This window comes from Anser cygnoides, chromosome Z (assembly GCF_040182565.1).
Source record: "Anser cygnoides isolate HZ-2024a breed goose chromosome Z, Taihu_goose_T2T_genome, whole genome shotgun sequence".
Taxonomy (NCBI): Eukaryota; Metazoa; Chordata; class Aves; order Anseriformes; family Anatidae; genus Anser; species Anser cygnoides.
The window spans coordinates 29,788,819-29,923,086 of NC_089912.1; the positions used below are offsets into that span (position 1 = coordinate 29,788,819).

The 134,268-nt window shown below is 40.4% G+C and overlaps 1 protein-coding gene and 1 non-coding gene across 7 annotated transcripts; one reads left to right on the forward strand and one right to left on the reverse strand.

The window, feature by feature from the left end:
- Positions 1–10,850: 10,850 nt before the first annotated feature.
- LNPEP (leucyl and cystinyl aminopeptidase) lies at positions 10,851–76,154 on the reverse strand. Of its 6 annotated transcripts, none has more exons than XM_048051092.2 (19): positions 75,944–76,152; positions 53,161–53,270; positions 49,132–49,972; positions 45,669–45,807; positions 38,439–38,570; positions 36,646–36,766; positions 35,798–35,952; positions 35,355–35,468; positions 33,185–33,316; positions 30,289–30,420; positions 26,923–27,083; positions 25,233–25,321; positions 22,220–22,400; positions 21,340–21,496; positions 19,965–20,149; positions 19,200–19,361; positions 18,256–18,396; positions 17,184–17,265; positions 10,851–16,214 (listed from the first exon to the last, which is right to left on the reverse strand). In XM_048051092.2, the coding sequence occupies exons 3-19, from the start codon at positions 49,947–49,949 to the stop codon at positions 16,083–16,085; spliced, it is 3,033 nt and encodes a 1,010-aa protein (XP_047907049.1). In that variant the 5' UTR covers positions 49,950–49,972; positions 53,161–53,270; positions 75,944–76,152; the 3' UTR covers positions 10,851–16,082. The 6 variants fall into 6 exon arrangements, with proteins under 6 accessions (XP_047907049.1, XP_066843928.1, XP_066843929.1 ...); XM_066987827.1 differs by lacking the exon at positions 75,944–76,152 and adding an exon at positions 74,045–74,063; XM_066987828.1 differs by lacking the exon at positions 75,944–76,152 and adding an exon at positions 69,434–69,644.
- A 42,315-nt stretch (positions 76,155–118,469) lies between these two features.
- LOC125180524 (U5 spliceosomal RNA) lies at positions 118,470–118,583 on the forward strand. The gene has a single exon (XR_007159124.1). It is a non-coding gene; the product is annotated as a U5 spliceosomal RNA (small nuclear RNA).
- The last annotated feature ends 15,685 nt before the right edge of the window (positions 118,584–134,268 follow it).

Genomic DNA, 134,268 nt, shown 5'->3' on the forward strand with positions numbered 1-134,268 from the left:
CCTTCTTTTAATTTAACACCTTCCTCCCTTGTCCTATCACTTTTATGATAGGACATCTTATTTATAAGGTCCATTAAATATTGAAAAGCTGCAATGAGGTCATCCCAGCCTTCTCCGTGTCTGTCATTACCCCTTCTCATCCACCAGAGGGGGCACACTCTCCTTGGCCTTTCTTTTCCGGCCAATGTACATGTAGAATCCCTCCTCGTTATTCTTTGCATCCCTTGCCAGGCTCAGTTCCGTCTGTGCCTTGGCTTTCCTCATCCCACTCCTGCACATCTGGACAGCATCCCAGTCCTCTTCCTAGGCCACATGTCCCTGCTGCCACTGCCTGTGCATTTCCTTCTTGTGCCTCAGTCTGACCAACAGGATCAGCCATCCCAATTTCCCACCCTCCATGCTTGCTTTCTTACACAGCGGGAGGGAGAGCTCTGGTGTTCTGAGAAAAACATCCTTAAAGAGCTGTCAGTTCTGTTCAGCTCCTTTGTCCTTGAGGACAGTGTTCCAGGGGATCTCCTCCAATAGGTCTTTAAACAGCTAGAATTTCACTCTTCAGAAGTTCAGAGTCCTGACTTTGCTCTTTGCCAGGGCCATATTCCTCAAGACCACAAACTCAGCCAGGCATGGTCACTGCAGCCCAGACTACCTCTGATCTTAAACTCTTTAATGTGTTCATCTGCACTGGTGAGCAACAGGTCCAGTAACAATGGTTGGTTTGTCTAATACCTGGACAAGGAAGTTGTCCTCAATGCACTCCAGGAGTCTCCTGGACTACTCACAGCCTGCCGTGGGGCATTCCCAGCAGACATCTGGGTGGTTGAAGTACCCTATCAGGATGAGAGAGTGCGAGTGTGACACTTCTTGTAGTTGAAGAAAGAAGGCCTCATCAGCGGGCTCCCCTTGATCAAGTGGCCTGCAGTAGACCTCGTCCACAAGGTGCCCTTTATTGGTCTGGTCCTTAACTTTTACCCACAAATTTAGAAATTACTCTTTTTGCCTTGGTCAAAAGGAAAGTCTAAATTACCATATCACAGTATGTATTCCTTAATTTCCCAGTTACGCTCGGGATAACAAAATATTTCTGGTACATCGCTCCTAACACAGAAAACAGAGGGATCTGTAACATCCAGGCCAATAGGATGGGAGTAGATTACGATTACTCTGTGATGGCCTAAGAGTTCTTCTAAAATCTGCAGAGAGGTGACTATTAGACTATGCACCATACTGACAAGTTTTCCACTGGCCGATAGCCAAAATTAGGGGGGTTGTATGTTTTTCTCATCACAAGAAGCCTTCTACATAGGAGTCAGTTTTTTTTGTCGTTGTTGTTTGTTTGTTTTTTCTTTTGGCTCTTCCCTAGGAATCTCCAAAATTCTGAATTCACCAGAAATCCAAGTCACAAGTAGGGAAAAATTCCTTTTTTACAGCCCACTGTGTCATTGACTACAAATAAACACACCTCACAAAAATCCAGTTTAATACAGGGGGAGGGAGAAAAAGAAGAAAAAAGGAAATTTAGTATCTTGTCCCCTTCCCAGAAAAATTAAATACCTTATAATCGGGAGCAGCTGTTATTTGATCAGGTCTGCTGCTAGCACTAATGCAGTTCTCTGCTGGCATTGCTGGCAGCTGGTTTGGCTGACACACCAGCCTCTGAACAGCTCTTGGAAGCCATTATCGTCACTTCAGGAAAACAGAAAATAGAGGACCCAAAACTCAGGGAAGGGCTCACTTACTGCTTGTAAGCCCTGCACCAGGCAGAAAAGACAGTGCAGCTGTGACTGATGAGCACTTCCCGGTGCAAGCCTGCGCCCACGCTTGCTCACTCTCATTTTTATACCTAGTGACTCATTCTAAATATTCTCTCTTAGATGTTTGTGAGCAGTTCCTATCTCTGCAGGTGGCCTTGGCTTCCCAGTGATCTCAGCCAAAAGATCTTCATGCACCAGGTGCTGGATATACCTGCCTCCATGCCCATCTGTCAGGGATGTGAGCATGGCAAGGACACCACTCCATGCGCTCCAGCCTCCTCTCTGGGCTGTTTTTCACAGCTGACCCATGAGAAAGGCCTGTCCCCAGCTGCTAGTGAGGGTCACTGTTGGAACTGCCAACTGTTTCCGGATTCTGAAAAATATTTTTTTTCCTCCTCAGGAACATAATACATCACAGGAAAGAAATCCTGCTGCTCTCTCATCTACCCAACACACTCCACCATCCGTCCAAGTTTATATTATTCCCCTCTTCCTTTATCTCACACAACCTACATGGGCAGTTTTCAGTCTTAGCAGCCACACTTAGAGAGTATACCTAGGTAGACCTACTACAGTTTTTGGCAATATCAGCAGACTGGTGGGTGAAAAGTGGATTCCAACATCTAGAGCTAAACTTTAAGCTACCTCACGCATCAAAATGTACGGAAAAGTAAGGACCAAGAGAGCTGGTCTGAGCATGGAGTCCTGCAGGCCAGCACAGGCGATGTTTCTCAGTAGCACTGTGTGCTAGTGCTTTCAGAAGAAAACACTTCTTCGCTCAATAGCAGTGGGTCTGCCTTAATGTGAACAAAGAATGAGTAGTAGAGCTTTTGAGACCTTTATAGATTTGACATTTTAACTGGGAGGTGGTGATGATTTTCCCATTGGTCTGTTTTCCTGCCCACATTTAGTCTATGGGCAAGCTGTCAAACTGTTGCAAGATTTCAGTGTTTTCTTCTGCTCTGGCAATGTTTGAACTGTATACAGTCCCTCCTCAGATGCTGAATCTTACATATTGCATAGAACATATATTAAAAGTCAGACCTCACATGATCATCAAGACTGGATTAATTATGCAATTTGTTACCAGCTTGTAATGAAGAAGAAATAGGGCAATAATCAACACCTTTAAGGCCCTAATAAGCATGGAGGAGCTGATGACTGGGCTGCTTTTTTCAGGATGTTCTATACACAGATTTATGACAGGGCTACAGGGAAGGCACTTCCCTGGAGCAGATGTAGCTGTGATACAAGGAGGAGCTGATGAAATCACACAGGTCACACAAAACTGAGCAGCAGTGGAACAACTCTTCACAGCAGGTGACCAAAGAGAGTCTGGGACAGCAACTGCACTTACTTTACTCCCTTCCTGCAACCACCTCAATGTCTTAATTAACTGGGTAATACACTAATGTTACCATTAAGAGAATTATTAGAAGGTAAAAACAGAATTAAATATTTAGAAGTTTTTGTATAATGAGAAATTCTGTACAGCATCATACTGGCAAACTTATTCATTGTTGTGAAGCAATTTAATGACCACCACCATAAGCTGAATAAATTACCATATTTTGCTCACAGAACTTAGCCGGCATACAACTGTTTGTGTTTCCACTCCATCTGTAGATTGAAGCAACACTAAAAATTCAGACATTTAAATTCTTCCCTCACCATTATGGCCCTCGTGACAGATGTTCTAGATCTCCCCAGGAGTCCTGCAAATTGTGTTTACCACCCCTTCCTTCTTTAAACTTCGAAGTAGCATCTCCGTAAAAATCAGTAAGTACAAACAACAGTGTAATGTAAGAGTAATTACAAGCATACATATCTTTCTGTACAATATACCCAGATGTGGAACAGTAACATTTACCATGTGGTGGAATGAAGCAACTGTGTGAAACATGATACAGGAACTCTGAAGTCCAGCACACAAGTCCGGATGCATGAAACTCATACAAAAATGTAACAGTGAGACAGCATTGTTTGAAATTTCAGACTGCAATGAAAGATAACATCTTCCAGCATTGAAAAAATCCAGTTCATCAGAGGAAGGAACGTTCCATCTAATAGAGAACAGGTGAAAATAGGGAGACATCAAGAAGAACTCACTTTATGGATCAAACTTCCTGCAGCCCCTATGTGGTAAGCAAAAATAATTAATGCCACCATCATGTTTCATGCAATTTTGGTTTTATAATGCATGGTCAATTTTATCTACCTCAGACACTGCAAGGTATTTCAGTCTGCTAGGAATATTTGAAAATGCAATGACAAAAAATAGATCATCACTGGATGTACAGTAAGTTCTGCAGACAAAGGCTCTAGGATGAGAATGAGATGCTAGTGTTTGGAGAAAGAAGAGTTTTTGTTTAATATTCCGATATAATTTAGTAGCTTAGTGATTATTTGAGAACAGGAGAGCATCAGTGCACTCTGTTGTTCTGTTGAAATAGTAATTAGGTGTCTGTAGACAATAGGTTGCATGTCAGTTTATATAAGGAGCTCAACATTCCCTATAGGTGCAAGTACCCAAATACATTTTTCTGTTTTCCACAACAGATTTTTCATATTTGGTCAAAGTTATTTCCTTTATTCCAGCACCTGTTCCTGTCTTAGCCATAAAGGGATTTGCTCATAAACGTAACACCACTGCTCTAAAGTAGGAATCCACCAGTTTCTCTCTGCAATAGCTTGGTCTGGTTAAGATAAAAACGACACACTTTTTAGCTCTGCAATTCAGAACCATATAACCCATATACACCCCTTCCTGGAGACCAGAACCTGCTGTGCCAAAATTCATCTACATTAAACAGAAGAAAACAACCTACAAACACAGTGAGGAAAGAATAGGCCTCTCACACTCATGCCAATTTATTATTCTATGCTATTCAGGGCAAACTACAAGTTACTAAAGAGGTGTGGAAATTTTGCTTAAAGAACAACCTTTGGTATTCAATGATTCCCTCATTTCTTCCTGTAATTTCATTATAGCCCAAGCTAAAGAATGAGCAAATGAGTGTATTATCTTGCCAAACTTGCAGCTAAGGATGGAATCCTAATTTATTTTTTAAGCTGCTTAGTGAACAGCAAGTCTTTCATTTCTATATATATTGACAGAATCTGAGCGGAAGTGTAAATATTTATACAAATTATCACACAATTTTAAAAAAGATCAAGAAAGCAAAAAAGAATGCCAAAAGAAAAAAGAATGTTTTTGATGTGCATGACAGACATAATTGGTCCCACTGATCTAGGAATGATGCCAAACAGCCCTGAGCACTATTCACTGGCACCATCCCTGTTAGCTACTCACAAATACAAAACAGGTTGCAAGTGGTGCAAGATGACAGGAATCAGAGGAATAAATCCATTAGAACAAAATTGGAGTTCGAAATACATGACAAAAAACAGTTACAGCTATGAGTTATGGTGTTTTCTGTGAGGGTCAGGTCTATGTGAAGGACCACAATAGGTTTGCCTGTGTAACTGTGGCCCTTTCATCCAGTGAGCACACCAGAATACACAGTGGTACAGGACGGAATTAAAAGTGAGTGGTGAATCAGCAATCTGAGTCATCTACGTTCAAAATAAACCTCCTTGTTTACAAAATATAAAAATACATCATGCGTAGTCTTCAGCATCTTCCAAGAGAATATGTCCCCATTTCCCCAGCCCCGTTCCCTACAGCCCCCATGCTGCTGCTGCACTGAGCTCTGTTGTCAAGGATCACTCCATTACTGCTTCCCTTCTTGACACAAACTGCAATAAATTACTTCAGCCACACTGATGTCCCTTGGAGAGACAACACTCCAGGACAAAAGTAATCCAGAAGGTTCCTGGAGTTCATTGATAACCTCTTCCTCACAGCGATAGAGGAGCCAATGAGGAGAGGTTCCGTGCTAAACCTCATATTCACCAACAATGAGGAGCTTGTTGGGAACGTGAAGGTCGAAGGCAGCCCTGGCTGCAGCAACCATGAGGTGGTGGAGTTCAGGATCTTTTAGACAGGGAGAACAGTGAAAAACAATCTCACAGCCCCGGACTTCAGGAGAGCAGACCCTGGCCTCTTCAAAGTTCTGCTTGGAAGAGTCCCGTGGGATAAGGCTGAAGAGGGGCTCATGAAAGCTGTTTAACGTTCAAGGATCACCTGCTCCAAGCTCAGGAGACATCTACCCCATTGAACAGGAGGCCAGTCAAAAATGCTGGGAGGCCTGAGTAGACGAACAGTGAGCTCCTAGACAAACTCAAAAACACAGAGGGTGGAAGCATGGACAGATAACACGGGAGGAATACAAAGACATTGTCTCAGCATCCAGGGATAAAGCTAGGAAAGCTAAAGCCCAAGTGGAATTGAATCAGGCCAGGGATGTCAAAGATAACAAGAAGAGCTTCTATAAGTACATTAGCATCATAAGATTAGGTCAAGTGTGGGCCCTCTACTGAAAGAAATGGAAGACCTTCTTACTCAGGACATGGAAAAGGCTGAGGGAGTGAATGCCTTCCTTTCCACAGCCTTTACCTGCAAGAATACCCCTCAGGGATCACAGCTTCCAGAGACCAGGGAGAAAGGATGGAGCAAGGAAGATGTACTCCTGATGGAAGAGGGTCAGGTCAGGTACATAAGCAAACTCAGAACAGATAAGTTCATGCCCCTGATGGGATGTATCCATGGGTGTTGAGGGGGCTGGCAGATGTTGTTGCGAGGCTACTCTCAATAATCCTTGCTTGATCACAGTGAGTGGGAGAAGTGTCCAGAGTGGAGGAAAAAAATTGTCACTCCTCTCTTCCAGAAGGGTAGGAAGAAAGATGTGGGGAACCACAGGGCAGTCAGCATCACCTCGATCCCCGGAAAGGTGATAGAGCACCTGATCCTGCAAACCATTGGCAGGCACATGAATGACCTGAACTACAGAAGTGAAATTAAATGCACATACAAATCAAGAGATGTGCAGAATTTCACTAAAATTATGTTAATATACAATTGAGACACAATGATAACAAGAGACAACTTATCTTCATGCATTTAAAAATCATGTCTCTTTTCTGTTTTCCTGAGGGGGCATAAAGTGGGGGAGATAGTTAAATAAAGGTTGCCAGCTGGACTGCAGAGCAAAAAAAGTATTTTATTTATACATATCTTTTTGTATGAATATCTAACCACTGGGTTTTTAAAAAAGTGTCTAGAAAGAGACTAAGATGTTTAAGAATATTAGCTAACGGAACTCCTTCTGCCTCCTCCCCCTACCTTCTACTCTGAGGAAAACCGAAGCATTCTCTTCTCCCTGTGATGCCTCTATTATTTTGCATTTTGATATATAGGTCTCATATGTATTCATACTGAACCTAAGTGTTAATGACTCCTCTGAAAGCCAAGACAGAAACTGAGAACACTTTACACCTCACTGAATGCAAACTGGCATTCTGCGTAATAATACATGGGAAGAGCTAAGAGCGGAAATATTTTTAACATGCATTAAGAAGTGTTTTTCTTCTAGCGGCTGGGAGGGTTTTGTAAGTTTCCCCAAAAAGGCAACAACCATTTTTGAGAGTTAAAGATACTGTGCTTCATTGTAACTCAAAGCATTTGCCCTCCAACATTGTCACAAAGTCTGGAAATTAAAACACCTGCCACTGATTTTTCTCTGACCTCTCAAGAGCACACATGCCTTTGTGATAATACAAGCCAGGCAGGCCTCTAGGCCTCTAACCACTCAGTCACGGAGATTTTCCTCTGCCGCAGAGAACAGGTCTCTGCCCTTGGAAGCTTCCAGCTTATTTACATTGTGCCAATACGTGTCTGGGCCTGTGGCGGGACTTCAAATTTTCTCATCTCCTTAATGAGCTGCATGTTGAGATTTTCACTGCAACGCAACCTACTGGATGCTGTGGAGCTACTTGTGACATTTTATCCCAGCATAGTACTAAGGAAATGACACCTGCTATGTTTTAACACAAGCAGCTTTACTCTGACTGTTTTGTTCTCAATTTACTTTTGACCTGCAGTGGCTAAGAAGCCACTGTTTTCATATTAGATGTATGATCTCTGGCAGTTTCATGTTGATCAGCTTTCTGAACTGTAGTTCTAGCCAGAGATTTAAGCCATTCAAGTGTCTCACTATACTACTTATTTAAGATGGAAATATCAGTAGCCACACAAGGATTTTACTGGAATAATTAAGAGTTGGTTTTCATTATGACAATTTAACTTGGTGTTATCAGTTCAGCACAAAGCCATGCAAGGCATATTTACACAGTACACAGATATAGAGTAGCAAGAGATACACATACGGTGAGGCAGAAAATCTGGCAGCTACAGTAAAATCACTTAACCATTCAGAAACAGATTCACCTGACATATAAAATAGGAAGCGTGCTTAGCCAAAACGTGTCTGGCTACAACAGTTCCTGCCTCTTAGAAACTGCTTGAAAGATTTCTCCTTACCTTGTTACTCCAGAGAAGTAATTTTCACTAGTATGGTATAGTATCTTGAATGTGCCTGAACTTCCCTCTCTGTGGGTTAAAAATGCAGCCTATGCATCTTTACCAGCTCAGTTCCTTTTTTTTTGGGTGGTTAAACCTCAGCAGTGATGGAAAGGGGTTGAGGGATGATAGCACGTTACAGTGCATGTTCTTCACCTTTCCACCAGTGGGAGTGAGCTTGCATCTCTTGTTACTGTGCTACAAAGCCTTACCCAGATAAGCATACTAAGGCTTTGTAGCACATTACAAAATAATCAATTAATTAATTAATAAGTCTACGGGTTTTTATTTACATGCTGTACAGTACATTCAAAAACATTACAAATTGACACAAAACCAGCATATGGGGCTTACATAGCAAGGGTTTGGTAGTGGAAAAGCTGCAGGGGTGGCCTCTGTGAGCAGCGCCCAGCAGCTGCCCCATGTCAGAGCACAGACAGCTCCAGACAGGACCTCCAAAAGGGACCTGCTGCTGGCCAGAGTCAAGCCAATAAGTGAGGTTGTTTGCACCTCTATGAGAGAAAATTTAAGAAAGGGGAAAAAAATTGCCAGGCAACAGCTGCTTGGAGAGTGAGGATTGAGAAGGTGTGGGAGAAGCAGGCCTGCAGCCCCCCAGGTGAGTGCAGCAGGAGGGCAGGAGGTGCTCCAGGCAGGCAGCAGCAGTTCCCCTGCGGCCTGTGCAGGGAGAGGCCCCTGGTGGAGCAGGCTGTCCCCCTGCAGCCCCTGGGTCCCACACGGAGCAGATCTCCACGCTGCAGCCCCCCCGTGGAGGAGCCCCCGGTGGAGCAGGTGGATGTGGCCTGGAGGAGGCTGCGGCCCATGGAGAGCCCCTGCAGCAACACAGGAGCACTCTGTTCCTGATGGACTGCAGCCCATTGGAAGGACCCACACTAGAACACAAAGAATGGCATCCCATGGGATAAACCCATGCTGGAGTAAAAGAAGAGTATAAGTGGAGGAAGGAACAGCAGAGATGAAGTGATAGGGACCCAACCACCATCCTCCATCAACTTAACACTAGGTGGCAGAGGAGGCAGAAACATTAGAAGTGAAGCTGGGCCTGGAAGGATGAGTTGTGGGGGAAGCAGATGTTAATTTTGTTTCTTACCATCATACTCAGTTTTTCATTGGCAATAAATTAAATTACTCTCCCTAATCTGGGTCTCTTTTGCTTACCAAATACTGTCATGGGCAATCTCCCTGCCTCTTATCTTGCTCCAGAAAGATTTCTGTCTTACCTTCTCCCTGTGTCCTGGTGAGGAGGGGGAGTGAGAGCAGCTGGGTGGGCACCTGGTGGCCAGCCAAGGCCAATCCACCACACCCAGGTTATTGCCAACAGCTGATTTAAAGAACATCAGAGTACAGACCTCTGCAGCCAGAGTGTAAATTGCTTTTGCTAGGGTACCGATCACTCCTTGTTTATGACAGGAACTTGAAAACCTACTGCCTTCTAGGTCAGAAATCCTTCTTTTAAATAGAGCTCTTTTCCCGTATGAACAGTATGTTTGAATGTGAAAAGCAAGAAGTTAATGTATGGAGTTCACACTAAGAGTCCCTACGAGTCAGAATAGAACTAGAAAGGCAGTTTGTGTTACTGCATGAGGAGGAGGAGGTCTCAGGTTCCTGCGTCAGTCAGTGCCTGAACCAAGAATCTCCCAGCCATCAGCACAGGGGGATGAAATTGTGTCCCTTTCTATCAATTGCATTGGGTGCAAATCTTCATCCAAAGTATATTATGCTTCAAAGAATTCTCTATTCACATGAAAATGCAAACAGCTAAAACAACTTCTCACTTTTGTTATATCTTTTATGTACTTTCTCAGGTTACATTATATTTTTGTGTGTTATTCAATCTCCTACCCAGCATCATAAATAAATACATCAATATGCAGAGATTATACCATCCTACCCAAAATATGTTTCTCAAACCTTAATTATACTTTTAGCCTGCCACAGGCTTCAGTTCAATCTCTCCCATGCTTTTCTCAGTTCACTACACTTTTTTTTTTTTCCTGATCAGAGGCCCATGAAATTTTTCACACCCTCTTGAGCACATGGAATTGCATGAACTTTCCTCTGTCCTATACCTGACAAAGAGCTTTCTCTGCTCCTTACTGCTGCCTCCTGGGAAAATTTGACAGTGCATACTTCCAGTCCCAGCTGCTCCACCTGGCCTCCTCCCTCAGTTTGGAGATGTCAGCATTTTTTCACTTTTTCCAATTTCTTTCTGCTGCTCTCCTAGGATTCCACTTATCCCAACCTTTGCTTAAACAATTTTAAACACAAGTGCCAAGACCTGTCTTGAGATTAAGGACTGCGAGCTCTAACGCTGAGAATCTGTGAACTGTCAAAGTACTCTACTGTTCAAGCAATTCAAGTTCATATGACAATCTTTTAGTGTTATTGTCTTTTGGTTAAGATAAGAAAGAAATCCAAAAATGGCTTTTACCTTTTAATTGTAATTAGATACTGGTGAGATTTTGATGGATGGAATTTATCCATAAAGTTCTGCTGCAGATAAAATAGTGAGGTGCAGAGTTTGATTTTTTTTTTAAGGTGTTACGAACTTTCAAACAAAACTTGTTTATGACATTTTTAAAACTATCACAAAGAAAAGCTTATATTGAAATACTTTATTTCCATCTCACAAAAAGCAATAGTGTTTGCAGTACACATGCCTTTCAAATCAGTGCTGGTAATATGCAAAAACATTTCTCTGAAATATAAAGAAAATAAGCTTCTCTTCCCTTTACAAATGAAACAGACAACTTTGCATATTTTATATCTATCTATACATACACACGCACACACACACACAAACAATATTCAAATCCCCATCTGAAAGCAGGTATTTTACAACCTGAAATGTTACCACTCACAGTTCAGACACCTGTGAATTTACATTGTCTTATATATTTTTACAGTGTTTAAAATACAAAGACTAACCCATTACAAGTACCTACAGTATACAGCATTTCCAAATTAACTTTTAAGGTATTTTTCAGGGATACATAACTTAACCTTGCCTTAATGAAGACAGGGCTCAGTTCTCACTGCAAAAATTTGTTTTACACTATATATTCAAACTCCTCCAGTCTCCAATTCTTGGAATGGAAAATCTGTACTTCATTTTTACAAGTTCAATTCGAATTACTGTGTTTCAATCCATTTGAGCCACTCTATTTTTTTTATAAAACTATATACTTAAGATAGTATTGTGATTTGTTTAATGCCACCATTACTAATTCAAAAAAAAGATGCCTGCCTCCTATTCTGCATGAAACAAAGTTAAATTGTCACATATAAAAGTCAATATATCTACTACAACAGCAGGTTTAAACAACACAGCAAAATTAGAGATTGAAATTCTTTAGCAATATGACCTGAGAGTTTACTATGGTAAATGTACTTTTTTCCCCTCTAGAAATCATGTGACTCCATGACATAAAAAAGTAACAGAAATCTTTGAACATTTAGTAGCATCTTGATGAAAGTGATAGGTATAAATATAACTATTAAAAATAAGTTTATGTATGCACTTGTCAAAATGTCAAACAATAAATGTTCAGCATGTTGAGAACTGAATGTACTACATGACGCATGAATCAGGAATATGTGGAAAAGCTAAAATATACATGACTGAATGCAACAAGTGCATACAAATAAGAATGGTTACTGAGCATTAATTTAAATTTCAGAGTGCAAAGAAGAATATCTTCCAGCAAAGCAAAGGAAGGATGGTACAACCTGTCAGAAAATGGAATGTTCCACCAAAGGGAGAACAGGTAAAAGATACAGATTCAAGTTACACTTCCTACATCTGTTAGCCAACAAAAGAAAATTATTACTCCCATGATTAGTTTTTTCATAGATCATTCCTACAATGTATGTTCAGAATTAAGTGTCTCAAATACTACAAGATCTGAACAGTTCTCCTTTCTATGGTAGACAGTAACTTTCTACACATTCTGAGTGCCAAGTCTGATAATTAATGCAGAAATTCCAGTCCAAACAAGCTGTCTCTCTAGCAAATGAGTGATTTCCATATAGGAGTGGACAAGAAGAAAGTTTTAGTTTCTTCTAGAAGGATTAGTTTACAACAGAATGAGCTTGACATCAATACAATACTTAGGAGGAGATGCAACATTATTTTATGAAAGTTCATGTATGTAGTAGTTCCATAACTGGAAAATTTATATGCTGAAGTACAGTTTTATATCGTATTTATAGGATGCAACAAAAGCCAACACTGCTCAGTGTACTCCCTCTGACAAACTTCAGTTACCTGTGAAACAATCTGTATAATAAGGACGAACCCTCAGCAATTGTAGTCTGCTTTCCCGTTAGCAACGCTGAATAGTGCTCAGAGAAACAATTCTCAACCTCTAAGAACAAGACCTCAGTTGGCTCCTGCAGGAAAACAGGATGTTTATTCTAACATACTGTCTAGTGTATCACTTCAATTATAAGCCATAAGGCACAATGACTATTTGCCTCTATGACCAGTTACACAGAAAAACTAGACCTATTTTAAACTCCTTCATTCCATGTTACCGTCTTTTCACATATTAGAAGAAGTCTCATGCTTTTCCTATACTGCTTGCACTTTTTCCATCTCTAAATAAAAATAAAAGCTGAGCTGGCAGAGGGAGCAATCCTTTTTCCAGAGACAAAGTTAAGAGCTCAACTGCTTGCTTATACTTTTCCTGGTAGGCTAATTTTACATAGGAAAAGTATTTATTTATAGAAGTAAAAAAATATATACATGCATATTTGCTTTTCACCGCAATTAGCTCTTAAAATAAGAAGTGCATTCATTATAAACAGAGGATACTGGAAAGTAACAAGACAATCAGTACATAATGGCTTTGAAGACAGTAATTGATGTAGCCCATCTGAACATATACTGTAGTTCCAATTTATTAAACCCCGTAATTTTACATTGCAGGAGATGATACAAAGCTAGTAGCATTTGAACTCGCAGCTTTTCACTGCAAAGCTCTTCTGCTGTAAAATAAGAATGGCGTAAGATATATAAAAAACATTAGCTTGATAAGTTTTAGCTAGAAAATACTATGGAAATTAAGTAAAGAGGTCCTATTGGCTACAATATGTTTTTCATTTGACCAGAAGCCAAAGAAAACTCAAGGAACTAGCAAGATTTCATTCCTTTGCAGTAAGGCATGACAGATGTGGCTCTAAAGGGCAATTCATTGCTCATGCCTTAGCCATTCCACCCTTCATCAGTTCCCAATAATCTCAATAACAGAGGAGTATATTTAAGCATTTCCCTTGGAAGAAGGACTCCAGCACAGTTTTTATTAAGGTTATAGACTCCATGACAGAAAAATAACTTAAAAACCTCTACAACGGATACACTGAAATTATTACCTATTAGAAAAAAAAGCCATCAAATGCAGCAAAAAGTGAAATGAAAAATTATTCAAAAACCATCCCCCCCCTCCCCTGACTTTCCAGACGTTCTTGGTACAGTTTGCAATCTAAAACTCAGCTGCATGCTATTTCCTTGCAAAGAACTAATTATCAGTAAAGCATCTGAATAAAACCTTACACTGCTATAATCCTACAGCAGAAATCAGGAGGAAGATGGGATCTTCCTCTGGAGTTTCCATTTGAAATTTTATATGCCTCAGTACCACAGTCAGGGCTGAAATAAAAAGAAGCGTAAGGGGATAGAAAAGTGAAAGCATACTACTGTTTTCTCATTTAATATTAACAAGTGACTGTAAAGGAAAATAGATGACAACTACATATATACACACATATACAAATATGGAATTCGTATTTCTGCAGAGAGCATAAAGGTTTAAAATAAACAAATAATACCACAAGACATGGAAGTTTGTAAAAAAAATAATCAGAGAGCATAGCTAATTACCATTCTAATTGCATAATTTATGGAATTAGGATAGTATGACCTATTTTCAGTGCTTACATTCTTTCTTCAGTACTTGTGAAAATTGCTCTTTTCTGGGCCTCTGGGGCAAACAAACGTTTGTGCACTCTGAGAATCTAACACACTTTCTAATAATTTCAAGATTAGAACTGCAGACGTAGTTTTTAATGTGAACTGGTGAAAACATAAGGAATTTCTTTTCCAAGAAAGAATCTCCCATTCTGGAAGGATGGGAAAAGTATGGCATGGCTTAAGCAATCACAGCTTACAATTTCTTCTAATTAAATAAGCAGCCAGTGCTGCAATTTCATCAATTAAAGCCTTCAGTTTGAATTGCCTGTGACAAATTTTCACGTCCACTAATTTAACTCTCATTCAAATTACTATCTTCTTCAGAATTTGCTGTGACTGAAATTCAAACTTTGTGTTGTTCAAAATTTTCAACTTTTAACCATTAATGTTTTCATATTGGATCACATATTGGATGCTGATAAGACAACGGGTCTGAATCTGCTTGCATGAATCCACAAAAGGTGCAACAGTAATGAAATGAACATTTGAAAACATCAGAACTCCACATAAACAAGTATGATTACTCTTGTATATGTTTTATGTACATGCTATACCTCAAAAATGGCCTCTCACTACTTTTGAAAGACAAGATTGTACAATTGGTATTTTGGCTTTCTAATGTGGCACGTCTCTGCTTTTAGATCCCCCCCCCCTTTTTTTTTTTTTTTTTTAAAGAGTATGATGATTTAGATCCCCTTCCTTTGAAGTACGAAGATTTAGATCCCCTTCTTTTAAAGAGTATGAAGATTTGTCACACAAGGTTTTTCACAACAGTAGAACAAACCATTAAAATCTAAATGAGAAGCTTTCTAAAGCTATACTGAGTAAGCAATGTACACAAATTATACTGTGATATCAAAGGTAACAGGCAAGGGAAAAAAAGCATAAACTTAACCAAATGAAGTGGCTGATACACTGACTTATTGCAGGACATCTGGAACAAGTGGTGAAATTAAAAATCAGTAGTCAGAAGCAGACAAATCAGTAGTCAGTCTAACAGATAAACCAGCCTGTTAACAACTTCTCATGGCAGTTTTGTGCAGTTGCTCACAGATCTATGCAGCAACATCAGTTACACTCCAATGTTTAACAACACAGTTCTCAAAAATGTCTAATAAATTCAGAGTAAAAGTTCCAAGGCCCCATCAATGTTTTTGGAAATTCCATCTCTAAAACATTTGTTTTTGCTGTCTGGCTTTCTCCCTTCCATGCAGACTATTAGTGCCCAGCCACTTTAAACATCAAAGTGTGTATGATTAGCATGACGTATTATTCTTATTTTTCATGTAATTCCTAAACACAGTGAAAAATCAAAAGTCCAAACTGAATTCAAATCCAGACCTTATTTACCTCTCCTCAAACTGCTGTACTTTAAGAGATCCTCTAATACTTATGTATCCTACGCATGACTTTGTTTCACAACAGCTTCTCTATCTACAAATGTGGAAACTACCTGTATTTTTGCATTAACAAAGCCCTACTAATTACCCAGCAGTCTGCAAAAAGCTAACAGTTCATGGTAACTTTCTTTCTTTCTGCTCTTACCTGTCAATATCAACGCGCTGCTGAAAAATTAGAACATGACAACCAAATGAAAGGGTACTAAATTTCATATAATATAATATAATTTATGGAGATGTTTGGTCTATAGATGAAAACAGTTTCAGAATAAATACATCCTGCTCATAAATGCTTCAAGGGAAATCAAAATTTATGTGAGACATGCCCTGAGCTATCTAGACTCTCTAATAGTGCAAACAATGTTGCAGCAATGCTTGGTTTCACCCTGGCTTTTGCAAAAGAAACAGAGCAACTGTCCACAGATTTCCTAAATGGCTGACACTCCATAGTGTTACGTGCACTACAGCCATTTTTGTAGCTTTGCTAAGTTCCTCTCCATCCACTGGATATTGAGCTGAATCGTGTCAAGTGCCTCTTTTACACAACGCAGTTTAGAACTCTCTTCTGACTTTGATTCAAAAAACGTCTTCACCTGTATAACAAGGAAAAATAAAGAAAAAGCAAATGTTAATAAAAATCAACACAGACCTCAGAAATAGGTACAGAAGCAAAGGCTACACATGTGCTGGAAATAGAGAATCATACACACGCAGCAAGCAAAATTCTCAGAGTTGGCTTCTCAAAATGCAAGAACATCTTTCATGGGAACAGCAGCAACAACCCATTTGGTTTCAATAAATTAGTTTACCAATAAATAGATACTCAACTCATCACATTAATTACAGAGGAATCACAGAGCACTCAAAGTTCTAGAAAGAGAGTTTTTTTTGTGTGTGAAAAAGAACTGATTGTTGCTAGTGACCCCATGCAGTCCTCTGGAATGACCCCCACTTCCACACAACATTTTAACTGTCAATGCTTACACTTAAAATCCTATTGCTCATACAATAAGAAGCCATCTCTACCCCATTTTCTGAATGAAACATTAGACTAAATCACAAACCACTCTTGACACCATACATTCAGGGCCTTGTGAGCTAAGACTCAAATTTCTAACAACTAGTACCTGGATCTTAGCTTATACTCAACCTGCACAACAGCTCTCTGGGATTGTTGACAGCCAAACTAATCTAGAACAAATCTTAATGGCTCCCTATGCCATTCCACAGATGCAGAAAGCATAGATTATTGACGCGGTCTAAACCAGAATTTTGTTATGACTATTTTGGGAGACAGAGCGTTCCAGTGAACAGGAAACCAGAGCAATATGAACAGATAGCTGTGCTTGACTGTGTATATTCAGCTCTACTGCTGATTCAGAATGTAATCTTCAACATGCTTATGTACATACTTCCCATGTCTGACACTGGGATAGAAATAGCTGTATATCCTTGAAAGAGGGCTTTAGTGACTGTAAATAACTGTTTTCCTCTACCCCAAAATATCTGAGGACAGCACTGGCACTAGAAAGTATGATTTTCTGATTGATTAAGCCACCGACCTCAAGTAGATGCGCCCTTGTTGCAAACTGAGAAGTTGATGAACTAATGATGTTCTGGATAGTATATGAGCCTAGATGAAACCTGAAATACAAAGAAGAAAAAACTTAGAAGCCATTTTAACATGCAGGTTCAGTATATGCACGCGTTCTTATTTCTAACTCCTCTTCTGTTTCAGTATTTGGAAATCATTAGAAGCATCTAAATTCAAGTTTACATCTCTTTTTTTTTTTTTTGAAGAGATACAAGGTGTTAGCAGTCCAAGCCTCAAGATACCTAACCCCTATAAAAATTCAACTTCAGAGCCAACAACAAGGAAAATTTTCAAACTTCTATTCCAGCTCAAAACACTAAAGAACTGAGGACACCACACATCGAAGAAAAATGTCTACTTTTGTGGTATGTATTCAACAATCAAATTGTTGAATAAGCAATCAAATTTGTCTCCAGAAATCATTTCAAGCCAAGTAATTTTGTAATATTGATTATTAATTACTCCTGCTTTAGCAAGCAGGAATTTTCATCCAGGAGAAGCATTTTTAACAATGTGAAACTGTTCCAAATCACAACTAGGATTTAGAAATATCATTTTCTAAGTACTGTCAGCTTTTTGAAGATTCGTAGGCCAGCTCTGCAATTTCAAGAACAGTTAAGAGGAACATATTTCTAAAGCAAGTGGATATTTTTTTGCTTATTTGTTTTTTGGATTATATAGAAAGGTAGAATAAATAGATGCTGAATGAACTGCCTGGGTTTACTTGTGAACGCATTTGATTCACAAAACATCCCACAGCTCCAGCAGCCATCTTAGTCTGAGACATCACTCTTAACAGAAATTCAAACCAAGATTTTCTAGAATAACTGTGAGGTTCTAAGAGGCCTCAATGTTCCATCAACTGTTAAGTGAGATTAAAATTTATTGTCCATTTTACTTTTGCAAAGTCTAATTTTAAAACAGGCTTTAAAGTTATAATAAACGTCATCTTATATGAAGCAAACTATTTATTCACTTGCACTTCATAATAGTGGTCCTTTTGGCAATGTGGGTGTGAAAAGCTATATCAAAAGCCTTACTTTCTTGTAAGTTTTTCCCAGTTCTCTTTAACAAAGTCCCAGGCCAACAAATATCCAGGCAAACTCTGGCTAACAGTTGCTACGATATGTGAAAGCTCCTGTGCCCTGATGACTTCTCCCTCAAGGCTGTTCTGCATTAACCTAAAAGACAAAGCATATGAAAAAGGACAGGAAAAAAAAATCCTATTTATTCATATTTTCATGTGGTTCTACTAGTAGCCCTGAATTCAATGGAAAAGATTATGTAAAAGATCAAACAGCAATCATCTTCTGGCATCTAAAGCACACGGATGCTACATTTTATAACCACTGTATTCATTTAGTTTAAGTTTCCAAGAACAGAGTGATCTTAGCTCTAAACCAAGTACCTGAATTTTCATTGCTGTTGGAAAAGATGGAGTAAATTTTCACAACTTGTAAGATAAAACAATTCACAGGTAAGTTAAGAGAGAAAAGCAGGAGTAACAGTAATCACCTACCAGGACACACTTAGTGTCCTCCATGTAATACTAAGATTTAGTCTATAAAAATGTGTAAGAGCATAATGTAAGGTCAAAGAAAGACAAATATTAAAAAACAGCGCGCACACACACAAACAGTTATTGTCTTGGATATGAAGATGTAACAATCTCTGAAGACTCAGTGAGCAATCTGTTTTACCATTATCACAAAATCTGCAATTTTCTTCACCAATAGCACAAAGCTTTTAAGTCCATTTTTTTCTTTGTGTATATTCCACCTTGCCACAGTTCATCTTTTTAACCTACTCTATTATATACATTATTTTGAAGTGAAAAATAACAGGTTTGTCATGTTTATGGAAGCCCGTACAAAATGTCTGGCTAGATTTTCTTTAGTATTCAGATTTTTTTTTCCTTTTCAACAATTAAAAAGAAAAACACAACATTTAATTTACACAACATAGAACTTTGTGTCTTTCATACCAGATCAGCTTTCTGACATCTTCTGTGCTGGCCAAGGCTTCGATCATTTTGCTTTTCTCTGCTTCAGAAACTGAAGAGGAGTACATCTTTAGGAGGAATTCCCAGCCTTCATTAGTTTTGGCTCCAGTTATAAATATGGCTTTCATAAGATCACTAGGCAGACTACAGGGAAAAAAAAAATCAAAAAAACAAAAACAAAACAAAAAAGGGGGGACAAAAAAGTTCATCTGAGAAAAGAAGGAAGAAAAGTTACAAAATGAAAAGATTAGCTTGAAAGAGATGCCTCTCATTTTTGCAATTTATTTCTGTAGCAATTTTAAGTTTGCTGGACACATGAATTCATGCCTTTCTAATATTTTAACTCACTGGGAAAAAGCAAATTATATTAGTCATATATATTGCAAGCACTGCAAATGGTACAAAAATCAGTATCATTTTCTATGGCACAAAACACACAGGAAACCAGAGAAGAATGAGTTCTGCAAGAGACAAAGGTATACTATGATGCTGCTACTAAGTAATTATCCTTGAGTATGCAGCTTAAGAAACACAGATGAAAACAATTTGTAGATGGTTTTGCAGTCACATTGGAGACTGCAGAACAAAATTTTAAAATCTGGCACAGTTTTCCCTCTCATCTTAAAACTGCAACTACTTTTAGACAAGCAACAGTAAGTGAATGAGGAGCTTTATCAATATTCAGATAGCAGAGTAACAGGATAATATGTAGGTAGGTAGAATAGTGGAAGCCCATTTTTGTGGTACCTCATTGTTCCATTAGACTTCATCCACTTCTCAAACATCTCAGTGGCAGCTGTTCTACATTGTCTTATACCATGGGTGCAGGCAAAAGCTAGTAGTATTGACCGGAGCTCTCGTTCAGACAAAGTCCCATTATCTGTCCAATGCTGTTGGTCAATTTTATTTCCAAGCAGGTATTCTATTCTATACTAAAGGAGGAAAAATTATTAGCAATAACTAATTCTTCCCAAGAGAATTTTCCACATACAAAGTTATAAGTTAAGTTTTATAACTGTGTAAGTTAAACATAGTAGTTTTGCCCCATTATCTATATGAATAAATAACAGATACCACACGGATCTGAAAGACAGGCCAGGTCTACATTTATGTTACACAGTCAAACAGAAGACCATTTTTCCAGCTACTGGAATTCAAAATCATAGTCAGCTCATGATCTCAACTAACTACAAGTTCTGTCTGTTTAACTGCTTTTAACACCATCAAGTGACAGTTAACATTCCTTAGTTTAGCATAGACAAAGCTTTATGCCTTTCTAGTTTTGTAGCTTGGAAAAAACAAGGCGCCCCACCAACTAGCACATCTCAGCTGAGACATTCCAATATAAACTATTATAATTTAATAGAAAATGCAGGCAACCATAGCTTGGGCTGCTTTTTACAGTAGATAATGGTTGGTAAAATCCTTGAATAAATACTAGATAAGAAAAAAAAATATAGCAGTTGCTTTTTTGTTTCTTTCAAGTTTCCAAGGTTCGTTTTAAACCTGTGGATAAATACAGAAAGGAGGCTTCTAAATATCAAGGCAGAACAGACAAATGAAACACATTTCCACAGCAAGAACTGAGACTACACTGTTATGCCTGTAGCACTGTATCATGTTAGTCTAACACATATCTGGAATGGGACAATGTGTATTGTCACATGACACAATGTGTCCATTAATGTATTTTTATTTTTACAGACAATAACTTTGCTTTTTTTTCCTCCCCTCACTGTACCTATGTAAAGCAATTGGATCAATGATCTCCATCCACTTTAGTGATTTTTGGAAATAACATTTCCGTACTAGAAAGTGTCATAGACTCTGTATTGAATTGATCTTTATACCTATTGCTGTAAATCCCCACACAACACTGGGTTAGCACTGCATTACAATCCCTAAAAAAACATTGAAAAAAACTAAAGTCAGTCCACAAAATGTAGCATTGCAGTAGATCTTTTCTATTTAACAAAAGCATGTAAGACTAAGAACTGTCTAGAATCCAGTCTATCTTCATGGAATTACTGAATAATACATTCAACAGTCAACACTAATTAAACTGTAAACAACTTTATGACAAATTATTTTAAACCATATTTTCCAAGAAAATAGTACATACCATCACACGTGCTGCCAGTTGTTGCTCACCCTTTTTCTCTAAAAGGTTGTAGATAAGACTCAGCTGAAACAAAGCTTGAGTGAGTGGTGCGGTACTGCTCTCTTCTGTAAGGTAATCGATCAGCTCAAAGGCCTTTTCCAAAGGCTCTTTTCCTAGACTGTAGGTCAATGAACACAAACATTAAAATGGTTTAAGTGATGCTGCCTGCTTTACCCAAGTCACAATAATCTTCATTACACTAGCAGAAGAATTGATAAATAAAGTAATAAGAAATGGTTTCGATGTCAAGGTTTTTATCATATAATATCAGCAAGAAGATAGTGACGCTAACATGCCTTCAATTAACAAAAATGAAAATAGATAAGAAGAGGTAAAACTGATTTCAGAAAATATTTATCATAAAGAGGGTATTTGGATGCAGGAAACAGCTGTCTAAAAGGCCATCCAGAACATTCAGCTGTAGTGCTAATGGAGAAAGACAATATAGGAGCCAGTAAAAAAAATGAGCAGCAAACAGCTTGCTTCTCTAAGGTGAAATATTAATTAACAGAGGGCAGAAAAATAGCCTTCTATGCAGACTATAAGACACCAAAGGAAACAACATCTTCCAGCAATGGAAGCAATCATATGTTTATGTGATTTAAATAAGAGGATGCTGATAAAAAAATCAGGGAGATAACATGTAACACCAATACGGATTCATCAGTGAAATAACTTTTTTTTTTTTTTTTTTAAGTTGGTGAATGGTTTCAATAGGCTAATGAAGTCTGAATTAAAACTCCTCTGAAGCAGTCTTCATCTGAACCCAGATCTGATTCTTGTTTGACTTGGAGAAAACTTAAACACATATAAAATACATTTTCCAGTATAAAAACCTTACCTTGCAAGGTTGAAGATATTGTTGATCAGATTAGCTCTGTCTTTAGCACTCAGAGCAGTGTGGTTTTTTTTCAGCAGATCAATCAGTGTTTTCCAGTCTTCCGCATAGTGTACTACGTAATAACCATTCATGTCCACGTTGAATTTTATCCATTCCACCTCTTCTGGAAGTTCAATGACGGCTAACAAACAGACAACCAGTTAATAGCAGACAAAGGTGTAGCACCTGTTCTTTCAAATCCAGATCTTTGAAGTAGACTGGTTCTAGAGAGTTAACAAATCTTTTCTGGCTCACTAGTTCCCCCTACTATGAGAGGGAATAGCTAGCAAAAATGTTCAGAGTGAAAGCTTTATAATACTAGACTGTACATCTTCCTTCAGTGCTACATCTGACTGACTGGATAATATCATAGTCTGACCCCAGTTGCATCTATGCACTCTAGAATACAACAAAGGAAAAACAACACAGGAAAAACAACAGGGCACATAATGCCTTGTGGTCACAGCACAGTGAAGAATTTTAATAGGTAAACCTGTCCTACCCAGAAACAGAAATTGGAACATTTGTCACTGATGAGGACTGTACAGGATAGCTTGGACACATCTTACTGCTCTTGAGATCAGGATAATTATTTCAACATGCCAGATCAAACCTCAGGCTCAAGAAGACAGTGAACAAAGGGAGCACATTTACAGTCAGGGCTTGCGAGTAATTCTGTATTCTACCAATGATCCTACCACCAAAAAGAATTAAAAGCCAAACGTAGCTTACTGAATACTGTTGTGGAAGCTCCAGTATGTACACTAAGTAGCTTAATTTGGTAAATGGTAATTTTGGTAGTTTTAGATGTGGAAAGAAAAATAAAAACAAAAAGCGACAAAATGCCCAGGGCACACAGGTTTTGTCATTATTTTTTGTTTATTTTTCATTTTAACTGGAAAGCAGCTTGCACTATGTCAATGACACTGCTGGGGATCTACTTAACAAATTTTCTGTCATGACAGTTAACTAACTTATCCAAGGGAATGAGAGTACTGTTTCCCATTCACTGGCACTGTTTCAGGAGAAATCTGTCCCGCTTAGGTTTTCGTATTTAAAACAAGGCAACAATCAGAGAAGACCATTCAGGAAGTGAACAAGCTAGCACCTTAGTCACACGAAGTGTTTGGATGTTATGGTTTATTCAATACATCCAAACATTCAATACATCCAAACTATTCACAGCAAAGTGAAAGAGGGATCTCATAGTAACACAGCAGTATAGTAACACAGCAGTAGATGATAGGAGAGAGACTAAGCTATACTATCTCAAATGAAAGCATGCTTTCAAATTAAAAAGGTAGATAGCACAGGATAGGAACAAGTTAAGTTTTAAGAATTTTGACTCGATCATAAGTAAATTTATGAGGTGCTTTCATACTGAATCCATATCCACTCTCGTGTCTATTAACATTGCACAAGCAAACCAGTTAATAACTCATAGGCCTTTGCAGGCCTCACTAGGTACGAGATTTGCTGTACAGTTCTCCTTTTAAACACCCCGGTTTCCTCTCTGCCCACTAACACATACATATAAACAGTGACACACATCAGAAAAATAAATAGACAAATACTGGTGACATTAAGTTGGATGAAAGGACACGCTCTAGATTCAGAGTCAGCTAGATACAAAAAAAAAGGGACTTTTGGGATATAGGAAACAAAATTCTTTATTTCAGTTGATTCTATAATTCCTGCCAAAAATGTCAGTGTACATAGCATTTGTGATGCCTTTGAAATTTAGTGAAATTCTACCATAAACTCTTTTGTACTGTTCTCCTACTCTCATATCCTATACATCCAAGTATCTGCAGCCAATGAGGAATTAGTAAGGTGAACATGAGAGCGCCAACAGGGACATTTAAGGTCAAAAAGATGTAATCAGTCTGCTTACCTATTCATTCTAATAAGATCAAAAACACATTCCGTTAAACAGCTTTATTTTTCCATTCTGATAATTCATAAGAACTGCTTGTAAACCTCCAGCTCAAATTACAAAGGCCAGGAATAAATGAGTGTTTTGTAAAAGCATGTCAGGATAATAAAAAATAATATACATTTTTTCTTTAATTATAGTATTTCTAGAGTCATGTTGGAGGGCTGGTAATTTGTAAAAATCAGTAAACGGCAAAAATGTCAGGAGCAGCTCTAAGCATTTTATTTTAATTTTCTATGGTATTATTTTGAACAGCAGAGGTGGGAGATAGGTTTATGCATTAAATATAATTGCAAGTTAAATACGCTGAATTGTAAATTCAATGAAGGAAATACATAAGCAGATGTAAAACAGTGAGCCAGACCAGCCTAAATAAGAGAAAAGCTATTCAGTCAATGGAACCAACGGGGAGACGGCCAAAATGATTTTTACATAGTACTACGTAAAACTGTATAGAAGCTATTCACTTGGCATGGAGAAAAACAGGACTGAATTAAAAACAAACAAAAGCTATATGGACTAGCAATTTAGGATTCAAACTCACTGCTGCAGCAAAAGCAGGGTTTATGTGAAATGATCTAAGAATTTCAAGTTGTACAAAAGCTTTCTGAAGAACTTAATCTATTCCAGGTGGAATACTTTCTTGTAACTTTAAACAAAGTAAGTAATATTTGAGTGGAAAATGACCTCCTTACATTTCAGTATATTGGCAGAGCAACTGTCACAGTACTCACTCTCCAGAGGACATGCAGTTCAAAATGTTTTGTGCATGCACCGTGATGAGAAAAGTACAGGCTTTAACAAACTGCAAATCTGCTTCTGTCTCAGTTGCTGCCTTTTACTTGTACATAAAAAGCTATGGGAACTCATCTCTCTAATGACACTGTTTGATGACACTAATAGTAGTACCTGGCTCCAGATCTCTGCAATTACTTTATACTATGTGTCTTCATCTTCACATCTTATGCAAGTGTGTGCTCAGAAAGACCTGCAATCTGCAACGCATAAGTAACTTGCTTCCAAAGTTAAGTCACATACCTGACTTCTGGTCCAGTAAGTATGCGTTAATGCAATGGGTAAAGTTGCACCTATTAGTCATGTAGGTGAGAGGAATATGCCACAGATAACTGCAAAGGAAAGCAAATATTTACTGACATATTATTTACAGTTCATTATTTGTTTTGAAGGTTTGCTGAGTTTTTAATTTAAAACATTTTAATATAATAAAAGTACCAGAACCATATAATGCTGTGTAACAAAGTGTAAACCCCACACGCATGGCATCAGAATGTGATCAAAGAAAACATGTGCAACACATACAGCAATTTCTTTTTTTATTCCCACCATGTTGAGAAGTGGATGAATTTCCTAGTACTTCTTCCTCAGTTCCAGCCTGCTAAGTACCTTGTCCAAAGTCATGTGGACAGAACATCTCAAAAATTTGGCCAGTACTATTTTTATTTCAGTCCAGTGTTCAGTCTTCCTTAAGTTTTACAAGTATCATTATTTTTCAAAAAAAATTTAGGTCGATTCAAATACAAGACTCAAATTCCAAATCATGGTAATAGAAACCATAGCTGACTGCACACCACCAAGACTGACCCAAGTGAACTGCAAACTGGAAGAATAAATGCTAACTTGTCTCACAATGATGATAATGACATGTGTATTTAGAGGAAAATACAGCTTTAAAGTGAGGCAAAACAAACTGTACATGTGTTCCAATTTTGACAGGGACCATTACTGTGAATGACTCAGAGTACTCTTCTTCAAAAACTTTTCATGCACTTCCCCAATTGACATCCACTAGACAGAGAATAATTAAGCCTAATAATCCTTTCCTTCTTCCCTTCCCTTTCAATCACACATTGTTTTCCTTTTTCCCCACAACAAAAATAAAACATAGCCCCATAACTTACAGCATTTCAAAAGACAGGCCCTTTCACAGGGCTGATTCTGCAAGATGATGCTAAGGACTCAATTATTGTTAAGACCTCAAACAACTGAATAAAACCCCCAAAATCTCAAAAGGATTCAAGCTTACATACTTTGGTTTGCTATGAAATACAGTTAAGGTTCTTAATATAAGATACCATAGAATCATTAACACAGAATCATTAAAGTTGGAAAAGACCTTCAAGATCATCTCGTCCAACCATCATGTATTTGTAACAGATTTATTTTCACAATTAACAATTTCTTCACTTTTGCTTCTTCAGTGTTTATACATGTACGTTTTATTTTTTGATACAATGGAAACTCAATGAGACAGCCATCTGCTGTCACGCATTAGTACCCTCTTAAAATTTTTACACCAAGAAAGTTTTGATTCTAGCTTTTATACTTCGCTCTAACAATGTGCAAGACGCACACTGAATATTGACAGAAAGGAGTATAAGCTCTGAAATAAGTGCATCAGCAACTTCTGCAATGTACCGTTTTAATTTAAATTTAAAAGCTTCAGAAAAACATGTAAATGAAAAAACTGAGCTTACAAAGGAAGCTCACAGAGTTTTAGCAGTTGCTAGGGTGAAAATAGGCATGGATAATCAGTTATTTTTCAAGGCAGATGCTAAGTGCATACACTTTTATGGCAAATTGTCTTTATTACTACCAGCATTCAGACAAAATACCAGAACCCCTGAACACAAATAAGAAAGGTACATGATACAAAAAAGTTATCTGCCGATATATATTAATGTATGGAAAGTAGTAAGAAGGTGATTACCTTGCATCTGATGTCCAATTTTCTGGTTCCACACGATATAAAAATTTTTCCTGCTGTATAGAGATATTCTTTCCTGTTCGGACGACAGTCACCAAAGGAAATCCTTTATTCAGAATCCACGTTTTCATTAACTTTTTTACATCTAGTGTTCCATTGGTGATCTATAAAAAACAATCATAGTATAACAGGAAAATGGCAAATTTTAAAATTTTTACAAAAATACAAACATTTTAAAAATCTCCCTCCTTAACTTACCACATAAGTAGTAGCAACATTCTGTATTAGTGAAGAGTCACTTTGACACTGAGACTATAAATTTCATGAGCAATAAATTAGGGGAACAAATTTTTTTATTTTCTCAAGCAGAGACACTCCTTGTCAAGCAGTGGAAAGAGAAATTAGAAACATTCGATAGGTGAAACTGGTATGTTAAGAAAATAGAGACAAGAATGCTCTGGAAAAGGAAGTTATGGTAAGCTCCCCAGACCTAACCCACCTTCCTCACTTTCACTTTCACTGTTGGTATTCTGGTATTTTATGCATGTTTCAGATCCTGCATGTCCTACATGCATGTTAAAGATCTTTTTTAAATTCTGAAATCATTATTAGAAATTGAATTAAAGTGATGGTGTTTGTATAATAAAACAGTAAAGCAATTCTTTACATTCAGGGCTTTTTTTGTATGATTTTTTTTTTGGCATCCCACCTACCACCATTTGTATAGCTTAACCTCCTACCTCTTCTAATCTTTCAAGAACTGTCTGCACTACAACATCACCACTGAGGGTCAAGTACTTTATACTGTCTACATATCACTGCCTCTCTACTAGCAGAGATAATCGTCCAACCTGAGAAAGACAATGCTATCTCTAACTTACAAAAATACATTTTAGGTGGAGCTAACAGGAACATAAGGAAATTAATACATTATTATTTAAGTTGCATATACCTTTTACCAACCCATGCTGTCTTTCTCTAGTTACCCTTGTCAGCATCTTATTACTCACTGTACAGATTCAAGTCTTCAGTTCAAGTCACATTCAGCTTTTTAGTTATAGCTTAAAGAGAATGCTCAGGTCCATCTCATCAGTGGCTATAAAGACCTTAAGGAAGGGTGCAAAGAGGACAGAGCCAAGGTCTTTTGACTGGTGCCCAGTGGCGAGATCAGAGGCAATGGGCACAAACTAAAGCACAGGAGGTTCCTGAGCATCAGGAAGCACTACTGTACTGTACTGGTGACTGAACGTGGGCACACGCTGCCCAGAGAGGCTATCGGGTCTCCCTCCGTGGAGATATTCAAAAGCCATCTGGAGATAGTTTGTACCTGGGCTGGACCGTGATGGCCTCTAGACGTCCCTGTCAGCCTTAACCTTTCTGTAAAAGCAATGAGACGTACAGCCTGGGTAGGTATGACTGTTAACCAACTGCCTGAGTATGACCGGTTGAGAGTCTGAATGTGAAAGACTACCTACAAAAGCAAAAGAAACTAAGAATTCGAAGTAGAAAAATACAAATAAGCGGACAGAACACCAAAACAAATGAAAATGGATACAGGGACAGTACATTTCAGTGAATTCAAGGAGGCAACAGATGAAAACCAATGGAAAGGAAGTGCAAGAAATCTGGTACCTTCTCAGGGAAGGACTTTTATTAAAGGTCTCAATGTAAATTAATGTGATGCAATACCAGACCTGTCCAGCTAACCCACGAGCCTTGCAAAAAGTGACATAGGAGTGTACATGAGGTGCAGGTTAATCAAAACAGAATTAACAGTATTTACACTTACATAAAAAAACAACACAACAACAAAAAACAACAATCAACAAAAACACATATACAAACACAAAAATCCCAAACCCCAAAGACTCAGGCACAAAACGAGGTACAACCAGCTATGGACACACGGGAAAAGGGGAACAGTGTAAGCACATCACAGAAAGGCAACTTTCAGCAGATGAAGCTGCCCCTGCAGTATGTGTGAAGGGCTGGAGGGTTGGTCAGAGGTTTCATTTAGGAGAGGCGTATCTACTTTTCATTGTAAAAAAACACAAACAAAAAAACCCCAACACTTAAAACAAGAGTTCTTTACCATAAGAGAGTCAGTCTGATACCAAAAATAATCCATCACTAGCTGGCAAACTAGTGACTGTGGATAACTACATAAACAAATTTAGAGCCACCCCGACAAGAACTAACAATGGCTCCAGTTCTGCAAAAGTTTAGATATCATATGATGGATGCCAACAACCAGAACTAAACATTAATATCTTGCCTACCACTCAGTCTCTATGAGGAAACCTCATGTGTATTTCAGAGAATTTAATACATACCACACAGAACAGAGACAGGGAGATGTGTTCCCTTCCTTCATCCAAACAGCTTAAGATCAGGGATACCTAGCAGCTCACTCTTGTTGGCATCACAGAATGGTTTGGATTGGAAGGGACTTTGAAGATCACCTGGTTCTAACCCCCTGCCATGGGCAGGGACATCTTCCACTAGACCAGGTTGCTCCGAGCCCCATCCAACCTGGCCTTGATCTCTCCTTCTCTCTCTCTTCTTCCTCATGCTCTCCTTCACACTCTCCCCATCAAGTGCTCTGTTCTTTGCACTCCCTCCCTCTCACTCTTCCCCCACTTCTTTCACCCTTGCGCTCTACCCCCTTGCATGCACATTATCCCCTACCCAAAGCCCCCTGCCCTCTCCCTGCCTCCTTGTGCCCTCCCCCCCCGGCCCTCCCCTGCTCACCCTCCCACTACTCACTCTCCATTACACATCCTCTCGCAGCCTTGCTTTCACACCCTCGCCCTCACGCTTGTGTACCCATCTTGCCTGCCTTCCCATCTGAGAGTGGCTGAACTAGGCCATCTGAAAGTCTGTTTCCATATAACCCCAGCTCTGCTTGTTGAAACAGAAGCTTCCACTGAAACAAAGGTACGTGAAGATTGTCTCAGGATGCAAATATTTATCGACAGACTTTGGATTCAGCTCCATTATGAAAGGAAACTTTTGTCCTGCATTTAAGATGACCAGTTTTATTCTGGCCTTAACACACCAACAATGCACCTCAAGGGAGCATATATATGTATATGTATATATATATATATATAGATGATGACATGTCCACACATGGTAGATATGGTAGTGTTTACCCACTTCCAGCACTTTTTTGGGATGATACTGAATGGAGTCCTAGAAGCTACAACAATCTCCATATTTATATGATGGAAATACAATAAGCATGAACTTCATAACATTTATCTGGAGTATATTATCCCATTTTCTTCATAAATTAATAAACAAACCAAAATGCACAGCACATTTTGAGAAGTAAAAAAACACGAGCAGAATATTAAAGATGAATACCTCATTCATGCTGTCCCACAAGTCATCACTCTGGGCAGATCTATAGTCGTGATTATGCAAATATACCTCAATGCCAGCTTGGAAAACATCCTTTGTGAGATAGTGCTTCAGCATCAACAGAAGTGAAGCCCCCTACAGGGAAGAAAAAAGAAAACATTGGTAAATTAAAAGGTACAGAACTTGTTGAGCATATACATATTGTACCTCTTTCACACTACAATAAAGGTATAAAAAGGTGGCAGATTTTATACCAATTTTTTTTTATCCCAAATTTTATTTTATCAGAATAATTACCTTTAACACCCAGTTGCTTTGGAAAAGTATTTTTGAATATTTCATCAACTTCAAATATGGTTACAAAAAGAACTAATACCATTTGAATTTTTTTTCCCCAGTTGCTTTGGAAAAAAGATTTTGAATATCTCAGAGACTCCAAATACAGATATAAAACAGGCTAGTAATGCTTGAATTCCCACCCCCTCCCAGTTATTATCATCTAACAAATATTGCATTCTAATTGGTAAGTCTCTGCTGGCTGATTTATTTCATTAGCAATACTCTTCTTTATGATACAGAACTGCACTTATGAGACAGCCTTCAACAGTTATATGACTTGCATCTATACTGAACAACTCAGCTAAGAGTAGTTCCAGTTTCAAAGTGGACAGGAATGCATAGACAGAAAGGTGTTTTTGTTGTTGTAGACATGACTGAGATAGCTGAACAGCTGCATTTCTATTTCCATAGAAATGGTCTTACATCATAGCCACGAGTAAATAAGTTACCTAAGGATTTGCATACTGTACACCTAAATGCAGATGAGCAGGCATATCACAAAAAGATAAAGGTACACTAAGTTTTTCATAATATTTTAAAGAAAGGATCAAGAAAACATTACAAGGTAGATTTTCATGGGAGCATGTACGGTTCTCATACACTCTTGAATTCTGGTTTGTAAAGTAATATGTTGCCTGAAACTGAAAGTTGCCTGAACTCTGTTGATTTAATTATTCACTAAACTGTAGGAATACCCCTTACTATAGACTTCCAGAACATGGTCATTATTTCCTCTCTTGCATGAATCCATACTTAATCTATAGCTCTACGTCTGTTTTTCTTTCTGTCAAAGATAACCAAACACACTGTTGTTGTAGGTGGATTGTTCACCCACCATGATGGGTTATTGACAGCCTGTAAAACTAGCAGGCTAAAATAATTTCATACAACAATTTCTATTTCAGATAATAAAATGCAGAGGCCACCTATTCACCTGTATCAGTTTGTAGTACAGCAAAATAAAGTTGTATAATTCAGTAACAGTCACCCTATTGGCTGATTAGGAACCATGTTATAAATGCCTTCCCACTCAAATTGCCAAGGGCATTAGCTAAGATACAAGGCCAAGAGTAGTGGAATACAAACACAATGTGAATGTAGCAAGAACTAAGCAACGAACGCCTCTGAAACAAAGAAGACAGCCATGAAAAACCCGTTTCTGGCAATGCAAGGGCTAAACTTCTCATTTAACTCCTAAACTCCAAGATGTAGGTTGCTACATCTCCATGGAGAAGGCGCACATACTTGCTAGTACCAGTAAACTAATAAAGTAATTGTCTGAATATAACGTTTTACTAATGGACTGAAACTCCAACCTAATCACTTTGAGAATATTTCCATTAAAATCACACAGTTTTGATCAAAGATTGACAGCATTCTAATCGCAGAAGTTACGCAGCTACAGGCACGATCATGAATGTTGTGTAGCTTCCAGAAGCTCACCATGAAGGCAACTAATTGAGAGAGAAACCCTGAAGCCTGAAATAACAGCCATGCCTTCTGACATACAACTTAGGGACAGAAACCAAATTTACTTCACAACCATGGGAAGCTGAAAAATCACATCTCTGTTCTTGTAATTCAGTGAACACAGACCAAAAGAAACAGATGCACATCACTGTGGTTAAGACCATCTGGCATCTCAGAATGCTCAGGGATGCCAGACAACAGGTTGACCAGCTAAGAAAGAGAAAACAAACCAAGACAGCTTTAGGAGGTGCTTTTCATCACTGAGCAGAGAAAGATGCAGCATTTCTAAAGACGCAGTTTTCTAATGAGCACTAGCTCATTAGAGCTAGTTTCATATTAGATGAGACTACAACCATGGTGTTGAAAAAATGACAGCTAATCCAAAAGAGATAAAGGGCTTTCCTCCCATACTACCAAACTCAGGGTACACGACATCTAAACCTGAGACATAGTAAGTAAAACTTTGGCAAATGCAACTATTTGCTTTCCCATGCATTTCTAAGTGAGGCACTGTGAAGTTTAAAAAAAAAAACAAACTCATACATATCCCTCACTACTGATTAGAAACAGATATAATATAGTTGTAGACAACCAGGATATGCTGTAGAATCACCTTACATTCCAGAATGCAAGTCTCCACTCAGAAGGTCTCTAAAATATCGTTTTCAAAAAGCAGAGTAATAAATAAATAAAGATGGAAGAGGGTCAATAAGTGCCTTTTTCTTACTCTTTTCTTAGGATCCTGTGATATTGTTACAATCTGCTATCACAAACAGAATATATAAACAGCTGGACATTTGTTTCACCCATTGGGTCCCTTCTTACATCTTCATGAATATTTTACTTTGTGCCGAACCATGCACCAAACAGAAGTACATTAAGTAAAGACACAAATGCAGGTACATAGTTTTATTTATTTATTTTTTAAATATGAATTTAAAATTATGTAGATGCTCAGAAACACTTCTGAAAGATCCTAGGTATTCCCAAACAACTGCCAGTACATGCCTACTTACTCTTGATCCCACATTCATTTTTACGGTAGTTAATACATCACTTTCTGATTATTTTGAAATATTTTTGAAGTTACCTTGATATAAGAAAGTGCATCAAACATTTCTTCAATTTGCTCTGACGACTGAACAGCAGAAGAGACTGGATGTGAAGAATTCATTGAATCCTTCATCATAGCCTTGAATATTAGATTTAGGAAATCTTCATCCTACAAGACAAACATCTGTGTCTGAGAAGGTAGAACATACAAGTGTTTGAGAAGCTGGAACATACATGGCAAGCAGAACAGTAAAACTCGTCTTTGCCTTGCTCTTCCATTAGTCTGAAACACCATTGCTTGCCTTCTTGCCAATGGAGGCAGCAGAAGAATTGTCAGGGTAGTATTCATGACACCTAATATTTTCCTTCCAGATTTCAGTAGCGGAATCTCACGCTGGTGTTTACATTATCATTCAGACCCTTAAGCTCTTGTTCCAGTAATATATCTTCAACACTAGGGATAATAAACGTACTTAATAAATAAGTATGTGCTCAATTTGTCTCTATGTTTTTAGTTCACTTTGGAGGGAATGCAAAGGCGTTATTTCTGTAGAGTGCTACAATGTTAATGCCCGAAGTCTAACAAAATTATTGACTACAATGATGCTCATGCGCATGTAAACAGCATCTTATCTAGCGATCCCAGTACCAAAGCCTCTTCCTTCTTGATGAAGGATATGGGTATTTAATACATTGTTACCATAATGCAACAACCCTCGACAATTAAACATTTAAACTATTTTTAAAGAAGCTGATTGCATTCCTATTTATTTCATTTCACTGAGATTTAACGAAGCAACTCTCTTTAAAGTTTCCATACAGCAGGAGTGAATCTTAATGGGTTACAGAAAATGAAGGAAAGGCCTGTTTTATGAGACAATCAAGAAATCCTTTGAAGTTGAAAATTTAAAGCTATTCATTTTGAATGCAGTTGTTTGGACTGATTTTTTTGTGTTCAACAAAACACTTTTTGGCACCACCAAGTGGTGAAACAAGACGTAGGTGAAGGTACCTTGTCAGGCACCTTTCAGAACGAAGTACTGAAAAGGAGGTATGTTCTTGTTAGAATACCAGGGTAGCTTTTTGTCGTCCTCTCACCACACATGCTCAAAAGCAGGACAACTTTGGAAGCATACTTTCGGTGAGCACCAAACTCAAAAACCAAATGAAAAAACTTAACACCTAGTTCCAAGAAAAAACTCTACTGAACCAAGTTTGCAACCCAAGTTTCTTAATGTAGTAAAAGAAGGGTGAATTAAATACTCAGAATTCACACCCAGCTAGGATGCTGGGGACACAATCCAGCAAGTAGGAAACAGTCAGTACCAGTCAGGCTTTTAATCCCATGACTAACGCAAATTGCATAAGCACTTCTTGAAGTGGAACCTGTAGCCCTGCTATCTCCCTTCCTAGGAGATACCCTTTACCTAGGATGAGGAGGTAGTCTCTCCACTGCCCCCTCCATGTAGTTCCACCAGTCTTCCCTTCTTGGCCTGAATTCGGTGACAGGAATGCTTTACAACAAGAGGGGAATGATCAAGTTTAAATCGCTTACGTTTTCCAGAGCTTTTCAGAAGCCATACAAGCTGAGTGAGTTTTTAAACCAACACTAGGTTATACCAAAAAGCTTCCTTCTCTCTCCTTCAGACACGTCTGTAAAGAGAAGTGCCCGTTGGGAGCAGTGCTTTGTACAATGTATGTGGTGTAATTCCACGCTATCAGCATCCACTGGGTCGGACCGTAACATACTTTTAAATCCAGTCCCTGACTCGCGAATCCCAAACTGATTCAGACATGATTACCATAATGATGGAAAGACAAAAGTGACTCCAGGCATATTTAGTAACCTAAAGCTCTGGTGATGCCTAAGGCTACTGGAAAAAGTGGAGAAAAAAAACCTTGGTCAATGACATACCTGGGCTTTCCTTGTAAACTTTCAGTTTTAACCTATCTATAACACAAAGACTGTATTTACACTACCACCAAAGTTTAAAAAAAACAAAACCCACTCAAACAAACAAATGAAAACCTACTTCCAATATAATGAAAGGCCCTATGAAGGAGAGGTATAATACAAAATAAAGAGATATGAATGCTACTCAAAGTGGACTTCTAATATGAGTTTATAAATATCAATCCTTCGTGGTCAACATTAAAAAGCAGATCTTAATGAAGGTACAACAAGTCTAGTTATAGAAAACACTTACTGAATGTAATTCTGGAAAAATCTCCTCCATGGCAAAGTACTCCATGAAAGTGGCAAATCCCTCATTCAGCCAGAGATCATTCCACCATTCCATAGTTACTAGATTGCCAAACCACTACAAAAGACCAAAACCAATTATTTTTCTGAAATAAAATCAAAGGAGTACAGTGACACTCCATCCATCCTCAGCTTTATTTTGTGACAAAAACAAATTTATTCAAAACCACAGCATGCTTTTGCATGAATAACTCGGTAATTAGACAGTGACAGAATTGCACTCTGCCTGTTGCACTGGAGAAAATACTCTTGCAGGTATTCGGAAAAGATAAAATGCACAACCTAGTAGCAGTGGAAGCAGATGTGAATTTAATAAACACGATTGCATTCAAAAACAAACAAAAAAACAAACAAAAACAAATAATGACCTCCCCAATCTAGTAATACCTGATGGGCAAGCTCATGAGCTATCACTGCAGTTATTAGCTTTTTATCCCTTGCTGAAGAAGTTTTACTGTCATACAACAGTGTTGTTTCTCGGAAGGTGACCAAGCCCCAGTTTTCCATTGCACCAGACTGAAAATCAGGAATTGCTACCAGATCTGGAAAAGATTTGAAAGAAGCTATTGAAAACAGCTAGTTAAAAGCATATTTCAAGTCTATCTATTCTATTACATAATCCATGAAAAAAAAATCATTATTTAAATCCTGTGGTGTGGGCATGCAGTCACATTTCAAGCATGAAAGCCTCATGGATTTATAGCCGTGTTTCTTTAGCAGTATTCTTACACAAACAACTTAAAGCACTACACACTGCCTTTAGATCTTGCATGCACACGAGTAACCAGGAAATGCAGCTGCCACTACTGAAAGTGGCATGTTAGATGACTGCATTTAATAACCTTTCCAGTCACAGTAATACATGCAGAGAAGTCAGGTTACAGATTTCACACTGGTGAACACTGTTCTGTCTGAGAATTCTCTATCTCCCTATCAAAGGGCATCACATTAAATGTTCATTGAATTGTTTCTTTGATGTTACATACAAGTATAAATAACCCATTCTCAAAAGTTCACAATTTTCTGGCTTGTGGATCACTTGGCATGTACACTTAATGAAACATGTAGTGGATTTTGAAAATAATGTTTGGGCAACCTTATTTCAGAGATGTTTTATTCCATCTTATGTATTTATTTATTTAAAAGACACCTGAGAAGAATTAAAGTTCCCCTGCATTTCTCAGAATTTATTAGGGTTTCTTTTTGTGCTTAAAAAAAAGTTCAAAAGAACTTACCTAATTTTTCAAGAGGGTAATTTATTAAAAAGTACTTTTGATAAAATTCCAGAAGTTTCACTGCCGTGTTTAGAGCATACTCTACTTGGTTTATATGCTGTGGTATGGCATAGACAGATACCTAGTCAAAACAGAGAAGAGAACAGACTTTGAAACTTACAGCTACAAAAGCTTTAGAAGTGGCTCTATCATGAAAATAGCTTTGATTAGGTTACAGGTTCATCCACATTTAGATGCATACACAAACACAAAAGACAGTCTCACAGTCTGGAAGTGTTCTTACAGTCTCTCTTGGACTATTAGACACTCTTGGCAAGCAAAGAACTCACTAGCTAGACTCTACCCTGAGCTGGTATGATCGTTTTCAGACTTCCTGTCATTAAGCTAGTAAATACTATACATTGCTAGCCTGTTTCTGTCTGGTGCCTTCTAAAGCTCTGCTAGACTTCCTTAGTTTTGCTAAACCTTGCTTGGTAAGAATAAAGGAGAAGGACAGTGAAGAACCACCCTCCCTCAGACAGAATACATCATTTCTTCTTTTTCTCTTCTCCTACATAGTTCTATGATACCAATAACCCATGCAAATAATTCTGTTATGGAGAAAGGAAAGCACACCACACAGACAGTTGTTTCTCTCTGCAAACATGAAACATTTTGTAGAGCAATCAATTTCCTCCCAGGAAAAAGGCTATAGAGCTGAATAGCAGCCACAAGGGAAAAAGAAAAAAAAGCACAAAAAATTCACCTTTTCAAGTTACATTATATGCAGTCCATCCTATTCAACTATAATTAGAAATACTTCTCCAAAACAAAATTAAATTGTATTGACCAGCATCCTTACTTCTGTATACTAGATTAAAGAGATATAGATCATGACATTGCTTCACTAGCCTGGAAGACAGCAATTTTTAGTAGTTTTGGAAAGGGCTTCTCCTTCTGTAGTGCTACTATTCCCTCTACAACACCACACAACTCTTGGCTCTTTCTAAGTACCTACTGACACTTCCAACATTTCTCCACACAGTTCCAGCTACAGTCATTAAAATCACTGCCTACCTGAAACTCCTGCATTTCTTAAAATAAGATTAAGGAACAACTCCTAGTATTATCATGTTTTCATATTTAGTTACTTAAATGGCACACATTGCAGAAACTGCTCACTTACTCTGCAGTCCATATCCATAAAAATAAATAAATAAATAAAAACCTGACTTATTGAAAGGTAGAGGGTTTTGGTTTTTTTTAGGTATTTTTTTTTATATAACATATTTGCTGCTCTATTTGAACACATATGACAAAGTGTATTGTGATGTAAATAGTATGTTTGCTTCCCTTGGGAACCATACTGTTTCTGTACATCTTTTGAACCATTCTTGGTTCCGTGACATTAATCCTTCACAGATCAAGTATTAAAACCAAATGTTTTAAAAGCTTCCAGTTATGAAAGCTCTTAGGAGTTTTAGATTTTGTGAATTCCTACTACTAATAAGCCCTGATGTTGAGTCCCACGCTGCAGAAGTCTTCTCAGTCTGGTATAAGCCCTGACATCAATCCAGCCTAAAGCATATGGTCATTGTCCAAAATAAGCATAATACTGTACCTACGATAAGTATCAAAAAAAAAAAAAAACAAGAAAATAAATAAATAGGGTGGGGGTTCATGGAGGGAGTCACTAGGTCTTGTAGAAAGTTTGTGTTTGCTCGTTGGTTTGTGGATTTTTTTTAATGGTTTTGTTTTCTTTGGCTGCACTGGGAAAGGGGAGGGGGGGGAACTTACAAGAGGAATAAACGTACCAGACTCCCATTAGTTTCTTTACTGATGTTTTTCAAGTCTGCAACAACAAAGGCTACCAGGTAGGTGCTCATCTTCAAACTCACAAAAAATTCATCTTGGACAATTCCATTTGTCACAGGAGTAGTGGCTTTCTGCAGATAAAAGAAAAGTATTACTAATGTAGACAAAAGAACACTAAAGCATGCAAGAAATCAGTGTTAAATTGAAGAATTATTTCACAAGTGGCTAGGAACAGTTTATAAGCAAACCTGAAGAATAAATTTATATTTTGGTTATGTTTCAGTAGGACAGGTAAGACCCAAAATCTACCCATGGTGTAACACAGCTTGAGGAGACATGGAACATGTAAGCCTATATAACTCAAAATTACTTATCAAGCTTTTAATATGCAGTATTAGCAGACAACCGCATTGTTGGAGACGTCCTCTATCTCATTTAATTCATACTTAAAACCCCTAGTATAATCCAAAATCAACAGCAAGATTAGCATTAATCCACTGTATGCACAGTTCAGCACAGGCTGTAGGTACAGTTCAGCATAGTAGGCACAGCAGGCACAGTTCAGCAAAGTCTGAGAATACAGGCACTGCACAGATTAAATATTTGTCTCTTCCCAGACATCTCTTCAAGAACAGGAACTAAGCATACTAAATAAACAAAGAAAAAACACACAGCATGACTCCTCCTCTGCCTAACCCCTACCAATTGGAAGAAATTTCATTTTAAAAAGTTAAGAAAACCTAAGGTCTCATTCACTTCAAAGCACAAACATGTCCAGTTTAAACACACGCTGTCAAATGTAACTGCCCACTCAACCTTCTGAAGTATGATACCATTGTGTATCTTAAGAATACTTCTTAAGAATGCAGACGTTTTTCTTTAATATTAATCCTGGAAATCCAAGCTCTACACCTAGAAGTAATTCTTTGTATAGTCCTTCACAAAGAAATTACATAAAGACAACAGCTAAACGTATAAAAATCACTAATGCAGAATAGTAAAGGTTTGGAGACAGTGACAGTAGTACATGTGTCTTCTGAAACTTCATAAATATGTTTGTTTCCAGAAACCATGAGCATTTAAAAGAAACAATAACTCTAGCTTTGGACAAGACTGTCTCAAACCAAACAACGACCTAACATTTAACTGTCACAAAAAATAAACTGGCAGCCTGAAAGAGGAATATATGTTTAATCCTGAGCAGAGCAATACAATCATCCTGTCTGGCCATCATGTACGAACAGAATTTCTTTCTTGAATTTCTTCAAAACATTCATAAATTTATATATACTACAACTTCATTATCATAAAAAGTGATACTGTACTTAAGGGGACAAAGTGTCTGCTGTGGCTGCAAATAAACTGTTTCAAGTCAGTTATCCTCATTAAAAAATAAAAATAAAAAAAATCACAAAACACAAGCCCAAAACTCATACAGTTTACTTCTAGCTTGAATGTGTGTCAGCCATTAAATATTGCCATATTAGCTGTGCACACACTAGTTGAGAAATCCTGCTCCTGAGATCTCCTGCTAATGTAAGTATTTATAGAAATCGATGAAGCTCACCCTTTAATATTCTCCTGGATAGAGTAAAGAATCTGATCTTAATTGTCTCCATCCAGTACAGCCTGTTCCCAAGACGTGCAGTTATTACAGGAGAAATTTCAGTTATTTATTTTTCCTAACAGAAGTTTGTTTAAGTGTTTATTTTCAGAAGAGGGCCTATCCTAGTAATGATCTCACCAATGGAATATGCTTTATGCAACAAGATAACCTTATCCACATTTGGTATTTCTTTCTTTATGCATACACAGATCAGCTCACTAGCCTGAAGTGTTGCATTGGGATCCCATGCTACCTAACAGAATATCTAATCCAGGCTAAGCCTGATAGGTAGGAGTTCAGCATGTGCTAGAGCACTTGGAAGATCAGGGACAAAAAACATGCCAATAAAAAGAAGGTTTGCGTATAAAAGTTGGTACTGCTACAAGAGAACTCATTGATGCCAGGAATGTTCTTGAGGTAACATACTTTTCCACAGAAACGCTTGTCTAATTTCTTTGTTTTGTACAGTCACAAAAAATAAAGATTTTACTGTAATTCACAAGCATGGGAGAGCAAGCTTTCCTGACAAGTTACAAAACCCAAAGGGACCACTTCTAAACCCACTAACTGCAAGTTTAGATATCATAACAACAAATGAGGAAATATACAGGATCAAGTTATCAGGGTATCGAGTTGAGGAGAGAGGAAAAAATATTGTTTGCAGTATAAACACAAATGAGTAATTGTTCTAGAGATACTGTCCATTAGCAGAACTATCAATTCACTTGCTCTGTGTGTTCTTATAACTTCTTGATAAAAATCAAATTAAATCTGACTTAACAGACATGAGAACTTGCCTTTGGTTCTCAACACTAAACATACAACTTCACTGCTGTTTATGTCTTTCTCTGATATTCTCTTTGTTTCACGTAAGGACGCCTTCTCAAATCTTTATCACAAAAACAACGTAATAACCGTATTTTAAAACAGAGATGGAAACAAGAAAAAATGCAAATGATAAGTTTTTGAAATGTTTTGTCTGCTGTGCTCTTAAAACATTCTCACTCTAACAAGCTCAGTAATTGGTACAGAGAAAAAAATAGCGGGCAAACTAGAAGTGCAGTGAAAAGTATCAGATACCAGGAACAAATGCAGCAAGACAGAAGTGGACTAAAAAGCAGAGAACCAGATGATGGAAAAAGCCTGACAAGATGGGAGAGGAGGAGAATTCTTAGCTTGAAAGGACAGAATCTTCTGCCTATGGCACTCACAGGTAGTTGAAGAGATGTAGTACTCAAGGCAGAAGCAGCAGCAGCAGATTTGAAGGTAACTCAAGTGGTATGACAAACATGAGCAGTAGTCAAAATGCCAAAAAGATGCAAGAGACATATTCAGAAGGGAATTTAAGATGCAGGAGTGCCATAAAAATCACTTGAGGAATGACTCTATGTAGATCACAATGCTGGGAACAAGGAAAGGCACGCACATTTTCAATGCAGTACAGGAACCGCTAAGTATGTAGTTAAAGCAATAAATAGGGAAAATCCATAATATCCACGTTTAAGATGATACAAATGTGCAATACCAACCCATTTTTCACTGCAAGTAGGAGTAAAAGGACACATTTCCCAAATCTCCATTTTTTCAAATTGCTTCCTACCTCCTTGAAAAATGAGCAATGCAATGAATACGACACTGCGGTAAGAAAGGCTAGGAACTTACATGTAAATGTGTCCTGAAGTGAGGTGGAAGAAAAAAGATGCATTAATGATCTAACTGTAAAAGCACCTTATCAGTATGTTTTCTCCATGTGGATGATGACTTGTGGCACACACACACAGAAAGAGCTACCAACTGCTTAACAGCGCTTGGAGCTGAGCAGAAACAAATGAGATGGGGAACGGCTCCCTCCCCAGTGCAAAATGCCACAGGCACATACCTTGCAGGACTGGCAATGCAAGGCCGGCGTTATGGAAAGATGCAAGGTGAAGGCAAATAACTGTCATTCTTTCCAGATTTAAATTGTATGTCTTAAGGTCTGGGAGTCTGACTAATTAGAGGAAGATCCTCTGACAAGAAGCAGTAACTCACTAAACAGGAAATACAGAGTTGCATTTTCAGGCATATTGGTTGGATCAGTTGAGCTCAAAAGTCACAAGTCTTAGCAACACAGAGCCTCAGCTACAAGCAGCTCAGCTGCTGATTCTCTCAGGAAGGTAGAAAAGCCTGCTTATACATACTGATGCTTACTGTTGACTGCATCAAGTGACCCATTTGCATAATCTACAAGAAGATAGTTTGAACTTTCGAAGCCTTGCCCAATACCACAAACAAATGCAGTAGTTTCCCAGGTGACTTCTTCCTGCACAAACAATATTGCACAAACACCTTGCACAAAAGACATGAAATCTAAGTGAAGTCAGAAGAGAAAGGGAAGTCAATGGAGCGGCTAGATTAAATGACAGAACAAAGCATTTACTGAAGAAAGCAGAATGGAGGTGCTGCACAGACACATTGTGAGAGAAAAACAAGGGAAGTAAACATGCCTTCTGTTACAGTGAGGGCCCTTGCTTTCCCTTCTGGAGAAATCTATTATCAACCACAACTGGCATTAGCAGACATACTAAATGACAGCAGACCAGTAATTCCTTTCAAACTTTCAAAGAGGAATTAAAGATTCCTGAATAGGGGAAATTTCCAAAATGAAGCAAAAAGTCAAGCAAATAAGTAAATGTTAAAGGAGAACACAGAACTTAAAGACAGATAAACTAAAATAGTAGCACCCAGCAACCCCCCAAAATACCATCCTTGATCTTGAATTATCCCCAACCATTTTCCTTAGATACCTAACCACATATGACAGTGAAGCAGAGTTAATCATCGTTTTTCCCCCATTTCATCTGCCAGTCATTACCAGTCAAGAGGGCAACTAAGCCCTCTCATTGATGCCATAGGTATACCAGATAATTCTAACAGAGATGAAAACTATCGCGTTATAGAGATGATCATTCTGGGAGTTACTGAAAAACACTTTAAAGACAATGCAGTCATTGGTCATAGCCAGCATTTGTTCATGAGAGTCCTGCTTAACAAACTTAATTTCCTTTTACCGTGAAGTTACCCATCTAGTTGACCAGAGGAAGACAGTAGATGTGACTTGGGGGGGATTTTAGCAAGGCCTTCTATGCTGTCTCACACAGTATCCTTCTGGACAGAATGTCCAGCATACAACTAGATAAATACATGATATGATAGATAAACAATTGGCTGACTGGTTAGGCTCAAAGAATTAAAGTAAATAGGGTTTACATCTGGATGGAGGCCAGTTACTAGTGGGGTCCTCAGGACTCCATTTTGGGGATGGTTCTCTTCAATGTTTTCCTTAATGACTTGGATGCAGAACTTGAAGGTAAGTAAGTTTAAGTAAGTTCAAAGGTGAAAATAAACCAGGAGGAGCAGTTGACTCCCTCCAGGGTTGAGAGGCCTAACTGAGAGATCTTCACAAATTAGAAAGCTGGGCAGTCACCAACAATATGAAATTTAACAAGAGCAAGTGCTGGATGCTGCACCTGGGACAAGGGAAACCCTGGATATAGGCACAGAATAGGGATAAGAGGCTGAAGAGCAGCCCCACAGAAAGGAACCTGGGGGTTTTGGTCAACAGCAAGTTGAATGTTAGTCAGCAGTGTGTCCTGGCAGTCAAAAGGGCCAGCCATATCCTGGGGGGCATCAGGCCCGGCATTGCTGGCTGGTCAAAAGAAGTGATACTTCCTGCTTTGCACGTGTGCAGCCTTACGTCAAACACTGTGCAGTTTTGGGTGCCACAATATAAAGAGAACATAAACCTATTAGAGGGCGTCCAAAGGAGAGCTACAAAGATGATGAAAGGTCTAGAGGACGGGATGCATGAGGAGTGGCTGAGGTGACTGGGTTTGTTCAGCCCAGAGCAGAGCAGGCTGAGGGGAGGCCTCATGGCAGCCTGCAGCTCCCTCACAAGGGGAGCGGAGGGGCAGGCGCTGAGCTCTGCTCTCTGGGGACAGTGACAGGACCTGAGGCACGGCATGGAGCTGGGACAGGGAAGGGTCAGGCTGGGTGTTACGGAAAGGTTCTGCACCCAGAGGGTGGTCGGGCACTGGGACAGGCTCCCCAGGGCAGTGATCACTTCACCAACTCTGCTGGAGCACAAGCAGCATTTGGACAGTGCTCTCAGACACATGGGCTTATTTTTAGGTAGTCCTGTGTGCAGCCAGGAGTTGGACACGACGATCCTTGTGGGTCCCTTCCAACTTTGGATACTGTGGTGCAGTAGAAGAGTTGCAAACACAAACATTCTTGGTCAGTACTCATGATCTGTGGAAGGTATGCTTAAGAACAGAATAAATTTCAAGCAACTATTTGCAATTTGCTCAGCAATATCTAAACACAAGCAGCAATGACAAACAATAGTTTGTATATAAAAAATGATAGAAGCTGTTTTATGAAAATTACTTTAACCACTTGTCCAACTTCTGGCAGAGGAAAGCAAGTAACCGCCCTTTCTTGTTTACAAAAACAGAAAAAAAAAAAGGAGAGTTGTCAAGCAGTTTGTATAGTGATTCTTTCAGTGAAGAGAGCAGCCGATAATGTCCTCTTAGACCTGGATATAAACCAAGGTGCTGGAATCCTATTGAAGTAATTGTTGAGAATCACCACAAATCCATTAACATTCATTTTGTATGAGGAAGACACTGTTTCACATAGGTACAATTATCAGTTTGCTTTTCAAAAAATGGGGCAGCTACACCAGCATCTGAGCCTTTGACAGCCTCCTGAAATCCATGTATACTGGCACAGTATACATATATGTTTCACCAACACTGAGGGCATAATTTTTTTCACTATTAGTTAGATTAATATCAATATTCATGAGTTTCTATTGGGTGATAAAAGGTGGTTATGCTTTTGATGAGAGAGGACCTAGTTCAGATACAGACTAGGAAGTAAGTTAGTCTTGATGGTCTGTCTAAATGAATTAGGTTTCTATTAAGGTTTCTCCAAACACTTAATGGCATCAAGCATCACCATAAAATTCAGATATGCTTGTAGAAGATTTTAACTGAAAGGATCTACCTGAAGGAATTTCAGATCCTTATTTGAATTCTGGGGTTCAGACTGTTTACACCCTACTTTTGAGCCTCATTCGTGCTCAAAAGTCCATCCTTCTATACCAGACATAACAGAGACTGCTCCTAGTTACTAATGATACAGAAACTGTTGATAAAGACATTCCAGTCTTCTGCAAATGTGCAATATCAGCAAACACAGAAACCTCCAAAGAAAACCTTAAGTGCTTTTGTGATTGTTGTAGCCAACAACAAAATCCTACAAGATTACAACTCATTTACCCTGAGCAGGAATCCCTCCTATAGCCATTCAACTGTCACTACAGTAACATCCCTATATTATATAGTGTGTTAATCAGTCGTTCCCCTCCCCCAGAGTTACTTAGCTCAAGTCCTTGAGGAACAGACATTTGTTTTATAAGAAAGTCAGAGTGTACAGTTTATCTTCTCAAGGTCCAAACTACATGATCCTATGATTCTAATTTACCCCCCGAACATTAATGCAGCAAACACAATGCAGAGAACTTACAGAGATTACCTAGGAGATAGCTCTACTAAAATTCCTGTATAAAAGTAAGTACCTTTGGCATATTTGACAGAGCAGTAAGTTTCTCATCTCTCTTGATCTTGATTAAAAAAGTAGCTTTCAATGCTGGTTCATCAAAGCATGGAAAAGCAGACCTTGCTGCCAGAGGTTCAAACTGAGTTGCTGCAAACCACCTAATGAAGAGAGTAGAGAAGGGCAAATTAAGAGTTATGAAAAGGATAAATGACAGTTTATGTTTGATTGTACAGAGTCATCTTTCCCCGCAAACCTTGTAACTGCTTGCTATGGAAGAAGCTTTCCAAATGGCAGATAATATGGTCAGTCCATTTAGAATAAATGTTTCATTAGGATTATAAAGAAGTATTTTTGAAACCAAACAAACTTATCTATTGGAGAACTAATCTCCTTGGCTGTTTCTTGTTTTCTTATCCTATACCTGAATTAATGCAATTAAAGAACAGTCACCAGACCAGTGATCTTTCCAGAAAGAGGGAACAAAGCTTAAAGGAGACAAATTTAATCAGTGGACACGCCAACCATATAAAACGTTTGAAACCTCAGCAGCAGACATAACAACAGGGAAGCTTTTCCATCTAAATGTTGTGCCTTCAGCTGAGGATGCTCTTGCAGTTCAGCTGTCTTCCTGCTTGCTTTGCTAGCTAGCGGATGTAAATTCATGCACTGTCTTGCCTCTAACACAACAACTAGTCATATCACAAGAGAACCTCTCAAACATCTGTGGACCTCCTCAAGTGTTTTGATATTAACTAGCTCCAGAAATTACAGCTTTTTCTAGAGAGTATCTCTGACTTGTGTTCTGCTCCCCCAGGACAACCCTGGAACCTAAACATGAAGTTCGCCAATTTGTCTTCCATTTACCAAAGAAACAGTTTCTATTTTAAACCTACTGCCAAGCTCCCCAGGAGCTTTTGGGGGTTGTCTTTTATTTTACTCTGACTCCAACATTTTGGACCTACAGCTTTTCTGAGGAGGCATGTCACTGTCAATTCATAAGATTTATTCTCCTGGTCTGCTTTCAAATTTAGTCCTCTCTTTCCCATCAACCACAATCCTGAAGTTCGCAACGATCCATTTTGCATAAAAATATAAATAGGATACAATCTGTTTAATATTTTTTTAAAAAATCAGGTTGTCAAAATAGCCTGTATTCCTAAAAACACTGACTGTAAGCATACAAAGACAACAAACACCCTGGGAAACAGAGGCATGTAGGGCAATGGAAATGATGATAATCGGTAAAATTTACTGGAAACTATTCATTGAAAAATATGTAAGTTAAAGCATCCTGTCTTTGAACAGAAGCAGGTAGCACTAGACTAAAGGTGGACAAAATCCTCCAAACTTACTAAGATTCTCTTTTTCCTCTCCACATACAAGCTCTTTCTACTACTGCAACTGCAAGATGACAAAGCTTCAACTACATCAGACTACAAAAAAGTATGAAATCTCAAGAAGTAGCTATTTACAACACTTGATGTTATTTTTGCCTTCTGCAATCTTACTGCAAGACTCTACTCTTATCACCATGAAATATGGAGTGAAATGAAACTGTATGTCTTTCAGGGCTTGTGATAAGCTACTTTTATCTACTTCATTTCATCTTGTAATTACGTTCTTCTGATGCAATGTACAGCCTTTGTGATTTTTTTTTTATTACTTAAAGAATTCCAACACAGACTTTTGGCATTTTTGTTATATTGTCAGAAGACTGAGCCATAGCAGCAGCTTCCCAGGAAGCAGCAGGTTCTCACTAATCATCACACATACAATATCATGTATTAGTATATGAAAGGGCTCCTCCTGAGCGTAAGAGACTTATTGACAGTGTGCCACCTTAGATATCTGAACCTCTGTACCTCAGTAAAGCATCTTCATCAGACCTGGGCAAATTGAAACAGATCAGAAATGCTTTAAACCAAAATTCTGTCTTCAAAATCTTGATCTCTTACAGAAACTCCCCCAGACAACCTCACATAAGGACCAGCAGAAACGCATGGGAGTGAAGGGGAGAAAGTTTCTGCATTACTCCACAGCTGCTGATCACTTCAAGAACCCAATTATACTCCACCAGTTCTTGCATATATTTGAAGACAGCTGCTGCAGACAACCTGTTTTCTTGTACATTTCAGCAGTATGTTACAGATCCACTAGGACCTAGCTATGGGGAGTTTTAACAGCAAATGGTAAGTAAACTTCTGAAAAATAAATCAGTTTTAGTTTAAATATCTTGTCAGTGCCTAGAGAGGCCTGCTGAATCTGAAATGAAATATACTATTTTTTATTTACAGAATAATAAGAAATATATCTTTCACATGTTGTGCAGCTTCCTAACAGTCTATGAAATCATCTTTACACTGAGCAGTTTTTATTTTAAAAGATGGCTACCCTTGAGGGACTTGAATAATTCAAACATGAGCAGTGTAGTTATTGTATCTCACTGGAAAAAGAAAAAATTATAACCAGTTTGCCACATGTTTTTTTAGTGAGACTCCTTGAAGTATAAAAACAGAGCAATAACTCTAAGAGTCTTGTTTTAAGTCAGTGAAAATAAGTAAAATATCAGTGTGATCCCTTCTCCAGAGGACAACTTCAGTGGTATTAATTATAAAGTTTGCCTTCTCCTTTCAGGAAACAAAATCTACTCATAAGTATTTGGGGCATTTCCATACAAATTCTCTGCTGTTAAAAGAATTTGTAACGCTGATGACATTTTTTTTCTCTTTTCCATGCTTTTCCCTTTATGTACCATTTCACTTTTTTTTTTTGTTTAGGTCTCAGCATTTCTTAGAACAAGCTGGTAAGTGTTTATTCCATTTAACAGCCATTTTGTAGGCCCTTCACATCTACTTTCCTGTCAGCAAGTGAACTTACCCATAGTGCTCTTTTCATCTTTCTTTTGCACCACTGTTTCTAGAAAATCTGCATGGACTATTATATGTTAACGAAGGCACGAAAAATCTTAAGTACACAATCATGCTAAGGACCATTTGAAGTAGCTGGTGGTGGGTAGCTATTTTCGTTAATCTTCTTTGTAAAAAGCCCTCATTCTCCACATTGGTGGTACTATCAACTAGCTAAGGACATTTCTCACTAAAGAAACTAACAATTAAACAACAACAACACAAAAAAGCCATGCTATAACTACCTATAAGCAGCATACAGCATTACATTAAACTGAGGAAGAAGCTGCCCTGACTTAATGAACTCATCCATGAAGGACAGTTCCCAGGCATTGCTGATTTTAATCGCTGATAACTTCCATCTCCCTAGGAGCTTTGCTTAAAGTGTCAGCAACATAAGAATAAAGTGTTTTTTTTTTTTAATCTCTAGATTTAAAACATCAGGAGGTTAAAGATTCACTTTGTCCATTAGGAACCAGTTGTACAAAACATTCAATAGAAAAAGCTACCCTTGTTATTTCTACTAAAGCATAATCTAGAAATGACAGAAGAGAGAAGCAATATTTGCGTGCATACCTTTGTTTAGAATTCTCATCCTTGTAAGAAATTTTGTAGAAGCCATAGTAGGTGTCTGATAAATTAGACGAATATTCTATGTAGACAATATAATTCTGTCCTACAAGGAGAGCCTCAGGAGCCATGACTGCAATTTGGTCATGCAATGGATATTCCAGCAATTCAACTGGCTTTGCTTGACTTCCTCCTGTTGAAGTAAGGGATGCCTTGGTGATATTAAGTCCTGAGCTGTGAAGCACAATCTTCCTAGTTACCTGGAGAACATTAACCACTATCTTTACAGATCCTGAAAATTTCAGAGTAGTAAGGTTTGGCTGCAACTCAAGATCATAATGCAGTGGTACAACATCAGAAGGAAGTCTCATTTTTGCCCATGGAAACAGTTTTCCATTGGTTGCCAAAGGGTATATTAGTTCCATTGTACGATTTTTTTTATGGCAGCCTTCTTTGGTAAAGGTACATTTGGGAAGAAGATAAATCACCATTATTACTGAAATCGCAATCACAAGAACAACAGTGCAAACCACCATGGTCCTTGTAGAGGGCACCGAGCATGATCCGTCTGGACTTTGTCTATAGCCAGCCATGTTATTCCGGAGGCCTGAGCTTCTGTTAATGAAGGACATTCCCAGCAATTTTGCTGATGACTCATAATCCTCTTCATCATCATCCATTTCATGCTCCCCAAGGCCACGCACCAAGAGCCGTGAGCTTCTTGGTTCATATTCAACTTCATCTGGCTCCAGGGGATGTAAACAAGGCTCTTTTGCCAAGTCAACCACATCGGGCTCTTCCTCAAACATACTGTTTTCAATCATATTTCTGGGTAACTGAATTTGATCTGAAAAAAGAGAAGAGCGTATGTTACGTCATAAACAAAAGGCATTACTATAATATCTCAAAGACAGTTTATTAAGGTAAAGAACAGGAAACACTGTTACCACACATACTATCATCAGGAGCTCTTCAATTTTCTTCCTTGGGCTTGTTTTCAATAAACCTTGCCAAGTTTTTCTGCCTTTTGGTTCAGTATCTTGCTCCCTTCTGGGCTTCAAGATGCTTCCGTTGCACATACTCAGTCACATCTTGCACCATAGTTTGGGATCACCACATTTCATTCCCAGTTCACTAATGTCACTGCCTTGGCTACACATCTCCTACCCCAAATAACTCTACTTGTATTCAACTAAATTAGGTACAATGAAATATTTTTTATGTTGCAGGGTAAAGAACAGGCAGCCAATACTGTTCTTAAGGTGCTTCTAAATATGCTAGTTACTAAGTCATTGTTAGAGGAGAATATTTGCCAAGGAGCTGGCAGCTATACAAATAAAATATCCACTTTACATTTTTTAGGCTACTGTTTTTAATAAGCACCCAAAAAAATGATGCATCTCCCAAGGCAATATAAATATTATAGTTAAAATTGATGACTTCATTCTACCAGCATCAGGTACCTTCATTCTTCACGTGCAGATATATTTTGATCAAACTTCCGCACATCTGCAACTGTTTATGTAAAACGTTACCTTTCACTTAACCCACTCAGTGAAAAGTAGAAAAATCACTGTTGAGAAGAACTGTATACAGGTTATTGGACGTGGAGACAGAAGTTGCAACCTTAGAAACTAGGAGTTTTGTTGTTTTTTTTTCCCTCATACTGTATTTCATCCAGAGCACTGTAAACAACACAGAAAGGTTGTTGATAGGTTTTGTTGTTGATAGCTTTTTTCTCTGGACACCACAGAGCTGTCTGGAAAACAAAACAACCCAAATGGAAAAGCTATCTATATGGAAGAGATTTCTCAACCAAAGAGTGCAAGAAATCCCATTACCAACTTTTTAGGCTCTTGCAAATTAGTTAATTAGAATAGTGCCTCTTCACAGCTTCAAAAGGAGTAGGCAAAACTTTTGTCAAACTGCACGGCTTTGGATATGAAGCTAAGCTCTTTCAGACATGGGGGTCTATTGTTAGCCAAACAATAATCATACCACATCTCAATACTGTACATCATTTTCAGAATGAGAAAGAAAGTTTTCTTTCAATCTAGAACCTATTGAAAAGGTTTTAGAAGGCTTTTACTAATTTCTGGCAAGAATGTACTTACTGCCAATCTATATATAGAGGGACATCAGTGCACCTATAATAAAGATTTTTTTTTTATACATATATATATATATATATATATAGCTAAGGTCCCCTTCAACATTTGAGGTTAATCATAGAATCACAGAATGGTTTGGGTTGGAAAGTACCTTAAAGATCACCTGGCGCTAACCCCCCTGCCATGGGCAGGGACACCTCCCACCAGACCAGGTTGCTCAAAGCCCCATCCAGTCTGGTCTTGAACACCTCCAGGGATGGGGCATCCACAGCTTCTCTGGGCAGCCTGTGACAGTGCCTCACCCTCATCATGAAAAATTCCTTCCTTATATCCAATTCAAATCTACCCTCTTTCAGTTTAAAGCTATTACCCCTTGTCCTGTCACCACAGACCCTGGTAAAAAGTCACTCTCCATCTTTCTCGTAAGACCCCCCTTCGGGCACTGGAAGGCCGCTATAAGGTCTCACCGGAGCCTTCTCTTCTCCAGGCTGAAAAACCCCAACTCCCTCAACCTGTCTTCACAGGAGAGGTGTTTCAGCCCTCTGATAATTTTTTATCAATCTTGATACTTTTCTGCCAGTTCTTTCAGATCAAACTGACAGGGTATTCAGATAGCTTCAGAAATGGGCTCTAAAGGCTTAAAAAAGTGTGTGTGTGAATGGGGCAAAAATCGTACCCATACAAAACAGTAAGAGGAAGGAAGGTGCACTGGTGAATTGAACAAGCAACATGGAAATGGATGAAAGCAAGGCATTTGCTGGCATTATGATGTACCTGCTCACTCCTTGTCCCAGCATAAATGTACTTTTGTGACCATGAATAGGATCATAAGGGCACAGGACAACTGAGGTTAGAAGTGATTTCAAAAGATCACCTTCTCCAACCTCTAGGTAAAAGCAACCTCTAAAAGGGCTTGAGGACAGAAACTTCTCATTATAGTGCTCTTGTTCAAGCAAGCCTTTAGGGTGTGATTTCAGTTCAGTGGTCCAACATTATTGTTTCGGAGCTGGAGCATGTTTACTCACAAGCTTGACCAGCAGGGCGAGGGAGGTGATTCCCCCCGGCTCTGCTCTGCTCTCATGAGACCCCACCGAGAGTGCTGTGTTCAGCTCTGGGGCCCCCAGCACAAGAAGGACATGGACCTGCTGGAATGAATCAAAAGGAGGGCCAGAAGGATGCTCAGAGGGCTGGAGCACCTCTCCTGTGAGGACAGGCTGAGGGAATTGGGGCTCTTCAGCCTGGAGAAGAGAAGGCTCCATGGAGACCTCATTGAGGCCTTCCAGTACCTAAAGGAGGCCTACAGGAAAGATAGGAAGAAACAAACTCAGCAAGTGTAGTGACAGGAGAAGGGGTAACAGTTTTAAAGAGGATGGGTTTAGATGAGATATTAGGAAGAAATTCTTCACTCTGAGGGTGGCAAGGCACTGGCACAGATTGCCCAGAGAAGCTGTGGATGCCCCATCCCTGGAAGTGTTCAAGGCCAGGCTGGATGGGGTTTTGAACAACCTGGTCTGGTGGGAGGTGTCCGTGCCCGTGGCAGGGGGTTGGAACTGGATGGTCTTTAAGATCCCTCCCAACCCAAACCATTCAGTGATTCTGTATAGAAAATTGGAGACCCCGCAGAGCACAGAGGACAGAAAGCTAAGTTACAAATGAAAACATACAGACAAACTAGTGAAAGAAAAAAAAAGTGGAAAGAAAGTATTGTGCAACGGAAGATCTTTTATAATTCTACACAAGAAGGGCTTTTCTAGCAGTTCCTTGTTGCTCTTCAAATCCATTGGCTAGCTTCAATCCCATTTGAAAGGAGACTGAAGGATAACCAAATTCCTTCAAGTCCCAACCCGACCCCACCCCAGAACTGCTCACAGAAGACATCCAAATTTACATCTGCTATACAGGAAGGGCAGGTATTAAGACTCACATCTTAACCACTTGCAAAGGCAGCAGCCAGTCAGTACACAGCTCCAACCCCAGCCATGGCAAGTGCTGCAGCTGCATGGCCAGCAAAAGAGGTAGAAGACAGGGGAGGCACTGCAGAAGGAAGGAGGAGACAGATAAAGAACATAAATCTGGCAGAAAGTAGGCTTCATCAGCTCCGCTGCTCATAGAACAGTTTGCTTTTTGAAGAAATTATTCTCAAGTTAAGTTTCTTCTAAAGCCAACTACCTTAATTTTCAAACCTGCATGCAAGCACTAGTAATTCATCAGGTCAAAATAATTATATGAAAAATCCGATCAGAAAATAAGAAAAACTAAAATAGAATCTAGTTTCAAGGCAATTCATAGTTTTAACACCTAAGAATAGTTTCTAGGGAAACAACAGTTAAAACCAATTTCCGTGGATTTCTTTGGCAAACACTAGAAGCAACCAAGGCCTCAGTTGTTCTGCCATGCTGCAAAATGTCACAGTAGATTACCAGTTTGATTTCAGGCTATGAGATCAGAACTGCAATGAAGATCAATGGCATCACCAGACTTCTATTCTCCACTTAAAAGCATGCAGACAAAATATCAGAATGTTGACTGTTACTAATGCTGACGTACGTGTTCACAGAAGCATAGAAGTCAGGCTACTTTTTCAAAGAGGAACCGTGGCAAATATGTTTAAATCATTTATGCTCAGATAAACTGTAGAGTGTTTGCTTCCTGATGGTTCACAGGGATTAGTGTAGGAAGACAAGAGTGTGAGTCATCCATCATGGGGACTGAACTGTTATGACCTTTCCATTTAAACCCATGAGCTACTACAGTCAGCTAAAAGGCCCACAAGAAGAACTAAAAAGGTACTCTTAAACTGCAACAAGCCATAAGGAGTACGCAGCAGCCCAAAGAACAATATTGCAACCATCACATTTCCCTGCTGTCTTACACACAAACACAAGTATAGTCAAGGGGCAAACATAAATTCAGTGACTCATGCTGATTAATTCAGTTTCTAATTACAATGCAGAAAAAAAAAAGAATAATTGCAAGACTGGGGAAGTTTAACCTATACAGGAGCAGCATGGTTCCAGTGAACCACTGCCCTATCAGCTGTAGGTACACCAGATGCACTGTGCTCACACTAATTCACAGCTAAGGAAACATGGACCCAAGCTGCTGAAATGCACTACAAAAGTTCTGTCATCCCAGCATGGTGACTTAAAATCTAAACCCTTACTAAACATAATCTCGGTCTTACAGTGAACAAGGAGGTTAAACAAAAGTCATGGGGCTGGGCCTAACATTGCTCCCTAGTTAGCACTAATGAAATGACACTCGACCTGGTTTCTTAAGGCTCCCCTTGCCGCAACTAAAAACTTAAACACACCAAAGTAAAAAGGAGTTTACGTTATTTTTCCAGAAATTCATTATATGTAGTGTTTTTTAATATCTTCCTCAATGTGATCTGTATCACATATAGGAGAAAAAAATAGGAATACTTGTGGTTTAGAAGCAATCCAGAGAGCAGATGCGAGGTTGAAACTTAAATGTGATAGACTAATCCAGAAAAGCAATCCTATTATACTTCAAGATGAAAGAGAACAGACATTTTCTCAAAACAGCTGTTCATGAAAAGGTTTTTTTAGTCCTGGAACACAGGTGCCTGAAAATCTGTTGGGACAGATCTCTACACTGCAATATTCAGAGGACCATAACAAGCCCAGTCTGTTCTTTTTTTTAAAGAGAGAAGAATGCTTACAAATGAAATTCACACGTAGTTACAACACGACAGGCCAATAATAAAATAAGCTTGCTGTATGTACTACATAATGCATAACTTACTATATAAATGTGATCAGTGTAGTCGTATCTAGGTGTTAAAAAGTGGCATGACTTAAGGACACAAAGCATCACGACCTCTCTTTTTCCAGACTGAAGGGTTGGAAATGACCATAAGAGGCAAGAGGCATTTGGATAATGCCATTAATAATATGCTTTAACTTTTGGTTAGCCCTGAAGTGGTCAGGCAGTTGGACTTGATGATCTGTGTAGGTCCCTTGCAAGTATTCTGTTTTGTAAGTGCTGCTTGAATCAAGCAACCTCTGGAAATACGTGTAATTAATCAGAACAAACTACACTGAAGAAGGTCCCTTATCTTGTTTCTCAGACGATGTATAAAAGCTTCAGACAACAACATGTAACAAATCTCATTATGAGTGATGGTGATATATATTATCAGGTCTTGTGTCTGATTTGAAACTGAAAACTCACTCTAATTTTTTACATTAATTTAATTGGTCTATTCCCCAGATTTATTCCCTTTTAAAATGTACGTAGAAAATGCTGTGACATTTGTTTTTTTTTTTCAGCCTTGCATATCCCAGTTAAGAGGTTAAAATATTAAAAAATAATCCAATCAATCCCGCTGGTACAGTTAGGCAGACCATCATCACTTTTTGAGACTGTAAGTTCATCACAATATCATCTTCAATTAATGTGCAGGTGTCATGCAGTGTTTTTACTAAAAGAAATAAAATAATTACAGTAGCACCTATCATTTTGCAGCAACTGAGCCCCTATCACAGAGATAAGCACAGGAAACTGTCCATTACCCCAGAACAACCAGGAAGCCAAAAAGCAACTGGGCAGCATGTTGTCACAGACGAGCAGACGTAGTAAAACTCATGGCCAGACCAAAAGGTTTTCTCTCTGTAAAGCATGCCTACTAAGCTGGAGTAAAATTTGATTCCCACTGCAGGTAAAACCACTTCTATGCATTTTAAGTAATAGGAGAGAGGTACAGAGTTAGTGTTGTGTAGGAACATGAACTTACTAATCTGCCAGTGTGTCCGAAAAGGGCCCACCAGGGAACACAGAGAAACTATGAACAAATGACTTGTTTTGCTACCTGAGGCTGAAAGTGAGGCACTTTGTATGGAAGGAAGAGAACACCATCCTCAGATAAGCAGACACTAACAAAGCCACGCATGTTCCAGGGAAATGTCCAGTGACTCAGCAAAACTGGATGGATAAATTTATAAATTTGGCATATTATGCATTTAATAGTCAATGTCTTTCCCTTGCCTTGATGTTTTGACAGTGAAAACAGGAGTACCTGCTATTTCAGCTGTGCCAGTACCAAGAAAACTCAAGAAATGTACAACAGGGAACTAGTTAGTCTATTATTGATTAAAACAACATAACCCACACAAACTCAGTCAACCCCCAAGATTCAATGGAAGCAGAGAAGAGCAGAGCTCTCATTCTAACAGCTTGAACATTGCAACTCAAATTATGTACTAAGAGCTAGCTGCACTAAAGTTACAGTCCTCAAACAAGCAACTCACTGATATTATGTCAAATAACTCTGTGCAATGAATGATTTCAGGAAGAGCTAATGATGTTTATCAATGGGGATACATTTATCCAGGTCCACAGTACTTTTTAGATACCTAATTTTTACACCCATCTTTTACACTGCTGAGCTTTTCTTTAACAGCATCAGCTGCTCACCAAACATCAAATCCCACAAACAAACCACATCAGTTTTCTCTCCAGGAAAGATGTGGCATTTCTTAAGACCATACAACAGGACAAAAAGTAACTTCAAGGTATTATTTTCCTTTTAAAGATCTGTTTTATATTTGTTGTTTATTTAATGGTCATGTTTGCTAGAATCAGTGGTGAAACAGTTGCAAGGTATCAGCATAGATAGCAAGCAATGAACCTGCTACCATGGTGGTAAAGTGAGGCTGAGGAAAAGGTGCCAGCCAGAACAAATACTGCTCCACACAGCAAAGGCTCCACCATTCCTTTGGCATTCAGAAAATTCGCTTTACACTCTTCAGCTCAGGCAAACGGCATAAAGGTATATGTATACAGGACAAATATGATGTATATAAATATGTAATAATGTACACAAAGACTGTACAAATGTTATTGTTTCTGAAATGATTTAATCCCTCTCAGTAACTAACATCATGGCACAAGGAAGAGCCAATGAAGAAACTGCGGAAATAACGTATGTGAAGTCACTGCACTCTTTTATATCAAAAGCAGTATTTTCAACAAACTGAAATATAACTGTTCATATAACTGTTGTCAAGGAAAGAAAAAAAGCTTGAAAATTAGATATCAGAAGAATGTTTGCTGTAAAACCTATATTCATATTTTACTTAGTGAATTAAGTCTCATTTTATCGTATCTGAAAAGCAAGTTTTGGAAGCATTACTCTACCAGAAAAACCCACACTATTATAGACAAGATAAAGCCGTACAATTTTCTGAGCTAGTGTCTTTAATATTCTCTGTGCAAACATCTACGTATACCTAGCACTACAAAACTTGTAAGTAAGATTCATTTGTAAATAATGCATATTTGCTGCAGAATCTGTTCTTTAAGTAAAGGATAAACATGTTACAGTACAGTATTCATCTGTACTTATGAGAAGCAAAAACGAAAATATACCTACTTTAGATTTACATAGTGAAATTTTTCACACATCCTATGTGTGAAAGATAAAAAAAGAGGAACTTGCATTACGTAGTTTGAAAACAGGGCGGAGGAAAACAAGGTAGGGGAAAACAGCAGAGATGATACCCAGCAAGCTTTCAAGGATTATATGGACTTGTTGAAATTAAACCAATGTTTAAATTTGATTTCAATTTTAAAACAAATGTACGTTTTAAGTGTACAAATCGTTAAGCATGTGATTAGAAAAAAATTATTCATAATGCCTGGCAGGAGAAAAAAGGCTCAACTTGACTTTAGGAACAAAAATGTATTTTTTCACATTGAAGAGTTGTCTAAAATGTGACTCCAGACATTTGGGACAATGAGAATTTGGCAAAACTATTAAAAGGTTACACACTGTCTCCTGAATTGCCTATCCCCAAACCTGCATTGACAACCTCAAATAAAAGGAGGACAAGGAGAGGAAAATGTTCTGTTAATGTTTCACATATCTCTGAAATGTCCTGATTAAAATTTCAGGAACGCTACTCTAGAACAGCAACACAATATACTGTTTAAAGTTTTTGTTGACTCATTTTGGCATAGACCCATCTTTCACATTTACCTAATCAAAGCCATAAACCTTAACTTACATTGAGTTACTTACTACATATATCATTGAATTGTAAAAATAAAACCTATATGGCCAGGTTTGCTCCTCTTAATGTTAGTTTACTAACAATACAGCTTAGCAGGAAAATCAATCAATCAATCTCTAAAAACCTGAACTGCAAAGCATTAAATCTTTCATGGAAGAGGGGAACACTCACTCGTACACCCCATACTGGACTCCTTGTACATCTTCTTCCAAATCCTGATTTTATTATCAGCCAAAACTATTGTTGCAGTTATTGTTCCTGCCATAGGTGAGGGGAAGGAATGGAGATTGGCAGCCCAAAACACCATTCCAAAACATAGGTTCAACTTCACAGGTGCTAACACTGATATACAAAAGCACTTTGCAGAAAACTGAGATCCTACATACTGCACTGGAAATTCTATATAAATGCAAAAGGTGAGAAATATTTCAGAAAGTGCAATCATTTTCTCAGTGGAGACTGCTTTCTTCAGCCAATTAAAGAAAAATCACTAGTTCCAAACAGCACTGATTAGAATTTTCATTACCGTAAACCAATGTTTGAGCTTAAGACAACAGGTACAACTTATCCAGTATCTTATCTTTTCAACAGTTTAAAGCCATAAAATAGCCTCGGCTCACAGAGAAGCAGGGACTTAGCTGGTAAATCTCCAATTAAACACTGGAATTGGTAGCCTTTGAAAATGCACACAAACTTTCATAGTTAACATTATCAAAGAAAGCAGCTTGATTTTTGTTTTCAAAATATAAAGACAAAAATAAGGTCAACTCCCCTAGTTAATGCTACTTATGAACCGCATAATCAGGTAAGTTAGAAAGGAGTTTCATGAATCAAGCTGGGAAGGAAGTGTTTCAAACACTCCACCCCACTTCACCACTTCAGCAAATGAGATAAGACAAAAAAGATCAAGATACAAAAGTTAAAAACTTAATACTTTTACAGTATTTTATATCAATAGACTAATGAAAGAGAAATTAAGACTGTACGAATAAAATCCTTAAAAGTGATGAATACTGAGGCAATGTTGCTGCTTCTAATTCCCCCTTCCCTTTTTATTTGGATATGCATTTGGGTGATACCTGTCTATTATGTCTTATTTCTATGCTGTATGTTAAGATCTTTTGCACAGGATTTGAATGCGTGGCTGACATTATCTCAACCATTAGATGAGATCTGTTCCCCCCCGCCCCCCCCCCCCCAAAGCTCTCAACGAATACAAGTATAAGTGATGATTTCCTGGCTGCATGGGCCAATAACCACCCAGCCTACATGTACCTAAAGCTCCTCCCACCTACAGCCTTCTTTAGGCGCTCAGTGTTTGGATGCAGCATCAGAGTTGCCTTCTGTCTTCTCAATTTCAAAACCTACTGATCAAATCAGAATTAACCTCAGTTTTGTAAGAAACCTGGGGCATAATGCTTTAGAAATAGTTAATAATCTCATGAATTATGGACAAGAAAAGTCCCCTCGGCCATGTAGTACTGGTAGCACTCCACATTATCTCTAGCCTTAGGACTGGTTGCTTGCTTAGGTGAACCATTTTCACGTCATGATCTGAAGAAAGAATTATACAAAAGATACAAGTCAATTAGTCAAAACCAAATGGACTTAGAATTAATCCATACTTTGATTTATGCTTTAATTCTCTGTTGATGCTGCATCAGGGGCTGTGAAAGAAAAGCATGCTTTCCGAGCATGGAGTGTATCAATGAAGCAGAATATGGATTTTAAACAGCTAGCTAGTGCAAACAGTACAAATAAACAGACCCCATCACCCTAAAGTCCACAGCCGGGACAGGAGGATTGGGATGGAGCCTTTCAGTCCACCCAAACACTGAGCACACAGTAACTTCATCACCTGTTGAGGCACTAGAAAGGAGACCACCTCTCTTACTTGTCAAGGTGAATTCCCAGCCATCCCTGCTGAATCTGAAGACTTGACAGGAGGAATTTAGCACTGCCCAGAGCCAGTGGAGCTATGTAGTCCGGTCCTCTCCGTCACAAACGGCCAACTCAACTGATGGTCAATCCAGACTTTGCATGTAGTCCCTATTCTCCACAAAATGTGCAGAAACCTGAAACCGAGCCTACATTTTCTTTACCTTACCATTAGCACCTTCTGGTCTATTTCACTGATTACTCACCACTTCAAGGTGAGTCTTATCAGACCTAATCAAGTAGACTGCTGAACTTTCACAGCCTTTCTCAGTTTCTTTGCCTACAGCATACTGTGTTCCCAGCTATCAAAACCCGGTGGAACAGCACATAATGAACATCATTGTGTCTATTCCCTTTCCTGGATCACCACTTCCACCTCTTAGCAGAAAGATATATTGACCTCTCACCACATCCCCCAAATTCTCCATCCTTCATCCTCCATCCTTCCCCAGCACCTGTGTCCAAGATGTCCCAGAGTTGTAAGCTTTGTGTTCCCCTCTTTGTTCGTCTTCTTCTTGAGGAAGCAGGTCTTGGGCTTCCTCTTACTGCTAACCCAGCAGAAGATGAATGATTGAAGATGTGATCCTGCTCGAGGCTCATCCTACTCCTCTGAGCACTGAAGTGGACAGATTCACTAGAAGCACCGTATGCCTATTTTCTGCAGCAGTAACCAGAGGAGTTAACTTGTGTTTCCTTATTTAAGAGCCTGGGTTGGTCAAGAACTCTGAACAAACTCTTGCCTTACTTTAGTTTCGAAGCAGAGACTCCCTCCACTTCTAAACCCTCTGCTTTCTAACTAACTTCAGCTCTGCCCCTCTGACACAGCATCTCAGCTTGCCTGCACAGAGGCTGAGGACTTGATGCCGCTTCAGAAATAACTGAGTCCTTAGACTGCGTGTAGACTTTAAAAGACTTCTGTAGGTCTTCGATTCCATTGTTAGTAATATATTTGACACATACACACAACCAAACACCCACTGCAGAAATCTTTTTAATAGTTAAAATACTTGTAATTGCAAAGGTTTCAGCAAGTATAAAAACTGACACTAATCACAAAAAAACAAATAGTTATTACATTACTAAATACTAATCAGAATACTAATTACTACTAATAATAACTAAATACTAATCAGACACTTTTCTTCCTTCTCCCCGTCACAAGAAGCAATACTTGCCCCTGTATATGGTACAGTATCCAAATACAACAACAGTTAACACAAGACAGTGAGGCCCAGCTGAAAGGATACAAACCGAGAACTCTGATCGCCTGTCCAGATATGATGGTTTGGAACATAATTTCTTTCCTCTATCCCCCACTTTTGCCCTAACCCTCTCTTTTGAGCCTATAGTATGGGTATGGTTGAGCCTTTGTTTGCACACTGAAGCTCTGCAGCAATTACTGCCTGCTACTGTACTGGTTGTTACAAGTGCCTGACAACTGAGCTCCAGGTTTACCACAGCTGTCAAAAAATACTACCTTAAATGCAATGCATCACGAATTTCCCAGAAACACATTCAATTTCTTTGCACAATGCCATGACACATAATACTTAATAGTTACAGTCCTGATCAATCAAACATACCTACTCACGGTGGGAAGCAAAAAAATTCAGTAGCATTAACATGAGTAATGCATCTGTATTTACAGAAGAAGCAAAACTTGACAATCTTTTTATTTAGACCAATTAAAAATTCTTCCTTGCTGCTGCCTTGTTTTGTGACCAATCAACACTGAGGTGCCTACGGCAATGCCTGAAAATGCTGTACTGCCAAATGCATGTATCTGAATATTTAAGCAGTTAAGCAGGGAAAAGACATTATCAAGAAAGGAATGCTTTTTCAGGACGGCACTGAAAGAACATATGTAAACACTTCTCAGAGAAGCGCAGAGCAAATAAATGCCTCAAGGCTTTGGAGGAAGTAATAAAAAAACCTTTAAGTGGAAAAAAGTACTTAAATATCAAAGATTAATTTTAAAAACTGCTCTGTTGTGTTTCTGTAATACCACCTAACAGAAGCACTACATGATTTCTAGATTTTGCCCACGGACAACTGATTTACAGCACAGCCAGTAAATAATCCCTGTTGCTATTTTCACGTGCAGTACACAGACACAGCTCCCTGGGACACAGGAAGTCACTTTTAGAAAGAGTAGGAAGGGACGGGCACAAGACTCTTGAAGTTCTCATGTAATAACCCTGCACATACTGGGAAACCTATGCAAAATCCTAACCAAAACCTTGTGCTTCAGTGCACCAGACAAGCAGTAATATTTCTGGATTCTCCCCCAATCCACAGAGGAAACGGGGTGGTGGAAAAAATTCTATTTGTTCATAGTCCATATATAAGTGAATTCCTCACGTTATGAGATTTCTAGCTCTGAAGCTTGCACAGAAGTTCTATGCAGGGACATAGAGCATGGATCCCACAGATGACAAATGTAAACTCTTAGATTAAGACATTCAGATCTCTGTGTGCATACACTATCAGATTTACACACCCAAGAAATGTGTGTAAAAAATCCCTTAGTTATGAAGTCTGCTCTTCAAAAGATACAACTATTCATTACTGGAGCAGTGAACAAGAAAAAAAATCTACATGTTTTCCCTCCTTTGGCTGCAAAGCTGTATTTTGTGGGAACAGTGCTTCATCACCACTTGAAGACTGCATTACATTATTTCTTCTAGTGGGTAAACATCCACCAGGTATTTAGAGTGAAACAATTTAACAAAGCAGTACTTTTAAGGGAGGAAGATTTTTCATTTTACTCTTTAAATGAAAATCATAAATATCCAATTTTACATTATACACAGTAGAAGATTGTCATATAGTACTTTTATATATTAAAAGAAAATGAAATAGTATACATAGTATTACTCGATCACAATCTGGACATCATATTTGCCATTTCTTTATCATTCCAGTTTTGAAGAGAACTTTCCCTTGTCAACAAGGAATGAATTTCAGATTACTTATCACAAGCAATAACAACATAATCACATAAACTTGTAACACAGAGCTTCATCCATCTCTCTCAGGAAGTAAAAATCTTTTCAGCCTGCTCTAAACCAAGTACTTCTTGGTTTATGATCATTACTTCTTGTCACATCAGTTTAGTTGCTCGTTCTAAAATGTAAAGTACCTCCTCGCACTGTTGTGCGTTGGGCTGTCTCCAACTAGTCTATAAAAAAGTCCATTATTTATTTAAAAAAAGAGAGAAAAGCTCATTTCATCTTTTCAAAGTAGTGTGTTCAGCAAAGAAAGCTAATACCAACAAGCATGTTAGTCATGCTAAGATTCTGACTACAGTTTTCCTTCCCAAGTCACCCTAACTGTTCCATGCATTTCAAATTCCTTCTGAGGAAAAAGATTATAATTTAATGCTATACAGAGCAATTATTTGCTGTTGCTAAAATACGAAAGCACGCAATGCCATTCACGTAATTTAAAAATCAACACCTCTTCACAGTGAGAAAACGTATTTATATATCCTTCAGTCAGCTTAAAAACACGGATACAAATAGCTGGTGGAATTTCAGGGAATCAGAAGTCCTACTTGAAATCATTTTGCCCTCCTTTAACCTACCATCTTGGAGACAGGACAACAGAATGGCAAAGGGAACTCTCTCTAAGAAAAAAAAAAAAGACACTTGAAAAGAACCTTGCAAATGTAGAATCGACCGCTCCAAAAGTTACAGGTCATAATAGAGAATCTAGCCTGTCAAAAAATTGCAGTTCCCAGTTGATCATGCAAAAAGAAGCACCCAGAGGTCCCAAATGCACCCACATGCGACAAGGCCCCAGTTCCTATGGCACTTCTGGAGACGGCTCGAGTTCAGCTGAAGCACCCTTCTCCAGACGAGCAGGATCCAACGAACACACCCACAACTCCTTGACAAAGGGCATGCAAAAGCCTGACGGATATCCCAGCTCTGTGGCTTCTTCATGTAGATGCAGGCATATACCCTCATCTTCCATTTGTGGGAGGAACACCCTGAGCTGACAGTACCTCCAGAATGACAGGTTTTCCTCAGACAGACATGATCAAAACCAGAGCTGTGCACGAGTACGTGCTCATTAAAGGTTCGTGCCAACTTCTTCATTATAAATAGGACCAAGGCATGACTGTAAATATTTGCTTTGGATGGAAACATCTATGGAAACATTACAGGCCCTACTCTGAATTTTCAAGCTCTGAGCTGTGTTTAGTCACTACACAGAGGCAAGAGACAGGAATCCTTCAGAACTGGGCATTAGAGAGTGAGCTCAAACCGCTTATGGATTTTACTCACAAACAAAAAGGGCTTACATGATTTTCCATACTCCCTCACAAGTACCTCAGTTGGTTCGACAGCAATTAATACCTACAATCGAGGGCTGTGGAACCAACACAAAATGACTGGTTCAGTTAAGGTACAAAGTTAATGTTCAAAAAACAAAGAGGATATTCAAGTACCTTCTGAAAACAGTGATACAAGACAAACCCACAGGAATCCACTACCAGGAGAGCAGACTGGGCCCGCAAATGTCTTTCTTGGTCTGTACGTATATAATAAAGTCTCTTGAAAGAAAGTTTCATATGACTATCACCCAGTGCCAAGACAATTTGATAAAAAGCCCTGAAAGTTTAAAAACCATAAACAACAACAGAAACTGAAACACAACTTTGCTCTCTCTCTACCAAAATCCCAATGAAAATTATTCCACTTACCATTTGGGATTTGAAGTGTTTCTATTTGAAAGAAGGAAAAGAATTGCCAAGTTTTAGACCTTCCAGAGCCATGTACAGACCTGGGTCCACTTCTGATGATCAGTAAGAGCTGTGCAGGTAAAATCCCACCTGTCTGTGAAATTTATGCACTACTTACCATGTTTCCTAGTGGCCTAATAGCAACACTCTGCAACAGCACGTGGGAAACTCAGATTTCCTTCATGAGGCTTTCAGCATCAAAAAACAACAGCACACGTTACAGACAGTATAGCAGTAAGTCTGCAACAGAGAATGATTTCCCACCTCCACCCTCCCCAAGGACGTAACCATGAGAGCACAGCACACACTTCCTTCCCCCAGCCTTACTGGCATTATCTAGCTTTAGACTTCATGCAAAACCTCCCACCGTTATGGCTATTTCCCCCTTGACACTGTAAACAACTTGCAAAAGGACAGATTAGTACAGTCTCAGGGACAGCATTTCAACTGCATCAAACACAACTGATAGAGCCAGCTCTCACAGAAAAGCCAATACTGCATTTTTTATGCCTGTTTTGTAACTGTTTTTTCAGCATAACAACACAGTACATTAAAAAAAATACATAAATGAAGGAGCAGTGAGGAACGATGCAAGCACGTACAGCAGCAACATAAAGCACTTTGGTGTTAAATCTGAGAATCATGCAAACATAACAAATGTCTTAATTCTCGAGAGAAAGAGAGGAAGTGGGGAGAGAGAGAACACAAACCAACAAGGTTGGAAGTGATGACATTACTATTCCTACCAGATCATATCTAAATTTCATGACATTTGAAATCCTGTCTCAGATTTAACATGCCACTAATGTAACCTTCATAAATAGCATTACAAGTTCTTAGTTTTCAGCAGGCATGGCTCAAAGGCAACTGGCAACGAATAGGGACAATCTAATAGAGAGCTACATGCGCACACTACGAAGCTCATAATGTAATTTTCTCTTAAATATGCACAGCTGGCAAGACCCACAAAGGGAGGATTTAATCAATATCCAGAACATACTTTACTCTCTAAGATAGCTTTTACATATGTTACTATGTACCTACAGAGAGGCCACACATTCAGAGCTCCATGTCAGTAAGTACACAGATGACTGCTATGGTGTATAAAGCGCATATGCCTCCAAACAATCGTTACTCTTAAACCAGAAAGGCAACTGCTGTTCAATGCAAAATTTTAACTATCTACAGTCCAAGGTTTCTGATTGCTCTGCTTTGAAGCAAGTTGCACCCTTTGAAATTGCGATGGTTTTGGTTATGATAGAATTAGTTTTCTTCATGAGAGCTGTCATGGTGCTGCGCTTTGGATTTGAGGCCACAACAGTGCTGATAAGGCACTGGCCAGAGGGATGTCCCATGCCATGTGGGGTCATGGTCAGCAATAACAGCTGGGGTAAAGCAGGAGGAAGGGGGGACATTTGGAGTGACGGCGTTTGTCTACCCAACAAACCGTTGTATGTGACGAGCCCTGCCTTGCTGGGAGCAGCTGACACCTGCCTGCCGATGGGAAGCAGAGAATGGGTTCCTTGTTCTGCTTTCCTTGTGCATGGGGCTTTTGGCTTACCTAGTAAACTGTCCTTATCTTAACCTGCGAGGTTACTCACTGTAACTTACGGCCCTCTCCCCATCCCACTGCAGGCAGTAAGCAAGAGGCTGTGTGGGGCTCAGCTACCTGCCAGGGTTAAACCACAAGAAGAAGAAAGCTTAAGCAGAACTTTTATTTACTGGTACAAGCAGTGTACGGGGGCACAAGCCCCACATTTCCATAGGAGGGAAGCCACGTATATTTCAGTTCAGAAATAAAAGATTTCATGCTTGCAGTTATTTTAAATGTGTTAAATCTTATTTTTAGAACCTTTTCATACGAAAAACATTTCTGAAAAACAAAATCAAGTTAGGCTGCTCCAGGACTAGTGTCACCACTTTCTCTCTTGGTTTAATGAACTCAGAAGGGAATAATCCAATAGAAGAAAACACAATCAAGAAATATTAGGAAATACGACGTATTCCTACAGAAATCCTTGTATCATACATGTGCCTTGCTGAACAGAAGCAATAGGTGGGCTAAGAGCATACCCTTACCTCCCATGATGTTACAAGATCACATTTACACATTTTTAATAGACCAAAAACACACATCTGAACATATAAGCATATGTACTTTTATATAATCAACATAATCATTTAGGAAGAAAGAGAAACATCAAAGCCACTTGTGCTTTGAGCATAAAGCAGCATTTACTAGTCCTCTTAGTATTCCTTAAGTACAGAAAACAGAACAGAACACTGACACAGGCGGAATAAATTCTAAAAGCCTTACATAAACCACTATCTCACTGAAGTAAAGTGGGTGTTTTTCAGTTATAGCTAAGAGGTCTGCACCCTTCACCCACACAGACAAAGACGTTTCCATTTGGCAGTCATAAAAAACAGGACAGGCTCTGTTGCTTTTTGTGGTGTTATTACTGAAGTGCAAACATACGTGCTGACCACCCTCTGTACAATTTTACTGCAAGCTTTCACCAAAAGGCAGGCACTACAGGAAATCCATCCAAGACACAAAGTACTGGCAGCATCCTAGTGACAAACACCACTTTGCAGGAGACTGATTTCAGGAGACAAGCAAGTCTACAGGAGCAACCAAACTGGTAGAGGTTCACAGGAATCTGTGCCGTTAAGTATGTATCACTGCTTCTTTAATTGGGTCACAAGGGAAGGACAAACAAAAAATGCACAAAGCAGATGCTAGTTTAAAAAGAAAAAAAAAACAATTTTTTGTATGATCCTAACTTGAACTGTTTTTCCTGAATTGTAAAGGTGGATAAATGCCACTTTCCAAACCAAAATAAACAAGGCAACCTAGGATCCAAGCCATACAAGGTCTCTCTCTATTCAACTTCCCTTCCACCTGCCTGTAGTGGAAGGCCTACTTTTGCCTTTTTGTTTTGTAATTATTTTTATTCCACTTACAAATGCGAGATCAAATATTTCAATAGCAAGCTCTTGCATGTAGCTTAGAGCAAAATTCCACCAACAAGGCTGTATGATGGAAATTAAAACAATACATGGTTATGTGTTTTCAAACCCTCTCTTATCTTAAATTGCCATAAGAAACATGAGCTGAGAGTGTAATCTCATTTAAGCCTCTGTTTATTTGCCTTGGGTGCTTCTGAAAGACTTCCTTAAAGCCTTTTCCTGATTTTTAAGGAAAGCACAAACACATTTTCTTTGGCAAGACCTCAGGCTGAAGAACCACATGAATCAATTACATTTCAACATCTAGCAATAAAGTTTTAAGTAGACTGGCACACAATTATTGATATGTCATTTCAAATCACTACAGTTTTTGCTGTCAATAAAAATAAAATGTTTCAGAAGATAAAAAAGAGTGACTATCATTTACTGAATCCTTTAGCCATTCAATTGGCAAAAATATAAGTATATAACTTTCCCTGGAGGTATGTAGAGATTACCGGAGAATTTAAAGCTACCCAATTCAAGCTTCGTCCAGATTTTGACATCCAACGTAGGCACATCATGTCCATTCACACTTTGCCAAATGTTGTCAGTTTTCAATCTGCAGGACTTCGGCTTCCACAGTGAAAAGTAAGGGGGAGGTGGAGGGAAGGGAAGAGCAGAAGGTTGTTTTAAGTGACACTCCTCTTTAGCTGCTGGGAGAGGAAACCTTACACGAGCCCCAGCAGCATTAAGGCAGCACTCTATCCTCAATCACTGATTGGGCAAAATGCAAGGACATAAGGGAAAGAGGGCACTGAAAATTAATGTTATTAGATAGCCTTTTAGTTTCCTGTTTCCAACCTGATCAAGGTTATGTTTTGCAATTAAAATGATAGAAAATCTTTGACCACAGGGATCTAATGAAAAAGCATCCAGCCTTGGGGACTCACTGGAAGCTGTCTTAAATTTCTTGAGCTTCTGAAGCTCCCGTATTCGGGGCTGTAGACTATCTTCTTGACTACATATAGCCATGGCTGATGAATGCCAGGCTGTTCACAGCTAAGTTAGAAAAGATTTCTCAGCCAGTTATCAGTTGTTCTGTAGAAATAAAATACAGAACTCTGCAGCTAGTGGATTGTTAGACATATTGTAAGACTGCATACAACCCAGTGCTTACCTAGTTGGCTTTGTTTGTTTGTTTTCTTAAGGAATAAATTCCAACTATCAAACCCTCTCATCTTGAGCAGGTTCTAAAACAAGCAAGAAAACCCATCGACAACAAACGAGAAAGCCTGATGTGCCTTTTGGATTGCTATTCTTACTTGATACACATTTGATAACTCCTACGATACACTACGATGCATAAAAACACCTGTAAGTCAGCAGCAAACGAGTATCTGTCAGACTTACTTTACGACAAGACAAAGCACTCCAACCAAGAAAAAAGGCAGTATGCCTGCATGGTAGCTCAAGAAATACGGAGATCTAAGTTGCTCCAAGAGCTGTCACATACTCACTGTCAGCTTGAAATCAGCTTCATTACAGCCACCGCCTCGCCGGAAAGGAGACAGCCCAAATATCAGCCACTTTTCAGAAGGTACCCGGGGGATCATCTCTTTCACTCAGTGTCACCACAGGAAAAGCAGGTGGGAGAGCTGCTGACTACGCAAAGTGCCAGACCGATCTGTGCATCAGATAAACATGCCCTGCAGGGTTTGTGGAAGGTTTCTGCAGAAATACCAGCAGGGTCACTCTAGAGCCAGCCCTGCCAGAGCTCCAATCGACAATCCATGCCCACCTGCAGGTATTTCAGTCTTGTGAGTACTCTGGGTTGCTCTGACCAGAACCGTAAGTAACCCTGGCTTCATCACTGTTACTAGATTTACACATATTTCAAAACACAAACTGCTGCCAAGAAGAGGAAGAAAATAACAAGGTGAGAGGAAGAGACACAACAGGGGGAGAGGGACACAACTCAGTTCCTCTCTAGACAAAGCATATTTCTAACCACCATTTTTTATTTAGAAGAATTTTTGTAAATCTTAGACCTGTCAATGACACATCCACTTAAACTAATGCTTCAGTTCTGCTCCACAAGTGTTTTTTTCCTTTCATTGATCTTAATCCCACAACCACTACTTCTGCAGATGAAAAGTTGTAACTCCCTGCATTCAGATACTGCCCATTAATAGCTGTCACTGCTTTTCATACACAAAGGAGGGAAAAAAAAATATCACAAGGAACATAAAGGATATTGACATTTAGCGTAGCCTCTTCTATTCTAGGCACCATCCCTCCAGCACAGCAGCAGCCTGAACTTTTGCCAAATCAATCAACAGAGTTGCCAACAAGTCAGTTGCTGTGATGGAGCCTGCTAGCTCAATCAGAGTACATAATGCAGAACAAAAACAGCGCTCCCACCACTGCAATGCAGACCACTGTCATAGTAGCATCACAGCATCATGACCACAGAAGACAGACATGAAGGAAAATTTAAACTGTTTCCTTGAATTGTTTTTATTTTTTTCCAAAGTTTAACAAGTTTGCACACTTTAAACAACATTATTTAGCTCTTATCTTCCTCTCATTTACATTTTATTTGCTGCAGTGGATATTCTGTGATGGTCCCTTTAACCACTTTCCAGTTGTTTGTAGAATAGCACTTTACTCATGCACATCTTCATACTTAAGAGACTCACTTGTGCCAAGACCTCATTAATATGCCTGTCAGCGACAAGTTTGGATAGTAAAACTGACAGCTCATACAGCCTGCATTCACAGTTCCATTTTCTGAAAAAAACAAACAAACAAAAAAAACACACCTATTCTTTGTCTTTTTCTTTTACCTGCAGAAGCTTCAGCTTAGAAGCAATGAGGGTTTTAAAGTATTCTGGAGCTTTCTGGGCTCCCACAAATACAAGCCTGGCTGTTCCAGAAAGATTGGTTTACGTGCATGAAAAACAATCACAAATGACTATCGATGTATTAACAATTCATTATTACAGCAGCAGAAGTTGTTTTCAAGTGTCAGATTTTACACAAAAGGAAAGCTTAAAACTACAGCAGTGCTTGGCCCCGGAGCAGTAAGCAAATGAGGCACATTCTTAGCTTTAACCACAAGTGGTTCCCCTTAAAAGTCAGGGACACTGTGACACGGATGTACAGTTCGACAAGAACTTGAGTGCTTGCAGAATCGATTCCTTCCTTGTCAAAGAGTGATTACAGACCAAAAACAGCTCTCTGCACTCAGCCACGCTCAACAAGGAGGTCTGAAACAGGATCTTCCAAACAGTGAAACTTCATGAGGAAAGAAAAACTTAAAAAAAACTAAAACACTATTTCCACAGTAACAAGAAAACACCAAAACATCTCAAATTTCCGTGGGACCAGGACTCCTGTCTCTAGTTGTAGTGAAGACCAGGGCATCTGTATGTTACCCCAAACAAACCAACCAAAGACCTGGGCACTGAGATACTGTTTGAGCCTCTTTCACGAGACAATGCTCACCACAGGCTAAAACATCATCTGTGCCTCAAGGAGGCAAGCAGAGCAGAGCACATCCTATGACCGTGAAATCCCTACCTCTGTGATCAGCTCAATGAGTTTTCTAGGGCTCTTCCCTCTCTCCACATTCCCTTCAAGAGCCTCCATCTGTTCACTTCCTTTCTTCCTGGCTACAGGGTACAAAATATTTTTGTGGTTCTTACAATTTAAGTTCAACATACCTCCACTATTTAAAGCAGTACCAAAAATAGTGAAAATGCAGCTATTAGCATGTACTTATGACTCTAAAATATTTAGATACATAAACACCAGCTCATAAAGATGCTGGAGTGTTTCAAAAGTTCATTGGATCTCATTTTAAGGTACTGCTGGGCACAAGTCCAAGCAGTACCTGCAAACAAATTTGTCTCATAGCCAAAGGATTAGTATTGCTTTCGCTCAAAGAAACCCTAGTATTTTTGTTCTTCTACATGATCTCTGCTATTGTACATCATGAACAAAAATGTACTTCACTGTCCAGCTAAGCTGGAAATTCACTGGACTTTATTTAAATCACTGTGTGATGGAGGACAAGGAAAGCTTAAGCTGAATTCATCATTAAAAAAAAAAAGAGACGTGCACTAAATAGACGTAATTCTGGCTTCTTTAGTAGGTAATTATCATACACAATGGATATGAAAAAATATTCTGATTAGCTGCTTGTTTAGTTGATCAACAGGCTTTTATTCTAGCTTTTATTAGTTTAACGTTTTCTATAGCTGTCATTATAGGGCTTTATCTCATACATGTGCCTGTGGCCTCCTAAGTATCAAACTGGATATCAAACCTAAGTATCAAGCTGGACTATGCGTGCACCATGTTGTCAGAAAAAGAGTCCTGGAATACTTTTCCAGACAACAGGCAGTGAGCTCAACAAAAGGTTTCAACATTTTTGACTCATTAGATATCTTGCAAGTGGAATACCATCTCCTCAGCAGAAATGTACTAACAGGCAACCCATGCTGAACATTCATGCTCTGAACTTCAGATGTAGTTTTAGCAGGGCAAGACATTTTCAGTCTCTTTCCAACTCAGTGTTTGCTCTTGCCAAGAGAAAACACTTTAGACAGATTTATAAGTTCTTTCAACTCTATTATTCTCTTCATATGTTCATTACTTTTCTTTCTACAACAGACGCTGGAGTACTCTGTCCCAGTTATGTTGCTAACACAATGCATCCAGATCCAAGCTTGCAGAGTAAAGTACTAGCAGAACAGGGCACTTAATTCTTTGTCTGTGTATATACAGTAATGCAGCTAAGAGAGGGATGACCTCTCGCAGCTACACAGACTGTATCTGAATTACTTCATTTATTTCTAAGCATTCGCTGCTAGACAGAGACCTCATAGGAGTGCAGTAAAAGCAAACAAATACCCAGCTCATTGAGAAAAGGGGTTCTAGGTTAGCTTAGCTGACACAGGAACACAAGCTACAGATGTTAAAACATGGCTTTGTGAAAAGACACCATCTAGCAACATGGATTTGAACAATTTAAGATGCATTTAGAAACATATAAATGGAAGCAGAAAATTGTTGTTGGTAATATTTGATTAGAGCAAAACGCTGGGATATGTAAAACAAGGGGAAAAAAGGCACTTAGCACAGACATCTTAGACTTTTTATCTATCATCCTGCTAAAACAGATTGTTCAGTATTGCTTTAATCTGTACTATTAGGTCCTAAACAAACAGGATGCCTTCTGGTCCATGACACAACAACATATAATACTGACAGTTAAGGGTAAGCATATACTTAGGCTTATCCCAATACTTCGACTACGCACACAGAGCATGCTCCTGCAATCTCCTACATGTTCCTCCTAGCACTAGTGATACAATGTCAGAAAACATTTCAGCATTGGCAGGAACAAGCTGAAATAAATTTCGCAAATTATCTTCTTCCACAAATTATTTCGCTACCTTGCTTGCCTTATTTTTGTTTCCTTCTGCAAAAGGATTCTGCACTTATTCCCATGAGAACCTTTTTATTTTGTTCATCAGTTTAGCTACGTAATGAGCTTTCATTTAAAGCTTCCATTTGCTGTGAAAAAGATTAAAATGATTCAAAAAAGTTAATGAAAGTGATTGTTGTTTGCATTTCAGCATATTATCACAAATTACTCTTTGTGTACCTCCTTCATTTTGTACATCACCTATCTTAAGTGAGAAACATGCTGTTGCAGTGTTTCTACATTTATTTTCCTTGCATGTCAAATGGGAAAAAAAATTAAAGCTTAAGGTATTAAACAGGAAATTGTGAAATAGTTTTTCAGAAATATATACAATCTAAAAGTAAAAACAGAAGACTTGCAAAATAATTTGCAATATTGTCCAAAAGAGACATGCCCCAAATTACATAACATATCCCTGTTAGTCAGAATTTCGTTTGTTATCACTGGAAACATTTCACTTTTTTTTTTTTCCTGAAACAGTTTAGGTAACAAATTACTAGTCAGAATTAATGAATTCTGTTCACTACTTTGCAGTTCCCAGTTTAGAGGGATTTGAGATCACACAACATAGAAAAAAATCATGTGCAACAAAAACAAAGTCTTGCATGCACTTCTAATTACGCTAACTACTCACATTTTTGGAAAAGTCTCAAATTAGGAACGGTTACCTAAAATAGAAGAATTTGGGTTAAAAATAAAATGCTATTGGTAGCATAAATGTTCCTGAAACATTCACTAATTCAGCTATTCCAGGCCCTAAGAATAGATCTGTGAGATCTCCAGAGCTAAAGACCTCAAACATACCTCCACCTACACTCCCGGGAAAGAGTAGCAGAGATCTCTCCAGCCAGGACTGGACCTAGGCTTCTAGTGAAGAGGTGGGACAACATGATGTCAAAGAAGAAAAGGAGGGAGACTAAATGCTATTTGTAATTTCTACAAGGGGGGCTAAATGCTGTTAATTTCTGCAAGGGAAACTAAACTGCTTCCTGAAAACCTTAAGATTCAACTTGTTCCCTCTGTTTTAGAATGGTAAGAACCCCATAGAGCTCAAGAGCTATAAACAACATTTTCAGCTTCCTGTGATAGTCATCTTTCCTTTTGAGTTTACACAACATTTCACACAGGAAGTCAACATATAGATCGACAAAGAGAACTCATTACTACCATGTAAGACCAAACCAAAAACCTTTCAGTTACTGTGCAACACAGTTTGCTTGTAAGATTTGATGCCTACAAATCTGCCTTCCAGACCACCAGCACAGAAACAAATACTCCATTCAAAAACTAACAGTGTAAGCCTCCTCTTCACTTCAGATTTCAGCAGTTGCTGTTGAGCACCAAACACACACAAAGATCATCAAAATAACAAGCAACATCTCTGCTCTAATCTTTGCACATTCTCTTTAGACTCCCTTCCAGCAGAGGCAGCTTTCTGGAGGAAACGTATTGACTAATGCCAGCCAGCTCCAGGTTTTCTTCCCAACAGCCTCACCACCACCTCTGGGCCACAGCTTTCACTTCAGGGAACCGAGTCAGGAAGCTCTGCAGAAAGCACCCTCGAGCTGTGTGTTCAGGCCACGACACCACTTCCATCTCCACTGATGAAGAGCAGACCTTTTTGGTGTTTTGTTGCACAATGCAGGAACAGGGTTATGACAAACAGATCTTAAAGTGACAGCAACACGATGGCTGCCTCTCTTAAGAGGAGGGAAAAAGACTTCGTGAGACGACTCCCTCTCGAACTGCATTAAAGATGAAGTCTCTTCACCGTGAGTACAGGAGCGTAGATTACAACTCTGTGACTGCAATTAGCTGAAAGATCTAAAGCCAGGATTAAGTAGAAAAACAAAATACCAACTGCTTGTACAAGCTGCAATAACAACATAGCAAAACATCCCCTCCACAGAAGTATCGTTAAAAAAAAAAAAAAAGAAGAAAGAAAAAGAGTCAATATCGGTAGTTAAACCAACAACCCCAGAGTTCTGGCTGCTAACCTTCTGATTTTAAACTATGAGGTGTACAAGTTGTAGTTTTAGTGTATTTGAGAAGGTGGAAGCATAAAGTAATAATGACACATTTCTCAAGTAACACAGAAAAGTTACTTTTTGCTGCATGCTTTTTTTTTTTTCCCCCCTAAATCTGTCATAAGTTCTGTCCGGTCACTGAGAAATTAAAATGCACTGCAGCAAACTCTGCCTCACGCTGGAGGTAGGGCCAGCCGGCATGCCCGCAGTGTGCCAGCCCAAGCCGTGCAGCAGCAGCAGCCCGGGACGGATCTTTGCTGTGTGCCCAGCGCCGTGCCCCGGCTCCATGTTTGGCTGCCGCTGCCTCGGCTCCGACCGAGCACGATCCGGCCTCGCTCCGGGCCGAGGGCGCCGGAGCTGCACCAGGAAAGCTGCGACCACGGCGGGGAGCGGCGGGCACGGAGCAGGAGGAGGAAGAGGAGGAGGAGGAGGCGGCTCCTTAACCCTGGCAACACCAAGACCCGAGGACACGTCCCAAGCCGCGGGCAGGGGGCCGCCGTACTCACCGCTGGGGAACGGCTCCATCTTCCTGCCGGGCTCCTCCCGCAGCCCCGACAGCGAAACCCTGGCGAGACGAGCGGAGGAGGAGAACAAGGGGGGAGGAGGAGGAGGAGACGCAGCCGCCGCTCTTCACCCGTCCTCCCCCCGCCGCCGCATGCTCGCTCCCCGGGCGCTGCCCTGCCGCGGATCGGGCCGGGCCGGCTGCAGTCCCCGCCCGGCACCGCCCCTCCGCCGGCCGCGGGCAAGGCAGGCCCAGGCCGCGGCCCCCCGCCGAGCGGCTCCCCCGGGGCCCCGCCGCCTCCTGCCGGCTGGGCGGTCTGTGGAGGCCGGGGTTGCGGGGCGCAGGCCGTGGGGAGGCCTCGGGGGTGGGGGGTGCCTGCCTGCCCCCAGCTCCTGTTTTTGGCGTAAGGTGCCATTTTGTGCACTTCAAGGCGGGGAATTTCGGCCGGTGGCTCAGGCGAGATGGCTCGGGATTTAAAGGCCCCGTGTTTGTTCTGCCAAAAAAAAAAAAGAGAAGAAAACAAAGTCTGGCCCTATGTTTCTTCCTCAGCTTTCTGAGAGGGCTTGAGGCACACAAGAGCTAGACCCCTGTTACCACTCCTGTGGTCACTGCTTCATAAACCTGAACAGGCACTTTTCCACACCTCAGTGACTTACCTGCATTGACCATAAACTAGGTGTTGGTTATGTTTCACATTTAAAATTAAATACTAGCCCCAACGTTAGGCAGGCTGCTGTATGATTTCAATGACCGCTCGCTGCGATCTTCTCACAGCTGCAGCATGACACTCCTTTTAATAAGACAGCACAACAGCCCATCCTTGTAAGAAAGACTTTACATTACCAACTTATTAAAACAGCAAAGCATTTCTTTTAACAGCTTTAAATGTCCTGAGAGGCTGCTTTTCTAAGCACTAACCCTGCCTGACCTGTATTTAAATACATTAACAAAGCATTAATAAGACCACAGCTGACTCTGCAGCACTGGTATCCTACACGGTGTCACACAGAGACTGCAGAGAGGCCTGGGTGACTTTTCTGAGCTCTCAATCACTTCCTTTCACCATTCTTCATTTTCTCAATCCAAAATCCTTAATTAGCACGATACATCTCTGTGAAGTAGAAGAGCCAAAATAAGGTCATGGTCTTGAGTAGAAATTTCCGTATCTGGATGTTCCTATTAAAATCAATTTTCAAAAGAATACAGTGAAAACTATTCATACAGATAAAGTTAGGTATAGAGGTAATTTCATAGTTCTTATTCATATCCATCCAGTATTAGATGAATAAGTTTCAATATAATTTATATAATCACATTTAGAGCATAATTAGAACTGAAGCTCCAGTTTTGCTGGAGCTGTTAAAATCAAAAAGTATGATAAAAATCTATGTCCAAAAGTTAGAGATCCTTTTCACTGTAAAATTCAGTTTTTAGTCATGGTTCTAATGGTACAAGTGATTTATAAAAGTGAAGAATGTTAAATTCTTTTTTCTGTCTTTAAACCAACAATTACCATGCTGTCTCTTTTTTCCTTTCTTTTCCTAAAATACAGAACAAAACATTTATTTAAATGCTTGAAGCCCTGAGCGCACTCTTAAAATGTCTGCAACAGCTTATGTTTCACCCTTGTTTGGCAGCCTGCATTCAGCAATATCTTAGCTGAGTCTTTTCCATGGGATTGCTAGCAAGCCTGCCTTTTTCTCATCTTTGAAGACCTGCTTTCCCTAAACAATGTTTGAGATATTTCAGCTTTTAAACACCAGGAAACATGACTCAGACCTTCTTTGTTCTGGTTTATTTTTCTGGTCAGAGAAACAGAGACCTGACCCTATGAACAGCACAAGCATCAGGTAGACAGTTGGGTGCCTTTGATACAGTGGAAAGTCTCCAGTTGTGTACAGCTAGATCTGTACGCTGTAATGGGACATAGAGGTTTGTAGTTGAGAAGTTACCAGGACTGCAGAGGTTCAAAGGCAAGCAAGTTACTTCACCAGCCTTGCTAAAATATGTCAGAGGTAGCTCACACTCAGATGTGGGACTGGTGAAGCATCTGGCCAACAACCTTAGGAGGAAATGCAAAGATTGCCCCAACAGATCTTTGTGCCTAAAGCCTGAGCAGAAAGGGGGCAGTTCTCTCTATTCCTTGACTTTTGTGGTTGATATCACAGGTTAATGTGTTAATTTTCTCCCTAATGTGAGGCTTTGTGTTTAAAGCTGAAATTGTTTCACTGCTGTACTCACAACTGCATAGCTCTGACACCCTCTCCCACACCTCCAGCCAGTACAGCTGTTGGTAGCCAGCGTTTACTCAGAGTATTATCCCAAGTAATTCACAGCATTATGTTTTCAAAATAGACAATAGCTTTATCTATCTATCTATCTATCCATCCATCCATCCATTTATTTATTTCTGTGGGTGTTTTCATACATGAGATAAGCAGGTCCTTCCACAGAGTCGTCACTGCTGTGTTTTATCGGCAATATTTCCTCGATCTACCTTTTTGAATAGTTTGGCCTCTTTCTGTGTCGCTTTCAGAAGTTTTGAGACCATTGATTGACTACAACACATTTATGATAGGGAAAACATCTCAAAGGCAATGATATTTCTAACAGTTACATGAAAATAAATCTAAGAGAGGAAACTACTGTAAGTGCCTTGGTGAGAAAAAATATTCCACCGTGAACTAAACACCAGAGAATCCTTGCACAGGAACAATTATAATTTTGTATATAGAAGTACGTAAGAGACAGGGAGCATTTCAGTAACCAGTTGCAAGAACATCTTCAATCAAGAACTTGAAATGAATCAAGAGATATAAAGACAACCACATCTTATTAATTCCATTGCTCAAAAAAAATTTACTTTAATTGCATAAGTGTATATTTTCTTAGAGCCTAGAAAATATTGTATTTTCTGTGGCCGAGAAGAAGGATTTGTCAAAGTGACATTTGCAGTTCCATTCTTGACAGCCGCATAGAAATGACAGTGGCACATAAGACCCTTGATGGATTACAGTGCTACAAAACAGACCAAGAGCCAATCTTAGGTGTGTTCTCAGGAGGAAGAGTCATGGGTTAGCACATTAGACCATTTTATTGTAGTACAGACAGGTTGCCTGTAAATGGTCTATATGCTTCGCTGTTTTTGTTAAGTCATAAAAAGAAACAAAACACTATAAAAACTTCCAGGCCATAAAATTAAATCTATTGTTTTTTCTCTTCCATATGAAATATTTCTAGAACATTTGTATCTTACCTCTAGACTGTAAAGACTCACATCTTATTTTTGATTTTAAAAAGTGTTCTAACAAGAAATTATCATGTATTATTAATACATACACCAAGTAACACAGAAATGACTTGCCAACTTTTGTGATCAAAATACTACATAGCATGATTGAAAAGCTGACTCTTCTTAGATGATATTAGAATACAGTTATGCATGATAATTTAGGCCGATCTAACAGCTTGCCACTTACCCAAATGGCAATGTCCTCCTTCTCCCTGCTCAGCTCTTCCCCTCTGCCTATACCTGTCTGATGCTCTCCCTGCTTACTTTGCACCAGCTCTGATGCATGCCATTTCCCTTGGCAGGCTGTTTCAGCTCTTCCAACTCCATAACTTGGCATAAAACTAATTCAGCAAATCAGTGGATAGTTTAATTCTGAGTTACAGATTTTTATTGGAACCTGCAAGGAATCTGGATAGCATTAGTAAAAAGGAGGGCTTAGGAACGTGCAGATGAGCAACCTCAGCTCAGAGTGAAAGGCAAAGAAGAGAAGGGAGATTCTCCACCTCTCCTGGGGGTAAGCTGACAAACCTGCACAGCTTTCTATGCCAATCCCCACCTTGGAGCTCGGTTTTGCAGCTTTCTACAGGTATGGCCTTAGCCCTTCCTTTCCAGTAATTCACTTCTCAGCTCAGTTCAGGAGGCTGTCAGTTCCTCTTATCTATCACTAACTGAAATTTTATAGTATTGAAAATAGCTGGTTTTGAATAGTGGGGGAAACCATAATAAACCCGAGAAAGAAGCTTTATAAAGTAGGAAATGTAGCCAGAATAAATCCATGCTAATTTTGAAAACACTCGACATTGGCAAGACTTTTTTCCTATTGAAGTCAACACGGACTGACATGTACAGCAATCAAGTCACAGCAACAGTCAAGAATTTTGAGAACTTTAACTATGGTGCTTAAAGAGTAAATTATAAAAAGGATGCTTAAGTATCCTGTTTTTCATAGCCGTAATAATACTGCAGAATTAAAAAGTGATCCATGTTCAGAGCTCATCTTTGAAGCACTCCATTGGGCAATGATTAGTATTATTTTCTGCTTCTGCAAACTGGGAAACTGCAAAAGAAAGATGAAATGAAAGTGAAATTATCACCCACTTATAAGAAGCAGAGTAAAGCTAGCACTGTAGCTCTTGATGTCACATGTTTATTTGTATTTGTGCTGGTATCACAAAACAAAGTGGTGTAAATCATGGAAGTGTTGAAATAGGAAATATGAGACTGCTGCATCACCCAAAATAGAAAACTTGTCTTATGATGGATATGTCCATAGAGCACAGAAGGCTGTGGCATCTGGCTGATGTTTTATTTATCTTCCATACAGCAGGAACAAGCACAGAGGATAGTAGGATAGTCAGGGTATTGCTACAGAACACATGCATATTGTGGTACATAGTTTTCTGGAAGGTTCAATGTTGACATCACTATTTTGTTTCTAGTTGTGCAAAGCTTTCATGAGTGTAAAAAACGTTGCAACTGTTGCAAAATCTGATGAAGAATGAATCTCTTAGAATAGAGAAAATTGTAAGAAAACAATGAGAATAAAACTTCAGTAGCAAAATAATTTTGCCTAGTGGTTCTCTCTCATAGTCTTAAATTATGTAGTAAGCTGTAGAGCTTTTACTTGCACTGCAAATGTAGCTTTCAGTCAGACAACATAGGTTGAAGGACAGAGATCACAGAATACTGTAAAAAAGATGCACAGGCCAGTGGTACATTTTAACCCATGCTAATCTAAGTTGCAGCAGCTCAAGAGAACAAGGAGGCATGAAGTGACACCAGTATTTTTCAGCTCTGATTTAAGTATATATTCAGCAGCTAAAGTTCCTTCCACTTTCCTGTGGTGAGTTTTGCTGGTGTTTTATTTCTTCCACTGAAATCCATATATATGTTGGCAAAGTTCCTTTACAAACAAATCATTGAAGAAGGCAGATAACAAGTAATACGATAACACCAAGTTGAAAAGAGATAACATTACTTCTAATTAGAGTGTAAGTATTCTGTTAGGTTTTTCAATAAAAGGTGAAAACAATTTCAGGAGTTAATACAACCCCTTTCATTTTCTCTATCTTAGGCAATACTTAATGCTTTTCTCTCTCTCTCTCTTTTTTTTTTTTTTTTTTTTTTTTTTTCATTCTTAACAGTCACTCTAAGCAATAGATTGGACTTAGTCCATTTACACAAGAAGCCTGTTGGGGCTTGTGTGCTACTGTGATGGTAGTTATCATTTCACGAGAAACTTATTAGACAACTGTTACTGCTTTAACATTATACTTCACATCCCATTCATTGGGAAGTCTCTCCATACATTTGTTTCACAGCCACATCCATAAAAAACACTGATTTTATGAGATTCTGGTTATTAGAGTAGTAGTATAATTACAAGATTTCTACAGAGAAATTCAATGCAATCTAAATTACAAATAGTAAATAGTCACAGATAAGCTATACCTTCACATAGAGGTATGTGAACTCTCCTTGTAGTGACAATTGGAAAAGATAATTATGCGTAGTGTACAAAATAATGTTGTTTTAAAAATCAGCACGCCACTTGGTCAGGATAAGCTCAGAGCAGTGGATAGTATAGATAGAAACTGACCCAAATAGCTAAAGAATCCATATGGTTTTCCAGAGGGATAGTTCTGTCAGGTATCCAAAATTTTATATGGGTTCACAATGCATGATCCCTCCACATCCGTCTTTGAAGGCAGAGAATAACTACCAGTTGGCAAAGGACCAATAATGCATAAAATATTTTTGTGGACTTAAGACACTCTAGTACTGAATAAGTTAACCTGGAACAGCTTTCAAGTATTGACAAGCCCTTGCACTAAGAAACAAGCCATGTTGTGGTTCAGCTTTACTCAGGAGATATATCCAAAGATCACATGCTCATATAAAATGGCTGGTGCTCCATTTTTTAACTTGGCACCTTTCATGTTAGTGGTTCCTTTGAGACTGAGTCATACAGTGAAACAAGATATTGTCATGGGACTCAAAGACAAAGAAAGCATAACTTATACAAGAATCAAATAATGTAAAATGTCAGTCGCTCGGAGTTAAGACAAGTTCTGCCTGCTTTTATTCCTTCACTGCAATGTTTTTAAATGCATGAGTTTTTGAAAACTTTTTAGCTAGACTCTAGTTTTCAAGATTTTGTGCATATTTTAGATTGTGTTAAGGGGCCACACTACTGATACAAAAGGCTAGACTGGTGTAGTTTTATTTGATTTTAGCAGTTTTACGGTGATTTACAAAACCTCAGCAACTAACTCCATACTTTTCAGGCTGAAGACTAGTTTTTCCACAGCCTGTTATGGAGAAATCAACAGGTTGCTATCTTCCCTGCAACTGAAACCATGGAATTCATACACACATACCTGCACATTAATGGCAAGACTATGCTCATTCCAACAGTGGTGATTTCTGTCCAAGTGTAAAATCATCACCTTTATGATTCAATAAAATCTCGCCACTACAGCTGCCAGCTGCCATCTAGGTAGAGGAGAAAAAGAGCTCTGCATTTCACAGTAATTTTAATTGTCACAGTTTGGTGAACTGGGATACCTCACTGCAACATTGCATTTCCAACACTGTCTTCTGCAAAATAAATAGATAAATAAATAATCATGATTTACATTCCTTGGAATGGCCAACTGCAAGTACACATATGCAATTACTAGTCTGCTCTTGCAACATCCTAGCTAGCTTCCCGCAATACCCGCAGCATATCTGGCACTGTGTCCCCACCATAATTAAAAGGCCATGCTTTCTATCCTGCTTCCTCCACCCTCATTACCAGTGTGAGAAACATAGGAGAGAATCTAAGTGATGGTTCAGGAACCCTGGACCAAGCTTCTGGGAACAGTGAATAGAAAATGCTCTCCTAGAGCATCCAGCTTTGAACTTGCCACAGTAGTTTCTAGCCTTCAGTGACATATCAGCAGCAACAAACAGTAAGTGGCATACTGCCAGGAATGTTATGGTTACCCTGGCAGTCTCTTATCTACCAAAAATTAAATACAAAGTTGAGGGTGACATCCAAGAGTAACATCTAAGAGTCTTACCATCCTATTTCTGAGGAATTCACAGGACTTGAGCTGTGTGTGCAGCAGCCTATTTGTGCTCACTGTTATGGAAACCTTAGCACTCATCAGGTGCTACCTTGGCTGGGCACTGAAAAATGTCTTTGGAGCAAAAGAATGGACAATGTGATAAAAGAAGACAGATAGGACTATGCTGTGACTAAAACTTCTAAAGCACTTTTCATGTCTGGAGGAAATACTGCAAAACACTGAGTGAATACCACCAGATGCTCATAGTATTGGAACAGTGCAACGCTTGGTGGGGTGTCCAGCTGGAATGCAGAATACGTACTTTGAAATACCAGTGTGCTGTGAGGTGATACAACACTAGGAACATGTAATGTAATCACCATTTAACAAGGTGAGGGGTGGCCCGCTGCTTGTGCAACAACTGCCTGGGATCGCTTAGCACCGATACACAGCAGTATGTTTCAAGCAGAGATATTGCCATATAAGACAAACTACAAACTACAATAGTGTCACATTTCTTTGGGAAAGATAATAAAAGAAAAATAAAATCACCATACCAGCAGACGAGACGTCACTTCCATATTTTAACAAAAAATTGTGTGAGATGAGCATGTGCCAGAGGGACACTGCTATTTAAATAACAGCATTGGCACACACAAGCTCCTTCTGTGCCAGAGGCTTCTGAGCATGCCCTCGCAGAGCAGAGCAGAGAGGAGCAGCAGTTGCACCCACAGAAATATGAGCTGACTATAAGCAAGTCAGACTGGGTATGGGAAGCGGTGGGAGCATGCTGCCTCCTCTAGACAGTCAGCTCAATGGCATTATAGTGGGCACCTGAGCCACATCGGAAATGTGGGCTAAATTGCACAGAGGTTTCTGCAAAGGAATTCCCCTTCTAAAAAGGCTCACGAACTCTATTGTTTAGCTGCTTACAGATCCGAGTGTAAAAGAGAAATCTGGGAAAAAGATGAAAAATATTTAGGCACGAAGGAGCTTCTGAGCTCTCTACGTATGTTGTGATGGTTTTAGAAAACGTAGATTGGTTTGAGATTTGAATGCACTTAACTTTATCTTTTCATCAATTGCTGTTTCCATAAGCATCAGAAAATACCATCCAAAAATAGTTGCCAGGCTGAATAGAAGAGCTTTTTTTCCATTCAGTAACTTATGGCAGGAAAAAAAAAAAAAAAAGCTCTAAAAACTCTATTTACACCAGCAAGGTGAGATGACATCATAGGAGCTTTATTTTAAGTCTTTCCCTTAGAAATCTACCAGTGAGTTGTGGGGCAGAAACACAGTATCTACAGAATCTTAACCTGTCTTGTTCTGGCAATATTGAAATATTTTAACTTGCCTAACTATCTTAGAGATCCGCTCACTGTTTGGTAAATTTCATCATCTTAAGAACAATATAGTTGAGTTACAGCACACGTATAAGCTTCACCTGTTAGGAAATTGGAGCCACCTTGACATATGCCTTGTACATTCAAGTGTGGAAAGGCTGATACTGATAAATAGTAAAAACTTACAGGAAAACTGATGCACTTACTAGAATTGGTTTTGAGTTTTTACAGTAAACTACACATTTCTCAAAAAAAAAATATTTCTTGTCAAAGCCTTGATAGTAGTTTACCACCACTAAATACATCACTCTACAGTAATTTCCTGCAAAATGATATAGGGAAAACATCGACTGTACCATGGAACAAATCAGCTACAGAAATGGAGAAATACTAACTGAGCAATAACTGGCTCTTGCCAGTAGCAAACCCTCTGGTTGTAAGTGAACATCAAAGAAATTGATAATGGCTAAGGGGAAGGAACAACTGTCAACAAGCAGACTTTTACTGACAGTGAGTAACACATTTTTAAATCCTGCCTACCTTGTACTGCAGGGTTATTAGGAGGTGTAATTGGCTGTAAATTTTTCATCTTTGCTTAAATCTGAAGTAAAATATTGCTATATATGGTAGTATTTGTCAAACTCTGGGACCCTAAACTACTTTGGGAATGCAGCATATTGGGGACTACCAAGGAGCAGCTCCTCCATTCTCCTTATTTGTTAGCAGTTTTCTTTCTCCAGGGTGTATAAATGAGAACTGGCTATAATGAATGGCTGTAAGTTTCTGCACTAGCTATCTACCTTTACTTGCTAGTGGCAGAGCTCTTCTCCAGCAGTGACATGCAGACAATGAACTATAGCTGATTCTCACCTCTTTGCAGCCTATATACTGCTCAATGATAAATGAGCTAAAAGCAGATGCACTTGCAAAACCATGTCCCTAAGCACCATGTCCAAAAAGATTTAAGCAACACTGTTTCTATGTTGAAAGCATGAAAAACAAGATCATTAATGAAAGCATTTCAGCCAAACCTTATGTGGAAGATCAGCCATACACAGCAATGTGAAAAGCAGCTGGAGACAACTGTGTGGTCAAGTGATAGGCAGAGCATCTCACACCTTCCAGAGTGAGTTGTACGTGTAGGGCCAAAAGGATCTTTCAAGTTGGGCATCCATATTGAAGCATGTAAAATCCTTAGACATGTTTGAAAAACTAGCTGCAAGATCTCAGCATTTCATTGTGTGAGGCAGCTGTATACCTCATGAGCATTTCACAGGAATAAATCAATTTATTTCCATTGAAAGCCTCAACATATTAATTTTTAGCAATCTTAAAAGTAAGACTCAAAGGACACTCTAATTCCTAACTAAATTGAATAGAGTATACAGGATACTTTGTTGGCTAAACATCTTTAAAGCAACATACCAATGGAAGCTCTCTAAAATGCTGTGCTATGGGTTTTTGAATAAGTCAGCTATCCTTCTGAGCTTTTACCAATTACTCACTGATCTGGGGGGCAAAAGAGTGGGAGGAAGCATGGTGTAATATTGCATACTACCTATGTCACCTATTTTGAAATTCACCTTTTTAAAATTAAAAAGAAAAAAAAAACAAAAAAACACTATGTACTTCTGTCTAGAGGAAAGAGCCAAACTGAGAACCTGCTGCATAGCAAAAGAGGAAAAACAGTATGCTCGTCTTCCCCAGTTTCTGACATTATTAGTTCAAGTGAGATTAGCAGGCTAACTCAGTGAGAAGAGTCCACTTCAGAGCACTGTTGTAGAGAAAAATTTCAAGGGGAAGTTTAAATAGACTGTGAAGTCTGAACAGAAGGGAAAGGGAGGATTTGGGGATAGCAAAATGCAGAAATGATATGACCTAAATTCATATAGCAGGACAGCGACAGATGGTCATGTGTTTTCTGTAGGACTGCTTCTCTTTAGCAAATCATTTCTTTATGGGAACACTTTTTTTTAATAAAGTCTCTATGTTCCTCACCCTTTCAGTCTGCATCCAAAAACTTTTAGCAATGTCACATTCACTTCCTTGTCTGTGGTGGTTTTACCCTGCTGGGCAGCTGAGCTCCATGGTTTCGTACCACGCGGTCCATCCATCCCCCAGGAGCAAACTGCTCCAGCACGGGTCCCCCACGGGTGGGCGGCAGCTCCCCCCAGACCCCCTGCTCCTGCGTGGGCTCCTGTCCACGGGCTGCAGCTCCGGCCCGGGGCCTGCTCCTGCGGGGGCTCTCCATGGGCCGCAGCCTCCTCCAGGCCACATCCACCTGCTCCACCGGGGGCTCCTCCACGGGGGGGCTGCAGCGTGGAGATCTGCTCCGTGTGGGACCCATGGGCTGCAGGGGGACAGCCTGCTCCACCAGGGGCCTCTCCCTGCACAGGCCACAGGGGAACTGCTGCTGCCTGCCTGGAGCACCTCCTGCCCTCCTGCTGCACTCACCTGGGGGGCTGCAGGGCTGTTCTCACTCCTTGCTCTCCCAGCTACTGTTGCACAGCAGTTTTTTTTCCCCTTCTGTAACTCTGCTCTCCCAGAAGCCCAACCAGCGTCTCTCCCTGGCTCAGCTCTGGCCAGCAGCAGGTCCCTTTTGGAGCTTTCTGGAGCTGGTTGTGCTCTAACATGGGGCAGCTCCTAGTCTCCGTTCACAGAGGCCACCCCTGCAGTCCCCCTGCTACCAAAACCTTGCCATATAAACTCAATACATTCTCTTAACAACACCATAAAACACACCAAAATAAATAAATAAATAAAATAACATTTAACAATAGAGCAAAAGGAAATAGGAAAAAATATATGTACTCAATTTCCTCCAGCTAAGTAGTTAACAAAGTATATCCCCAGGCAGGTAGTTACAGCATTATGTTTTGACAAGACTTCTGAAGCAGTTCACAGCATTTTTTTTTTTCAGCAGATCTTCCTTACAGATATACTTGACAGTTTTCAGCACCCACTAAATTTTGCACATGACTTTAATCATGATTGAAATAAACGTGATTTTGGCAGTTTTCTTAGTAAGAAATTCACATTGATTTTAATTAGAATTTAATAGTGTAAGAACTACATTTCGTATAAAATTCTCTGTCCCAATATATGATCTATAACAGTACCTGTTGCCAATGCTTAATGAATACGTTTAAGAAACAGGAGCAATAGATACAGATAAGCAATAGATACAGATAAGAAACATACATTTTCAGCTTCCAGAAAACTTCTGTGTGACACAGTAATTATTTGTCAGATGCATAGAATCATAGAATCATAGAATATCCTGAGTTGGAAGGGACCCTTAAGGATCATCAAGTCCAACTCTTGACACCGCACAGGTCTACCCAAAAGTTCAGACCATGTGACTAAGTGCACAGTCCAATCTCTTCTTAAATTCAGACAGGCTCGGTGCAGTGACCACTTCCCTGGGGAGCCTGTTCCAGTGTGCAACCACCCTCTCTGTGAAGAACCCCCTCCTGATGTCAAGCCTAAATCTCCCCTGCCTCAGCTTAACCCCGTTCCCGCGGGTCCTGTCACTGGTGTTAATGGAGAAAAGGTCTCCTGCCTCTCGACACCCCCTCACCTCAGACCTGAGGTCTCCCCTCAGCCTCCTCTTCTCCAGGCTGAACAGGCCCAGTGACCTCAGCCGTTCCTCGTACGTCTTCCCCTCCAGGCCTTTCACCATCTTCGTAGCCCTCCTCTGTACACTCTCCAACAGTTTCATGTCCTTTTTATACTGTGGTGCCCAGAACTGCACACAGTACTCGAGGTGAGGCCGCACCAGCGCAGAGTAGAGCGGGACAATCACCTCCCTTGACCTACTAGCGATGCCGTGCTTGATGCACCCCAGGACACGGTTGGCCCTCCTGGCCGCCAGGGCACACTGCTGGCTCATATTCAACTTGCTGTCTACCACGACCCCCAGATCCCTCTCTTCTAGGCTGCTCTCCAGCGTCTCATCGCCCAGTCTGTACGTGCAGCCAGGGTTTCCCCGTCCCAGGTGCAGGACCTGGCACTTGCTCTTATTGAACTTCATGCGGTTGGTGATCGCCCAGCTCTCCAACCTATCCAGATCCCTCTGCAAGGCCTTTCCACCCTCATTCGAGTCCACAACTCCTCCAAGTTTGGTGTCATCAGCAAACTTGCTCAAAATACCTTCTATTCCTACATCCAGATCGTTTATAAAAATATTGAAAAGTACCGGCCCTAAAATGGAGCCTTGAGGGACCCCACTGGTGACCGCCCGCCAGCCTGACGCAGCCCCATTTACCATAACCCTTTGGGCCCTGCCCGTTAGCCAATTGAATGTCTATGTTGTGAACTGCAGATATTTTTCAAAGCAAAGACAAAAAAATAAAGACAGTTAGGAATATTAGATATCCCTCTGTATAAATAAAAAGGGGATACACATACTACTGTAAGAACCATTGTCTACAGCAGTACTTTGTGAGGATACTAGCTTATATCATGCAGTATAGATAGTCACGGCCCAGTACTGAAAGATAAAATTTTAGTGAGAGTATTTGAAATATTTTATCTTTCTGGTTGTTTGTTAGTATGTCTAAAAGCATATAAACTATCAAAAAGTATTAATAGGAAGTCACAAACATCTTACTCATACTCAGAGGAAAAGATATACCTCAAATAACACTGAGTTGCCTATCAGAAGTCATCTAAAGAGAAGACAACCACCTACAGCTTCCTTGAAGTTAGTGGGGGAGATGAATACCACCTGTGATAATCAGACCATTTTCATGTTAATAGGATTTTAGAGATTTGACATCAATTTAGACACCTATAAGTATTTACATTTTCATTTTGAAGGTTCATGGCATACTTTAGGAGCTGCAAATCACTTAAATCAGAAGAGAATATATGTCACTAAAGACAATTCACTGAACAGTTCAGGATACAGACTACTTGTTGGTACTAGTCAGTTCCAGCACTTTAATCTCTCATGAACAAAAGGAACAAAAAGTATACAGTACTACAGGGGAACATCTGTCAGGAAGCAAAAAATGTTTTCTTTCACTAAAATAAAAGCAAATATAAAATAAGCAAAATAAAAGCACTTTCTTACTCTGATCACCGTTCAGACTAGCTATAATTCAGACTACTTCAGTTAAATTTTTGGCAGTGCAAATATTCTTCTGAAATGTTATTGTCAGTGACATATGACAAGTCAAAAAGTCAATAAATTTAAATTGTTTTTACTAGCCAGAAATATACCTCAGTAGACTGCTGTTCTGTTATTTACCTTTGAAACAGTAGAAGTCTACCCTGGCAAGACTTGTATTATTCTGCAGTGAATAAATTCAGATTTTCAATTCTGAAAAATATAATCTGCAAACTTGTTTACACAAATTGAATAACTTCTATTTCCTAATTATTATTAAGACTTTGGTTGGAATTCACATCACATTAAAACACTACCCCAGAGCTCCTGGAGCTTAATTCTCCAAATCATGGCTCATATGTTAGGGTTTTTTTAATCTCTTTTTAAAAAATATCTGATCTAATGAAAGGAAGTTGATTACAGAATCACAGAATCACAGAATCACAGAATCGTCTAGGTTGGAAGAGACCTCCAAGATCATCTAGTCCAACCTCTGCCCTAACACTAACAAGTCCTCCACTAAACCATATCACTAAGGGCTACATCTAAACGTTTTTAAAGACCTCCAGGGATGGCGACTCAACCACCTCCCTGGGCAGCCCATTCCAATGCCTAACAACCCTTTCAGTAAAGAAGTTCTTCCTAACATCCAACCTAAACCTCCCCTGGCGCAACTTTAGCCCATTCCCCCTCGTCCTGTCACCAGGTACGTGGGAGAATAGACCAACCCCCACCTCGCTACAGCCTCCTTTAAGGTACCTATAGAGAGCGATGAGGTCGCCCCTGAGCCTCCTCTTCTCCAGGCTGAACAATCCCAGCTCCCTCAGCCGCTCCTCATAAGACTTGTTCTCCAGACCCCTCACCAGCTTCGTTGCCCTTCTCTGGTCTCTCTCGAGCACCTCCATGTCCTTCTTGTAGCGAGGGGCCCAAAACTGAACACAGTACTCGAGGTGCGGCCTCACCAGAGCCGAGTACAGGGGGACAATCACTTCCCTAGACCTGCTGGCCACACTGCTTCTTGTGCAAGCCAGGATGCTGTTGGCCTTCTTGGCCACCTGAGCACACTGCTGGCTCATATTCAGCCGACTATCAACCAGTACTCCCAGGTCCCTCTCGGCCAGGCAGCTTTCCAGCCACTCATCTCCCAGCCTGTAGCGCTGCTTGGGGTTGTTACACCCCAGATGCAGGACCCGGCACTTGGCCTTGTTGAACTTCATGCAGTTGACCTCAGCCCATCGGTCCAGCCTATCCAGATCCTCCTGCAGAGCCTTCCTTCCCTCGAGCAGATCGACACACGCACCTAACTTGGTGTCATCTGCAAACTTACTGAGGGTGCACTCGATCCCCTCATCCAGGTCATCGATAAAGATATTAAAGATGACTGGCCCCAGCACTGAGCCCTGGGGGACTCCACTAGTGACCGGCCTCCAACTGGATTTGGCTCCATTCACCACAACTCTTTGGGCCCAGCCATCCAGCCAGTTTTTAACCCAACAAAGCGTACACCAGTCCAAGCCACGAGCAGCCATTTTCTTGAGGAGAATGTTGTGGGAAACTGTGTCAAAAGCCTTACTGAGGTCAAGGTAGACCACATCCACAGCCTTCCCCTCATCCACCAAGCACGTCACTTGGTCATAGAAGGAGATCAGGTTCGTCAAGCAGGACCTACCTTTCATAAACCCATGCTGACTGGGCCTGATCGCCTGGTTGCCCTACAAGTGCCGCGTGATGACACTCAAGATAATCTGCTCCATGAGCTTCCCTGGCACTGAGGTCAAACTAACAGGCCTATAGTTCCCCGGGTCTACCCTCCGGCCCCTCTTGTAGATGGGCGCCATGTTTGCTAGCTGCCAGTCGACTGGAACCTCCCCTGATAGCCAGGACTGCCGATAAATTATTGAAAGCGGCTTGGCCAGCTCCTCCGCCAGTTCGCTCAGTACCCTCGGGTGGATCCCATCCGGCCCCATCGACTTGCGTACATCCAAGTGTCATAGCAGGTCGCCAACTATTTCCTCATGGATAGCAAGGGCCACATCCTGCTCCCCATCCCCTTCCACCAGCTCAGGGTACCAGGTATCCAGAGAACAACCGGTCTTGCCGCTAAAGACTGAGGCAAAGAAAGCATTGAGCACCTCAGCCTTTTCCTCATCTTTTGTAACTAAGTTTCCCCCCGCATCCAGTAAAGGATGGAGATTCCCCTTAGTCCTCCTTTTTGCGTTGATGTATTTGTAAAAACGTTTTTTGTTATCTTTAACGGCAGTAGCCAGATTGAGCTCCGGATGAGTTTTGGCCTTTCTAATTTTGTCCCTGCACAGCCTCGCAATATCCTTATAGTCCTCCTGAGTAGCCCACCCTCTTTTCCAAAGATTATAAACCCTCCTTTTTCTTCTAAGCTCGAGCCACAACTCTCTGCTCAGTCAGGCCGGTCTAGTTCCGCGTCGGCTCGTCTTTGGACACGTGGGGACAGACTGCTCCTGAGCCATTAAGATTTCCTTCTTGAGGAGTGCCCAGCCTTCCTGGACTCCTTTGCCCTTCAGAACCTCCTCCCAAGGGACTCTGCCAACCAGTGTCCTGAACAGCTCAAAGTCAGCCCTCCGGAAGTCCAAGACAGCGGTTTTACTGGTCCCCTTCCTGACTTCGCCAAGAATAGAGAACTGAAACATTTTGTGGTCACTCTGCCCGAGACAGCTCTCGACCACCACATCTCCCACCAGTCCATCACTGTTTGTGAACAGAAGGTCTAGCGGGGCACCTCCCCTGGTAGGCTCTCTAACCAGCTGCATCAGGAAGCTATCTTCCATGCTCTCCAGAAACCTCCTTACTTTTATAAGTATTTTTAATAATCACAAATAATCACATAATTAACCTTTATCTTATTTTTCAGTATGTCCTGCCAACCATGGCTAATAGCAATATTTTGCAGGCAGGCAAATACCAACATTTTAAGTTCAGTTCAATTGTCCAAGTAATATCTTGACACCTTGGGTTCCAGTCTATAGCATGAAGAAGAGCTGACAGATCATGGGTCTTGATTGTATCACCTTCCACATCCATCTTCATTAGCCTAGAGAAATGAAATGTAAGTAGTTCATTACAGCTTTTATCCAATTTGTGATCAGCTTGTGCAGTTAAGACTGCTCATTCATCAAGACGTATTGTTAGAATCAAACATGATGAGTCTGACAAGTAAAATTAAGTCTTAAATAGTTATTTATTAGAATGTGTTTTAAAGGCTTTAGAATCTATTTAAAATAAAGGGACTTTTTTTTTGTTTTCAAGTATGCAGTTTAATTTTCCTGTGTTATCTGTATTATCTGAATCTTCCCTATGTTATCTGGATTGTAGGTTTTAAACTGATTTCAGTGTCTAGAGTTTTCTTTAATGTAGTGATGTAAATGTTTCTACAGTGCGGTAGTTGCCAAACCTGAAAAGACTACACAAGAAATCTTGCTTTGAAAACTGTTCTTAACAAACTGTGCAGGAAAGTGATTACATAAAGTAAAATATGCATCTACATTTTTCATGTTCTGCAGAACTGCTATGGAGATCATTATGCTTTCCTGCTAAAATATCATAGTACTATCTTTTATGTATATATAATTCAACAAAGAAGGTTCCTTCCTTTTCGAGATGGCTGCTGCTTGTCAAAGCATAGAGGTTTTTATTCTTTTATACACTGGAACAAGATAAGAGGTCAGGTTCTAACTGTTTTTACGTAGACTTCATAGGCCGCAGATTTTTCTGCCTGATGTCAGCACAAAAGTATGATACAAGTCACATCTATATGAGACATTTTCTGTTTGTGTTTTTTTGTTTGTTTATTTGATCTTCTCTTCACTTAAAGGCTACATTAAAGAACATGACAAGATCAATGCCTAACTTACATAATATTTCCTGCAATTTTGCTTGACTCATTTAATATGGTTGACACTTCTCTCTCATATTGACTTAGGGGTAAAACATCATAAAACTTCATGTCTCCATTCTGAAAATATCTTGGAATTAGATACTTTCTATGAATTTGCAGTTTTTTTTCATGAAAATGAGAATAATATGGGTTTTATAAAAAGCTAAAGAAACAAGCAGAATTTTAAATCTGTAATGTAAATTTTTCACCCATATATGGGTGAAAATCATATTTTCACTCACTTTTAATCCTCTGAATTTACATCCAATCAAGACACAGGACAGTCCAGTTTTTGTTTTAGAAGCTAATGGGCACAGCTCAAGTGATTAGCTAAGTCTATATGCATGCTGCATTTTATCAAGGATCTGGCAATCTGCCCAATATTTGAAAGTCAGTGAAGATTTCAGTAAGTAGCACAACAAGTAATACAGCATAATAGCACCAGCTACTTATCACTCTGACTTTTGGCAATCTCTCCTTCCTGGGAAAACTAATTCATAGCCAGCTATGGCACTCACATCTGAGCTGGAGTAGCTTGTATTAAAACTCAGGCACATTAGATCACAGAGGGAAGGAACAGTATTCCAGACCATAAACAGAGTGGAGAACAGAAATAAACATCTGAGAAACACTGATCATTTCAACAAGGAGCAGAACTTCTGTGCTGTTCTGCGTGTACCAACTGACAGAACCAGGGAATAAAAAAGGTCAGCGAAGGCACTGGGTTCCTTATTGCATGGCAAGTGGAAGAACTGCAAATCAGAGAGTAGTGTTACATCAAAATTGGCCTTACGTGACATTATTACAGCTGATGAACAGCAGCTGGGACAAGACTATCCCCAAGAACATGCTGACATTAAATATTAACCAAAATATCAGTTCATCATGCTGTAACCACTCCAGCAAACTTCTGTTTACCCCGTAGCACAGGGACAGTCATTTCTTTGGGTAGCTGAGCACAATTTGGAATAGCTCTCTGTTTCATTTCTTCCTAGCATAGGATAGAGAGAGGCAGGAAAGTAGTTTTCTACTTGCTTTGCATTGGAAATTTCATGATAATCTTGTCAGGCATTTATTACACCATTAGCAATGTATTCACTAGCAGAGTAATACTAAGATTAAAATCATGTACTTTACCTTGTTTTTTAATGGAAAAGAAAAAAAAATAAAAAGCACAAGACTACTTAGAAGGAAAAATACAAGGCCACATGACTCCTAAGATGTATCTCCAATTTACAGATGTAAGGCTCAGGTAGCAGATCATGGTTTAGTCCCAAAGAGTCACTTGTAAATTCTCCATATATAGTCTCTTTTGAGTTACATTCCATAAATCATCTGGAAAATTCCAGCACACTGGAAAAGCACGAGAAAAGACATTATGAACGCAAAGAAGAAAAGTGTTAAAAAGCATTTAATAATAGCAACTAATGTTTTGACCTAACTGCACTTGACACATACACACACCAAAAAATCTGTTAATTAATTTCCTATTTACAAAACTTCAAGGCTTTTCTTGAGAAGTTAACCATCTAGTCAATGGGTCTTAAATGAAGGCAAGTATCTAAGCCACTTACTTTAATTTCCTACCACGTCCAATCCAATTGCTGAAAAGGCTACTTTCATGCTGGACACAAGAGTGTATTGCAAGTCACAGGTGAGTATTAAGAGTTCAGAAGAAAGTATTCTGCTGGAAGAAGACTTTCTCGTTCCTGGTCTGCTCATTCCTGATATTTACAAAATCTTGTCTTCTTTGAATGGGTAACCAGGTAACCCTGCCACCAACTGCTTCACACCATCCCACCCAGTCCCATCCCATCCCGTCCCGTCCCGTCCTGTCCCGTCCCGTCCCATCTCGTCCCATCCCATCCCAAACCCTCCAGTGTACCCAGCCTACCAGGATGATAGGCATGAAAAGCCCAAATGTTAGGTGATTAGCTGCATGAGGGGCCCTAATCAGTCATATCTGATTCTCGTAACATGCGTAGTGATGGACTTGTGTTGGTGGGAGGCAACTAGACATGCAAACCTCTAACTGTGTGAGAAATGGAGCCAACAGGGTAATCATGCTCATAAATGAGAGGTTATGCCAGGACTTAGCTGTTTACTAAGCTCTATCTGCAGTGTAGCATCAGGATCTCTGGGAAGCTGCTGGGAACCACTCCCAGAACTTCTGCCTTTCATTCTGAAAGGTTCGTGGTACCTTTTGGGGAATTCTTGGCTGCATGAAGTTTCCACGGTCCAGCTCATGAGGCCAAGAAGGTCAACTACCTTTGCCTGTTATATATACATTTCAAACCACCTGCTTAGAAATGCCAAGAAAAAGGATCATTAAGGTTGGAAAAGCCCTCCAAGATCATCTGGTCCAACCGTCCCCCTACCACCAATGTCACACACTAAACCATGTCCCTAAGCACCACGTCCAACCTTTCCTTGAACACCCCCAGGGACGGTGACTCCACCACCTCCCTGGGCAACCCGTCCCAGTGCCTGACTGCTCTTTCTGAGAAGAAATGTCCCCTCATTTCCAACCTGAACCTCCCCTGGCGCAGCGTGAGGCCATTCCCTCTAGTCCTATCACTAGTTACCTGCGAGAAGAGGCTGACCCCCAGCTCCCCACACCTTCCTTTCAGGTAGCTGTAGAGAGCAATGAGGTCTCCCCTGAGCCTCCTCTTCTCCAGACTAAACACCCCCAGGTCCCTCAGCCGCTCCTCACAGGACTTGTGCTCCAGGCCCTTCACCTGCTTCGTAGCCCTGCTCTGGGCACGCTCCAGGGCCTCGATGTCCTTCTTGTAGTGAGTGGCCCAAAACTGAACACAGTACTCGGGGTGCGGCCTCACCAGAGCAGAGTACAGGGCAATGATCACCTCCCTGGTCCTTCTGGCTACACTATTCCTGATACAAGCCAGGATGCTGTTGTGTTTCCAGGCCTGGAATTATTACCTGATTTTGCCAGTGAAATCAAATATTTCTGCATTTCTTTTTAAAAATAAATAAATTTATTTTATCTGTAAATGGATCACATTGGGCATATCCATATTTATTACTTTATACTGCAAGCAGGAAGTTCAGCATGATATTCTCTTTCTTACATTGACTTTTAGAGTTATATGTAATGAAAAAGACTTAAAAGTTTCTCTGGCCAGATTTGCATCTATCTATCTTCAGTTTCTGACCTCCAAGAGGGTAACAAAAATTTTAAGAAAGGAATAACCTGAGGATAAGGGACAACACGCACACAAAACACTCAAAAAGCTTGCCTTATTACTATTATTACTTTTATCTCTATTACTATTAATAATAATCTTATTAATTTTTTGCCTAATAAGCAACAGTTCGGTATGTCCTGAGAACCACCAGCTCACTTGCATGACACCAATCAATACTTTCAATACTTGTTTTAGTTTTCAGTAGAGTATTGGAGCTCTGCCACAGATCAGTAAGACAAGCCAAAAATACCTATGTCCTTCAAAAATATTATTTTAAAAATGTACCTCCTGCAATGTTAAAGTTTTCCCTTCACTTCTAACAAGAAGCAGAGGAATTCCTGTCTGAAGTGTGTCCATATTTGTCATCCCTTTGATCTCCACAGCTGAACTTGCAAGACTGCACTGATAAAAAACACAGACAAAACACAGTCTGAGACCTCACCACAACATGAAGAGGAAGGCAGTGTTTTCATCTGGCCTGACCAGAATCTCAGCACCAGTTAGGCTCTCAGACAGTGTTTTGGTCTAGGAGCAAACTGTGACTTAGTGATCATCAAGAGTGTGCCTCAGGAGAAACAGTAATCTTCTCCTAAGGAAGACAGGAGCTTTTCAGACAAACAATTTGGTTAGCCATCCTACTGAAATGACCCTACTTTTACCCAAGGGATGCAGTTATTTCTGTAAGAGTGTTTATGTGAAGATTCATATACATTGAGAAATTTTGGGCTCCACGTTATATAAAAAGAACATTAAGATACTTGAATGTGTCCAGAGGAGAGGAACAAAGCTGGTAAAAGGGCTGGCAGACATGTCCTGTGAGGAGAGGCTGAGGACACCTGGTCTGTCCTGTCTGCACAAGAGGCCAAAAGGCAACCTCATGGCTCTCTGTGATTCTGAGGAGGAGAAGCACAGAGGCAGGAGCCAGTCTCTGCTGCCTGGTCACTGATGTCAGGACACGAAGGAACGGCACAAAATTGTCCAAGGGAGGTTCAGACTGGGCAGTAGGAAGAAATTATGTACTGTGGGGGTGGGCAAACACTGGAACAGGCTTTCTATTGAGGTGCTTGGTGCCACCATGCTTTAACTTTTTGCTAGCTCTGAAAAGGTCAGGCGACTGGACTTGGTGATACTTGGAGGTCCCTTCCAACTGAACTATTCTGTTCTGTTCTGTTCTGTTCTGTTCTGTTCTGTTCTATCCTATCCTATCCTATCCTATCCTATCCTATCCTATCCTATTCTGAAAAATGTCTTCTCTGATGCTCATACCTATGTCACAGATATCTCTTGTGAGTGGGCAAAGACTAGAAACCATTGGCTGAAGGAGGGTCATGACCAAAAGACACAATTTTTAAAGACAATAAAGCTCAGTTTTCAGAGATATTTGTATAATATGGCACTGACTGTGGCCAGTGTGCACTGATACATTACTGTATTTCTGTATCAGAAATACATCATGGCTGTTGTGGTTCTCTGAAAAGGGATTCACTTCATTGATGAGGTCAGTATGCAATGTATGGTGGGTTTTCTTTACTCTTGAAGGTACACTGTTTCCCTTAAATGCAGATTGTTATTTTTCTCTCTTTGTCAGGTTAAACTTACCTCCAGTGAAACAAACAAACAAACAAACAACTGGTTCTGGTGTTCCATACATTAGAGTTCTGGTTTCAGCTGAGATAGAGTTAATTTTCTCCCTAGTAGCTGGTGTGGTGCTGTGGTTTGGATTTAGGATGAGAATAACGCTGATTACACACCAATGTTTCAGTTGTTGCAGAGCAGTGCTTGCACAGAGCCCAGGACTATTCAGCTCCTGTTGCTGCCCTGCCAGTGAGGAGGCTGGGGGTGCACCAGGAGCTGGAAGGGGACAGGCCCAGGACAGCTGGCCCAGGCTGGCCAGAGGGATGTCCCATGCCATGTGGTGTCATGGTCAGCAATAAAATGTGGGATTCATATGGGGAGGTTGCCCCTGCTAATGGTCTGGCTGGGCATCGGTCAGCAGGTGCTGAGCAACTGCATTGTGCATCACTCACTTTATATATTCTTTTAACATTATTATTAGTATTAATCTCTCTTCTTTTTGTGTCCTATTAAACTGTCTTTATCTCAACGCATGAGTTTTACCTTCTTTCTGTCTCTCTCCCCCATCCCACTGCAGGGCAGTGTGGTGGTCAGCTGCCTGGTGGGGTAAACCACAACAGTTGGGTTCAGGATGTACAACTTCTAAGCACAGAGTATCTGCACTTTCCCTGGAGCCTGCAAGCATCCACTGAAGGACAAGCCAAGTGGCTGGCAGTCTGAAAGTCTGGAATACAAGATCTGCTTTCCAAGCTCAGTTCCCATAGCCAAAATTGGAACAACCTCTTGTATCATTATCTCCACAGGGCTGTGTTTTGTCTTCTAATAATGTAACTTACTGCACTGCTTGCAGGCCTGGAAGCTACATAGCAAACACAAGCAAGTGGGAAGTCAGAGTCTATAAAATACAACAGGAAAGTGAATTCCAATATACTCGATGTAATTTCTTAAGAGATCAATTAAAATTAGATAGAGGGATAAGCAAATCAAACCAGTTGATATATCTGAGCATGAAAAATCTGCTTACTAGGAACAAATTGACTACAGATTCTCAATAACCTTCTCTAAAACCTGTCATCTGAACATAATTACTGGATATGTTTGGATGCAGATGCATGTACCAATTAAAATACACATCTGCAGCTTAACATTTGCTGGAGACTGAAAGAGGAAAGTAACTGCATATTTATTCTAACATTCTAGAAGGATACAGAAGAATCCACATTGTCAGCACTTACATAAATGGCACATCTGGTATAACTTGGACAACTGCCACTGTAACATTCCAGTGTCTCACCAGTAGATTCATGATACATCTCAGAGTAAAACTGTGAGAAGAATTTGACTCCTAGATGTAACAGTTCAGCTCATGTTGTACATCTTCTGCTTTTCATAGCAGTTAATCTGTAGTTTGATTTTTGATAATATAAATATACTCCACAGAAATTTATCAATCCAAAATCACATTAGCTTAGAGTTTCAGTTTGTTCAATGCAGCAAGCTCAGCACTAAAATAAAACAGTAAGTTAAAGAAAAACTTGATACAGAGAAATCATGTAACAGAACAAGAATGCTTATTAATTAATAAAAGGAAATGAAAGCAAAGAGGAAAATCTTATTCCTGGTTTGTTTCAACAAACAAGTCTGTCTTGGCTAGGCTGTTTCAGAAGTCATCACTGCATTTCTGTAGCTGAACTTCCTCAGGTAGTGAAAAGTTCTGCTGTGTAATGTTTTCTACCTCCTTTCACAGGAAATTCTGGAGCATTTTCAAATTACAAGCTTCCTAAAACAGAAAAGCATGAAATAATCAAGTAAATTAATTTAAATTGCACATCAAATGTATGTGTTGTTCAGCTAGTCAGAATTATATGAAAAGCCTTAAGCACAAAAGCATACACATAGATTGAAAAATAATATATATTTTTTTAATATTTTGCAGAAGAAAAGGGTGTTTGAGGCATAATTACTCTCAATTTTGTTGGGCTTTGCAGAGCTTTTCTGGAATTTAGACCTGGTAGACTAAAACATAGGTAACTGGCATTATTTAGCTGCATATTTAATTCTGGAAAAAAAAAAAAAGTTGCAATAATTATTTCTAAATTTAATTACATTTTACATTACTACTACATAATGCTACATTATGTGAAGCTGTTCCAGAACTTTGCAAACAGATAGAAATTACTACTATATGCTACAGTTCTATGATATAATTTTGTGCTTTACAGTACATATGAAAAACAAGTATATACAGCTCAAGGTATTAAAAGTAATAATTTAGTACTATCATTCTCAATGCCTTTGTTACAAGCTGCTTATTATTTTACCCAAAAGTACAGTCATTCATAACACAGAGCACTAAAATTACTTCTTTCATATTTCTTTGGAATTGTACTGTGATGAATGCTATACAGTTAAGACAGCACTACAAAAATAATTGACACTAAAACTTTGCATGTGGGAAGCTTCATTTGAGAATGCAAGAATATTTTGTAGCTACTAATTAATAATTTTTGTGCCAACAGCCACGCATATTGGTAAGATTGCTAACACAGATTTTAAAGATGGTAATAAATGTAATATTTTCTCACACAAATATACTTCAGTAATCTAGCAACATTCAATGGTTGTCAGGTATTGATAAGAAAGGATCCAGTTGTCTTGAAAACTATGTCAACGTTGAAAGGAAATAATGACCTCAGTTAACTACATCTCTTGTCCCAGTTTAGATGAACTGAAAGAACTGTTATGTAATTTTTTAATAGAAAAGGAGGTGCTTGATAACTCAAATATAAATAACTATTAGTTACTATCAGATATCTGAAATTGATAGAAGGATTTGCTCTCACTTTTTTACGGTTTCTGAAGTATTCAGTTTTAATCCAAAACAACAAAAGCATGTTGGTCCTTTTCCTTAGGTTTATATAAATAATATCAATACTAATATACTAATAAGGAAAACCTTTTTCACTATTAAGACAGTCAATTGCAGCTTGTCCAGAGGGGCTGTACTGTCTTCTGACTGATCAATAAACCCTTAAAATGGAAGAAGGCTCAGCAAAGATGGGCAACAGTAACGTGCACATTCGTATTGTGACTGAACTGTGCATTGCAATCACTGTATTTTGCTAAGTGTACTTACATTTGTATTATGGTTTCAGTGTATTTTGTATCACTGCTAAATTAAGAATCCTGTAGAACATCAACTGTCATCAAATAAATAAAATTGGTATTAAACATTACACACCATATGCATGAAATATGGAAAATAACTTGGTCAGAGTATTGGACTCTGACAAATATTCAACACTGGTGAGTTTCAAGGCCAGAATGGCTGAAGTCGTGAGCAGCCTGAGCAATGCTTTGAACAGAGCTTCAAACAAGATTTGTGACCCCCTGAAGTCTATTCCAACCTGAATTGTTCTACATGTCCATGATTCTAATGGTTTAGTCCTAACAACATTATGGTACATCATCCTAAAAGAAGGTACATACCACAATAAAATCAAATTATATTCCTCTTCTCACCTCTTTAACTTTATTCCGTGACAATCCTCACCTTCAGAGAAATCTGGTTAGTCTTTCACTCTCAGCCCTATGAATATACTGAGAAGCAGCTTTGGAAAATGTAACACAGAAAGTTTTTAACATGACATCTCATTTTGCATGAATTTGAGTGATTTACTTATAAAACATAGAATAAACATTTTTTTTTCAGATGTTTTGAGGATTCCAAAAATGAAATGAAATTCAAACATTATAGGAAAGGTATCTTCTGTGGAAGAAATATAATTTGCCAGGGGTAGAAGATTTATTTCTCATCAAGCTAGTGCCATGCATCATCAGTTTTAATATTTATGATCCCATTTGCAGGCTGGCTCCATATCTGGCTTGTGCATTAAAAGGGGCCATTGGAATGAAGCACTTCATCTGACATTATTCCAAGTAAAAAACTGAATAAAGCCTGTCCCTGTTCTTAGGGTCTGCTCAATCTCTGTGCTGCCTCTTGCACTCTCTTTGAGCTTTGCTGCACAGTAAAATTTTGTCTCCACATTTGAAAAGGATGTAGGGCAAAGCTCATTCTAAGCTCTATCTATTGTAATTTCAGGTCCCATGCTTATAGGAATTATGATTAAGATCAGTCCTTCATTTATTTTATTTCAGTATAATTTTTCTGCTTAAAAGTCAAATTTGGACTCAATGTTCTCATTGACAGAGAAAAAGATGAAATTCTACATAAGTTTGTAAAAAGAAAAAAAAAGAGCTGTCAAAACTATGTTTTAAACTTTAAAAATATATAATTTTACAACTTTTATTCTTACTTTAGACCTTTAAAGTGAAACAAGTGAATAAGTCTTCCACAGAATCCTTGACCCTTCTAGGCTGTCAAAGAAAGTGAAGGAAATAAGGCTTGGGAATAAAGTATAGGATTAAGGAATTAACATCAGTTAACTCAAATCTAGTAAATACTTAAAAGTGTGCTTATGTGAAAACCTCAGTCTTACATTAAATAAAGTTTCTACTTTGTGTGAAAAGATGAACTCTAATGCACTCTGAAGTATGAAAGGTTCAAAGAGAGAACAATATGTTAACATTAAAGATTTATAGTACAGATACATTAAATTAAAATTAATAGTCTAATTCTAAGTGTTAGGGTCAGAACAAATGTGAGGAAATGAGGCATCCAATCTAACAGTTTGAATGAGGTACAGACCGAAATATTAAGAACAGTTGAAATCCTATTGTTTTCTGCAAGATACTCAGCTATTTTAGGTATAGCAGGCAGATTGATGTAAGGTCAAAATGTCTCTTCTTGATGTTATGGACCATGTAGTACCGGCCTTTTTTTTCAAAAGTTTTTCCCCGAAGGTTTTCATGAATTTAGAATTTAGAACAGAATAATAATTCCAGTGGGCAGAATTCTCTGCTGTATGCCACTTGCTAGAGGGACCAAAGCTGATCATTCAGTATAGATTTCAGGTAATGCTGGAACAAAGCTGGCAAAAGCCTTAAGACACTGAAAGCATGCACTAGGCAGCAAGCAAGCCCTGCGGCAGGCGTGGGAGCCTGCCAATTAGCAGCTAAACAGTGATAATGTCTATACATTTTGTCTAGTAAGCTCCAACACTCCAATCAAATTTCTCATCAACTCCAACCCTTCAGGCTCCACAGTGAGCACCGAGGTACTGCTGTGGTTTCACCCTGGCAGGCAGCTGAGCCCCAGACAGCTGCTCGTTCTCTCTGCGCAGGTGGTATGGGGGAGAGAATCTGAGAGGTGAAAGTGAGAAAAGCTGAGATAAGGACAGCTCACTAGTAAGCCAAAAGCCACACACACAAGCAAAGCAGAACAAGGAACCCATTCTCTGCTTCCCATCGGCAGGTGGGTGTCAGCCGCTCCCAGCAAGGCAGGGCTCGTCACATACAATGGTTTGTTGGGAAGACAAACACCGTCACCCCAAATGTCCCCCCTTCCTCCTTCTCTATCCCAGCTGCTATTGCTGACCGTGACCCCACATGGCATGGGACATCCCTCTGGCCAGTCTAGGCCACCTGTCCTGGCTGTGTCCCCTCCCAGCTCCCAGTGCAGGGCAGCATCAGGAGCTGGAGAACCTCAGGCTCTGCGGGAGCACTGCTCTGCAACAGCTAAACCTCAGTGTGTTATCAGCACTGTTGTGGCCTCAAATCCAAAGCGCAGCACCATGACAGCTACCATGAAGAAAATTAACTTTATCTCAGTCAAGACCAGGCCAAGAGAAAGAATATGGTGTCCAACAGCAGCACTGTCTGACATAGCCAAACTTTAACTGCATTAAAAATAAATAAATAAATAAATAAATAAAGTAATATGAAACAGGTTCCAAATGCTTTTTTTTTTTTTTCTGATTCTGCTCTTGTACAATGTGATACTGTTTTACAACAAATGATGAATTTGGTATCTTCAAAAAAATTTTACAGAAAAAAAAAATCTGTTGGCACTTAGTGCTGAAAATATCTAAGAGTTTTCAGCTCTCTGATGAAAGATACTCACTGAAAAGATACAGACTATTTATGTAGAAACTTCCAATGCATTGAAATACCTTTTGATCAGCTTTATGTCCTTGATTTGATGACTTAATTAAATTCCGGTAGAAGCAGAGCACAACAGTTCCTTCCAGCAGCTGACTATCCCTACACTGTTCATATTTCCCTAGATTGCCTCTTCCCAGCAGGGTGCCCACACCACTCCCTCACTGCCACCCAGGATTTGGGCTTTTAATAGAGCATCCATTAGATACAGCATCTGATCTCATCATAATCCGTGTGACCCATAATGGGACAATGGTTCTCTAGATCCTTGAGGGAATTTTTTATCCCACCATGCTTCATTTTAAAATTATCAGCCTTTTACTGTTTCAGAGGCAATCTTACGCCCCTTTCCCTTTCCCCCCACCTTGAAAGGGGTGGCAGTCTATGTTGATTTGAGGAACTTACTTCACGGTCTATGTCATCTACAAACAAACAATGGTTCTTTTGACTTGTTGCCATCGCTTAGTTTTTCGTATGTGAAGCATGGAATCAATCTACTAGCTTGCAGGAATTCTCAGAATGGGCAAATAACAGGGGATTGCATTTCTTCATATTAGAGTAATTCACTTTGAAGCTGGACTTCTGTAAGCTCATTCTTATGTGACTAGGAAAAAGAGTACAACATAACCTAAAAGGAAGGAGAGTTCAAGCCTATCAAAGTTGCCTGAAATTGTTGTAGATGGTAAAAATTTTTGGAAAGAAGCCTGCAAACAGTGAGGAGAAATTCTGAAAATTTAAATTGTGTTCTAAAGTAGAGAAGAAAGACAAACCAAATGGAAAGTAAAGTAACCAGTCGATAGCCTATACCAGGAATTTCATTTCAACTTTGTCTTCTCAAAGAAATTTCCATTGCAATATTTACATTTTTACTTTGCCACTTGGATAGAATTTTCATCATAACTTTCTCTTGTGACTAACAATAGTAGTATTTATTGCAAAGAATCAATATAAGTTGGTTTATGGTATGAAGAATTTACAGTATGACCACTATAATCTATTGTTTCATTGGTATCTATCTGTCACCTCACAAGCAAAGCAGGACAGACTAGGCTCTAAAGACAACATCAGAATAATTGGAATTTTGTAAGTGGTAGTTTCACTGCTAGTTTATGATTCTAGGATCGCATGCTGCCAGTCTGCCAGTTGAGACTGTCTCACTTCTCAAGCTTCACAAAAGAAAAAAAAAAAAACAAAACAGAGACAGAGATAGGATTATTTTCCAAACTTTTTATTGGCAGAACTGACATAAGATCACAATATAATATACAGGACGATGCAAAATGAGGGTGGGGAGGACAATAGCAGCTCAGCACAACATGCAAGGAATTGTCCAGCTGGATCTGTGCTGACTGAATGGATAACTGGAGGCATGTCTTGAATCTTAAGTGTTTTCCTTCCATTTGAAGTTCCAAAAATTCCTAAGTGTTTTCTTTCCATTTGAAGTTCCAGCAAGGTAGAGCACCAAAACACACTATAAGAAGCAGGAAAGGTTGAAACTGTCAATTCATGTGTGGAAACACATGTACTGGTATAAAGTATATCGGTGGTATACTGTTTTCCCATAGTCTTACATCAAATTTATTTCCCTGTAACAGAATGATTTGCTGATGGGCACATTTATCAAACTTATTCACAGCCTCCTAATAACTAAATTTTCATATTATCATGCTGTAAATCTGGTAGTAAAAGTACAAGTAAATTCAAGACACTTTCTTTTTTTCTTTCTTTTTTTTCTCTCTCTCTCTCTCTCTCTTTTTTTTTTTTTTTTTTTAAATGAAGAATTCACCTAAGGAGAAAAAGCAGATATTATCTTTTATAAACATTCAAGGTTTCAGAATTTTTCATTTCATGCTCAGTAGTCAGGTTGTATTCACACAAAAGAGCATGTCATGTAGTTAAAGAGACAAATTAAGTAATAATTCATATGGAAAAATTCCTACCTTGTTAATTCAGTATCATCTTTGCTGTTTGCCAGAGCTGAGTAGGTCTTTCTCTGTTCAGCAACAGATATGGACAATTTATATGAATTCAAAAGAAAACTCCAGCCAGCAGCTGAGTACACACTTCAAGGACATCAGAGGCAATGTTACTTAGCAGAAAAGAAAAAAAAAGGAAATTTTCATTTGGAGTTGCAATAGTGTTTTTGACTGCTGAAAAACAGTGCAAAAATGTTAAACGTAAGGGACTAAATCTTCTGCAGTGATTATATAATTGTAATATAGGGGAAATTTGTGCATTCTCAAATGTCATTGATGTTCTAGTTTTAAAATAGTCTTGTTATTAATATGCATGTCATGACATAAATGTACATTAGTATTTCACAGATGAATTTATATCCTGAAATTACACAGTGAATGGCCATGATTCTGCAAAAATTCATGATTTTGCCCAATCTGACACACTTTTCAACTCAGTTATAATTCCCATTGCATGCAACGCAAGTGAAAAAAAGGACTAAGATACCAACAAATGTGGTAAGGACCACATGAGACATCTGTTGATGCATGTCAACCACATTATGTCATGGAATAATGTAAAAGATTCAGCTGGTTTTCTCTTCCCATTGATATATGAGAGAATTTGGTAAGATCAGTGATGAAAGATCAACAATCATCTGTCACATATATTCAGAAATAATGGGGAAAAGAAAAAACTGCACAGAAATAACAAATCCTGATCTAGCAGTCCAAGTAAAACTCTTCTTCTCTGTCATTCACCTGAAATCAGCAGAAGCATATGGACACAAGAGCCTGCCATCCCAGTGCAGCATTGCACTCATCCTGGGCAAGTTTTTCAGTACATAAACTGATGTCTTATCTGTGTTTGCTGAATACTTTTCACACAGTGAGTCATACCAGAATTAGAAAGGAGTTTCAAAGGTTAGGTTAAATCTTCTTAAAGCTGAAGGAAGTAAAAATATCATCTACCATTTTAGAAGATGGCAGTTCCATTTAGTGGGAACAATTAATTATCTGCATGGGAAGATAGTTATGAAACTATCATTTTATGTTATTTCTGGAATGGTGATAAAACGAAGCCTCTTGTTATATTTTTCCAATAGTTGGGGCAATAGAACTTCGTAGGTAAGCAGCATATTTCAACAAAGGCTTATTGATTTACTCAGTAAGTCTCCATCTTTCAAGAAGGACAATGCACAAGTTCAAGAACAAGCCAAGCATTCACATAATGAAAATAATGGAGTAAGAGGAATCAATTGAAACATATCTGTATGGTGTTGCTGTTGTATAACACCTCTTAGTGTGTTGTCAGTTATTATAAAACCAAACCCAGAAATTCTGGACCTAAAAATAAAGGGTTTGTCTCTGATACTTGAATTTAAAATCTACGATGTGTTACTAACATGGCACACCTCAAGTGGGCATCTCAAAATGGGAAAGAAAGCCTCAAAGTGAAGAATGGGGAACTATACTGAATAAATGTATGTGTAAATGTATACTCAAGAATACATGGCTTTCCAAAACTGCTTCATTTCCAGTAGCAAAAGATTTTCCATACATCTTACAGGAAATTACTTTTCCTTCCCAGTTCTAAAAATTAAATCTCAGGGTAAAGTAAAAGAAACATAAGCAAATGTAAAAAGAAAAAATAAATAATTTATTTTATCTTTGCACCATTTTCCATCCACTTGCTGGAAAACTCATTTGCCTTCTGGATACATGGAAGATATTGAAGTCCACATGCAATCTGCAAAAGATCTGAAGGAATCATTCTTTTGGAAGTGGAGTCCTCATTATTCCAGGTCTTCTTGTCTATCACTGATTTAAAATACTGCAGAATGTAATGTTGTACATTCTACCTATTGTAAACACATTTTTGGATTTATTACAGGCAACATTTTCTGAAGTGCAGAGAATTTACAGTCACCACAAAGCATCAGCAAAAGCAAATGCAGGCAACATTAATGACCAAGTAAAGAAATGAACTAATACATGAATAAAATGTTGTATGTCCAGTGCAATATAAACCTGGAGACTTGCTGCAACATCAGAAATATAGCTTCATTCCATCATGGGGTAAGACACCTTCAAATTGCTCAGACCTTTCTGGCTTTACAAGTCCTCTAGATTTCCACTGGAATAGCTCTACACACGCTTGGCAGTAGGCCTTAGACAAACCTATGAGACTACCTGTAACATGACAAAGCTGAAATATATTTACTGTAAGAAAACAGATTCATGCTACATACAGAAGAACATGTTGTCCTCCTACCTGTACACAAACTTTATGTTTAACTAAGGAGCAGCTATTAGATGAGATCCTTTTGTATGCTTTGTCTCCTTTGCAACACAATAAAGCAAGTAGAGCAGCTCTAACCTACCTTAAGAGACCAAAGCAGCAAAACAAAGGAGTCAGAATGTAACAGTAAATCTGTCAAAACAGGTTAAAAGGTGAAAGACACTGATGTTGCCAAGGTTGGTAGCCCTACAGCCACAATTGCTGTTTACCACTTGTCTTAAGGAGGAATGCCTTCACAATTAGCTTCACCTAAGTGACTTTCCAAACATGTTTCTGGTAAAGTTCTTATTTACAAACTTCATAATAGTAAGAGAAGATGTGAGAGTATAGTCTTCCCCACCAAACTGGGAAACAAAATGCACAGAATCTTAGTGTCACAGAATGGGTTGTTATCAGAATGGGTTGTGGTTCTGGTGAGGCCGCACCTTGAGTACTGTGTTCAGTTTTGGGCCCCTCGCTACAAGAAGGACATGGAGGTGCTCGAGCGAGTCCAGAGAAGGGCAACGAAGCTGGTGAGGGGTCTGGAAAACAAGTCTTATGAGGAGCAGCTGAGGGAGCTGGGATTGTTCAGCCTGGAGAAGAGGAGGCTCAGGGGCGACCTCATCGCTCTCTATAGGTACCTTAAAGGAGGCTGTAGCGAGGTGGGGGTTGGTCTATTCTCCCACGTGCCTGGTGACAGGACGAGGGGGAATGGGCTAAAGTTGTGCCAGGGGAGGTTTAGATTGGATATTAGGAAGAACTTCTTTACTGAAAGGGTTGTTAGGCATTGGAATAGGCTGCCCAGAGAAGTGGTTGAGTCAACATCCCTGGACGTCTTTAAGAGATGTTTAGATGTTGAACTTAGTGATATGGTTTAGTGGAGGACTTGTTAGTGTTAGGTCAGAGGTTGGACTGGGTGATCTTGGAGGTCTCTTCCAACCTAGATGATTCTGTGATTCTGTGAAGGGACCTTAAGGATCAATTGGTCCAGCCCTCCTGTCATGGCCAGGGACAACTTTTACTAGATTAAGTTGCTCAAAGTCCCATTCAAACTGAGGCTTGAACAGTTCCAGAGAAAGGGCATCCACAGCTTCTCTGTGCAACCTGTTCCAGTGTCTCACTATCATCAGTGTAAAAAACATATTCCTTATCTCCAATGTAAATCTACCGTCTCTCAGTTTAAAGCCATCACCCATTGTTCTGTCACTACAGGCCCTAGTAAAAATTGTTATCTTTCTTATAAGTTTTCTTTAAAATTTTGAGAGGCCACTATAAGGTCTCCCCAGAGCCTTTTCTTCAGGCTGAACGTCTCCAACTCTCAGCATGTCTTCACAGGAGAAGTGTTCCAGACATCTAATCATTTCTGTGGCCTTCCTCTGGACCCACTCCAACAGGTCTGTGTCTCTCTTGTACTAGGGACCTAGAACTGGACACAGTTTTCCAGGTGGGGTCTGATGGGAGCAGAATAAAGGGAGAGAATCACCTCCCTCAGTGTGCTGGCCACGCTTCTTTTGATGCAGCCCAGAATACGCTTGGCTCTGTGGGGTGCAAGTGCACGTTGCCAGCTCATAGCTAATTTTCATCCACCAGTACCCCCAAGTCCTTCTCTGCAGAGTTGCTCCCAATAAATTCATCAGACGGTCTGTACTGATATTGGGGATTGCCTCAATGAATGTGCAGAATCTTGCTCTTGGCCTTGTTGAACTTCATGGGTCCACTTCTGGAGCCTGTAAAGGTCCCTGTGCACGGACATACCTTTGTCAGTAGTGTATCAGCTGCACCACTCAGCTTGAAATCAGCCACAGCTTATCTGAGGGTGCACTCAATCCCATTATCTATGTCATGGAATCATTGAAAATCCCAAGTCAGAAAGGACCCACAAGGATCATTGTGTCCAACTCCTGGCTCCACACAGAACCACTTAAAAATAAGCCCATGTGTCTGAGAGCATTGCTCCTTGGAGTCCAGCAAGCTCGCTGCCATGACCATTGCCCTGGGCAGCCTGTCCCAGTGCCCGACCACCCTCTGGGTGCAGAACCTTTCCGTAACACCCAGCCTGACCCTTCCCCGTCCCAGTTCCACGCTGTTCCCTCAGGTCCTGTCGCTGTCCCCAGAGAGCAGAGCTCAGCGCCTGCCCCTCCGCTCCCGTCGTGAGGGAGCTGCAGGCTGCCATGAGGCCTCCCCTCAGCCTGCTCTGCTCTGGGCTGAACAAACCAAGGGACCTCAGCTGCTTCTCACTCGTCTTCCCCTCTAGACCCTTCATCATTTTTGTAGCCCTCCTTTGGACTTTCTTTAACAGTTTTATGTCCTCTTTGTGGCACCCAAAACTGTCAAGGTGAGGCCGCACCAGCACAGAGCAGAGAGGGACAGTCCTTTCCCTTGACTGCCAAGGGCACACTGCTGACTAACACTCAATTTGCTGTTGACCAAAACCCCCAGGTTCCTTTCCGTGGGGCTTCTCTCCAGCCTCTCAGCCCCCCGTCTCTACATATCGCTAGAGTTGCCCGTTCCCAGGTGCAAAATCTCACACTTGCTCTTGTTAAACTTCATATTGTTGGTGATTGTCCATCTCTCTATATTAAAATTGTAAAGATCAAGATGATCATGTAATTGATGAAGATATTAAACAGTATTGGTAACATGGACAATTGAGGGTCTAGCTCCCAAGAAGAACTAGAAGAAAAATGGTGTACTGGGCATAAATTGGTAGGGTTCTGGTAGTAGGTGAAAGGCATTAAGGTCCATTTGAAAACCATGTTTAATTTTTAGTGTTATTTCATAACCTTTTTTCAGAACAAGGGAAGGGAAATCAGCATTCCTCTGAAACCAGGTCTTCCACCAAGAAGATGTTTCTGGTAGGGAAAAAAAAAAAGAAAAGAAAAGAAAAACCACCTACCCTATATTTGGAAAAGAAAAAACACAATCTCAATATTTTTTGGGGAAAACAAAAACAACTTTCCCCAATAAAAAAAAATCCTTTTTGAACTGTAATTTGTAAGTTCTACAGATGGAGAAGTAGCCTGCTTTCTGAAACGCAAGTAGCTGTCCCATAGGACTTAGGTAGGGTAGGGTGGAGGGAATGTCCTGTGAGCCTCAAAGACTCAGGGATAAGCTCTTCCCATTTTCCTGGATAGAAGGAACCTCCCTTCCATCAGCCAGGCGTTGCAGTAAAATCCTGAGGAAGGCACAATTTGTTCTCGACAAAAAAGTCAGCTCAGAGTCAAACACCTCAACCATCACCTGCTGAGTGAGGACCTATGATGCTATCTCAGAAGCTTCTCCTGTGTCTGTGACTTCGCAGTCACCTTTCTGTTAGGTGTGGAGGCAGTTAGGCAGCACTCTTATCAAGGCCCAAAGAGAAGCTATGGTACAGCATTCCCACCCTACTGCACATGGTTGTAAACCAACCTCTGCCATCTCCTTTGGTTGCATCTTGCATTGCCATTTCTTCTCTCAAAGCAGTGCTGTCCCAGGAGCTGGAATAGGTGGGGAGTAAGACAAAGTTTTTCTGTGGAGCGGAGTCAGAATCTTGGCTTTTGTGTCTGGGATCTGGCCGGTCAGGAGGTATCTGAGAAAGAAGGCTGTGTGGCCCCCGTGTGGAGGTCTTCTCCACAGCAGGGAACTCTAGCTGGAGATCAGGAGTGGGAGAAGGAAGGAAGTGCCCATGTGCTGAGTGGGGCATTGCAGGTAACCAAGATCCCAATCACCATTTGCAGTGGAGTTACTGGGACTCCTCGTCTCTTTGTGAACATTACTGGCACCAAGAGGTGACCCCAAGACCTTTCTCCACAGCTGTCAGTGCTTGGACTGCCACAGAGCTCCTATAATCATTCACCACAGTTACCATCTGCTGCAGATTATTGCCACCTGGAAGTTTATCAGGAGGCATTACTGTCTGGGGATAAACACTGTGCAACTAGCAGAGCCCTGTCCTTCCAAAGAACACATCAGGGGCAGCAGCCACCTTCCCATAAAAGCAAATATAGCTCCAGAACAGGGTAGACAGGCTCCAGAGGCCGAAGAACTTCAGGTCTGAGTAGCAGAAAAATGACTCCCACTTCACCAAAATGAGGCAAACACACACCAGGATGGCTGTTCTTCTTCAGGTCAGGTGGAAAAATGGAGCCCTGGATGGCAACAACTAAGCGTTTCCCATCTCTGGGTGTCAATAAACACTGCTGGTATATCCCCTACTACCTGTATTTCCTAGGACAGGGTGAAACAGAACACTCCAACTCCAGCAAAAGCAACAGGAACCACTCTGAGCTGCACAGGAATGACTATGCCAGGGAAGACATTGCTTACCTCAGGAGGCTCAAGAGACAAATGTTGGTTGCAGAAGAGCTCATTTTGTAGCTCCTTTATGGGAATTGAGTGCTTCAGGTGTTCAGAAGCAGAACAAGTACCACCCAAAGGCATTTGCAAGTAGGTGAACATGAGTGGGTTAATGAGGAGCAGTCAGCCTCATGGACCAAGTCAAATGCTTTCCTGAGAAGAGGAATTATTATGCAGGTAGGAAGGACTGGACTTTGGTCCAGTCTCCTGCTCAAAGCAAGGCCAACTAGATCAGGATGCTCAAGGCACAGCCTCTCTGGTCCTGGTCCCATCTTTGATCACTCTTAGCATTAAAACATTTTTCATAAATCAAAATTTCCTGTATCATTGTGTCTGTCTGTCATCTTTCATGCTATTACTGTGTATCTTCACGAAGGCTCTGCCTTCTCTACATCTTTTCTGTGCCTTCATCATGGGTAACTGCAGGCAGCAATAAGATTTCCCATTCACCTTTCTACATCAGGCTGAACAAATCCAGTTGTCGCAGTCTCACTTTGAACATCCAGTGGCCCAGCACCCTTGCCCCCTTCTTGGCGTCCATTGGATTCACTCCGTGAGCGACCATATCTTTCTAACCCCAAACTGGGCACAGTATTCACATATGTTCTCACAAGGGCTGAGCAGAGAAGAATCACTTAATTCCGGAAATTTGTTCTGGAATTAATCTGCTGGCTACACTTGTGCTAAGAGAGCCCGACCAGGGTGTGGTTGTCCTTCATTGATGCCAGAGGTTCATTGCTGACTTACATACAATTGGTTGTCCCCAGGGCTCCCAGGTGTTTTGTTTTTTTTTTTTTCCTCTCCATCCAGTAGCCTCAATCCCTTGCATGTACATGACTTTAGAACTGTTTTTGTTGAATTTCAAGAGTTTTGTGTTTTGCTCTGTCAAGTAGCACCTTCCATAACTGCTGTTCCCCACAATGTTAATTTTTTTTCTCTGATGTGTCTGCATGGGCAATGTGTCACATCATCCAGATAGTTAATAAAGACATTAAACAGTGAATTTTGATCACCTAAACATCGATCCCTGAGGGCATACCACAGCCTTCCTGAAAATGCACTTTGTGGCATTTTTCTGAGCTCACAGAGGCTGCAGAGCTGCAGAGCGGGGCCGCCGGCTGCTGCCGTGCGCGTCCTTCCTGCACCGTTTCCATTCCTTCCATCACAGCCCGGCCGCCACCCAGCGGCTGAAGCAGGAGGCTGGTGCACCTGCAAATCGAAGTTTCCCACGTTAAACACCACAGTAACCAAGCCCAGAGGAGTTATAGCAGGGACTACTGTGATTTTTTATCATTGTTGTTATTTTATTTAAGCTTAGTGTTAACTTAATATTATCATATTCCATTTTTTCTTCGTGCTGAGTTTTCTCGTTACTGAATCCTTGTAATGTGGTTATTTCAACAACAGCAAAAAGGAAAAGGGAAACCAGCATGCTTGTGGTCATTCCAGATTTTGTAGTTTGTCTCTCTGGCTGCATTTCTCTTTCCCTTTCTTTACCTAAGTTTCATACTTCTCCTCCTTTTACCACTGACTGATTTAAATTGTAATTGTTAGGAGGTAGTAGGAGAATGGGAGCAATAATGGCAGCAGATAAGCAAGAATTACATAGGTTAGTTGCAAGGCAAATGGGTCATATTAAAGCATTGGATCAAATTAAAACATTTCATTCTGTGTGAAAGAAAAAGTTGTTGGAAGTGGTTAAATGCCTCTGATTGCGTTTGAAGACTAGAAGCTCTTGGGGTAGAATACTGCAAAAGCTGAAAGCACAAGTCTGAAATGTGAGCATTTGGATGATGAAACATATTATTAAGGCTGAAAGCATAAGGATAAAAAATAAAATAAACATACTATTACTGTTGTTGTTAAAGAGGAAAGATTAAATATTCCTTTTATACCATTGGGAGATTTTACATATAATGCTAAAGGATATGGTTTAGTGATGGGAGTAGGTCAGGTTTGATGGTTGAATTTGATGATCTTGAAGGTCTTTTCCAACCTAAATGATTCTATGATTCTATGACTGGAAAAGCTCAAATATAAACAACAAAGAATTTGGTTTGCACTTTGGAAAGTGCAAAACATACATGTTTTGATGGGAGAATGTTGAGTTTTAAGTTATTTCATCTTCTCCAGGTCATGCTGGTATGGTCTCACCCAGCCCACCTGGTCTTGGTGGGGTGAGCCTGACCATGCAGCCCCCTGAATAAGGTCCCTCCCAGCTCTGTGGAAGTTTTGGTTCAGGCTGCATGCTCTGTCTGGAAATGCTGATGTTTTCTAAGCTGGGACAAGCCAGGGCACTGGGCTGCAGGAGAAGGGGCTGGAAAGAATCCGGTCTTTGCCATCCTGGTGAGGGCTGGCCTCACCCAGCTCGGCCCATGGTAAACCCCTGCCTGGGGCAGGGCATGAAGAAACTGCTGCAGGCTTGGGGCCCCTGCACAGGCAGCCTGTCCCCAGTGACTCCCTGTTCCCCTGTCCTGTGAACCCAGCTGTGTCTTCCTGTTCTCTGTCCCTGAGTGTCCATGGGCACTACTGGGAGCTGTGTAGAGACAGCCCTGGGCAGGGTGTGCAGGACAGAAGGGAGATTCCCCCAGTCCCAGACAGGTGGTTACACTGTCCCCAGCCCAATTCCAAGTCACTATGGCAGATATAATCTGGGGATCATCAGAAGCCCTTTGTCCTGGGAATGCAAATCCCCCATGGGACAGAGTTCAGCAACGCCATCTTGAGGACCTATGTCCAGCTGGGTGGATATAGACGCAAAACTACCCGCAACACCAGGCTGGCCTGAGTGCCACTGCACTTGGAAGTGGACATAACCCTCCAACAACAGAGGTATGACTGGGAGAAGATCCCAATCTCGTGAGAAGAGTGGATGGGGAGAATACCTCTAGAACGTGCTGCTTTCCAGGAAACCCAGGTGTCCTGCTAAACCATCACCTCTGCTCTGCTCTAAGAGACTGACTGTTTTCACAACACTAGAAGAACCCACGTTTTTGATTCTTCACTAGCTCCTGAGACCCCGCTTCTTCAGCAGAGCCAAAGAGAACTTAATTGTCTAGACTCACACCCCTACACCCTCCTTCCCACCTTGCATTGTAGGGAACCTGGGTGTCTAGGATGACCTGCTCCAAAACTTAAATTCCTTCATATTACCCGCTGAAAAGAAACCACAGTGTCCAGGAGCCCCACCCTCTGTTGGATGTCCTGAATCCACCTGTACTCTACTTTCCAGAGAAACCAGATGGCCATGATCTCCCACCCTATACTCCTACACTCTTGTCTGCACGCTGAGTTTGTTATATTCCCACTACTGCAAAGAACCCGGATGTTTCAGATCACCCATTCCATGGCGACATCTCCGCACCTGGCCCATGACTCCTCTTAAACTGTCTGTAAAGGAGAGTGCAAAGCCCTTCTTGAAAAGGCCCTGACGGTGTGTGCAAGAAGAAAGTTTTTGTAGCACAGGACAACTGTTCTGAACCCGTGTATTGGGGTTAGGTGGCAAAGTTTTGGTGTCAGGGGGCTGAAGGGGTGGCCTCTATTAGAAGAGTCTAGAAGCTGCCCCATGTGAGATCCCCATTCCCCTCAACTGCTTGGGGGGAGGAGGTAGAGCAGGATGGATGGGGGGAAGGTGTTTTTAGTGTGATTTGAGTTTCTCAGTGTTCTATTCTGCTAGTGATAGATAATAAATGACATTAATCTCTCTATGCTGAGTCTGTTTTTCCTGTGATGATAATTATTGAGTGATCTCCCTGTCCTTATCTCAACCTTTGAGCAACTTCCATTGCATTTTCTTCCCCTTTCCCTTTGAGGAGTGGGAGTGAGAGAGCAGTTGTGGTGGAGGTCATCTACCCAGCATGGTAAAACCACCACAACTCACTACTCCAGTCTCCTGTCCTGAATCACAATTGTTCCATAGTACTGCCAGTTGTAAAGAGTGGCAGCCTGACTGTAATGGATTAAACACAGGAGTACAACACAGAGTTACGTCTATAATTTAGGATCTCTAGAAAGTACATATTTGAATGCAAATAACCCTAACATTGCTTAGTTATCTTGCAAGTGTTTCTCAGTGCATTTCGAAATACCAGCTGTAAGGTTCTGTTAAATACGCCTGAGACTTCTTCCCACCTTCAAGATCAAATGTAGCTTAGATCTTACAGACACAAAAATATACAGGTGTTAAAGAACCTGTAAAATAGGCTGAGCACATGCAGAGTGTTTTTTTTCTTGACAGAGTTTCTTGGTTTCCAGCAAGTAGAGATTATGGGTTTCTTTGGGGTACCGAGAGATAATTCTGTCATTTTCAGCTCGGTAGCCTGGAAAATTGATTGCAAGTACATATTGAATTATAATCCATTTCCTCTTTCCGTAAACATTTTTTCCTTTTTCTAGGGTTTTGTTGTCTGTAATAGGCATTAGTGTATACTCCTGGAGGTCAAAAAAATATAAAATTAAAAAAAAAAAGAGAAGCTGTCTAATAAAACTTGGGGAAGAGATGGAGATAATAAGGACATGAATAATATCATTTTCTTTGGTCAGTATAAGAAAATGTTTGCCTTATACTGAAGTAGTCGTAGTAGAAATCCATCAATTTAATCACCCTTAAAATTTACCTGTGTTAGCTCTGAAGACAGTGAGGTCTTAGGTGGATTTAGTTTGTGTTGGATTTATCCAAAGTTTTTTTGCAATTTTGAAAGTTTTCCCAAAATTTTCCTCTGCCTTTGATCCAGAACCAAAGGAGAACAGGCTCCTGCATTCCTCTTCCTTCTTCTCACTGACTACACTGGAGATTTTTTTCTTGACACTACAGACAGTTCCAAGAAACACCAAGGCTGTAGCAGCAGACAACTTTTATGTAAGCTCAAAAGACCACATAAAGTAGTGCTTTTGTAGTACTACCAGAGATAGGAAATTATTGCATGCTCAACCAGCAGGTGGAAGCAAGCAATGGCATGTACTGTGTCTCTTTTGTTTAACTGCAGCATTAGTGAAATATAATTATTCAGGTCTGTAATCAAGAGAGGAAATGCTCATGACACTCCTGTGTAGGGCTTTTTGTTCCTTAGTTGGCTCTTGCTGCCTATTTTCATTATGTAGTTTCTGTGTGAGACTATTCGTTGCTCTCTGTATGGTCTGCTCTGCTTTCATCTTTTCTTTCCAAGCCCCCAGCTCCAAACAGCAACAAGGCTGAGCATATATTCCCAGTACAGCATTCCCATACTACACATACATACAAGGCTGGCCACACAGGACACCACAAAGCACAGAATGCCACAAAACACAGAACACACACAAACAGCATCAACACACATGCACACTCAGGAGCACACACAAAGCTCACCAGGACTCCCAAGGTCCTTCCAGAAAAGTAAAAGCATAGAATTACTGCATGGACTGGTTCTCTGGTACTCTGGTTTCTCTTCAGATCGTATAAATCTTTCGCCTTTTACTAAAGATTTCCGTGGAGAGGAACAAGCACGAGTGTCGTGGAATTTTTTGAGGCTCTGCTTCGGCAGATAATTAAATTTTTTTTGAGAGCCACTTGCCGAGGCGACCGGCTCCGGGGCAGACGCGAGCTGCAGCGGAGCGCGGGATCGGGACAGGCAGGGCTATTTTTCGGGCATCGAGCCTACGTGAGGGAGCCGCCAGGCACCGGCAGCCCTCGTGAGGGAGGCTGACGAGGCGTAGGCGGAGCCAGCAGCGTCAGCGACAGCTCCTCCCCCCGGCCGTTCAAAGGCAGCCCTTAGGGAGCGCGGCGAACAGGGCCGGCAAACAGGGAGTGACACGGGGGGAGTGACGCGGCAGTTAGCGCGGGCAGGAAGGGCAGAGCGCTCACACCCGCCCATAGGGACAACTCCTCCAACGGCACTCTCCCGTCAGCTGGGCTGCGATGGTCTCCACCAGGCACGGTGCTTTCTCTATGAAGTCAGTACACACCCAGACCGACTGCCCGCCCAAACACGCGGCAGTTCAGGTCTCCGGATGCGGGGAGTGTCTGAGCCTCTTGCTGCCATCGGCGGGAGGCAGAGAGACTGCTTGCGTGAGGTGCGAGCAGGTGGACGACCTGGTCCGCATGGTGGCGGAACTCAAGGAGGAGGTGCAGAGGTTGAGGGATATCAGGGAGTGCGAGCGGGAGATAGACTGGTGGAGTGACTCCCTGCAGGACCGGAGGGAGGGGGACCAGGGTGAGACGCTCCAAAGGGGGGTGGACCCCCTGCCCTGTCGCCATCGGGCAGAGGGAGGGGACCTGCGAGTTGAGGAGGAATGGAGACAGGTCCCTGCTCGACCTCGCAGGAGATGCCCTCCCCTTCCGGTGCCGCCTTCCCAGGTGCCCTTGAACAATAGGTTTGAGGCCCTGGAGCTGGAGAGACCGGTGGGTGAGGATGAGGTAGGAAGCCTACCCAGGAGGATGCCTGAGGTGAGGAAGTTGACTCCACGGCTCAGGACTGCCTCCACCAAGAAAGAAAGAAGGGTGATTGTTGTGGGCGACTCCCTCCTCAGGGGAACGGAGGGCCCTATTTGTCGGCCTGACCCCACACGTAGGGAAGTCTGCTGCCTCCCTGGGGCCAGGGTCAGAGACGTTACCAGGAAGCTTCCAAACCTGGTTCGCCCCTCTGACTATTACCCGCTTTTGATAGTCCAGGCTGGCAGTGACGATGTTGAAAAGAGAAGCCTCAAGGCTATCAAACAGGACTATAGGGGGCTGGGACGATTGGTGGAGGGAGCGGGAGTGCAGGTGGTGTTTTCGTCCATCCCTACGGGGGAAGGGAGAGGCACGGAGAGGACATGGAAAGCTCGCGTGGTTAATAGGTGGCTCAGAGGCTGGTGCCAGCACAGAAATTTTGGGTTTTTTCACCACGGGGAGCTTTACTTGGCACCCGGCCTGATGGCCCCAGACGGGTCCCTATCTCCAAGGGGAAAACGGATCCTAGGCCAGGAGCTGGCGGGACTCATAGAGAACGCTTTAAACTAGGTAAGAAGGGGGACGGGGCTCAAACAAGGCTTGTTGGAGCTGTGCCGGGGGAAACAATGGCTAGGCCGGGGAAGAAGGCGATGGCCCAGCTGAAGTGCATCTACACTAATGCACGCAGCATGGGTAACAAACAGGAGGAGCTGGAAGCCATCGTGCAGCAGGCAGGCTACGACTTGGTTGCCATCACGGAGACGTGGTGGGACCGCTCCCACGACTGGAGTGCTGCAATGCCTGGCTATCGGCTCTTCAGGAGGGACAGGCAGCACAGAGGGGGTGGTGGCGTGGCTCTCTACATTAGAGAATCTTTTGATGTTGATGTTGTGGAACTCCAGGCTGGGAATGATAAGGTTGAATCCCTGTGGGTTAGGATCCGCGGGAAGGCCGGCAAGGCTAGCTTCCTGGTCGGGGTCTGTTATAGACCGCCAAACCAGGATGAGGAGACGGATGAGGAGTTTTATAGGCAACTGACAGAAGTTGCAAAATCGTCGGCGCTTGTCCTCGTGGGGGACTTCAACTTCCCGGACATATCCTGGAAACACAACACGGCACAGAGAAAGCAGTCTAGGAGGTTTCTGGAGAGCGTGGGAGATAGCTTCCTGATACAGCTGGTCAGCGAACCTACCAGGGGTGGTGCCCCGCTAGACCTTCTCTTCACAAACAGAGAAGGACTGGTGGGAGATGTGGTGGTCGGAAACTGTCTTGGGCAGAGTGACCACGAAATGGTAGAGTTCTCTATTCTTGGCGAGGCCAGGAAGGGGACCAGTAAAACTGCTGTATTGGACTTCCGGAGGGCTGACTTTGAGCTGCTCAGGACGCTGGTTGGCCGAGTCCCTTGGGAGGCGGTTCTGAAGGGCAGAGGAGTCCAGGAAGGCTGGGCGCTCCTCAAGAAGGAAATCGTGATGGCACAGGAGCGGTCCGTCCCCATGTGTCCAAAGATGAGCCGGCGTGGAAGAAGACCGGCCTGGCTCAACAGAGAGTTGCGGCTTGTGCTTAGCAGAAAAAAGAGGGTTTATAATCTTTGGAAAAAAGGGCGGGCCACTGAGGAGGACTACAAGGATGTAGCGAGGCTGTGCAGGGAGAAAATTAGAAAGGCCAAAGCTCATCTGGAGCTCAACCTGGATACTGCCGTTAAAGACAACAAAAAATCCTTTTACAAATATATCAACGCGAAACAGAGGACTAAGGAGAATCTCCATCCTTTACTGGATGCGAGGGGAAACCTAGTTACTAAGGATGAGGAAAAGGCTGAGGTGCTTAATGCCGCCTTTGCCTCAGTCTTTAGCGGCAATACCGGTTGTTCTCTGGATACCCAGTGCCTTGAGCTGGTGGAAGGGGATGGGGAGCAGGATGTGGCCTTCGCTATCCATGAGGAAATGGTTGGCGACCTGCTACGGAGCTTGGATGTGCGCAAGTCGATGGGGACGGATGGGATGCACCCGAGGGTACTGAAAGAACTGGCGGAGGAGCTGGCCGAGCCGCTTTCCATCATTTATCGGCAGTCTTGGCTATCGGGGGAGGTCCCAGTTGACTGGCGGCTAGCCAATGTGATGCCCATCTATAAGAAGGGCCGCAGGGCAGACCCGGGGAACTATAGGCCTGTCAGTTTGACCTCAGTGCCAGGAAAGCTCATGGAGCAGATTATCTTGAGGGTCATCACGCGGCACTTGCAGGGCAAGCAGGCGATCAGGCCCAGTCAGCAGGGGTTTATGAAAGGCAGGTCCTGCTTGACGAACCTGATCTCCTTCTATGACCAAGTGACGCGCTTGGTGGATGAGGGAAAGGCTGTGGATGTGGTTTACCTTGACCTCAGTAAGGCTTTTGACACAGTTCCCCACAACATTCTCCTCAAGAAACTGGCTGCTCGGGGCTTGGACTGGCGTACGCTTCGCTGGGTTAGAAACTGGCTGGATAGCCGGGCCCAGAGAGTTGTGGTGAATGGAGTCAAATCTGGTTGGAGGCCGGTCACTAGTGGTGTCCCCCAGAGCTCGGTACTGGGGCCGGCCCTCTTTAATATCTTTATCGATGATCTGGATGAGGGCGTCCAGTGCACCCTCAGTAAGTTTGCAGATGACACCAAGCTAAGTGCGTGTGTCGATCTGCTCGAGGGCAGGAAGGCTCTGCAGGAGGATCTGCATAGGCTGGACCGATGGGCTGAGGTCAACTGCATGAAGTTCAACAAGGCCAAGTGCCGGGTCCTGCACCTGGGGCGCAACAACCCCAAGCAGCGCTACAGGCTGGGAGATGAGTGGCTGGAAAGCTGCCTGGCCGAGAGGGACCTGGGAGTATTGGTTGATAGTTGGCTGAATATGAGCCAGCAGTGTGCCCAGGTGGCCAAGAAGGCCAACAGCATCCTGGCCTGCATAAGAAGCAGTGTGGCCAGCAGGTCTAGGGAAGTGATTGTCCCCCTGTACTCGGCTCTGGTGAGGCCGCACCTCGAGTACTGTGTTCAGTTTTGGGCCCCTCGCTACAGGAAGGACATGGACGTGCTCAAGCGAGTCCAGAGAAGGGCGACCAAGCTGGTGAGGGGTCTGGAGAACAAGTCTTACGAGGAGCGGCTGAGGGAGCTGGGCTTGTTCAGCCTGGAGAAGAGGAGGCTCAGGGGCGACCTTATCGCTCTCTACAGTTACCTTAAAGGAGGCTGTAAAGAGGTGGGGGTTGGTCTGTTCTCCTATGTGCCTGGTGACAGGACGAGGGGGAATGGGCGAAAGTTGCGACAGGGGAGTTTTAGTTTGGATGTTAGGAAGTACTTCTTTACCGAAAGGGTTATTAAGCATTGGAATGGGCTGCCCAGGGAGGTGGTGGAGTCACCATCCCTGGAGGTCTTTAAAAGACGTTTAGATGTAGAGCTTAGCGATATGGTTTAGTGGAGTACTTAGTGTTAGGTCGGAGGTTGGACTCGATGATCTTGAGGTCTCTTCCAACCTAGAAATCTGTGATACTGTGATACTGTGACTCATGGACCTCTGTAAATTAAAAGATTATAGCAAAAGGAAAAGAAGTTTTTAGAATGGGCAACAGACATGATTTTTTTTTTTAAAATAATAATAATAATGAATAATTAAAAGGAGAATTTGCCCATAGAATTAGAATATTTGCACTGGTATTCAGTCAAGCTTATTTCCTTCTTAGTTACTTGTATTTATATATATACATGCTTACAATCATATATTTTATATTAGTGAGGATATCTTGATTTCTTTAATAACAATAGAGAAAAATGCACATCGATGGTCGGACTTGATGATCTTGAGAGAGTTGGACTTGATCTTGAAGGTCTTTTCTAACCTAAATGATTCCATGCTTCTATGATTTTATGGCATTCATGACAGCATTTTTCATTCAAAATCTACAACTTACTTTTTACTTGCCTTCTAGTTTATGAGTTTAGGTGAGTCATAAACATCATCCAGAAAAAAGGCAAGACTATGTTAAAAACATGACTTTCAAAATACCCAATTTAAAAATCTTGCTAAACTTAGTCTTGACAGTATTTTATATAATTTATACCGTTGGAACTGTGAAATATTGTAATGTTGCTATAATAACCAACAAGATTATGGAACTATTCTAATATATGCTTGAATTTAGACTGTGTTGATTTAAATGTTTCCATTTTATGTAAATAAAATGTAGGCAGTTATGAAAATTTATGCATGTAATTTGAACCTGAAAATATCTTAAAGTGTATTTTTGATATTGTTTCTCCATCCTGATCCACAGATCCTCATGTTCCTTGGTCTCTTCATATTGAATTTTTTTTTTTCTGAACTGAACTAGAAGAACTTTAGGTGTGGTAGAATGACCCTAGCTAGAAACCAAGTGCTTCCCTAGTCATTCACACAATCTTTTCCCCCACAATGCATTGGGAGAGAGAGTCAGAAGGGCAAAAGCAAGGAAAAAAACCCCGTGGTTCAAGATAAGGACAGTGTAAGGGTGGGGGGGGAGCGAGGGAGGGTTGGAGGGAAGAAGGAAAAATGAATCAAGCAAATGAAACAAAAGCAATCATTCATCACCACCCACCAGTACACTGATGCCTAGCCATGGTGTGGTGGGTTGACCTTTGCCGGTCACCAAGTGCCCAGCATTCCATTCTCTTACTCCCCCTCCTCAGCAGGAGAGAGGGAGAAAATGGGCTGGGATGGTAGACTAGAGGTCTCAGTTGCTGGCAACTGGAGAGCCCACAGTGAGAGAAAAGAAATGCAAACCACTGGAGTAGGACTAGGGGCCAGAGGACTCATGTCCATTTTGTCAATGACTGGAGGGAGTGAGGATGTGTGATGGTGTGACTGTTAGTGGATGTCAGGTCAGTCAATCTGTTACTGGATGAAGTGGCCTTGGAGCCAGGTGTGTGTGGTTTTTTTTTCAGTTTTTGGCCCCTCACTACAAGAAGGACATAGATTGCTCAAGAGTGTGCAGAGAACAGCAATGAAGTTGGTGATGTGACTAGAAAACAAGACATACGAGGAGCAAATGAGGGAATTGGGGTTGTTTAGTCTGGAGAACTGGAGGCTGGGGGGAGACCTCATTGCTCTCTACAACTACCTGAAAGGAGGTTGCAGAGAGGAGGGCATTAGTCTCTTTTCTCAGGCATTTTGGAAGCAACAGGAAATGACTAGTTAAAGTTTTATCAGACAATAAAGGGCAAACCAGACCTCAAAGCCTAGCATTTACAGCACTTAAACATAGTTTCCAATAGGATTTCAAATGTCAGGGCATGCAATCGGCAACAGTGAAGGGTGAAATTCATAACCTAGGGAGGAAAAGAACAAGGTAGCCAGTACTTCTGTTTATCAAAGAAATACTCAGGAAAACATTGCACAGTGGATAAGCATACAAAAGACCTCATCATAAGTGCATTAATGTTGATAAAACAGTGTTTACAGTAGCATAAAAATAGCAGCAAAGACCACCCTGAGTTTGGCAGTACTTCCTTTCAATATGTTCATCAATATTCTCATTTAGAAAAAGCTGGGAACTGCCAAACTTCATTCATCTTGAATCTCTTTCAAGATATTCAGGAACAAAAAGTGATCTCAAAGAAAAACTCAAATTTCAAAATGCAGATAAAAAACAAACAACAACAACAACAACAAAACACCTCTTAATCCTCATTTACAAGGTCTTCCATGAGACATCAGGCTTCAATATAGATGATAGCTTCAGTGAAACACACTGGAGCCTAACAAGTATAGCAATACAAGAAAGAGTCATGACAAGTTTAATCTAAACTGCCACACTCATCTATAGATAGTTCAATGGCAGGGCTTAAGTATGGTTTGAGTCATAACTCAAGCTATTTCCTAACTTGTAGAAAGTGTGATGAAGTTTTGTCCACTCATGGCCCAAGGTAATCATGCAGACTTAGCAACAGGCAATTTGTCAGATCACTAAAACACTTCTGAAAAAGCCTCCACAGTTCCCATGAGGTATTTCCAAGATCACACATACACACACATACACACACACACAAAAAAAAAAAAGAGGAGTTTGGATGTGGCATAGTGAAGTAGTGATTTTCCATGTTATAAGACTTTCTAAAGTAGCTTGGAAGTAATTGATATCATGGATTAGTGTCTTCAGATAATATTTTAATATTATGAGATTTTGTGTTAACCACATCTATCAATTTCAACTAGGTGATGACAAGCTGAAGGCTATGCTATTTCCTAGTTGTTAATTAACTGAACCTTTCTCTACCTTTTTTTCTCCTGAAAAGACTAGTAACAACAGCAAAGAAGTACTTTTTCCTCTTTGTGTTGCTCTGACTCTTGGATTACTCTTCAGGAGGAGCAGCCTGAAAATAACACAACATTTTCGAAGTCTGTTGTAGCCCATGTAATTTTCAATGGTAGGGAAATGAAATATAGTGTTAGTATATGGTATTCCTCAGTAAACCCAGAAATGGGTGTGTGATATTTTTAGAGATATGTGTGAAAGAGTATAGATTCATATGCATACATACACATAAATGCAGAAAGAGAGAGAAAAGAAATGGAGAAATCATTGTTTTTAATAAAAATACAGCAACGCTGTTGTTAATACCAAGCTGCAGGTAATCAATAGATTGGAAAAATATTATCTAATTAATTTTACTAAGAGAACCATACATCAGTATTTTATTCGTGTGTGTGTGTGTGTTTGTTTGTTTGTTTGTTTGTTCTTTTAAGTAATTTACCTTGACATAGTTACCCATTGTTTCCTCTGATGGAATTTTTCTTAATAAATTAGAGAAAATGAGTGCTATATATATTTTTGGATCTTTAATATAAAGCAAGTACTTTGTGTGTCATTGTATGCTGGCTTGTCCCATGGCCAAAATCACCTGCTCATCCTCACTGCCTCCATTCTGGTTTTGCAACTCTCTTCTAAGACAGGAAGGTTTGAGTCTGTTGAACAAGGCAAACATAATTCATAAAACATAATAAAAGGAGACAGATACGTGTCCTTTCACTGCAAGAGTCTTGCAGTACCGTCCATAGCATTTGAAATAAAGCCTCTTTGTTTTTCTTGCTCTCCACTTCTTGCCTGAAAAGATAATTGCAGGTTGTTAAATAATATTGCCTAGCTCTTGAGTAGTTACAAAGGGACAGATTTGGGACAACAACTTAGTGTCACAAATTGCACCATTAACAGATTATTACAAATTGTGGTCAGCCTGCTCCAGACAAATTCTCAGAGGAATGAGTAGCACATACAGGCCTCCTAGAAAACACAGCAGTGACAGGCATAACTCCTTGACCACAGTTATGTGACAACTTCACCTTGCAGAGTCCACTGCCCCACTGAAATTGCTGTAAAGCAATTTTCTGTTGAAAAAGAAAATGTCATCTGAACCAAGGTGGTGGATTGACCCATAGACATGCAGTGACTGTTCCAGGCATGCTGTAGGTGTAGGTTCCTTGGGTGTGGAACCTACAAAGTCCCCAAAGTCCTTTCCTGGCACTGAAGAGTGGGTCTTCTGGGAAAACCAAACCAAACCAAACCAAACCCTGTTAACTTTAACCTCCAAATACAGAAAAATTTCATATTGATACTGTTTGTCCCAAGTCAGTAGATAGAATAAACTTTTAGATGCTCCACTTCAAACCATACCCAAATTCTAGATGATATAAATATAAAACAAATCGCTTCGTTTTACCTTTAGAAAAAAATAGAATTCGAGTCAAAGAGGTCTCTGATTCACATTTGCAGGGGAAAAGAGGTAGTTAGTACACGCAGTTTGACTCTTTTAATTCCAGATGGTGAAAAAAGTCTGGATAGTTGAACATAGTAGAAGTGTAGGATAAAGGGTTATGATTGTGGTAAGTTTCTCTTGCACAAGTGACACCATATTTGTAGTTAAAAAGTGCCACACTTCCCTTACATTTACTACAGAAATAGAGGTGGTAAAAATATCAGAGATAATACTGATTGCATTTTATATGCATTTATACATACATATATATGCATATGGATGTACCTGCATACATAAATATGAGAAGTTTTACACTGAAGGTTTATTGTGACTATGGCAAAATTTTCTTTGCCTTAGGTGACAGTGACACTTTTAGAGCTTTCTGGCCTCTCCCCCCTGCAATTGCTTTTCATGACACCACCCCCATCCCAGCATCAGTGCTTCAGGACCAGTGTAAATATGTGTCCATGTGCATATTTATACACATATCTACGTGCACACAGAGATACATATAGTGAGAGGCATATACCTAGCTGAATATATATAACTGGAGGAGAATTTTAAGTATCCTGCAAAAACGAATTTCTTTTTATTTTTCTCTAGGAACTGTTACAGTCAACTTCAACTAGTTGATGTGATGGTAGATTCTTTTTTCACATAATAGTTTCGGTAAATGACAAAAGTTAATTGTATGAAAAGCTTGCACACTTTTTCTTTGTTCTTTTAAGTTATTGCCTGTTGTCTGACTTGAAGTGCATGAAAGCTCAGACTTCACATACCACACAAAAAAGGAAAGGAAGAGGGGAAAATCTCTCCTCAGTTATATTGTTCTTCAGCCAATTTTTGACATTTCACTCAAAGAAATGATTGTTCTTGCCTACAGCTTGCTCTGTCAAGTATCATCCAGGAGCACAGCAGCGGGTGGTAGAAATGGAGGTGTTTATAATGAACTTTTTTCATCCTTCATATGCATTAACAATCATGCTTCCCAGATTCATCCTGGGACTCAGAAATGTTATTTCTTACCTCAAAATGCCACCCAGTCTTGTGGTTTTCTATTGGGACTATCAATCTTCACAACCACACTTATTTTTTATACTGTGTGTGTAAGCGATTAGTCAACAAGTTTGAGTTATTTCTTATGTGCAGAGTTATGATAGGTGATGGAACTAAAAGAAGTCATGCTGTATGTTATAATGACAAAAGTAACAGCAGTTGCATGCATGCAGTGAAGACATGTTGGAACGTTCCTTCTCCCCAGCAAGTTAAGCAGATAATCTGTTAAAGAGAGAATTTCCTAAGTAAATGTGTACATGCATATAATCAGCCTATCTCTCCTAGTCCTCTCAAATGTGTGGCACAATCGAAAAGCAGACTTTATTCTGAAGTTAATGTACACCTAATGCAGCATACAAGACCTATCTATTATTTGCCCTCATCCTCCCTTTGTCCCTGCTCAGGCACTCCTTGCTCCTGCCCACCTTGGGGCAGCCCATTAGGCTCCAGCCCTGCACAGAGTGGCTGAACTGGGTGATGGGTTTTACCTCAGCGTTTCTCCTGTTATACTGTCTCTCCTGTCCTGGCATCCTTCTGGTTCCTCTCCTGCCCCTCCTCAGAGCACAAATGTTGAATGCCAGAGACTGAATCTGAAAAGGAGTAGTTGTTTAATGGCATAGGTGCTACTCACAGACCTTCTGGGTAGTCCAAGTATTTGTGAGCTTAGGAAACTTATCTGGAGTGAGAACTGACATCTTCTGTGATGCTCAGGACAGAGATAGGCTTCCAGGCTCTGTGCTGAGCCTCTTGGCCACACAATCAGCACCCAGACCAACACGGTAGGTTCCCATGTCTAGCAGTAAGACCTGCAGGCTGCCACAACCACTCACAGGTCTTCCCCAGTCACAGCAGCGAGAGGCACAGGTGGTGAATGAGGTTGCAGCAGAGCTCCTTAACGCTTTGCTTCTGGCACAGTACAGCACACTATGCCTCATTCTGTCCTGAAGGACCCACACGACAGGACGTCTTCCTCCTGACCAGTCTTTTTGTTCTGAAATATGGTGAAGTGCTGCAACCCAAGTAAGTTCTACAAAGCACTTACTCACTGCTAGTACTGTGGAACAGTAAGAATTTTAGCACACCTAAACTAATCCAGTGGCCATTAGCAAAACGTAGGTTACAAGATTAAAAGGTGGGTAGGTTCCAAATTGCGAGCAGCTAGTCTGAGAAGCCCCGTATAACACACAGAGCTTCTCCCTGAACTCATTCCCATTTGAAACAATTTGTGAAAACACAGCAAACAAAAACCAACCAAAAAACTGTCACGGTGAGCTTTCAAATAGGAACATGTTAACAGTGTCATAGCAAGGTGCTGCTAATGGGTTATGTGCTCCTACAGTTAAAATGGCTTGCCCTCAACTCCACTCAGATTTCTTCTGCTTCAACTTCCACGTGCATATCTCCTTCAGGTTTAGTCTTTAGGATAACAACAGAGCCCAGCTGTCTTTGTGGTAGGGAAAATGATTTTTGGCTCTCCAGTACATGCCCATTTTTCACATTAATAAAAATGAATAAGAATAAATTGAGTGTTGCTCTGTCTCATATCTATTTCCAAGTTCTGCTCAGGTCATGCTAAGAGAAAGAAAGACAAGCTCGGTCCTATAGCTGAGATTAAGTTCTCTGGACATATTAAATACTGATTTCTTTTGCTTGTATTTGACAGATTTTCATGTGTTAAGATACAAAAAAGTAAAAAATAAAAAAACTCCAAGACAGGTTCATTTAGAAAAAAATAAAAATAAAAAATCCATCTATTGTTGAAATTATAATCACAGTGTAGCAGAGCCTAGAATAAGTATTGCCTTACTTATTATGTAATACTATTTTAATCAAGATGGCCTCAGTCATTAAGAAAGTACTACGTATTTTACTGGAATGCAATTACTATTGCTGCTGCTGTCTTTGATTTGCCTTAATTTTTATATGTAATTAAGATTCTCAAGTATCAAGATGAGATATTTTCTGTTAGTATTCTTTCTATCTCAGTGGTTTTCCCTTTTAGTAGAAAGATTATTGACATTCTGGAACAGCAAATCTACCACTTCTAAAATAAATAAACTGAAAGTATTCATCGGAGATGCATGGCAAAATTTTAGTAGCAGGGGGCTGCAGGGGTGGCCTCTGTGAGCAGAGCCCAGCAGCTGCCCCATGTCAGAGCAGAGCCAGTTCCAGACGGCTCCAAAGGGACCTGCTGCTGGCCAGAGCTGAGCCAGGGAGCGATGCTGGGTGGGCCTCTGGGAGAACAGGTTGATGGAAGAGGGGGTAGGGTGGGTGGGGGGTAAATCTGCTGTGCAACGGCAGCTGGGAGAGAGGGGTGAGAACCAGCCCTGCAGCCCCCATTTCCCGTTCCCCTGCACCACTCGGGGGGAGGAGGGTAGGGTAGTGTGGATGGGTAGGAAAGTGTTTTCAGTTTGCTTTGAGTTTCTCAGCGCTCTAGTCTGCTTGTAATAGACAATAAATTGTATTAATCTCTTTCTTCTGAGTCTGTTTTTCCTGTGATGATAATTGTTGAGTGATCTCCCTGCCCTTATCTCACCCCCTGAGCTCTTTCCATTGGATTTTCTCCCCGTTTTCGTTTGAGTAGGGGGAGTGAAAGAGCAGTTTTGGTGGAGCTCAGCTGCAGCAGAGTAAAACCACTACAAAGTAAAATCAAAATTTTCCTGCTCTAAATCATTCTCTTCCCTGGCAAAACTGATAGGAAAGTAGCAGCTAAGACATATTTTCTGGTAGTTCTTTATCTAGTATAATGATTGTTTTCTTGCTGCTTTTTACCAACCCAAGATTAGTGAAAAACCCTCACAATTTTGTTGGGCCACTTTTTGTCAGTCATGTATCCTGTGCTGCTCATTGTCTGGATGAGATCAGCTGCCAAACCGTCAGTACTGAAATTTTCCATGGAGACCTTTGTAACTGAGGTAAGGGGAATGTAAATTTTGGACTTTAACTTTTGGTTGTGCCTACAAAAACAGGCTTTATGAAGTACATTTATGTCCTTGAATACTGTTATCCTTTGGGGACAGGTCATCTGGACCACTGATAGGAATCAATATGCAAGAAACATTAATGTGAATGTGAAAAATAAAAATCACTGCGAATAAATCAATGTGTGTCTCTTTGCAGCAGAGGAAAACACATTTCAAGGACACTTTAAAAACATTAGTTTATTCCTAACAATAGCTATTCAGGTTCTTTTATAATTTTGCTCTTAAACTCATTCACTCTACAAGCTTTGCTGTGCTAGAGGTATAGGAGAGCAACAACATTATGTATTACTTTCTTCTGGTGCAATGTTTTGATTGCAATATAGCAAGTATTGAAGTCTTTCATATTCCTCCTTTACCACAAAAGCAGAAAGGAAGTGCCAGAACAAACACAAACTTTCTTATAACATGATGCATAGAAACAGTTGCAGTGACATTTGTTAATTCTGTCTTGCCAGTAATCATAATTACTTCCCACAAATAGTACTGTGCACTCTTTAAACATTACCGGTACACATTTTGTAATGTATTTATTTTCACTGATCTAATAAAGTAAATAAATGAGGTTCCTGAACAGTCTCTGAAACATTTATGCCAGCAGCACATCTTCCTCCTAAGCATGCGCAGTTCAGGCCATTGCAGCAAGCATTTATCTTCCAGACATTATCAAATGTGTCTCTGCATCATTCTAGGAAATGTAGACTAATAATCCTATTTTACAGAGTAGAAACGGGAAAAGAGGAGCAAAGTGCTCTGAGATGGACAGGGAGCTTTTAGGCAGAGGTGGGAACAGATGGCATATATTCCACAGGCATTGAATCCCCCCATATTGTAATAGCTCAGGTTCCTACTCATACTTGAGACATACAGTCCTTTCCACTATCACCAGGATGGTTTCTGCTCTGCCTGGGACCCGGAGAATAATAAACCAACTTTTAGGAGAGGAACTGGGCTTAGACCAGAACCTGATTTGACTTTCCACCCTCTCTAGGCACTGTAGCTAAGTTGAGCTACAGCAAAACTACTTTCCAGGGAAGGTGCTGAACCTTCCCCAGAAATCTTACAAACAGACTGTAAAATGGAGCTCATGTGACTAACCTCATGGTTCCACTGTGCTTAGGACACTCTGTATTGCTCTGAAATTAGCTGTGACTAGATCCTAGATTGCATTTACTCACAGCTCTGGTACCAATATTTTGCTTGGATTTTGTAACAATTAAAGTGATAACAGAAGTGATTTTCATTTTTGGAAGCTATGTTGAAGTATCTTTGCCAAAACAAATGTAAATCCATCTACTTTCCTCCAGTCATTAGTACCTGGGAGTGAGGCTTTGGGTCTTTTTTTGTGCTTTGAAAGAGTAAACACTTCTCTGTATGTGAGACAACATTTGCCTCGGTACAGCAGAAGTAAGGCCACATTTCCACCCTAAAATAGCACTAGAATTTTATTTATTTATGTTTATCATTGTGAAGGCTTTAAATTCCTCAGCAAAAGTAGTTTTTCCACCAGCAGACCTTGTTTTGACTCTTTCTGAACCCAGATAATTGGCTTATGTGGGCTTTTTCTGGTGATTCCAAGTTGACCTAATCAATCAGATCGTCTCTAATAAATAAGGTTGAGTCCAGTCCCATTCAAATTTAAAACGTGCTTTTGCTGTACATTCAGGGACCCTCTGCCTATGTATTTAACATATGAGGCACTGGACCTTGACACATGTATTTTGGCAAGAGAGTGTAGCACATCTCTGAGTTGCATTCCCTGAGGAAGACACTTGAGAGGTTTGTCAGGCATGTTATTTATTCTCTGATAACTGGCAGGGAAAAGATGCCTTACTTCTTCATTGCTTCCTGTCAAGTACAGTGCTGAAGAAGTCTGAAGGAGCTGTGCAGGTCTCAGACTAAGTTTTCAGTAGAGTTGTCATTTTTAAACATGATAATGAAAATGCTTGAGAAAAAAAGTGGCCAATCCAGAACACACTTGAGAGAAACCCAACAACAAACTGTTGTGAATTACAAGACGGTTCTCTCGCATTGTGCATCTCATGCACAGTTAAAACCATTTCACATCCTGAGCAGCCACTTGGCTCTGTGTTGAGTGTCTTATGCCAGGACAAGCACTGTCTTCTCCCTCTCAACCTCCTACTCTGCTCAGGCAGAGTGGGAAAGTTTCAGCACTCAAAAAAAAGGACCTTGCTAATTCAGCAGTGGCTCGGTTTCTGAACTCCAGAGACTCCTGCTTCAATCCAGCAGTAATCTTCTCACTGGCTTATGTATTTAGTAAAACTGGAACACAACATAGCTCTTTGTCATGACTAAGTTAAAAGCAAAAATTCCTATTCCCATTGCACTGTATAGCAGAATCCTGTTGGAGAAGGTGTCCTGGTTCCAGTTAGGACAGAGTTAATTTTTCCTCATAGTAGCTGGTAGGGTGCTATGTTTTGGATTAGGATGAGAAGAGCGCTGATAACATGCTGATGTTTTAATTGTTGCAGAGCAGTGTTTACACCAGGCCAAGGACTTTTCGGCTTCTTGCTCTGTCCTGCCAGCGAGCAGGCTGGGGGTGCAGCAGGAGCTGGGAGGGGACAGACCCAGGACAGCTGACCCAAACTGGCCAAAGGGGTATTCCATACCATCTGACGTCATGCTAAACAATATATAGGGGTGGCTGGCCGGGGTGGGGGGGGCCGGCTGCTCGGGGATAGGCTGGGCATCGGTCAGCGGGTGGTGAGCAATTGCATTGTGCATCACTTGTTTTCTTACACATTATTATTATTAATACTATTATCATTATCACTATTACTATTATTATTGTTATTATTATATTCCTGTCTTAATAAACTGTCTTTATCTCAACTCACTGGCTTCACTTTCCTGTTTCTCTCCCCCATCCCAGAGAGGGAGGGGGGAGGGTGAGCAAACGGCTGTGTGGTGTTTAGCTGCCAGCCGGGTTAAACCACAACAGAAGGGAAGAAGTACTTTTCACCAATGATAGCCTTTGCTGGAAAATGTTAATCTGAGGG

Excerpts from the sequence above, each read along its gene's own strand:
- LNPEP (XM_048051093.2), bottom strand. Across the intron at positions 36,767-38,438 it reads AAGAAACTAATGGGAGTCTG|GTATCTGTCTATGCCATACC; the intron begins GTACGTTTATTC and ends TGTTTTGACTAG. Across the intron at positions 21,497-22,219 it reads AATATCTTCAACCTTGCAAG|TCTAGGAAAAGAGCCTTTGG; the intron begins GTAAGGTTTTTA and ends ATTGACCTACAG.